The 115325-nt window shown below is 39.4% G+C and overlaps 4 protein-coding genes and 1 long non-coding RNA gene across 17 annotated transcripts; 1 reads left to right on the top strand and 4 right to left on the bottom strand.

Annotated features, from left to right (window-relative positions):
- Positions 1–15103: 15103 nt before the first annotated feature.
- Positions 15104–20822, bottom strand: isl2b (ISL LIM homeobox 2b). Of its 7 annotated transcripts, none has more exons than XM_032520093.1 (6): positions 20603–20822; positions 19988–20172; positions 19342–19604; positions 17544–17842; positions 16651–16818; positions 15104–16171 (listed from the first exon to the last, which is right to left on the bottom strand). In XM_032520093.1, the coding sequence occupies exons 2-6, from the start codon at positions 20041–20043 to the stop codon at positions 16055–16057; spliced, it is 903 nt and encodes a 300-aa protein (XP_032375984.1). In that variant the 5' UTR covers positions 20044–20172; positions 20603–20822; the 3' UTR covers positions 15104–16054. The 7 variants fall into 7 exon arrangements, with proteins under 7 accessions (XP_032375984.1, XP_032375958.1, XP_032375940.1 ...); XM_032520067.1 differs by having other exon boundaries at positions 17556–17839; positions 19983–20172; positions 20603–20816; XM_032520049.1 differs by having other exon boundaries at positions 17544–17839; positions 19983–20172; positions 20603–20816.
- Positions 20823–24792: 3970 nt separating this feature from the next.
- Positions 24793–28664, top strand: LOC116689527 (uncharacterized). 2 transcript variants are annotated; one of them, XR_004332023.1, is made up of 4 exons: positions 24793–24880; positions 25519–25692; positions 27187–27308; positions 28510–28664. It is a non-coding gene; the product is annotated as an uncharacterized LOC116689527 (long non-coding RNA). The 2 variants fall into 2 exon arrangements; XR_004332017.1 differs by lacking the exon at positions 25519–25692.
- Positions 28665–40860: 12196 nt separating this feature from the next.
- LOC116688015 (transmembrane protein 266) lies at positions 40861–90545 on the bottom strand. The gene is made up of 11 exons (XM_032513788.1): positions 89678–90545; positions 88829–88965; positions 75667–75858; positions 57285–57439; positions 55608–55681; positions 54211–54267; positions 53737–53875; positions 48040–48155; positions 46461–46656; positions 42963–43025; positions 40861–42525 (listed from the first exon to the last, which is right to left on the bottom strand). The coding sequence occupies exons 2-11, from the start codon at positions 88840–88842 to the stop codon at positions 41864–41866; spliced, it is 1668 nt and encodes a 555-aa protein (XP_032369679.1). The 5' UTR covers positions 88843–88965; positions 89678–90545; the 3' UTR covers positions 40861–41863.
- A 302-nt stretch (positions 90546–90847) lies between these two features.
- On the bottom strand, positions 90848–99970 carry fbxo22 (F-box protein 22). Its single transcript, XM_032513800.1, has 7 exons — positions 99738–99970; positions 99321–99453; positions 98476–98563; positions 96441–96539; positions 94050–94202; positions 93788–93953; positions 90848–92656 (listed from the first exon to the last, which is right to left on the bottom strand). Exons 1-7 carry the CDS (start codon positions 99866–99868, stop codon positions 92263–92265), a joined length of 1164 nt encoding a protein of 387 aa, XP_032369691.1. The 5' UTR covers positions 99869–99970; the 3' UTR covers positions 90848–92262.
- Positions 99971–100771: 801 nt separating this feature from the next.
- On the bottom strand, positions 100772–112460 carry LOC116692335 (tropomyosin alpha-1 chain). 6 transcript variants are annotated; one of them, XM_032520584.1, is made up of 10 exons: positions 112192–112460; positions 111631–111756; positions 109334–109467; positions 107017–107134; positions 105881–105951; positions 105670–105745; positions 105497–105559; positions 104898–104967; positions 104122–104200; positions 103573–103786 (listed from the first exon to the last, which is right to left on the bottom strand). In XM_032520584.1, the coding sequence occupies exons 1-10, from the start codon at positions 112303–112305 to the stop codon at positions 103783–103785; spliced, it is 855 nt and encodes a 284-aa protein (XP_032376475.1). In that variant the 5' UTR covers positions 112306–112460; the 3' UTR covers positions 103573–103782. The 6 variants fall into 6 exon arrangements, with proteins under 6 accessions (XP_032376551.1, XP_032376796.1, XP_032376635.1 ...); XM_032520660.1 differs by lacking the exons at positions 103573–103786; positions 104122–104200 and adding an exon at positions 100772–101447; XM_032520744.1 differs by lacking the exons at positions 103573–103786; positions 104122–104200 and adding an exon at positions 102207–102860.
- Positions 112461–115325: the final 2865 nt, after the last annotated feature.

Consider the following 115325-nt stretch of genomic DNA (forward strand, 5'->3'; position numbering starts at 1 on the left):
AAGATAGGCACTAAAGCAGAAACAAACAAATAGGAGGAACAAGAGCTGGGAAGTAGCTCATGTATCAGGGATTATATCTGAGGTAATCTACTGTGATTTCCTCCCCGCTGTAACTCAAGATCAAACTAAATTTTGTACATAAACAGAGTCTTTGGTACAAAGCTCACAGAAGTGACATTAAGGTAGACAGTGTAGTCAGTGATATAGTGGACTATACTGCAGATTACAGTTGTACTGTTTAAAACATATACAACTCTTCTGACTAATGCTGAATACTGAAATGATAATGATTACAAAGATAAACATGTCTGAGTTAGTACAGTTTGTTGAACACTAAATCAGGAGATAGATAAGAATGAACTGGCTTGTGAAGGATTACTAATTAATTGTCTGGAGAGGAACATTCATGACACATCAGCACAGTGTTTTACTTACACCTACAGGGTTGCAACATAAAATAGCTGGTATCAATGTCACTTATTCACCAGTAAGTCACTTTGTGAGATAACTTTTTCATAAAGCACCACAAATCAGCAAAGCATACAATACACTGCAAAATGAACTCTTCAAAATGTTCTTTAGCATCATTATACTAGGGTTTAATCCTTGGGAAAGCACCTACAAACTATTTTCTGTTCCCCAAGAAATATAATAACAGGAAAAATGGAAACCTAAATGTGTTAAAGGCATAAACGAAATACATGTATCAATACTATAATACAGAAATCATTTACCCAATCCTGCATAGATGCAATGCTCAAAGAAGGCAGGGATAAAAAACAGAGCAGCAGTAACGGTAACTACCTTATGGCCCACCAAATTCATCAATTTTAGGCTCTATCATCTAAAGCAGGGGTCTCAAACTCAATTTACTTGGGGGCCGCTGCAAGTAGAGTCTGGGTTTGGCTGGGCCGCATCAAGTATTCCAAAAAAACCCTCTATTTCCTCAAAAAAAAGGCGCGGACCTGCCGGTTCTTTAAACCCCTAGATCTGATATGGTTGGTGCATTTCACAACAACAGACATCACACTGTCAAACCTCAGGCATTTGCCGCAAAGGGTACTTAGCTAGCTTGACAACGGTTACGCCGCTGTCAGGAGACTACTACGGTAGCCCATAAGTGACATGCGCAATGACAAAAAGTTTCAGAACGCGCGGGCCGCACTAACACTTAACTTTGATGTCAAGAAGGGGGCCACAAAATATCATCCCGCGGGCCGCAATTGGCCCCCGGGCCGCGAGTTTGAGACCCATGATCTAAAGGAAGCTAACACAACACAATGTCTGCCACCATTTTTGTGTGGAACTAATTTAGAAGATTGAACAATGATGATAAAGGACAATATTTTTTCATAGGGCAATATTTTTTTTTGTGGGTAAAAAACATAAAAGAAAAATATTATTATTCATAGCCAAAAAATGTTTTGATTAAGTCATAAAACATGCTGGGGGGGGGGGGTCCTGTTAAGGTGGAGGCCAGGTTGCATGTCCTTCTTTCAGTCAATGAGATATTTAGCTTTTGGTACTCTAAGTGAGCCATTTACTCACATAAACACGTGAACAAAGCTTACCCTTAGTTCAAAGTCTCTGCTCCTTAACAAAACAATCTTGGGTTAATCCAAGCCAAGAATGTTCAAAATAGTATTATTCTAAAACATTGGGAAAATTGAACCGAAACTGATTCACAATGACTTTGTTTATAGTACATTGTTACAAGTTGTATACGCAGGCTATATATGTGCATATCACATACTGGAAAGAGGATGCTCAATGTAAACAATGGCCTTTCACCTGTATGCACATTCACAGTAAATATGTTAGAAAAGGAAGAGATAGCAGACAGGCTATCTGACTATCACTGCTGTGTACCATGTCATATGTTAGTTTACATGTCTCTACATCCTCACTCAAACTCACTCCCACTTTAATCTACAGTTCTCCTGACCTACTGCTGTTCTGTCAGCCTGACATGTTTAACAAATACTGTCTGAACAGGGCAGGATAAACCAGAGGTGTTGTTGTCTGTCTGCACAGAAGGTGATGGATTATACGTGATTCAAGCTTTCTTATCAATATCTTTAAACTTCAAACCCCCCTGCTCATTTCTTCATTCTCAAAAACATACACAGATAGACATTCACAGTGAAATAGAATTTCTAGAGAAACATATAATTTTCACATTCTTTTCAGTGACTTCCTTTTTAACCAAGAGGCCAGATAGACTGTCAGCGGGGAGAGGTCTCCCCCTTCAATCACTCCGGACAAAAGCAACAAAACACGCCTCTGTAAATATTTCAGTGGCTTCAGCACCTCGTCCAGGGTCCTGCTGCTCACTGTCTGCTGAGTCCTCTGAGTGAGCCATTGTGTGTCCCACAGCAGACTGTTTTGTGTTGTGCTGCTGGACACGGCTGGTCTGTTGTGGGGAGGCATTGGTGCCTGCATGCATGCAGTAGCAGAGTAGAGGATTAGGGTTGATGTTTCTCTGTGTCTAACAGGCTGTCAGGCACGCTCTGCCACCTTGGTACAGCACACACAATTTACATCATTTAGTTATGCTTACTGCAGAATGAAGATCTAGTTTAAATAGAGTTTAGATCATTCATTATGTTTGAGAAGGCTCTGCATTTCCAACCACTAACTGCTCTATCTTGAAACAAGGAAAAAAGAGCAATATTTCAGTGTTTGTTTAAGATGTTGCATCTAATTAACTTTTATCATACTACTTGTAGTTATGCAAAAAGAAATTGTAACCACTGGCTTCTCTCAGTCAGTTTCTTTAGTATATTAACTGCTTCATGGTTTGCAGTCTTTTGAGGAAAGTTGTTCACAGTCCAAGATGATTGCCATAATAAATGGGAATCCGGAATTGCCCTTGATATGAGCCAAGTCCCTCGGTGCTATCCTGAGCGGGTCTTCAGGGAGCGCTTTCCAATAAGAGTAATGTCCCCCCTGCGCATTGCCACCATTCAACAATTTACGGGCAGATTACAGATTCTAATAAAATTTTTGCTGCCTTAATTAAAGAATCTGCTCCCCATTTTATGATAGTTCATTCCCCCGCCACCACTTCTATCCAATTTAATTATTCTGATGTACATAATTAGCATGAGCTGGCCATTGTTCGCCTCATTTCCATATTATATTGGATAATTGAATGAGAGTGGCTGATGATTAAATTAGGGTGTATGAGAGATGATTCAGCTTGCAGGGTGGAAAAAGTTAACAGAATGAGCAGACTGGGAATACAACATGTGCCTTTTGAATATTGATATGTTCCACCGTGGCCACCCCTAGCAGACGCACTCTGTTAATTTAAAAAATATGCAGCAGCTAAACCTGGGTGCTTGCAAGTCACTGGATGCTGTTTCTTCACCTCTGGCTGCACTTCAGCAGTTACTACTGTGCATTTAGTGAAATGGGGAGACTGAAAAAAAATTCTGAACATTTTAATTGTGTTCTTCCATCATTGAGGTAACACATTTACAGATTGATAAGACAAATGAGACTAGTGTGGGTAAATTCATTTCCAGGCACTTCCAATGTAAACACAGACTGCTGGTGCCTGCATGCCACAATATGGTCAGGCTCGACAGCCGCTGATGACGGCTGTCTTGGCAAAAAAATGTTTGGAACGCAGTACTAATCCATTTGAAAACTACAATTTTGGAAATAAAATGCAGACATACAAACTACTGTGCAATGCTATACTTAATGTTTACATTTAGAATACTGTTTTTTTTCTGAATCAAACTCAGAAGTCACTCACCATGAGGATTCAAATGTCTTTTTAAGTTCTTGGGGGAAATTTGGGGGGAGGAGGGAATCCTTATTTTTATTGGTTAAACATTTACTTCATCATCTTGTTAATTGGTTTATCAAGTCAAAATGTTATTTTCTGGTAAAATCCTCTCATTGCACACTAGAATTATGTCGCTCCTTGGAATTTTTCCATGCGAGGTTCGGTCAGGATAAATGTTTAGAGGGAATATTTGGAACAGCTTTAGCCTTTCACATGCTAATGTAAGCACTGGCGGCACAAGAAAGCTGGCCTGACCCAGGGGCCACACGGTGACACAGTCTGCTTATTCAGTGCCGGCAGCCCTGGCTTTGTTTATGTGTGTGCACGAGAAATAATGCACGTCATAAAAAGGAGAACTTTGAAGGGGAACCACTACCCCGGATGATAAATGGCCCCGGCTCTTTGGATGTAAATAACTCTTCCCAATAGTACAAAAGCCATCTCGGGAGTGACTTATACACCGTCATTTTTGCAATAACATTGGGCCGTGTTTCCACGCTCAATGGTGTATTTTGCCTCCAACGTTGCCTTCCAGGCAGCCAATCCTGTCCTTAACCCTAAACATAACCATTGCCGTACTGCCCAGAAGGAGACATTTGGGGCAAAAAACACCAAACACCGTTTCACCCCTGGTGTTCCTCATATATTGGTTAATCCTTTGGGAATCTTGTCTGATTTGGACACAAACTGCATCACTTTTTAATTGGGATGTTTTAAAGTAAACTGTGTCACTTTTTTCTGGCTATATAAAATCAAAGCAAAGCAATGTTGTTAACCCATGCATTAAATAAATGACATATTGATGTCTCCTGTAGGAATTTGGGATGAATCATAAAACCAGCTCATACAGAGAGGGCATTTAGCATACTTCATTGGTTTACTTCAAGGATTGTCCATTTTTAAACACAGTTAGCAACACGTGAAGCTTGTGTTTGTCTTTGTCTCCCACATACCTTGTAAAATGTCCTCTGTTCTCTGTGTTATAGCGCACATCAGTACACAAAGTGTCGTCACATTGTCTGCCCGGAATCATTTCAGGGTGCAGAGGAATTTACACCGTCTCAGTATCTGTTAGTAGGTGGTATAGGAAACTGTAAAGATAAGTCCTTACAGCAGCTTAAGTCTAGCTTCCTTTTCACAAGAGCCTTCGGCATCTCTCAGATCTCCCAGATACAGCCGACCTCGCTCTTATCAGAAACCTGACCATGCCCAGAGTAAGAGAGAAAGATGGAGATCTCTGTGGGTGTGTGTGTGTGTGGGTGTGTGTGTGTGTGTGTGTGTGTGTGTGTGTGTGTGCGTGTGTGCGTGTGTGTGTGTGTGTATTGGGGAATATCTTGCAAAGCTGACATTTGTCAAGATGTCTGTTGCTCAACACATCTCATGTCTTAGTGTAAAAGATGTTCAAGGAACTAAAGCCATTCAATCACGCGTCACTTCCTTCCTTTGATATGTCATTTTATTGAGTTATTCTTTTGCGCTACATTTCATTGCTGTCCAGTGAAATTCGGTAAAGAATTAACAGTTCTTAAGGGTGGAAAAAATTGTCCTTCCTTTTCAAATAAAACTGTTGTAAAGCTAAGAAAGATGGTGGTTTTTCTTAGCCACTTTGACGTTTTGGAGATGTATCTTTCTGTTTGTGCCCTTCTTCAGATTCAGCACTTTGCTTCCTCAGAAAACATTTAAATGTTATGTAATGGAAAGCTAACAAAATGATTGAAAAGAGATAATTACATCTTCACTTGAAAATTAACACTTATCACATCTGATGATGGTGGTCATTTTAGAGAAAACTTAATAAATAATGCTGTAATTTGTTATGTATATTATATGTATAATATTATTACATATACATTTATTCAATTTTCAGTACTGAACATTCATACTTGACATAGTATTGAAACTTGTATTGTGGTAGCCATCTTAGTTTAGTGTGTTTGCATGTCAGCATTTGCTAATTGGCACTAAACACAGTGCACAACTGAGAGTGATGGGATTTTAAATTAGTTTTGCAGGTATTTGTTTTTAAAAATAAAGTATTGGAGAGTAAACTACAGTAATTTTGATCTGGCGATGGTGCTGGATGAAAAGTTAAGGATTCACAAAAGTTATTACAATTCATTTGTGAGCTGGACTTAAACAAACTTCAAAGTGTCAGCCTTGGGGTGGCACTAGATTAGAAGTCATTAGAATTTATCTCCTGGATACCATAGATAGCTGTACCGAACAATCTATCCAGTAGTTTAGTTTAGATGTTTCAGGAGAGAAGTGATGGACTGACCGACATTGCCATCCCTATAGCCACGCTGCTAGCCTGGCTAAAAAACTAAAAGTAGCCATCCTGGGAGCTTCACTTACTTGCTGCACAGTTGCTTTAACATTTATCTACTTCAAAAGGGAGTTGTTTGTAAAATTATCTCTAAACAACTGCATGGGTTTACTTGATCCAACTCCAAGAAACCAAAGTAGAAATAAGATGAGAGAGGAAAACGTATGGAGAAACTGAAGACGCCCATTTGTCTTATCGAGTGGCTCTTCAGTTCCACTGCCATCCCTAAAATCTCTTTCATAAAAAGTTGCAAGAAGCAGTTTAATGCAGGCTGACAGGCTGGGAGCAGCCAAGACATTATCGTCCTGTTTCTTGGAGCAACACAGAGGCTGCCACTGCTCCAGATCCAACCCCGTGGCCCTGCCCAGCTATCTGCTTTTGCTTTATGTCTTTTTCTGCAGCGAGTGCTTGACGAAGGACAATTTGTTTGGATGTTTAATGCTGTGGCACTGGCTGGTGGAGGATTATATGAGATGGTCTAGTGATTTGTGGTGGCTGGTAGTGGGTTGGAGCAAGTGTGTGTGTGTGTGTGTGTGGTGTGTGTGTGTGTGTGTGTGTGTGTGTGTGTGTGTGTGTGTGTGTGTGTGTGTGTGTGTGTGTGTGTGTGTGTGTGTTCAGTTCCAGGTCCTCGCTCTAACACAGACGTCAGTTGTCTTCCATGCTGCTTCTTCAGAACTCTTACATTTGTGACAATAGTGCCTCAGCCACCATAGGAAGACATTTGTGACATGTTTGTCTTTTTTTCCCGCACTGTAACGTTTCTGGCCAGCTGAAAGATTAATAATCTTTGAATTTAATTGTTTCAAGATTTATTAAACTCTTTTCTTGGTGAGTCTTCTTTATATGTTTTGGCACCTGGGAGAATCATTGACTTTTCCTGTGAAGCTTCACACACAGAAAACTGGCCAAATTTTCTACTGTGATCCTTTCCCAATATCCCCGGGCAGACTTTCCGAAAACCCGCAAATTTTTGGGGGGGTGCACAAAGGAGCAACGGGGCAATTTTTTTTGACTTGGGGGCAATTTTGGGTACGAACCGAAAAATTTTTCCATCTTTTTACTTTTTTAAGCAGTGATGTTTTTTTCAATTTTTTTGGGTTTTCCATTTTCATATTTAATCTTTTTTCTAATTTTTTTTTTTGGGAACCTTTTTTAAAAAGATTTTTTTTTTTTTAAAAAAATTTATCCCTTGTTGTTTAATAAAAACCCCCGTTTCCCCCACATGACCCAAGAATTTTTTCGTCATTTCCGTTTCCCTTGGTTTTAATACTTCTGTTACAAAATTTTTGGTTTTTTATTTTTTTTTAGTTTCAGTTCCCTTTTTAAAATTTTTATCAGTGCTTGGGGGAGATGAACCCCCAGTTTTTACTTTATCCCCAAGAGGCAAAGGATATAAGACTTTAAAGTTTCCAAATATTTTTGCGAAAGCACTTTATTTTGATCCATTTGAGACCCCCGGGCGCGGCTGTTAGAAAACGGGGTTTTCCCGAAGGGCATCACCCTAAAATGAAAAAAAAAAAGGGTGAATTTTTTTGGTTTTGTTTATCATGCTTTTTTAAAACCCAAAGTGCTTATTAAAAAGAGAACCCATTTAAAAGGTGGAAATTTTTGTTTAAAGTGTTTTAAAAACTTGTAAAATTTTCCGGTGTAAATTTTGTCACTTGGGCAAGGAGGTTTTCCCCCGGTCTCTGGTTTTAATTTGTTTTTGGCCTTTTTGCTTTTGGGTCTGTACCCGGTTGGGGGCTGCTTTTTTTTTTCCCGACACAAACTGACCCATTTTTTTTGGGGCCCGCCCCCTTTTTTTGGGGAGCGGGGTTTTTGCCCAAATTTTAAGATTAAGGCAAGGCAAAAACAAACCCAAAAAATTTTTGGTTTTTTAAGGAGGGGAAAAAAAGGGGCTTTTTTGGGAAATCTTCCCGATTTGCTTCGGTTTTTGTTTTTTTTAAAACAAGGGACCTTTAAATGATTAAAATTTTTGTTTTTTTTGGGCAAGAATGTTTAGAGTTTCTTTTTTTTTTTGGTTTTTTGTAATTTAACCCCACTTTTGTTCAGATTTGGGCATCTGGCGAAAAGTGTGGAAAAGGTTGAAAAAATCCAAAAATTTTGGGAAATTTTCCCCAATTTAAGAGTGCAGACAACCCCCCATCATTTCATTTGGTAACCGGTTTTTGTTTTTAAAAACCCCCGCCCCTTTAAACACTGCAGAAAACCAATTTTCCCCAAATTTAACCCTTCCAAAAAATTTAAAACCCCCCAGGCTTCACAATAGATTATTGGGGCCCCTTTTTTAAGTGACCATTGGCGTTGGTTTTTTGGGTGCTTTTTCCCGGGGCCCAAACCTGTCAGGCCCTTTTTTTTGGGGCCCTTTTTCCCCGGTAGAGGGGCCCCAAAAATGGGTTCCCCAGCCCCCCCTTTTGGGGGGTTTTCCCTCCTTAATCAAAATAGCCCAAAGGAAGTGATTTTGGGTTTTTTTTCCCCCGCCGTGGGCCCCCCGTTTAAAGGGTTTTTGATGGAAGTGGGCCCCTGGGGGAATTGGAGCAAGAAAATTTTAACCCCGGGGCCTCCATTAATGGGTAAATTTCTTCATTTCTTAAAATGGAAAGGAAAGGCCCTGGGAAGGGGGATCGCCCCCCGGCCGGTTTTTTTGGGGTTGGGCAGAGCCCTTTTTTTCCCTTTTTTCATTTTACTTTTCCCCCTTTTTTCTCTCACCGGAACCCCGGGGCCATTTGGTTTGCTTTTTGGTGTTTTTTAGTGTTGGGGGGCCCCCTTTCTTTAACTGGTATAGCATGTTTGTGGTTCCCGATTGGCTCCCGTGGCAATGGAAAAACCCCCCCCCCAATAATTGGGCCTGTTGGGAAAGGTTTTACTTTAAATTTTTAACCCCAATTTAAAGTCAAACCCGGCCCCTTGACGGAAAACTGGGTTTTTTTACTTTTAAACTTCCTACCTTTAACAGAAAAAAAAGATTTTTAAAGCACCCCCGATTTTTCCTTTTAAATAAGTAAAAAATATAAGCATGGATAAATTTGATTTTAACCCCCCTTTCCCTTTTACATTTAATAAAAACAATGTATATTTTGTATCGGGGAATGTGAAGAAATGAAAATTTTCCCTTTTTAAATTGGGGGGGCCCCTTTTCCCCCATCGTGGAAAATTTGACTCATTTTAATCCAAAGGGTTTTCATTTTTTACGCAAAAGAAAACCCAAAGGGGATTTTTTTTTCAGTTTCTGTTTGTTGTATAATTAAAGTTTGTCTCTGTTTTCCCTCCCAACTCTTTAGTCCCGGGGGGTTAATTGAACTTCCGCCAATTTTAAAACTAAAACAAAAAGAAAAACCGACAAAATTCTTGAAATCCTTTAATTTACATTTATTTTGAAACCCAAAAAACCCAGAGTGTCTCCCGAAACCTTTTTGATTGCCATTCCCTCATTTAAACGACTCACACTTGCTTTTTCCCCCGTTTTCCCTCCCAGTGACATGTTTGTTTCCTCGTTCAGCTGATTCCCGTTTGGTCTTGTCAAAAATACAGGGGAACCCCCATTGGGTTTTTTTATAGAAGTCTGTTGGTTGGGGGGGCTCCAACCTTTCCCCTCCTTTCCCCCCCAATGGGGCCCTTGGGTTTTTTTTTTGAAATAGATTTATGCGGGGGTTGGGGGACTGGATTTTTGGGGTTGGCCCCGTCCTCCCCCACAAGGAACCCCCGGGGGGGGCGGATTGTGGCTCCCCTGTGGGGGTTTCCGGTAAGCCCCCAAGGGGTTCTTCCTTTCCCCCCTCCCCTCCACCCCCCCCAACCCCCCAAAACCACCCCACCCAATGAGACTTTGATGCACCTCAGCTTTTTTGGGAAAAACAGCAGGGAGGGGCTTCTGTTCCCCCCCTGCAGGGTTTCCTAAAAAAATTTTCCAAGGGAGGACAAGGCCTTTGTCTACAATGCAATTTATATTGGGGGTTTTAAAAATAGTGTTTTTGCCCTTTTTTTGCCCCACGCAAATGCATTTTAAAGGGGGAAAACCCAAAATTTTGGGAAAATTTCCCCCGCGTGAAAATGGTTCAGAAACTCCCCTTTTTTTGGTTGGTTTCCAGTTTGGGTTTTTTTTGGGCCTTCTTTTCCCAAACCTAGAGTTTCTCCCCTTTTGTGGAAAACCCCCCCTTTGCACAAGAAACAACCCCTTCCCCCTCCCCCCCCCGGACAACCCCCCCCCCAAATTTAAAAAGGCGGGGTTTCCCCAAACCCCTTTTTTTTAAAAAGACTTCTTTTCAAAATTTTTTTTGAGTTTTTTCTAACTTTTTTTCCAATTTGCCCCCCCCCCTTTTTTTTGATTTTGGGAATAATCCCCCTTTGGTTTTTTCAAAACCACCCATTTTCCCCTTTCCCCCCCCCTTTTGATGTCCCAGGTTTAAGGAGGAAAACCTTTTCCGGGAATAGCTCTTTTTTCCGTTACAGATTTTGGGCCCAAAATTTTTCTTCTTCTTTGCTTGATTTCCAACATGGGATTAATTGTTTTGAGTTTATATATGGTTTGGGCCCCCCTGCTCTTGAAAAGCCTTTTGTTTTTTTTCTTTCAAAGGGGGGGGGGAAATTTTTTTTAAAAAAGTGTCATGTGGTGGGGTTTTTTTTTTTAAAAAAAAGGAGGGAAAAAAAAAGGTGTTTTCAAAATTGTGTAAATTGGACTGGGGCCCAGGCACAGCCTGTTTCAACATTTTTTCTTTTTTTTTTACAATCTAGACAAAACCGGCGATTTTTAAAAAAAAAAGATGGGGCAAAAAAATGTCAAAAAAAAAAAACCCTATTTTTTTTGTGCAGCTTTTTAAATACCTCCTCGCCCTGTTGGCCCCAGTGCTTTTAAAAGTGTAAAGGATAATATGTGGATATTTACTCATAGTGTAGATTTCCCCTAAAAGAAAACCTTTTAATCCCCAGGGGTTTGGGGTAGTAACAAGTGGGGCCCAAATTTCCCCCCCCAGAGAAAGTTGAACCCCTGCCCTTTTTATTATAGTGTAAAAACCCAGAGAAGGGAAGATTAAAATTTTTGTCACCGGGTGGAAAATTTGGGCCCTTACCCCCTTTAAGATTAAATTGGGCCTTAAAATTTTCCCCTTAAAAAAACCCCGGGCAAGAGGGGGAAAACAGTCAAAGCGGCACACAAATTTTAATTTTTTAAAAAGAAATTTTTAAAAACTCTTTTTTTGGGTTTTATTGTGTGGATTATATTAGATAAAGAGATAGATATTTGTTGTCTTATTTGGGTACATCCTGTTTTGTAGTGAGTCACATATTTACTCATTTCTTACCCATTTACATAGGTGGAGCATCAGCTAAATCCCACAGACAACTTTATTTTTCATATCCATGTAATATTGTGGGATTTAATTTTACAATACGTATTGAAACCCTCAGTCCAGTCATTGCTGTGTCTCCACACAGTTTCCAAAGTGTGACACTTTCTCTCTCTCTCCCCCCCCCCCCCCCCCCCCCCCCCCCCTTTATTTTTTACTCTTGCAGAAAAAAAGCTCCCAGTTCAGTCCCTGCATTAAGTCAGCCTGTCAGAATGCTTCCCAGGGGGGTTTTGGACTTGAAGTTCGTCCAGACAGTTCCTCTGCTGGTGGCCCCCACTGGAAGAGCAGGGTCACAGTGGACCCGAGTGTCAAAACTTTCACAGAGCCTTCACAGAAATACACGCTCACTTGATTTTAGTGTTTGTCAGTAATGCTATTTTAATAATCTAAGGATAATTTCTTTAAATGCAACAAGAGGGTTTAGAAGGTGTTGCAGACAAACTGTCAGGAAGACAATATATAAATAAAAACATTATAAATTGCTCTTGTTTATTGTTTTTTATCTTTTAAAATTGATTTTAATTTAGATGCACAACACCTTTGCTTTTGCACAACAATATGGGACTAACCATTCGGTTGGTGGCACTAAAATCTCCAATTTCTAAAGGTTCAAATATGAAAATGTTTATTTGCAATAAGTGAACGGTTTTGCAAGTTGTCATAACAAGCTGATGGAGAGAGTTTTGTTTCTCCTTTTTTGTTGTTATCTTTCAGCTCGATTGCTAAATTGAATTGTGGTAATTGACTTTTCAATTATCCATTCGACAATTGATCATTTGAACCATGGTAGAAATGTTGTTGTTTTTTTGTTTGGTGTCAGACCTCTGGAGACTGTCTTTACAAACTACTGAGTCACTGACAAGTTTTTCTAATATTTAGTCTGACATCATTGATTAAAAAATTGTGTGGACAAAATATTAAACTTGTCAGTGCAGTGGCTACAAAGTTGAATTAGCATATCTCTAAAACAGTTTCAACAAAACCTGAAAATTATAACCTTTATGAGGATTAATTGCAGGACTGGTATATTACACTGCATTGTGTTCAGCTAGGTGTACTTAATAAACTGGCAACTGAGAGTAATATATGCCCACAGCTCCATTGCCAATGTCGTGTAGGCCCATTGCTTTTCCCCCAAATGCATTAGAGCTAGGTTCTTGAATGAAGGCTTGAGTTGAATGCCTGGTTCTTGAAAAGTGATACCTAAAATGGTGAAAATATAACATTTTAATTAAATAATACGAAATTGTTTTGATGTTAAATAAAGCTCTAAAGACAATTCGGGCTGGCCTAGAAAATGCATGGACACCATGCAATTCCCTGTTATATTGCAATGATATTTGGGAAAATTGAAAAGAAAGTGTGAAAAACAGCATGCTGAAATGAACCAATGTCTAGTTTTAGTTTTATTTGTATTTCTTTCCCTACATACACACCTCAAGCTGACAGCTCTAACACACACACTAACAACATAAACTCGTCTACATGAATCAAAGAACATTGGAATGATCCATGTGTCTGTCAGTCTGTGACCGTTTAGTGACTCGGGGTCGTGGGCGGCGCTGAGCACGCCGGGTGATCTAATTACCTCCACCCCTCCACCAATTAGAGAATTACATCACACCTTTAAATGGACTCGTCCTCTTAATCATTAATGATACGGTGTCATTCCCTTTGACAGCGTCATCGAAGCAACTTGACACATGCAGACACAGTCCCGAGTTAATCTTAAATTATGTTGAACTACACTGTCGCAATGTTTCGGTCAAAAACGTGAAATATAAATTAGAAAATCAAAATAGGGTAGGCTGTCTTCGTGCAAGTCAGTGGCGCACTAAGGCCCAGCAGGATCCAATAAAACCAAGTCTATTAGGCCTACTGAAAGAGTGATCCAGTGAGTGGGGTAGATACTGGAGCTGTGTGTATATGTGTTCAGAGATCACCGGTGTTTAGTTTGGTTCTTGTTTAACGCACAGAGGGGAAACGCCCATTCACAGACCTGATAGAAGATCTTCTGGCCTACAGCTTCTGAGGCGTAGTTTTATGGGTGTCAGAGGACATGATCTCTTGTCTGTATGATACACTGACTAATACGAGCTGAAAACGAAAACATAAAATGGAGAATAAACTTCAGATGGGCTACAATTTTTGATCAGTGTCGCGTGCTGTTTTGGTGAATGTAATTGTGCATTTAAATTGTTTTTCCGGTAGTATTTTTTGACAGTTTAATGGCGTTTTTTTATTTCCTTAAATTTTCTCTTGGTGTTGTTCCTCCATGCTAGATTTTTTTCGTTGTTGCAATTTTGGCTTTATTTTGTTGTGCACAAAATGGATTGGTCAAAATCAGTTAGGATTATCTTTTTCATGCAACTGGAAATGACATTTTAGTTAATTTTAATTTGATCTTTAATTTAAATGTGGTGTACGCTATCTTGTGTGAGCCTTAAGGGGATGCGCAGTGGAAATTAGCTGTTTTGGAAACATTTATGGCCCCGTAATGATTTTCTGCTGGAGGACAGTTAATAGGCTTGCATTCTTGTCTGTAAACGCCATTGTTATTCTTCACTTATCTTTGCTATCTTAATCTGCTCGCATTGTTAACTTATCTTATTTGAAATGGCTCAATTACAAATCTATGATGTGTCTTCTTTCAGTCAAATTTCCGATTAAGACACTGTAGCCTACACAGTGTAGCCTACTAAAAAACTAATAAAACATTTAATATCAAAACACAAGCATTTATTTGGTCAAATATTGAGTCCAGTTTTCAGTATTTCCATTCGTTTCCAATTGTTTCTTTTTTTAGACTTATTTTCTTGCCATAATGACATGTTGTCTCTTGTTGTCTAACAAAACTGCATCGAAGACAAATAAAAGTCACTCCAGGCACGATGAATAATTTCAAAGTAGGTTGAATAAATAAATAACGTAAACTATAATAGAGTATACCTCTGTCCTCACTTAAAACAAAATACCTTCGTAGGCTACGTGTCTGAAAAACGAGTTTAGCCACAGATTGTCAGATCATGTCTACATGGCTGTTTTGTTTTTGTCCTGCGCACAGTGTGAAGGAGGTCGGTTCATTTAGCCTGAGCTGTCATCTCGGCTGACCCGTGAGCAATAACGCAATTCACTGAAGGAAAGTAGCTATATAACCGAGGAGGAGAAGTGATCCTTTACGAGCTGCTCTCTGCTCCCCTCACATACGAGAGGGGCTTTGGAGTGTGTGTGTGTGTGTGTGTGTGTGTGTGTGTGTGGTGTGTGTGTGTGTGGTGTGTGTGTGTGTGTGTGTGTGTGTGTGTGTGTGTGTGGAGGGGGGGTTTAGTTAGTTTGTTGTGGCTTCAGTCAGTGTATCGCTTGCAGGTGATGCCAGGACTAGATAAGAGGTCGCCGATCCCTCCGCGCTGTCTAGACCAGCTTGTGACTCAACCAGAGTAACTGGACTGAGCACAATTTACAGCAGGTTTTTGCCCCCGAGATAGTAAATGACCACTGGCCGATTCCTGCTCCATGACCGAAGGGAGACACGCCGCAGATGGAGGGGGATGATAAGACAGAGCCTCTGGGCTTCAATCCAGGCAGGCCAACTTGATATAGGTTTAACAGGACAAACAACATATTCAGTGCAACTGGAATGACTTTTTTTCAAGCTTCTATATTCCTCAAATCGGCCAAGGCTGTAGAAGTTTGGTTTTTTTTGCACGTTTCCCAAATCAGAAATGACTCCTTGTAATGAGAAGGGACGATCTGATGCTGCTTTGGTTCTGGACAGTGAATTTGACTTTGTCACCATATTAAGATCACCGGACAACATAGTGTGCAGTCAATTCGTTTCTCGTCTTATTTTTAAAATGCAAGGTGGACAGTTGATGTTAATTCTAGAGCTGCATCTTTAAAGAAATTAAATTATTATAAATGGATTGAAAACGCAAAAGCGACAAAGTACAAAGATTGGTCATCAGGACACGTTATGTATTCATCTTGTTTTTTTTTAATTCTTCATCAGTTAATAATCCCTTTACGAATCGCTTTCCTAACAATAAATAATATAACAATAATTTACTTTTTGTTCGAGAAGCTCAAACAACCTGCCCTTAAGATAAAATATTTTACAACACGAACAATTTGCAGTTTATCATGCTCTGACCTTAAGACAAAGAGTCAACGGGACTCGACAACGCAATAAATGTATCAAAAAATTCTCATGTTGAAGAAACAAGACACAATATGATCACAATGAAATCGCAGAATGTCCATTTGTTTCGACATGGAAATGTTTCCAATTTGTTTTCGAGGGAAGGTTTGCTGTAGTATATCCATCGGGAGGTTTTCTGTACATCTTCTTTCTTCGTATCAAGTCATGCAACAATTGTTCTGCTTAGTTTTTGTCAATGAACGCTCCACAAATAAACTCGGAGTCAATCGGTGCTTTCTTGGTTCCATCCTCCTCCGTGTCATGAAATTAAAAAAAAAAAAAACACTCTCCTCTGTAGTTTGGACGATGTGATGAGCTGGTCACATGCAGGGGACCGGGATCATGCTGCAATTGTCTTTGCAGGAGGGGGGGCGACAGGTCTGAGGGGCCCCGTTTCACGTCTCCACCGGGCTGGGTACCATACTGTTGGGGGTGTCCGGTAACTGAGAGGACAAAGAAGTCACGTCGCTGCCGGAGGAGTTTCCGAGAGAGCCCGATTCAGAGAAAGACACCTGGACAGACAGAAACAAAGTGCGATCAAAACATGCGAAATGTTCAGGCTTTTATTTTGAAATCTTGGTTGAAAAAGGATTATAGTTCAGCTCGGTGTGTGTGTGTGTGTGTGTGTGTGTGTGTGTGTGTATGAGCGCGCGCGTGCGCATGTGATGCATGTCTATAGTCACACGTGCAGCAACATTGTTAATGTTTGTGTGCATGTGTGTGAAAATATTTCTTTGCAAACGTCTTTTTATGCAAAATACATGATAGATAGATAGATAGATAGATAGATAGATAGTATAGATAGATAGATAGATAGATAGATAGATAGATAGATAGATAGATAGATAGATAGATAGATAGATAGATAGATAAATCTCAATGAGAAATTGCGTGGGACTATGCCAGTGGCCTACGTTAGGTTCTGATCAGCAGTGCTTGCATGTCTGTGTGTGCACATCTAACTCAGCCTGTCCTGAACACACACACACACCAGTTGTTGGAAGGCAGGCTGGTCCAGGTCACTCTGCAGGGCGAACTCACTCAGGGCTTTCCATGGAGGCTGGTAGGTCTGAACCTCCACTGGGTTTCCCTGCACAGCACTCTCATGTCGGATAGGACTTCCGGCTACAAGAGGCGTCCCTGTGAGGCCCTGCAGATTCTGACAAAGTCAATAAAAGAAAACACAACATAAGCATCATTTGTCTGTGTCCTGCTAGTGAAAAGTACGTTTACGTTTGCATGTGCTATTTATAATAAATCCTGAATTTGGAATAATTAAGACAGCACTTTTCCCCAAAAGGTTTCTTTTTGGTGTGGAGCAAAGATGGAACGATACAGACAGATGATTCTGAAATGTGGACCAAGCCTGTTTGCAGAGGATGTTTTTATCTTTGAGGTCAAGCAACTTAAGCCAAAGCAATTGATTCATTATTCATTGACCTAAAGTTTGAATACAGGATAGCACTGGAGCCAACTGGAGCGGTTGCTGTGTCTTAGTGTAAGCTAAGTGAAGTATAAAAACTAAAGTTCAGGAAAGGGTTAAAATAATCGGCTGGTAGGAACAGTAGTGGTAGAAAAAAGAAGAGTAGCATACCTGCAACTAGTGATAATTACAACCATATAGAATAATAAAACATGATATTTTCATTTACAAAACAGACATAATTAAGCTATAATTTTATTATGTTCATCTGGCTTGCATATGGCAGTTTTTCACTACACTCTGCATTTAATAAAGATTTTTGCCAGCCTCAAAAAGAAATAAACCTGGGTGAATTGAATTCACATATTGGTCATTGTTTTAAATAACAAGCAAACACGTAAATGTCCATGAACAAACGCAATAATAAATAATAAAAGTAGTAATCAAGTGGTCAAACTTACGAAGATGCTTACAGTCTTATCACTGTGGTGCTGCTGCTGGAGCTGCTTCATCAGGATGGACTTCTTCTTGTCTTTGCAGCGCTTGTTCTGGAACCAGACCCGGATCACCCTGGGGCTCAGGCCGGTCATCTCCACCAGCTGCTCCTTCATCAGCGCGTCCGGCCTCGGGTTGGCGTTGTAGCAGGTCCGCAACGTGTGGAGCTGCTTCTCGTTCAGCACCGTCCTGACCCGCGTCGTCTTCTCCGACTGCTTGTGTACGTGGTTCCGATGCGGGGCCTGCCGCACCGTGACCGGGTCTGCTGAGGACGGAAGAAGGAAAACGTCCGTCAGAAACACGAAGCACAAAGGCCTCATAAAGCCTGTCATATCTCGATGCATTTACTTAGCAGCCCATTAATCACAATCTGCACTCTTTTGCCTTTTCACCTCCCTTAGATTGTATGGTCTTATTCAATAAATTGTTTCAGCCTGACATGATTTTTTTTTTTGTGATATAGAAATATCTGCAACACAGCTTATAACCCAAAGTTCAAGCAAATCAATACAGAGTCTTTAAAGAAGGGGGAAACTATATTTTTGGGAAGTTCCTGGATGATAACAAGACATCCGCGTAGATTTGGGCTGCATCTTTCATGGAAATACATGAACGAAATTCTGGTCTGTAATATACAGAGGTGACAGACGTTTGGGTGAATTTCGATAGCCAAAACTTGTGATTACGTGTTTTTTTTTTTTTTTAAAGTTGCGTTTTTTAATTGAGCCACTCACTTCTTGTATTGTTGTCAGTTCTCTGATAGTTAATACGTTTTTAACCACATTGTTTTAAAATGTGAGGCTAATCTTATTTTTCAACAAATATATGTAGGCCTGTTATAAACTCAATTTGATTTAAAAAGCGCAGTTATGAAATGAAATCCTGCTGGTGTCACCGCTGGAGACCTGTGTCCCTGCACTGAGCTGTGTGAGGTTTTCTGAACTGAGCGCTTTAAAGCAGGACGTTTTTGATCATTATTCACACATTTTCTTTGTTCTCTTTCTGTTGGCAGGCGCCCACAGGATGACAACTCTAACACTCACACACACACACACACACACACACACACACACACACACACATGCACGCACGCACACGCACACGCACACCACACACACACGCACACACAAACACAAACACACACACACTACACATATAGAAACACGCACAAAGCCACAGTCAAATACCAGATTATTCAGATAATGGCAACAGAGCAGGTTAGCGCTAATAAGATCAATTATGAAATTAGCCTAAAGAAAGGTTGCAGCACATACTTTACACACGTACACGTACACGCACACACACACACACACACCACACACACACACACACACACACACACACACACACACACACACACATACCAAGCCCAACAACCACAATAGAAATTATCTGGATGTTAAAGGACAACAAACAATGCTAATCCTTGATAATCTTACATTGATTTTTTTTTTCATTTATAGTTTTACTAAACTCAAGCAGATACACATTTTCACCATTTCAATTTTTGTGGGTTAATATATGAGAATTTATTTTTCACATTTATTTCAACTGCAGGATTACATGACCGATTATGTGATGCTCTCGTGTTAATATAAGCAATTCCACCGGTTTAAGTAAAATAAAATAAACACATAATAATAATAGCATTAATAATAATAGCATTAATAATAATAATAGTAATAATAGCATTAATAATAATAAAAATAATAATACTAATAATAATAGTAATAATACTAATAATAATAGTAATAATAATCCGACCTGCGAGGTGCAGCGGTCTGTTGGAGTGGATGTGTCCGGGGCTGATGGGGCTTCCTGCGGAGCTCCTCTCCAGCAGCAGGCTGTGGTCAGCCCGGCACAGCAGCTCCTCTTCCCGCAGGGAGAACTCGTCTCCCGGCAGCAGCTGCCTGCTGCACACCGAGCACCGAAAACACTCGATGTGGTAAACGTTATCCCGGGCCCTCATCACCAAATCGCTGCTGCTGAATCCCAGGTTGCATTTTGAGCATTTTATTCCAAACAGCCTGGAACATTGGAGAACATTCTCAAAGAATTAAAAACCTACGAAATAAAAATAACAACGAAGAAAACTTTTGGACGACAACTCAGAGTTGTGAGTTGGGTTCTAAATGCTCTTGTATGCGACATTTATTTTGTATGTAATGGATAACAAAATGGTGTGGCGTCATGGTTTCTTTGAAATATTGTAAACTGCGTATTTACAAAGATCTTCTCTTGTGTGATCTTTTCTTTTTATATCCAAATTGGTTGTTTTTAAAAAAAAATTAGGTTTAGCCTTTACACACTATAAATTAATATTGCATTTATATATGTTTAACTTTACATTTGATGTGATTAAACCCATTTCAGCCTATACTACTGGAATATTTCCAAACTCCTACCTTACATAATCTCTTTTGCAATAGGTTTTGCCGTCCCGGACGAAACAAGTGCAGGTCTCATCCAAGTACTGGCTGCACTCTGCACACTTCAGGCAGGCTGCATGCCACTCCAGGTCGGGAGAGACTCTCAGTATGTACTGGTCATGGATCTGACTTCCACATCCTACACACATCGCGAATCCTGGCTTCTCTGCAAAAAGCGCACAGCATTGTAACCACAGACTGAAAACGCAGCCAAATGAACCCAGCAGCATGTATTCTTCTGTCTTTTTGTTCATGTTTTAAAATCTAGCCTGTATGTCTCAGTCTTTTAGTGAATTCCTCTAAGTTGCAGACTGGACATCGTCTTGATGCAGCTTGATGTTGTGTAACAGATGAAGACTTTTGCCAGTGTTCATCAAGCAAAACATTGAATTGTTTAACTTCCATGGGCTACTCAAGCGCCTCAAAGATGTAGCCTGCCGCCAAAGAAATGACAGACTACTACACAATATTGCATCATTAAGACAATAACTTTAGTAATCGGTGCGCTGCTGAATATATCATGTAGCCATTAATGCCACCACGGAGAAAACACAATCTGCCACCTAAAACTCCACCGAGCAATTTAGCATACTTACTTTTGGAATGATCCCCCATATCACCCAAGAAAGAAGAGCTGAAAATAATATCCACCATACAGGACGGATAAAGGGGACTGTGGTAGATGCAGAAACGATGTGAGGAGATGACTGGCCCTTCGGCTGCCTCCCTGATAACGTGTGTCTCTCCGGACAGGAGAGGGGCGGGGGAATGGGGGGGGGGGAGAGAGTGGACTAGGAGGCTGCAGGGTCCCGCACGCTAGTGCTCTGACGTCATGACGTCAACACTGGACCGTCCAATCGACTGTAGGCCTATCTCTCTCTCAACCTGTTTAGGTATGACAAAAGCCTAAGAATGCAGATGTTCATATTGTGTTTTTTATTGTTCAAACAAAGCCTAAGATGCACCACATGTTCATAATGGTGATAATGATCATCATCATTATCATCAAAAAAATACAAAAAATGTGGCAAAGCTTCTTTATCTAAGAACATTAACCACCAAAAAAAAAATCTAAATTTGTTCGGTTAAATAAACGTTTCGTTTCTTGGTCACACACTTAAACAATACTATTGAAAATAAATATGTTATCTGGGTATTACGTATTTGGTCCATAATACAATTTAACCTGTCTGTTAAATTGCCCTTAACAGATTCACACGGGTGAGAGGAGGCTTTTTGTCTTGCTCCCCTGATGCGGGACTTTAGTGTCGCTTCCATTTAAGTTTTATTTTGATTTAAGCTGTTGTTTATAGGCTATATCTTGGTAAAACATCATCAACATGATTTCCTATGTCATGATAGGGGATGATATTTGTTGAGTGTCGCTTTTTCACTGGAAGAATAAATAATGGAGGTTAGGCTACTTATCATTGCCCTGACATTTTTTAAATTAAAAAAGTCAGCGTCAACGTTACCTTTTTTCGTTATTTTTTTGTTGAGACATACTGTACATTCAACAGGAGGAGGCGAGGACAATTGACAAGTCTCCTCTGCTCGGTCCCGGTTGCTCATCTACTCGAGAACAAGGCCATCTATTGGAGGAAAAGCAGAACTACATTTACCAGATCACGTCTAAGTCTTAATTGAAATCTGTATTTCACATGATAGATTGATTCATGCACCAACATCAAATTGGGGTTTAATAGTCTACTTCGATTCACAAAGATTGTAGGCTGTCGTTTAAGCAACATGCATTTCCATTGGCAGGCTCGGTCTCTTTGAATGATGAAATGAACAAACAATACGGACAGTTGCACTATGCCAATGTTTGCAGTGTCTCTGTTCAAACACATGTTCCTTCCCCTGTCACCCTGCAGAGCTGTTAGGTAAACCCAATCAAAGACAACATCTTCTCTGTTGCAGGAGCATTTCAAGCTCCTCCTGCAGTTGCCAGTTTTGATGTTGGCTGGGATCTCAAACCTTCCTGTTAAAATGCGTAGTTCTGTAGCTATTCGTCTTGTGGGGTTATTTAGATAGAGACTTTTTTGATGTAACAGTAAGGGTATATCACATACCATATAATTAAACACCTTTTATTTATACAGTTTATTTAAGTAAATCTTCTATGAACTTAAATGTTTTGACTGATAATGGGTAATGAAGCCAAATAAAATGACTTTTCTGGCAGCACGCCAAAAAGTCTAGGTAAGAACACATATAAGCGTTTATGTTTGCTTTAGCGTTTGGCCAAACCCACAGAACCCGGTTGACACATGTTGTCGCAGGTATTTGTCAACTTATCACATGACTTCCCCTGCTCCATGTTGATGCCATCACTGTGAGACTCACCTTTGCTGTCGGAGTTTGTTTTGGATCCATGGGTGCTAATTTTACAATTTAACTCATCACATGACTGTTCATGTCCATGTTCAATGTCGTTACCTTGGGGGTCGCCTTTGTTTTTGGAGATCTTTTTAAATCAGTGCATGATAATTTTACCATTTATCCCGTTATCGGTTCATGTTCAATGTAATTGCATTGCCTTTGCTTTTGAAGTTCTTTTTGGAGCTATGGGTGACAATTTTACCATTTAGCTCATCAACGGATTCCCCCTGCTTCAAGTGAATGTCATCACTTTGGGCAGTGCCTTTGCCTTTTGGAGTTCTTCTTCTTTTTATATCCGTGCTTTACATATCTTCCAACCTGAAGTCTTTTTCTTTTGGATTTCTTTACAATGGACCTCTGTCTGCCTGAGAACGTCTTTTAGAATTTCTCTACCCTTCTCTTCAAAGGCTTTGATTTTTCCTTTCACAGTTTCCTGGAGTAGGTTGTCATTCATCAGGAGTCATTTATTTTCTTTGGTTTCCATGTTTGCGTCCATGATTTTGGCCTCTAGGTCATTGTTTTTTTTGGAGTACGGCCTTTTCTTTGTAGACGTCTTTGTTTGTTGCCTCCAGTTGCTTAATGTTTACATGTAGGGTATTGTTGTCTCTTTAGAGCGTGTACCTGTCTGCCTGGATGTCTTTATTTGTTGCATCAAGCATCTTCATTTTTGACTTTAGGGCCTTGTTGGTGCTCTGGAGCACGTCTTCCTGGAGTTTCTTGATTGTTGCCAGGAGATACCTGTTTTGGGACTGGATGAGATGGCTTAATGCACCAAGTTCTTGCAGTTTAACTCCATAACATAGTATTGTACCGTGAGATCCTCGTTTTCTACCGTAAGCTGCTTATTATCGCACAGAAGGTGGCCACGTTTTTTAATCTATTTTTTATTTCTTTTTTCTTGCTAAAACTGCTGCTGGAACTTTCAATTTCCTTGCGGGAGTCATCCCAAAAGGATTAATAACGAGAAGTCTAAGTCTCTAAGTCTAAGTTCTACCTCAAGGTTGATGTGGTCCATGACCTCACTTTCTACCAGGAGAGCGAACCCTAACCCTAACCCTTTTCTGCCTAGAGGACATTTCCCCTCCAGTCTAGTTAGTTTTTTTCATCTAGTTGTGAAGTTAACTTATTTAAGAATAAAGGAGACAATACTAGACTAAGGCCCTAGCTATTTTCATAAACTTTATTCAAATAAAGGCTTAAGGGTACCAAACAAGGTTTACAGTCTACATATAATTTTAGCTCAAATTTTAAACAAAATTGTCTTGTGATGGCCACAGTCATTGCCATACAACCAATTTAAGAGCGGTCACCTCATGCACTTATATTTTTTCTTAGTTTATGCTGTTTTTTCCTTACATATTAAACATTTGTTGCAAACAGTTAGTTAAAAATAACTCAGAGGACACTTGGTTCATTTCACATACATTATACTTTATTTAGTTGACCATACAGAAGTATCTTTTTGGGAGTGCACACCATTAGTTACTTTTGGATTGTCATTCTGTTTGTATAACTGTTTGTTTTTGAGCTTATCCGTGTTGGATTCCACAACCGGGAGGGATCCAGGAAGTCTGCTGGCTTACAGGTTTGGCATTTAGAGCAGGAGCAGCTTTATAGGGGAGGTGGCCTAATTGGACGCTACCACTGCTTGTTATGTCCGGGGGGGAGCTTTATTCTTTCCTTAGATATTTTGGTGTTTAGATTTATATTATATTGAGTATTTTTGTTGAATTAAAGTTAAGTAAAAGTGCATGTCTTTTGGAATAAGTTTCTAGGTAGGTCTTGCTGTTATTTGTAGTATATGTAGTACTGTTTGTAGTAGTAGTAGTAGTAGTAGTAGTAGTAGTAGTAGTAACAGTCTCCCCCTGTGTGTCAAAATGGTTCTGATCAGCCAATACATAAGTCCCCTTTGTTTCTTTTGTAGTTGGTCAGTATTTTTTTTTGAGTCTCTTATGTTCCGAGCTTTAGTTACCATCTGTTTATGTGAACTCTTTTACGGGCCCAAAACTTTGTCTTCATTTTACGATTTTTGGGAAATGAAAACCCTTACTTTTGAACTTCCCTTGTGAGTCCTCTTGCTTAACTGCTTGGTCCCTCACAAGGCTGTATAATAAATAATCTGTAAACGAATTATTCCCTGATCCTAAGGACAGAATGGTCTATATTGTTGTCTAGATGTGGAGTAGAAAATATGGACTAAAAGCAGAAATTCCAAAATAATTGTTTTTCTATATCTCTACCCTCTCTCATTCCCTTACTTTCCAACACAAGTTAGACCAACATTGCAATTGACAGGGAAACTTAAAAAAATATTCCTGCATTAAATGATGACTCTTATTTTGAAGGCAACAAAACAGGTATGCTTCTCCTGCTTAAAACAGTGGCTTGGGTTGTTCGGGACTGCTCCTGACTACACATTTAGTCTGGCATGAGCCAATCTGACAAACATGTAAACATCCGTATGTAAGGGGAGCAGTTTAAGAAAACTGGTGAGTAGAAATATGTGACGGTTACGGTTGTGTCTGTTGACGTGGTCATTTTGCTGCAAGAATAAGGTGACGTTAACCATCAGCATGGCTGTCTTATTGTAGGGTTAAATGAGGTGGGCTTTACTGCAGCTCACTAGTCTACACATTAGTCAACCACTGGGGTCAGGTATGTACATGCTTTGTAAAAAGTCTAATTATTTCATTCATCTTATCGTTTTTATGAAATTTCTCAATTTTATCAACAGCCATCATAGAATCACAGTCTCACATCAAATAAAAATCTTTTGTGACCTTGTTAGTCTACTGTATCTTTATGAGGACTATGTCGATCACTATGTGCAATCGCTCTGCAGTTGGGTATTCCTTCTATCAGATCTGCTGTAGAAAATGCTTTTGGCCTTTGACACAGCTGGGTTTACTGACACTTGATTGTGGAGTAAACCATTTTTAATAGCCCTGAAAGAAGCATGGGCGATGACATCAATGCAGGTTGTTGACTGCCAAACTGCCCAAGCAATGAAAGTTAATGTCACAGTATTGTTGTAGAAGGTATTATTCTCGGTTTATGTTGTTTTTTAATACTTATACATGGTATTCTCAACATGCCAGTCTCCTCTAGAACACCCTTTTTGTTGCAGAGCACAACAACAACAACAAACCCCCTATCACGCTGAATGCCATCACTGCTGCCAGCAAGGCAGGAAGAGAGGTGTCATGACTAATAGCAAGTAACAACTGTGTAACACCAGGCCTGCAGTACTTTTTGTTTGCCAAAACTGCCAAAACTGGTCCATGCGTATTCAAGGGCACTGGTGATTTACAAAGACATGCAAACTACATGATATATCTCCTGAAAGCTCCATCATCGCCTGCTCATGTATTACATAGACAGTGTTTGATGTGGAGAGTGATCTGTAATCACTGTAATCCATTGCAAAAAAAATGAAGCGACCCTTTAAGAGCTCTAAAACAAAAATAATGATACCTGAGCTTTAAATATACCACAGCTGACATCAATTTAGTGAGTTCAGTTAGGATGCATGAACTGATATAACTTCACTGAGGTCATTTGAAAAGTATCAGAAAATGCTTTTATTTAATTTTTTTAAAAGGGTGGCTATGGAGATCAGTATAGACGAATAGGTTGAAAACAACGCACTAGTGGTACAACACAATTCATACCAATGCCTTCTACAAGGTAGTTTATGTGCTTTTCCACGCAGTTTTTTTCGTCAAAAGAGAATAATAATTGTTGATATACAAATTATATGAAAACCATATTGTTATTGTTTACATAGCACGCAGTCAAATACAATTTGGTAAAATGGTATCATTTGGTATATGATTGAATATCTCTCTGCCTCAAAATTCAAGTCTATTTGTGGTTATATCCCATTGATAACATTGTCAATGCTAGCTTTTGACAGGTGTTATCCTCAGTCCTGGCTCAAAAATATATATATGAACTAGACATCAGCTTAATATAATTGTGTTATTATTAGTAGAAAATTAAATTTAGCATTTAGAAAATTCTGCTCCTAATATTGAAATGTTTGCTGTATATCATGAGTTTACAAAATAAAGTTGTTGGCTTCTGTTGGCTCAAAATCAAATGTAGTAAATTTAGACTCACTTGTGACAATTCTCTCTAATTCATATACAGTGAAGTTTTCAGTCATGCATAAAAAATCCAATATTATATTCTACATATTGGATTTATAACTTTAACTAATTATTTCCAAATGTTCTAATGCACCTTAAAGTTGTTTTTTCTTTATGATGAGTGATTTCCTCCTGTATTCTGTAATTGTTCAATAGAATTGTCAGCTCATACATCTTATTGTATTTCAATTGAATTAGGATGCATTAAATTCAAGCTTAAGTATTTTAATAAGGCTCATATTGATCTTTATTTCTAAGCTGTACTCTGTTTACTATTGGAACAAGGTGCAATATGTGTTCAAACACATCATTTGAATTGCTCACTCACTTGCATCAGTCACTTTAAATTGTTATTATTATTATTATTAACTATAAGCTCTTTCTCAGAGAGAGTGCTATCATATCCAAGCCACTTTTATTTCTTATTGTAAAAATGGCTTGAATGTAAAATACATGTGTAGCAGAGAGTTTTTAAACCAGGCTGAGCTTTACCTCTTTTATGCTTTGACATGCAACCTTTTCACCCGGTCCTCAGAGAGCTCATTATACCCATTACTTTACCTTTTATGGTCTCACTCACTGTCACTAAAGATCTCTGAAAGCTTTGTACTGTAAGCCTCAGCATGTTGTGGTTCACTTTACAGGATCTCCTCTCTTGTCTGCTAAGCTGGATGTGGCTACTATTTCAGACATCACTGAAGTCAAATCCCAAGACACTTTTTTGTCACGACCATGTGCTGCTGAGCCTCTTGTTGTCATAAATGCAGTAAGTGACGTGAACAATGACAATGTAAAGAGGACTTAGGAAAGGCACACCAACTGAACTAATACCACTTGAACACCATCCAACTATTAGCTCAACGTTCTTTGTATTAAATGATCTGTCTTTGCTACAGTTCCCTCAAGGATGAGTTAGAAACCATCATATGACAACTGCTCATAATGATATGTCATAGACACAGCCTGATTAATTCTAGAAGCATGCATTAAGTGTGGCTCACTTAATCATTCGAACCTTTTGGCAAAGTTTTGATGGTGATGTCCTGGCTTATTTATGCATGCTGTATTGTATATAGCCTTTCCCACAATGCATAGCCTGCCTCGAAGAAATATAGTATTAATAGTATGAATAAACTATTGAATGTAGACTAAAATAATGTGGGCACTCATTCATTGTTTTGCTAATGCTCCGTGCCAAGAATGTTATATATGTGTATTCAATATAGAGTGACAGGAGATGTCGAATGTAGCTTTATTGTTTGTGACCTGTTAATGACTGCTAGATCAAGCCCAGGCATACTAGCTGTCACTCTGGCATAAAAACCTCCCTGAAGAATCTCTAATCACAACTTTGATGGGGCCCATTAACCTCATGAAATATATATGTGTGACTGAAATCATCCACTTAAACTTTGGCAAGAGCTAAATGTTCTTGTTTGGAATTCAGGGAGGGGGGCTGTCCTGGGCTGCATTACTGAACTTTTCACAGTGATTGGTTGTCTCTTGAATGTTTTAGGGATCCATGGCACTTTGCCTTTATTGTCAGACCTATTACTAATTTACTCAAATTTTTCGAACTCCCCTGGCTTGATTCAGTTGAAGTTGTGCCAATTTGTTTATGTCTGTTGGAGCATCTTTGCTGTTGAAAAACGTAATACATTTTTTTTTTCTTTTGCAATGGATTATTTTTTTCCAAAAATTATTTGAACCTTTTGCTGAACCCTTTTTGTTCTTCTTTTTTTAAAAGTTGTCTAACTTTACAATATGTGCCATGGATTTTTTTTGTCATTCATGGATATTTTGTAATTGCATATCTAATTAAGATGAATTTTAAAATAACCACAATACATGAAAAATTATTTAAATCATACAAATGCTTATATTAACCATCATGGTTTAGCCATTGTGTAATTGAGATACACACAACAGGGTACTGTATAGTATGTTGTTCATGGATTTATTTACAGATTCCCCACTTTCTCCTTGGAGGATTTCCCAATGGCTCCAGCAGAACTCTAAACCAGGAGTGACACATCTGAGATCACCAGTCTTGACACACAAGGAGACAAAACTGTCAGTACGACTTTCTAAATTCATAGGCTTTTCTTTCTTTTTTTATCTTTTTAAAAATGGAAATCAAGTTCTATTTTGTGTTTGGTAGATTATTTCTCTGCGGTAACTACCTTTTGTTGTTGTTATCTTGTCCATTTTATTATAATTGGAAATCCTTTTGGAAGCCAAGTTTGGAACACATACTGTAGGCTGTGTAGTTTGGTCACTGCACATATTGATGTGTTCATTTTTGGCCTGTTATGGCCTATTGGTGTTAAAAACACCAATAGTTGAGAGCACAACTGTAAAAATCACAACTTAAACCTCTGCTCATATGACCTTTATGTCTTTGTATTCATTCAGGACAAGGCCTGAAGAGCAGTGACAATTCCAAGCTGGCTGATAAACTCATGGCTGCAGGTATTCTGTTTTAACAACACTTTACTTGAAGGTATTTACATAAGAGTGATATGACACTGTCATGAACAAATCCCACTATCATGACACAGTCATGACACATGAACCCTAACCCTAACCACAACCATAACTTTTCATGACAATACTGAATGACACTTACTAAAGGAAGCATTATGTCATAAATGTTTATGACACATTTATGACAGTGTCATGTTACTCTTCTGTAGATACCTTCAAGTAAAGTGTAACCCTTGTTTTTTATTTGTCAGTTGAAAGTGACACATCTGTGAGGGTGTGAAATTTGTGCATGCTCACAGCTTGAATTTATGTGTTTGTTTCTGTGCACTCACTTGCCGGCACACGGTTGTCTGCAAATATGCAATAAGATGTGTGTGTAGTGGGATGAGGCCGTTTTATTATATCACCAAAGCTTCTAGAGCTGCTGCAGCTTCTGGCTTTATCTCCGACGAGATGCAGGTCAGCCGGACAGGAAAGATTGTTGCTCCTGTAAGTCATTAATCACATGCTTTGCCGCTTTGTTTGTCTCTCACTAAATAATTCATGCATATTATGTTCAGATTTATTAAAAGACTCAAAAACCTGAAAACACAAATTAAACTTCAAGCAGGTTATTTTGAAAATTAGGGCCTATACTGTATATTTAATGATTTACATAAATTCATAATGTATGTTAACTTCTTAGACCATGATTTGTGTGAAAATTGAATTCAAAATTTTAATAAAATGATAAGCTGTTTATTGACCAAGATTTACCATGTATAACGTTTACTTCATTAAATCCAAACAACTAGACAAACTGGTAAAAACACAGAAAACACATTTATTAACATTTGCAGCAATAATCCCTAAATAATGAGGACAACCTCTTCATAAACATGGCAATCCTTTTGTATATAGAAGTATTCTTCAAACAGTGATCTGACATGCTTTAAAACAGATTGTGTTTTTTTTTATAGATGTCTAATGATCATCAGGCTGGTGTCTTGTTCTGAAGACGTCAAGCTAATACCTGCACACAGATGCACCTTTTAACAATTCCAAATCCACTGGGTGTATGACTGTATTAAACTGCAGTAAAATAACATTTTTATTGCTTTAATTTTTAAGCACTTGAATAAGTTAATTTGGACATTTGCTTCTCACTCTCAGCAACATTTGAATATAGTTAATGAGTAGTTTAAAGCTGTAAATGTAATTTAGGTACATTAAGTAACACACTTATGTCCAGAGTCAGACAATCATTTTTTTTCTATTAATATAAGCACTTAGGTTACAAGATATTACAAATGTGTAAACAGATATCTCCTCAAATCCTTTTGTAATGACCTTTTAAAGACAAAAAAGTCAAGTATTATTTTAAAATACATAATAACAGCATATGTCACTGTTTTATATGTCAGTGATGATAAGTCTTCATGCAGTTTTTTATTTTGTCCTCAAAAATGCCTGAGTGTTGAGAGAAGAAAAAAAAATCACATCCTCATGCAGGCGAGGCCGTTCTGAGAGGGGAACCATGTTACAGATTTATAATTCATAAATCTTCAGAGATAATGCAGTATTTACATGATAATTAGTATTAATTTTTGATTGGTGCCTCAGGGCAGTTCTGCATTGTTAGGCTGAAGAATCAGTGCCATTATTACCTTATCAGTGTAACTGTCAGCCGCCTGTTTTATTTTACAAATGCACATCTTGTATTTTAATATCAGCTGCTCTCATCAGCACCGAGCGGCGGTCTTGTTGCTTATCAACAGCTTTAACAAGAGGCTGTGTCACTTAAATCAGGAAAGAAGCAACAACGCCTCTGTGTGTGTGCAATACCGGACCCACTGAAACAGTTGGTTCTATAAATAATTGTGTCTATTGAAACTAAAAGGAGAAAGTGCAAATATGCAACTATAATCCAGTTCATCACTATATTTAACTATTCAAATATTCAGTAGTCCTGTAGTAGCAATTGCAGTTTACTCTAGATTGAGTTGTGACTCTTTCAAGTTCAACAGAGATTAAAGGAAAAAGAGCATTGATTTTGGATTCACAGGGTGGACAAAACAACACTAAGCAATCTCATGCAAGAGTTGATAGGACTTGATGCTTCCTCCTGTTGGTTTACCCAATCATTTAATTATTTCCATTTCTAGTGTAAAGAAAAATCGCATGTATCTCTTTTCATAAGAAATGCATTAATTAAGTTATTTAAATCTTTATTCTTATTGTTTTTAACTCCCTGAAGTAGAGCTGTAACAATGACTAACCTAAAATTAGTGTGCAACTATTTTGATAATTCATTTATCGATTGACAGCCTTACTCTGGTTCGAGCATCTCAAATGAGGGTGGGCTGCCTTTCTAATTATCAACTGAACTTTGGACTGCTGGTCTTAGCAAATAAGCAATTTAAATATGTTACTTTTCCATGAAATCAAGAGGGGCATTTACCCTGAGGAGAAAGCATTGTATGCATTCTTGGCTGTACAACACACACACACAACACACACACACACACACACAAGTGCTGCTGAGTAATTTAATGTAATGTGCAGAACGCTCAGGGCTTTATGTGCTCCGCAGTGTTGTGCTTACTGACCAGCTGATTATTCAGTTGTGTCACAATCTGCCTGTTTTGTAAAGCACTCATGTTCTCACACCTGAGGGAAGCTTAGCTGTGTGAAGGAGGAGGTTTCAGCATCACTTTGGGGTATTTTATTAACAGGACACCAGGTGGACGACTCCCTGACCCGCTCCTTCCACCAGCTGCGTGTGTGTGTGTGTGTGTGTGTGTGTGAGAGAGAGAGAGCATGTGGAGACCAAATAGTAGACAACCAGAGCTTTGGGAAAACTGACCAGGCTTGGCAAATCAACCAGCGACTCCGTTGAACCAAAAGCGGCTTGCTGCTCCCATAGTCGTCTACTTTCTGGAGAAAACTTTGAAACACTGCCTGTATGCAGCTTGATACTGAAGGAAAAGGAGCATGCTTTTTTTCTGTCTTTCAAGTGAAAAAAGGCCCTCTAGATTGACAGCGCCTTTCATACTGTATTATCCGGCCTGGCTTTTAACTCTAGGAGAACTGTGTTCACAAATTGATGCTCTGCTCCTTTGGGGCTGTAGCTGAAACATTAAATTGTACTGAAATATTCATATGTGAGTGCATTTAGCTGAGAGCAATTGATGTGCGACTCCCCAGAGGTCAGATGGAAATGTTGCAGGGCCCCAGCACGCGCTGGCAGACACCCTGAGCTCTGGCCGGGACAGTGATTTAGCCGAGGCTTCCAAGTCAGACCAAGTTGATGGCTACTGTAGTCAGAACGTCTGATGTCAGTGTCTGCCCGGTGGCCAGAAACACTGCAAAAAATTTGCTTGTGCTGTAGACCAGTTGGCAACTTAAAATCTAGCAAGGCTTTCAAGACAACTTAACGAATATAAGAGGAAACGAGCAGTTTACCAGCCCATCACCCTCACAAAGTTTTAAGAAAAACACTCACTGGTACAAAAATAACCAACAAGTGATTTAAGTTGTCACTTTTGTTGCAAAACGTTTACGTTTTAGGGTATGGATGCTAGTCAATTAGTTGTAGATGGAGACATTACTCACTTATGTATTTTATGATTATCAATGACTAAATTTAAAAGTATTGCTATTAGAGTAATTATTTTCCATTCATATTTCTACATGTGTGTTTATGAAAATGCTGGTGCTCTACTGTGCAATGCAGTAATCTCAGCAGCAGTTCTGCTTCTGGCTCAATGAACAACAGTAGACAGTGTAATTCAGATCACACAAAACTGACGGTAAATTGTGTTTAATAGTCTACCTACACTGTATTTTATTTATTCTACTATTAATATTCATGCATATATGAATACATCATGAGAATTTCACAAGACCAAACTCCGTGCCAAAGAATTCTTATTTTGTTCAGAAAGTTTGTAATTACAGTAGAACAATAAACAAATCATGTCAGTCAGAAACATACAGGAATAGTTTGTTCTCATTTGAAATAAAGTGGAAAAACTAAATGAAAAATGAGTCTGCAGGTGTTTAAATCATTAATTTTCATTGACTCAGCACTTACATCTCATTACTGTCAATGTTTGGGACAGGATGTTTATGCATTTGTCGCAAAAGAAATACAGTGAATATGAATTAGTACATGGCTATTGCTATTTGGAAAAGTGTTGAATCTGTGGCAGCAATTTCCCTGAAGAATTGGACTTTTTACTCAAAATGTTTGCTAATTTACATTTTAAATAGCAAGCCATGCATAAAATGCATGTTGGATTGCTGAATTAATTTTGATGTTCTGTAGATTCTTTTAGTCAGTTCTTTGGAGCACAACGTAATGTAGTGTCCCATCTCCCAGAGGACTGTGTCCTCATGTTTTCACATCACCAATTTGGCGAATACGTCTTCTTCTGATTGCTTATAACATATCCAGGAGCAACATGAGAAATTATCAGGGTTTTTTTTCACTGGAAGAACTTAGAGAAAGCCAAAGAACTCAACATGAGGCATCAGACTCAAGAGTTCTGTCTTAATTGCGCTTATAGTTTGCCTTTCCTTTTGTTAGCAAATTAAAATTGTGTTTTATATTCAAGAATAATTATTTAATAATTAATATTTATCTCAAGAGGACTGAAGTGATTGAGCTTGGTCACTCAGTGAGTCTTGTTTCCAGTTCCAGTTTGACCCACTTTTATTCCAGGTAGCATAACAAGCATCTGAGGGGAGGGGACCAGAAAAAACAGTTTTATGTAAATGTGAAAAAGAAGTAAAAAAAACTTCTGTAGCCATGACAACAGTCTCCTGAGTGTATTTCTTCCACCAAGTGAACCTCTGGATCCTGTGCACTTAAGAAATATGTTTCAAAAAGAAAACCTGAGAAGCTTTTTAAAGAATGATGTATAATTTATTTGTATTTTTCTCCTTCAGAGCCTTTTGAGAAAGAGTGTCCTGTGTGAGACGTGTTCTGAATCTGTCAGACCGCAGCAGTAAGGCAGTCAAACTCCCCACATCTGTTTGTTCTCAATGAGATTGACCTTTTTCAACATATACCCAGCTGTTCTGTGCCATATGGCATCATTCAAAATCTCTTCCACACACTTGAAAATAAATCACATTCAACAAAACCACTTAGGTGTCATTCAGTAAATGCCTCTCGGACAAGTAATTGATAACATCAAATGTGCGCATTACAGTTTGTCCCAGTCGCTTTGGTGCATGTCTCACAACAATATTAACATTTGCACTAAATGTTGTGGTGGTTAGACAGTTAGTTCAACCTCCACAACATTTAGTCATTTGTGCACATCATAGTAGCAGATTCTCATTCCTTCCAACAAATTGCAAATGCTTTTGGACATGCATCAATTGCTTTCATACAACTCCCTGCTGTTTTATAACATTATTACTCGCTTATGTACTGTCAGTCAAAACTAACTATACTTGTGGATGCTGAATATTCATTCCGTACAAAACTCATTGTCCTCATTTCATTGCTTGAGTTATATACAAAAATGTTGAACTAGTTGTCAAAATCTGTCAAGCAAATTTTACACATTTCTTTACATTTTTATTTCCTAAAAACGTCTCCTAAATTGAACAATTACTCTCAGGTGAACCTCAGCTTTCACTGATGAGAAGGGGTGTGCGAAGCATTAGTTGCAACCAACGATAAGCCACTTCTCTAGAATCACTCAGAGCTGAATCCCATAAATTCCCACTTTACAAGCATATATGAACCAAGCAGGACATAGTGTGTACCATTTGTACAATATTGGGACACAGAATCAGAAGGTCAGTCACGTGGAAGAAGGGTGAGGGTGCAGGGAGAAAGGGGAAGGGGACAAAACAGGGGAAGAGGAAGAAAAGGCCAAGTGCATAGGCAGCTACCTGATGAAATCAGGGCTATAAGTGTGGATCATGTTGTCAATCACGGCCTCACAATGGCTGAAGTTGGTCGAAGAGTGCTGCAAAATGTTGGTAGAACTACTGTAAATTCAGTTATTCAAACATTTTGTCGGGAGAACAGGTGTGTATAAATGGACTGTCTGCACTAAACAATCTGCACTGCACTACTGTCATTGTGTCATACATGAAGCTTGCAGTGGGACAAAAACCTGTCACTGTTTACTTTTTACACTTAGACATAGAGCTTTACTGCATCACACCTTTAGTGTATTGTAGTTTACAGTAGTGTTACTGTAAAGGTTTGCCATATTTACTGTAATTTTACTCTGCAACACACAGGAATGCAAGACAACATTGCAGAGGTGGAGGAGGGCACCCTTTTTACTCCGCAACAAGAGGACGCCATTTGTGCAATGGTGATTGCAAACAATACCATAAGGTTGAGAGAGATACAAAGTGCTGTTATAGAAGATGAAAACATCTTTGGGAATATTGCATCTGTTTCAGTCGCAACAATTGACAGAGTGCTCAGGAGGAATGAAATGTGCATGAAACAATTGTACAACGTGCCATTTAAATGGAACAGCGACAGAGGTAAAACATGTATGTGTTCTATGCATATTCTAATGTTCAGTGCTGTAAACTGTTTACTTTGTGTAGTGTCATGCACTACACATACATGACAGTTCTGTGTATGTGTATTCGCAGTTTATACTGTACAATATGTTGTCCAAAATGCATTATGTTACACAGGAAACGTTATAGTTTTGCTCGCTCCCTCTTTTGTCATGAAGCATGTACTGGAGCTGGAGGCAGACAGTGGTTAGCAGCACACGATAGGATGCTGTTGGAATATCTCCCTCCCTACTCACCATTCCTAAATCCAATAGAGGAGTTTATTCTCTTCATAGATGTGGAAGGTGGTATGACCAGCATCCACATACTCAAATGGCCCTGCTAGAGGCCATGGATGCAGCATGTGATGACATCACAGCAGAGTCCTGAAGAGATTCACCACTTTAGGAGATACTTTCCTCGCTGCATTGCAAGAGATGATATTCGCTTTGATCAAGATGAAACTATGTGGCCAGACAGATAGGAATGTCTGGATGTGCATGAATGATTTACAGAAATATTTATGTTGTATGTTCAGTTCCAATATGTACTGCAATATTGTTTACAGTTGTGCACAGCTCTACCCAAAGGGAGATTATGTTTGTTGTGAATAAGGGTGTATTTTTTCTTTTGCACAATACAAATTAGAATTGCAAAGAGCATATGCAGTAAAAATGTGAAACACACATATTCAATGTCTTATACTCAGTACTTTTCATCTTGATGACATTGACACTTCCATTGAGAACTTGCTTTTGAGGAATGAGCTATCCATTTTGAGCGAGTGACACGCTTTTGCAAGTTATCAACTAGGTTTTTCAGTTTGTGCTAATTGCTTTGAGAGCTGTATTAACTGTTGTGCAAATGCAAAGAGTGATGTGAGAAGAGCACCAAAGCAACTGAAAAAACTGCAACACAGCATCTTATTTTATTGATAAGATACCTGGTTGATATTTCATATTAAAGGAGAATTCCGGTCGATTTCGACATGTAGCTCTATTGTTTGTAAATTTGGAGTGCTGTCAGTAGAGAGAAAAATGAAAACATTCAGTGCTGCCTACACTATGTTATCCTCCTGCTAGAGTTATCACCCAACAGGCTGAAACAGGGCAAGTTTTAAACTTCTTTTTAGCCTCTAAACATGCTAAAAATGTCATTACAAGTGCATAACCATGTGCGGTGATTCCTTCCGAGTGAACACAGCGACACAGCACTGCTGTAGATGTGACAGAAAGGCATAAAAGTTTTGTTAACTCAGCCGGTGCACATACCTTTGTTTATTTCCTGTTTTCCGGTGTAGTCCACATTAGTCAAAACACGGCTTTCTGTCACATCTACTGCAGTCAAATTTGCTGTGTTCACTCGGAAGGAATAACTGCACATGGCTAAGCACTTGTAATGATATTTTGAACATTTTTAGAGGCTAAACACATTTAAAACTTGCCCTGTTAAAGCCTGTTGGGTGCTAACGCCAGCAGGAGGATAACACGGTCTAGGCAGCACCGATTGTTTTTGTTTTTCTCTCTACTGACAGCACTACACATTTACAAACAACAGAGCAACCTATTGAAATTGACTGGAAATCTCCTTTAAAACTCAAAATAACACAGGTGTAACAGGTGTGTATGTTGACAAGGAGTCAGAAGCATCAATTGATTTGTGATTTCAAAGTCAGCTTTTTAACATAAAGATTTAACTTTGTGCTTCAGTGCGTTTTTGCACCCAGTGAGGTAATATTTCTAATCTGAATGGCAATGTCAGATTCCCGATCAGCTTTTCACCCCCACAGTTACGCTGTTATTACCACGTTTTATGAAGAATTCACATATTTCTATATTGTAGTAAGGAAGGGTACCTTATTGTAGAGTTGCAGGCAGAGTCAGTATATGCAAACCAACAATGATCATGTAATCTTAATGCAGTTAAAGTGGCTCCCTCTGTGCCATTATGAAAACGTTTTAATTATTAAGTGTCTAATGGTCACTAGTAATACACTGAACTTCCTGTGAGTGTGACAGGGACCCTCCTGATTCGTTAGATAGGTCCCAAAAGCAATTTACTTCTTAACATGTGTCCTAAAGGTCTGCTCATTGTCCCTGCCTGTCAACATACATATTGATACATATTGACAAAATAGGTCTATATGAATCATTTAGGCACCCCTTTCATTTGACCTTTTGTAGCAGAGGAAAGGTATTAGGCATCACGCTTTGTTTACACTTAGCAGTGCACAAATAACTTAGTTTGGCATCACCAGGCAGTGTATCTGAGGGTGGAGCTGGAAGTTGAACCGAACAAGTTGTCTCTTTATTTACATGGCTGGTTGAGCTGGAAGGGGTTGAGATTAGACGTGCAGCACCTCCACTTGAGACATGAATATCAAGGCAGCCGTGACCGATTGAGGCTGAGCCAGGCTTTGGCACCCATATTCACAAGGATTCCTTTGTGTGTGTCGCGAGCCAAGCAGATCATTATTTATTTACTTGTTCCATGGCATGAGATGGTCATTGTTGTTTTTGTAAACTAGATTGATGTGACGGGTCTAGTAGTAGCTAGAAGGTTGCAGATCCAGGTGATCAACTTACATGTTGGCTCTTTTAAAAAAGGACACCACACACACACACACACACACACACACACACACACACACACACCACACACACACACAACACAATACCATTTGCTGCTGAAGACAATTTAAAAAAGGGGAACCGAAAAGATTTTGAGGATCCAGTGGATTTTAACCCCAGTGTTACATTATCAACCTGCTGATTTGCTGTTGTTTTCCAACGCTTCTACATTTTCCAAATTATGACTTTAACGTAAAATAGAAAGCTTGAAGCAGCATGTTTCTGTATTGTAAGAATTCACTTTATTCAGTGGAATAAAATTAGTTTAATATATTCTATTTTCAGGCTGTTTGAGAGACGACTCAAGCTTTGAAGAAGTGATTGTTAATTAAACCCAAATTAAACTTGTATGAAAATAAAATAAATTCCTAATAAGTGACAAATAGACCTCCCAAATAACAATGCTGCTTCACATTTATTTGAATTATTCCGTTGCATTTCAAAGAGGTGCGAGGCTTCTTTAATCAGTAATTAAACATTTTTATTAAAACTATTGTTAAACAAAATATTTGCATCTGCTTTAAAATTTTATCTTATTTATTATGACAGTACGTTAGGAATGTGAGACAATGCTGAGCTATACTGTTCCCAAACCCCTGGTTACTTTTAATCCCACATTGTTTTAAGACTCAAAAGAACCGTATTGTATCAGTAATTATTGTTTGAATGTAAACTGATTCTTGAACAATAAAAGCACATTTTAAATTAGTTCACCTTGCTTCCCTTTAGCCAAGTCTTCGTATGTGGCCTACTGTAGTTAATCTGTAAATAATACAGTAGCTGCAGCCTCTTCACACAAAAGGCGTCCAGTATTGGCTATTGGCCATCATCATTTACTTGTGATGAGGGCAACTATGGTGGTCATGGGGCAAATTTACTTTCACTTAAATTAAAATCAAGAGAGCGGTCTGGTGGTCCGGACATTGCAGTTGTAGTATTTAGCCTACATATATTTTAACAATTTGTCTCACGTCTCAGTTAAGAAAAGACGTTGTCCTATGCGCTATCAATGTAAATACACCTGCTATACTTCCTAAAAATGAAATAGAAATTTAAATGCAAGGAAAGAGGACATTGGCAGTTTGCAAAGTAATTATCTTGGGGTTAAGATGCAGTTTTTAAAATGTACTAACCATTATTAAACATCCAACCAACTGTCCATAGTCAATGAAGTCTTACAGCCAGGGTCATTTAAATTTAGTGTCAGAGCTTTAAATCAGTTATTTAGGGGGATGAGTCTTCAGTTCTGTGACTCCAAAAAGAGCTGCAGAGAGAATCCTTGTAAACTAATACTGTTATATAATAACAGTTTTTCGTGCACCCCAACGCTTTTTGTAATAGGGCCCTTAGTTCCCCGTATGTACTGTTTTGTTTACAAATGAATTAAATAAGTCTGTTATAAAAAATCCAGATCTGCAAATTAACTTAGTTCTCAAAACATAAACCACTTGTGTTGATAGCTTAATTAATTGCATCTGTAATAGTTATTAACAATTAAAACACTCTCTGGATACTTGTAAACATTTGACAAGCAACAAAATGGTACAGGAGTTTATCTTCTGAATTAATGATACGAGAGGGTAATTAGAGGGCGTGATACTTCTCATGACACACTTACAATGACTTGACCAATTAGCAGTTGTTGTGACAGGTCTTCCAATGTTAATAACCTTAAATAATTTAGATTTTTTTTTTAAATCATATGCATAGAAGGAGATGATGCTAATGAAACAAGGGTGTGCAGTGTGTGCTGTAACATGGAGCCTGTGAGAAGAACGTTTTTGATTAGAGTTCACTCAGTGTTTTTATCAGGCCGCCCTATCTTTGGTACAGCTATAAGAGCAGTGATGGTAATGTCGGTGTTACTATAATTGAAGCTTTTTTTTTCATCAGACCAACTAGATCTCTGAGCCAAAAGGCAAGGCCTTTTTTTCTTCCTTGGTTAGTGGGCCGTGCACAGGACAAGCGCATAAATTGAGTAAGGTTGAGTAAAATTTCATGGTAAGCCAATCAGAGGTAGAGTAGGGCGGGTGCTGGAAAGCACGCATAGTCGGACACACAATGAACAACACAAGCGAGTCAGTCAAAGAGGGACGGGTATGGCCTTATGAAATCATGGAGAGGGTTAACTTTTCCTGCTACATATTTCACAAAGTGGTCAGAAAACATAGGGGAGACAATTTGTTTCTCTCACTATGACACTGGAGAGGCTACTCACGCCAAAGCTAATCGCTGTCATTCTCTCACTTCTCCCTTGCTCTATCACCCACACCCACACACCCACACCCACACCCACGCTGGCTTGACGCACACAACGGCACACAAGTATAAACACCAGGGCAATTATGTTATTTGCACTACAAAGAGTGTTTATATTTTGTATGTTTGTATTAAGTGTCCATTTCATTATAATATTCAGATTTACCATACATTTTTGAACATGCACATGTATTTTAAGTTCCATTAAAGAGGGGTGGAGGTGGGGTCCCATTTGAGCATTCAAAAATGTGCTTGAAAGTAAATCATTAGTTACTTTCTGAAGTAACCAGTTACTTTTATAATTTATAACTGAGTATCTAATATAGTTACTTTTTGGATGAAGTAACTAGTGACTGTAACTAATTACTTTTTTAAAGTAACTTAAACACTGTTTAAGAGTCAGTAAGCTGAACGCAGTTAGGGAAATACTAACTTTTATTTTTGCTATTTTCATTCAAAAGACAACACCTGCATTTGGCAATAACTTCCTCCATATCAAGTTCACAAAAGTGTCTGTAAACATTAAAGTGCAAAGAATTTGCTTGCCATTTAGGGCACATATCTTTTAAAGGTTCATGCTACAAGCACTCCAATCTAGTTTCATGTCACTTACCTTTTCAGTTCATCCACACAAATATACCCTACTTATGTTTTTTTTGTTTTGTTTTTTTTACAAGTTAAACAAAAACGCTAGTCAATTAATTCTAATGATGGTCAATGGTTTCAAATCAAACAAATGTGACAAAAAAGCCAAGGTAAAAAAAGAAAGAAATTGTCTGTCAATTGCCAGTTGTTGCTGTATAGTTAAGCCAGTTGTATTTACCCTGTGGCTGTTTGAACAAAAAACAGCATGACTGATGTTGAAAGTTGATCATACAAATTAAAATAAACAAAATTACAAGAAAAATGCAATACAAAACACTCCTTTTAACTGTTTGAAATTCCAAGAACAGTGTCTTGGTTTGCAACACGATTCAGAATTAACGTTTTTGTTCAGTATAGGCTTGAATGGCCCCTTGCTGGTTTTAATTCATGTAAAGTTCAGTGCATTTAGGACCTATTCAAAGTGAGGATTCCTGATGAAGAATGTGTCCAAGAACACATTAGACTTTCCTTTACTGGGACGTTCTAGTCTTTGTTGTGCTATGCCAGGGAATTTCTGATTTTAAAAATCCATCTAGGAGGAACAGGGGAGGTTGGACAGTATGGCAAAGGGCCTAAGAGTTCTAATTGTCATTTCTACTATTGACCTCTAAACATTTCAAATTAAGGAGCATCAGTGTTAACTGGAAGCTAAGGCTTATGCTTGCTCAGGATTGGCTAAGACTGGATTTACACAGCCAAAGAAAAATCCAATTTAAAAATTTTAAAACAAGGTGGCAGTAAAAGAAGAAAATACTTATTTCTGTGTAAATGTAGCCTATGTATCAGGCATGTGCCCCAGAGGTGTGTCAGCTGGTCCCAGGAGCCGGTACTTCTCCTCCAGGGACGGCTCAGTAGTGCTGCCCTGCAGGTGGATCAGTGGCTTAGTCTGCAACAGCACACAGCCCCTTCCCCGGGCTCGTCTCTCCTCTTGGTTCCTGCGGTTGAAGATGTTTATTCTGTTGTCCAACTCAGGGCTGGCCTTTTCTGAGCCAGTAGGGCTGGGAAGCTTAAGGTTGACAGGGTCTACTACCAGGCCCTTTTGAGCAAGGCAGGAGTCCTCAGAGAGGGAGGAGAGTAGCTCCTGCACCACCATGCTGGGGTCTCTGCAAGGGTTCCTGCTGGGGTCCCTGCTGGGGTCCTGGCCTGAGAAGGAAGGAGGGCAGTAGTGATGGGTGTTGTAGCTCAGACTGAGGTCTTGAGCCGTGCTGCTGCTGCAGTCTGTCATAGACGAACCTGAGGTGTGTCTACTCAGGCTGTGAGGGCGGGCTGTCTGGCTTCCACTGGACCTTGATATGCTGGTTGAGGCGTCACTTACGGCACTGCCCACCCGCTCACTAAGCATCGAGTTTGACTGGATTGGATTTGGATTGGTGGGGAGGTGAACATCGATGGCTGCCATGGTGATGACCCGGGCACCTAAACCAGATGCTCCAGCATCTTGAAAGACGGTTTATACATTTAGTAAAAGTCAACACAGATAAACAAATTAGCCCTTCACTTCAAATAAAACAAGTGCATGAGAGTGTACTTTTTGTCAGTCATATGGACACAACTGTCTGTGGTACTGTATGTCTGAGACATTTACTAAACAGATTTCCTAATTTTGGCTAAATGTAAATTTATGGTATTTTGAAGTGTTGAATAAGATTGTGGAAAGAATATTTGTCTGGCAAAAGCCAGGCTAAATAAGGTAAGTATTGGGTTTCCAATTTGAATATTTATCAAGATTTCCAGCTCTCCACAGATGTGGAGGTGTAAGTTGATCAACTGCATCAGACAAATCTATGATTTAGCAGCTCAAGTAAAGCAGTGACTCAAAAGACTTTTTTAATTAACATCTAGTGGAGTGGTATATTCTGTGGGTATTCACTCACCACTGCTTGCTTCACTGTAGTATTGGCTGATGTAGTTGTTCATGTCATCACGTACAACTGAATCTGAGATAAAAAATAAAAAGGTAAATAAATAAAGGAATTTACATATTTCATATTTGTACACCCAAGTATGCTTCTAAAGTCGGTGATTTTGTTTAATGTAATCTGTAAGAAATGTTTTACTATTTCGAAACAATAACTGTATTCATATATTTTGCATACCATAAGGATGCCCATTATCCCTATTACTGTTTAATACCACTCTTTAATAAACATCTGTGATGCTTTCCCAATCACCCAGTCAAAATCATACCACCATAAGAAAAGCTTGTGTGCAGATGATATTATTTATACATCACACACCATTAGTTCCTCTTCTTTGTCCAAAATCTGATTATGAGCTACTACTAAATACTTTATGCATAAATCATTGGTTAATCCTGCAAACAGATTTACTCAAATTTGGCTTGACTTGCTGCATGTGAAATCAGACAATTATGAACTCCTTGTAAAACAGGAGAGCCTTCCTCCTACAGTACTTCCATACATACATCAAAGTCCTTTTCCCCTCTTTTCACTACCACTCCATGACATAAACTGGTGTGTCCATACAGAAAGTCATATGTTGTGTTTTCTCTTGTCTGTCCTGTAATGTTTTACAGTTTCTATGATGCTGTAAAAAAAAAAAGTATTATATGCCAAATAAGCCTGCTGTGACTGTTGTTACTACAACTTTATTGTTATCACAGTTTTGATTGCAATGTGTGGTTGTTGAATTTTTAAATTATACATAAATAAATTAAAAACATGCATCAAATACTGTTAGACAAACATTATTATATACAGTCTAATATGAATACAGAATGGACCATATATTGCAAATATATAACAGGAACTGACCAGTCAAATTAGGATATAATATAGTGTGACTGACTAATACTGCCAATACTCTGTGTGGCAGTGACTGTAATTGGATTTCCTACATTTTTGTTCGTAGGTCCATTTCGGTGTTAACCACCCAAACTAGTGCAAATGGAAAATATCTCTTATGTTTACAACATAATATTGACAGAGATGACTTCTGCCCCAGGCCACGGGTACTTTATTGTCAAGTGGTCAGGAACACGCACAGCAATGCTGTGCATTAGCTGCACCCTAGTGCACCAGAAATAAACTGGGACAGGGTGGGGTTGGTTTCAGGGATGAGAGGAATGGGGGGAAATGAGAGAGTGGGAGCTCTTTGTTCAGGCACAGATCCCTCCAGTCTAGTAGACCTCAGTGTGCGTGGTGAATGGCTGTGATCTGCGATGCTCCTCTCTCCGCTTGATTGGTCTTGAGCTCACTGTCCGCTGGCTGAGTGCGAACCCAGAGTACCCTGAGTGCTAGCCCCTGTCCCCTGGGACATGCTGCAGACTCTGATGGGTAATTTCATTTATTTTTCAGTCTAAAATATTAATCCCTGAGCCACCCCTGGAGAGGAAGCATTGCACTCACTAAAACAAGACTGAGACAATCACTCCACAATTAATAACACATGAGTCTGAAGAAAAAAGAATGGGCTGTCCAGCATACGTAAAAGGATCTGCCCTTCTTTTAGTGACAGTCAAGTTACCAGGCTGTTTGTCTGAAAAAAAAAAGAGGTGACATGCTGAGGTCCCTTAAGTTAAAATCTGAACTATAATTTTGATGGGTGAAATATCACTTCTACACCACAGGTAAAGTGGGGTGAAAGGAAGACAAGCAACCACTGCATATACAACAGGCAATTACTATTTTAGATTAAAAATTAACAGACTTTGATTTGCTAAGATACTAGTGACACAGTTTGGGAAATTCATTTATGTACCATATAGGTTTATAAGTCATGAGGATGATAAAGCCTACTGACTTTGGTCATGAGTGAAATGTCTCAATCACTAGTGAATATATGCCATCAAATTTGGTACATACTTTCATGTCCCTCTTAGAATAAATTGAAATAACGTTGGTGATCCCCTGACTTTTCATCTAGTGCCATCATTGGTTGGGTTTGACTTGCAAAAGGAATGGCATTCCCATCAGCCACAGCTGCACTTTGTGCTACTGCTAATTAGCAACTGTATGCATGCCAACACGCTAAATTGAGATAATGAACTTTGTAAACATTATGGTTGCTTAAGATCATCATGTTGGCATTGTCATTGTGAGTATGTTAGCATTAAGCACAAAGCACTGCTGTAGTAAAGCATCACAAAGTCAATAGCTTGGCTACCACCCTCTCTCAGTATCTAAGAGAAAACTCCACTGGCTCATTGATTAACGCTGATTGTCACTGGATATTCCTAAAATCTACATGGTTTGGTACTTTAAGGTGACAAAACCCTCAATCTCCTGGGACTTTCACTTTTATGAAGGCCTTGATAAGAGTTGGCACCATGCAGGTGAGCGTGAGAGAAGCCCATTGAGACCGCATCTGCAATATTGAGCAATACAAATGAGCCTGGCCTGATTTGAGTTGACCTGACTGGAGCCCTGCGGCCTAAGTGCTCATCCCAGTGACCATGTTCCTGTAAAAAGCCACATTTGTTTCTGAGAGCCAGATTTCCCAGTATGCCCTTGGGGTAATATTGTGGCCGCCGTGGAGCCTCCTGGTGCCCTATTGTGGTTTTCAGGTAAAGGGGAACAGATGTTGACAGGAGCCCACTAGCCCCGAACAAGGCCCAAAGCACAGAGCACTCTGTACCTGAAATAGCCCAAGTGGTCTGGGCTGGCTGGGTCAGCCTTGCCACGAAGGGGGCGGTAGGAGAGATAGCTGGGGCATGACTGAAGCCCATCCAAGCTCACGTAGTGTCAGAGAACATACTTGTTTTCTTCAGGATTCACCAGATCCTAAAAGCTTTTTTGCCCTCATATTGATCCCAATGTGCCGGCGGTCAGATGGGTGTTGTGTGCGAGTGTGGAGGGGCTAAGAGCCTGGCCTCGAAGATGCTCCAGGGCTACTTCTCCAGATTAACTTTACACTGCTCTGGCATCCAATTCACCTGATGGTACACTGTTAGGGACTTTTTGTTCCTCATAATCATGTACATACTTTATGTTGTCCCTCTGTCCTGGTTTGGCATGCTGCTTTCTCAAGCAAACACTGCACCTGGTATGATACCTATATTTTGAATGCCACAGGATTTTTCTTAGATGCATTCATTTTCAGTTTTTGAAACAGGGTTTTTAATTCTCACCTACTGCATTAACCTCACTGAAGGATATTTTGAAGCAATAATCTGTATCAGAGGGAATAAAATTAAAAAGAAATTAGTTGTCTTTCTTACATTCCATGCAGTTCAGCTGTTTAGCATGTATGATTTATTTTACTGTATACAAAACCAAATCACTTTACATTTAGTGTTTTCAGTATCCATCCTCATAAAGCTTCTCTGGACCATTATTATTTATTTTTCTAAGCCCCTCTAGATGGCACTTGTTGTTTTAAAACCATACTTGTTTTAAGAGACCATACTGTACCTGCAGTAGTATGAGGCTCCCTGGGGTTTCTCTGGCTGCCTTCATCGTCAGACTCCCCAGGAGTCAAGCCTTCTACAACCTGAAAACTCCTGCCCTGTTTGCTCCATACATGGTGGATCTGCATGGCTGCTTCACGTTCTGCAGCAAGGTCCAGGTCCTGCTGGGCCAGATGGGCCCTCAGCTGCCTGATCTCAAACTAGAGATGGTTGGTTCACACCAGTCGGGAGTGTGAAGGAACAGAGAAAGTAAAAATGGATTTTAAAAAGGATGCGTGAAGAGGACAGAGATGGAAAAAAGGATAGGCAATGCAGGAAAATAAAAAGACAGGAAGGAAAAAAGAAAGAAAGACGAGGGGGAAAAATAGAAAGAAGGAAGAGAGAGAACAAGGAAGGATGGAGTGGCAAAGATACAGGAGCAGGTGAAAAGGTAATCGGACAAGGGAGGGAGAGAAATGTCATCTGCAAACATTATACGTACAACAAAAGATAATAGCATTATGCATATTTTCTAAACAGGGATAACACCTATGTTGATTATGGTTTACATAATTTGTGGAGTAAAATACAATAAAAACTACAGTAAAATAATATGTATAGACAAACAAAGCTCGTAAAAATAGTTTAATCCGTCTGGGTTGGAATCAGTGTTGAAATTTTCTCCAAACCTGACAGATCACTTTAAAAACATCAAGGCTAATTGTGAATTGTTTACTCCAAGTGCATCGTCTAATTATGTGTTGGGTAAATTGTATGCTTCGTTGATATACAGCGGTGATGTCTTTCTGTATTGATTTCAGGGTTTTGGGCCTGGAGAATACAGTACATGCAACCAATTGACAAAATACTGCAGCTGTGCATTTTGTAAACGGAGAAGAAAACCTAGTAAAGCAACCACTTTTACAAACTATACATACAGGAGGTATGTATTAATCTTTCTTCAAGTGTGTGCCATGAGGAATCATAATGTCATGTGTAGAAAGACTGAACTTGTTTGTAAGGTATTGCTGCCCTCCTCTGGTGGAAGATGAACTGACAATGCTGTATGGGCTTATGTGGCCTTAATCAGACTGTAACTGTAGTTAACCAGAATACTACATATTTCAATTATTGGATGGCTATTAAGACCATAATATGACTATAAATGGACTAAGCAGTGAGTGAGAAACTTCTATAATTGAATTGGAACACTTTTATTATTGGCATACAACAGTAATTATATGTGTCTATGGTTAACTTTACAGTTATATTCAACTCAGTCACTGTCATTTCTCCCATCATCCAGTACTGAGGCTGTGGACAGATTCCAATAGCGTCCAAATTTCAAAGTGGAAACAAGTGTAGAATAGCTATATGGAAACCTTTCAGTAATATGATCCACTTCCCCATTCTCCAATACCCATACTTTTTCAAAATACTGCTGAATGCACTTCTTCTTTCTCAGTCCCGATGAAAAACTACTTCAAGGTTGTTGGTAGGTGTGTGTGTTGGGCATGAGGACCTATATAATGTTTTGAGGGGATGTGGTGAATATTCTTTCCACTTGTTAATTAAGGTTACATTTGTGGTGAATTGGTACTCACAGCCTGTTCCTGGCAGATCTGAGTGAGACGCTCCAGCTGCTCCTCTCTCACAGCCTTGGTCTTCTCACACTGTTGGATCTCCAATTCCATCTCAACTTTGACTTGTAGCACATACGCTAACATGGAAGAGGGGGGAGAGCAAGAGAGTTCAAACAAAGACAATACTATTTTTTTGGATCTCTAAACTACAAAAATGAAATGGTCTGAAAAGGATTGCAATGTGTGTTAGGAGGCATCAAGATTTACTAATTGAAAAAATATGACTTACAGCTTTCAGCTGCTGAAGGTATTTATGGTAAAATACATTGAGCATTGAGGTCAAGGGTCAGTGTTAGTTGAACATTTGTCCTTTGCTCCATATATGTCCATCATCATCACATATGCAAACCTCACTGGCTACCCGTAACCCCATAGCCTACCTGTACTGAATGAATTTTGCAAGGTGCTTAACATTTTCCACAGGGATCTTGTTTCATGCTGACTTTACAGTGTCACAAAGTTTTAGTATATTTGTAGCCAAGATTGACACTGAACATCCCATTGCTTAAACACCCATATTATGCTAATTGTCAGGTTTATAATTGTATTTTATTTAGGTTTACGTGGTTTTATTTTATTTTAAAACAGCATATTTTTGTTGTACCGTACATTGCTGCAGATCCTGTTTTCACCCTGTGTGTTTAAGTCTCTATTTTAACTACAGAGTGAGACATTCACTTCTAATACTATCTTTGTTTGTAGTCACACATGCACAGTAGGTAGATAAGATCACATCAGCTAGATAACTCTTTCTCCAACTTTGATCAGTACAAGGCAGGATTAGCTTGGAGACTTCTTCTAAACAAGGGCACACTTGTGGAATATCTGCAGAACAGGGATAAGTAAGTAGTTCTTTTGTAGATTTTGGTGAACTAATGTGTGTTGAAGCAGTGTTTTGCCATTGAGAACGAGCTAGCATGCTAGCGCTAACTTGTGCTACGGTTAGCCACCTCATCTCGGCTAGTGACGTAGAATGCCGTGCAGATTTTGAACAGCTCATCCGGAGACTGAAGGCAGGGGACAATCAGAGACCAAGGGGGTGAGCAGACGTCTTGAAGCGTAGTTCCTATGGTGCCATTTTAATGCTACAAAGCACTCACCCGCCATTAGCATTCCATTGACTGACATTCATTTTGACAGCAAATAAATTTACATCTGAAGCTTTTAAAAACTTAAGTTGTCCATTGTTAAGTTCTAAAGAAACACAAAAATGTATAAAAGGCTCCATTACCTTGTATATAACGTTACGGCTCCATAGAAGACATTTTTGTAAAAATAGGCTAACAATTGTGTCATACCCAAACAACTTGCAGTCGCACAGTCAACAAATCACCGTATTGTCAAAAGAAGCACACAGACAGTTTAGACTTACGTTAGCTGTTTAGGTTTGATTACAAATGTTAACTAGCATTTTAGTTAGCAATTATTAGCCTGTGCCTATGTTATCTCCTAAGATATCCCTACGCTCTCCGTCTCTTCAAGATTCGGAATGATTAAGATTTCTCTTGGCACAGCTACCAGAAGACTTACAACTTTCAGACAGGTTGCACACGTCACCACTACGTACGTTATCAAGCTCAGTTGGAGGCAGCACTCCCCGGAAAAGTGCTTCTAATATCCTTCACTTGTCTCCATACAGAGCAACACATTTTGTTTGTCCATTTCTTTAACTGTCTATGTCAGAAACCCAGAGCTGACAACTTTTCCCAAAACCTTGGAGTGAGATTTGGGGGGGCCAACCCATATTTTGCCACGTACAAAGCAATTTCTTTGGCTGTTTTAGCATCATTATCCCTCAGGGTTTAAATTGGGATTTTTTTATGTGTGTTAATTTTATTATCTGGCCACTTTAAACCAAAAAGTATTTACTTTTTAATTACTATTTAATTTTTTTTGTGTTCAAATTATTTTTATGAGGGAGGGAAGACAAAACAACACATGCAGACACAGACACACACACAGACAAGGGACCAAACCCCTGCGCAAGTTAATGCAAAGGCTGTAGCACAAGGCTACAGCCCCGACCTCAAGTATTTACTTTGTTGACATCAAGGCCATACCCAACATTGAGGTCACCGAGCTCTGGACCTCTGTATTTTTTCCAAAGTGTATAGACTAAAGGTTTAGAAATGATTGCCAAAAGGTTAACCTTATTAATGAAAAAAAGACGAGCTTCATAGACTGCAGACATGAAGAAATGTTCCCTTAAACGATGCTAAAACACTCCTTTGTGTACCAATATGGAAATCACTGAAGTGTTGCCAGCATACTTTGGCCAGTCTTGAATAAATTTTGCAACTTTCCTGTGACCTTGATTCATTTAACTCTCATCAGCACCCTTTTTCACACAAACAGCAGCTGATTGGTTATTTATTTATGTATTATTTATATATAATATATTTATTAAACGATTCCGGGTCAGGTATAGGAAGTATAATGTGCAGTCATGCGGGAATCGATGCATCAAATACTTAAACTACATCTTAATCAATCAAAGTACCGGCACCTCTTACAATCTGACTGCACACTTTATTTTTACATGACACACTTTCTGGAGCAGGATTGGAAAGTGTGAAAGGTTTAAAAAAAAAAAAAAAGGATATTGTGAGTAAATTTAGATACCTGTTGTCATCATAGGTGGCAAACAGTCGGCCCTTCACACCGCTTTGTGATCACATTTGTAAGCCACAGGATATGATATCACACATGGAAATACTATGTATTCTGATGGTGAATGTTGCAATGGGCAACATTAAAAGGTGAAACATAATCAGTGGTTAAACATGTCTAGTTCTGTTATAGTGGAGATTGTGAACTTGTACTTTTACAAGACCCAACTGCCGGCTTTGTCAAAACACTAGGAGGAAAATGAAACAGCCTTTCGGGTACTGTGGGGGGCAGAGCAAAGCACACAGCCATCGCCACATGCTCCTTGTACCTATTTATAGTCATGTTGGCACACACACATTGCAAAAGTGGGGATATGAGATGGGGCCAGTCCAGTCAGAATTCAAACATGCATGAAAAGATAAATCATAAAGTTCATTATTTAGCCATACAATATGCAGCAATACATTAGTGATCTACATCTTTTTTCATGAGAGCTGTCTAGTATGAAGTTGTTTGTAAAATAACAGGGTGCAATCTCAGTTTTAAAAGTTTAAATGATATTATGGTATGTGTCTCAACAAGTGTACAGCGTCAATTGCATTATTATAGTGTGTGCTTGCGTGTGTGTGTGTGTGTGTGTGTGTGTGTGTGTGTGTGTGTGTGTTTGTTGTGCATAACAGTGTAATTCACACCACAACTTCACACAAGCTAACACTCTCTTCTCTCACCTGGAGTCAAGTGTTTTACTGTTCACACAAACCTGTAGAATTTAGATTAAACACCAACACGGTTTCCCTGCATTTTAAACTTATGTAGTACTTTAAGTGAATCAGTTTTCTGTCCATGAGTATTGTACTACTTTGTTTCTTCCCCCAGAAATATTTGATCTCATCATTCCACATTTACTTGTATGACATTTGTTGACTTGGTAAAATGGCTCTGTTAAAAGCCCTTATTACAATTAGCACAATAATTGGTTCCATTGTCTTCATATCTGAAGATGGTAAGTAAGACATTTAACATTTCCGTATTATTAGTTTTAGGATCACCCATTTTCTACACATTTGGTGGGCTCATATTTCCTATCAAATAAATCTCTCTGCTTATAAATTCTGCTTTCTAGTCCTTAAAATTTCTGCTGTTGTTCACTCCTCTGTATTTCCACTCCCATCGGACTGACACAAACATTGCTGCTTCATACGTCAAGCTAATTCTGCGAGAGACTCAATCCCTCCCCTACGATAATCAAGCCGGTCCTTCAGCTGTACATTTATTGGTCTGAGTGTGATTTTTTTCCTCAGAGGTGTGTTACCGCCTGCCCAACAAGGGAACCCAATCACTCACAAATATCCAACCCAACAGGTTGAGGTGTGCCGAAGGAAAAGCACAAGTTTATTCCCTGAAAACCAACACTGCAGTTGTATGTTAAGAAGCAGGAAATATGGTCCTGCTGAACATGATTATCCAGAGTAAATCAATGATGTTTAAAGCTGTATTCTATTGATTCCTGAGTTGATTAATCATGTCATTATGATGTGTCCCTTTTTAGTTCAATATATTTGTTCCTATAAAACTATGTGCTCCTGTATGAATAGGATTCTAGACTAAAGTCATCCTGAACTAGACTGGGTAAACCCCTCCCACTCTGCCGGCGATTGGATTTTGCCCTGCAGCTCTGGTTTGGATGTTTCATTGTCCTGCTTCTGTTCAAAATGGTGCAGGAACCAATCACAAACTGGCTTATCTACCTGCCGCGCTACTGGCGGGTTCAACACAATGACGATAGAGAAGCGACCCAGCAGCTTCCTGTTTACATTCAACATAGCCGTCACCGAAGCGCATGACCCGTTGATACCGCTGTCGCTTCTACCTCACCCGGATTGTTGGTCTGATTGGTTGAAGGACGATCCAATTGCGGACAGAGTCATTTGAATTATGCCTTTTGGTCACGCTTCTTGTGCAGAGAAAATACAGAGCAGACTCCCCAGACCAATGCTCAATCTTAAATCTTGATCTGGTGATAGCCAGACTAATCTTGAAATTAACCAAGACAGAAATTTCTATTTAGGACCATAGAATTGTATCTTAAAATAAATCTAAATTAATAAGAAACACTGTTTCCATTAAGACAAAAAAAAACATCATCGAGATTGAAGAATTGGATTACATTAGAATGGCAGGTAACTATTAAGTACACATTTAATAGGAATAGTTTTACATTTTGAGAAGCATGCTTTTTACCTTTTTCACAGAGAGTTAGATGAGAAGATCAATACACACATAAGGCCACAGCTAGTAGCTTAGCTTAGCACAAAGACTGCAGCACAACCCCCTTGATTTTGTACTTTTTTCTATGGATTAAACAAATAAGATATAACATGTTAATTTAGGAGCTGATAGGTGCTGGCAGGCCGATTTTGTTACTATTGGACAGAACAGTTTCCAGTGTTTGTACTCAGCTGAACCAACCAGCTGCTGGCTGTAGCCTCATCTAACTCCTCCAGAAAGCAAATAAGGGTGTTTTCTTAAAATGTCGAAGTATTGAGGGGAAATATAGGGAAAACAGCCCTTTACTCATCCACTGGAGAAGAACGAATTGCACACTAATTCCTGTGTGGTTTGTATGCAGCTGATCCTGTATTCAGTCAGAGGCCCGTGGTGAGGGTGACCTCTGAACAGATATCGAACCGGTCTGCATTAGCATTGGGGAGAACAACCACTATATTCATTACGGCCTCTCTGAATCTACTTAACCATCCCCTTACAATCAATACAAGTTAGAGTAGCGGATTGGCAGCAATTTACTATGAGGGATGATCAATAGTTATATTGCTCTCAATAGTAAATAATTTGTATAATCATGGAGAAAATAGGTTCATTTAGCTCTTCTAAGGCACACTGATTTTTATGCATCTGTGTAATCCTTTTGAGTTTAGAAAGTACATTAGTAGGGTATTTCCTTGAGTTGCTCCTAAAAATGAATTAGTCTACACATACAGGCCTCTTAGTAAGACTCATTTGATGGACACAGTGTTTTGTCTGCCTCACCGTCAATGATCCTCTTGACCCTCCAGATGCGTAGAGTGATGATGAGGCTGATGGCATCCCAGGGGCTGCTGGGCCCATTGGCCACCGTGGAGGCCACCATGGGGGCCAGGGACAGCACGATGACAGCACCATCAAACACCTGAGAGGTCACACACACACCAACACACACACACACAATTTAAATACGGGCAAATGTTGTTTGTGTGTGTGTTTAGGTGTGTCCGTGTGTGTGTCCGTGTGTGTGTCCGTGTGTGGTCGTGTGTGTGTGTTTGTGTGTAAAGCCTATTTTCCAAGATGTTGAACCATTTCTACTACAAGGAGGCATAGCTCTGGGGAAAAAAACAAAACAATACATATATATATACATATAATATATATATATATATATATATATATACATATAAACTTGTAAATATTGTGACAAAACTGAAAAAAACTGGTCACCAAAATCTGCTAGTAAACACCAGCACAAACCTCAACTTTGTTCTCAATGTAGTCCCAGATCCCAAGCACTACAATTCTGAAGACAGTCTAAGACAGACAGAGAAAGATAAATGAAAGCATTAAAATAGATAAGGTGAGGAAGTATGTGGATACATATAAAAAGCTCTTTTGATATTCTTAGTCTTTTGAGTTGTCATTACATCCAACACCCTTTGTCAAGACTTGTGAAGATAGACTAGAAACTGAGAAGAGGCCTGTGTGGAACAGTTTTATTCTTCAAATAAAAAAAGAAAATAATCACTATGCCAGAATGCTATATGTGCAGTAGGCACCCTAAAAGTAGCCAACATTTTAAAATAAAATAAAACTGTTTGAGTAGTGTAAAATGTATTGCAGCTAGCAAATAGGAAATCCATGCACACATACAATACATGAATACAATATAACTGATTTGCATTTGACACATTACAGAAATATCACAAAGAAGACAGAATACTCTCCTTTCAAAATCATTTTAACTCTTTGATAGAACTATTATTTCTGTGGCTCTAAATGTTTCCTGATCTTGATCATTGACTTACAATGAGTAAATTAGATTACACTTGTAATCTAATTTAAAAAATGCTGTTGGTTGCGGGACCATTTGTTGAGCAGGGCCATTGATTTACACTCTTATTAGCACAGGGTGTCATGTACGACTGGTCCTGCTAATCCATCATCCGTAGCGCATGTTGGACAACAGTGCTGGTGTCAAGTGAGAAGTGCAGGGACTCCACCCACATGTTCGAATCCTGTTTTCTGATTGGTGCCGTGGGACCAGCTGGTGGTCACAGATGACTCTTCTGTGATGTCAGTGGGCGAGGTGTTTGGATGGATTGTATCACTGTAACCCCATCCCCACTGCTCATTAAGCTTAGCTTTAATTATCTCTCCTTCAGGCTCACTGGTAATTAATGTTTTGGTTAGGGCATTGGGGCTGAGGCTGTCAGGGTAATTGGTTTGCACTGAAGTGGAGGCCTGTGGGCCAAATTCTCCATTTTGTTTTTCACAATTCTCCAGTGGTGATAAGATATTATTTTTTACGAACAATGGCTCAAATTTTATTAAGACTAATTACAATTATGGTTTACACAATACACATTTCACTGGCCATCCAGCCTCAAGGTATTTCTGAAGCTAAGGCTGAATCCTGACTAGACGTTAGAATAGAGATGATAGAGGAAATTAAATGGCAGCCACGTACTCTAGTTCCCTTAGACCTGTACCTGGTTTGTATTGCTAGGATATAATCTACAGTTAAAGAAAGTTTAGTTTAGTTTAGTTAAATTGTGAATATTTATGTCACGCAAGAGACTGAGAGCAAGAAGATTTCTATTTATAGTGGTACCATAAATAAGGTTCTATGGACAACAATGTGTATGTCTTACCTCTGAAAAGAAGAGTGACAGGATGATAAGGCTGATCCAGTGTATAATGCTGGCAAATTGGAAAGCATTGGAAACTGTTGATAAAAGAAACGTGGACAAATGTTAACCTGCAAAGTTCCAAAGAGGAGCACACAAGCGCCGATGCAATGAAACAAGGTGTTCCTTTAACAACGAGGTAAGCAAATGAAATTAGAATTAAAGTTTAGAAACCATTCTGTCCATCAGCATTTCATGTCCATTCATGAATCCACAGTGCCAATCTGTATCTACCTATGTCCTATGCCACAAATTTCTCTGTGCACTCACTCTCTCACTCTCCCGCCTTATTGCCCACTCCAGTGTTTGTCTTGCCGGAGTGGCAGCAGACAAAGCACTAGATTACAAGAGATCAGAAGTGACTAGAGTCCTGCAGTCACCGCAACGAGACTCAGGTATCATCAGAGCTGGATGCTGGCCAGTAATCGATGGGGACGTGTGCCTGCTCCCATTGACAAGAGACTTGGTTCATTATCACCTTTCTCCATCATTCTTCATCACAACCATTTACCACCCAGCACTACCAGCTCCTCTGTGACTGGCAAGATTACACACACAGCAGTGATGGACACAAAATGCATTCACATTATGATGATTTGTTATAAGTAATGGATCTTCAGACATGAATCTTTGTAAACTGCCCTACTGCATGTACTGTAAAATAGAATATGGAACAAAATTCAAAGTCACACTTTGTGTGTGTAGATTATTTAAAATGTATTATGGTTTAAGTCTACAGTATGTTACTGTCAGATTATTATACAGTCATATTAATGGACAGTTTAGGTCCCTTTATCCACCAGTATGAACACACATCACACAACGCCAATAGTGGAAGAAGTACTACACTAAGATGCTTTACTTAAATAACAGTATGTAGTATAGTCCAGTGGCATTAGACCTCGGGGTCAGGGTCCTTGAACACCTTTTTGAATGAAACCATGTGAGTTGTATAGAGTGGAAATGTCTCTTTGGCGAATCACAATCAATGGAAATGTGACAAGGGGCTCCAGCCAAAAAGGTTGAAAAGCACTGGTTTAATATTTAACTATATATTGTTGTAAATAAGGTTATGATATTTATATTTTATAGTGTTTATGTAAAAATAGGAATCTGGAAAGTAATCAGTAACTTTAATTGAAAAATGAATGTTGTAGAATAAAAAGTACAATATTTTTTCTCTGAAATATTAAAGTGCAAGTACCTCAAAATTGTAATTAAATATGACACTTTTTTAAATCCAGGACCTTTTGACTGTGATGTGCTCTTCCTTATCTGTCATTATGTCAACCAACAAGGTATAGCCTCTAAACCATGAGAGTAAGAATGTGCCAGTGTAGCTGTACAGCAAGATTAATAACAATCTGAACCTATCTGCAGGTACTGTAGGCCACAGTGCAGGAAAAGCACCAGTGGAGTTCGTGAAGATTCAGTTAAATGATCAAGGACACTGAAGCAATTAACTCCCACTACTCCAGTGGAACTGCTCCTGCGCGCTGCACTGGATGCTTCCCTGGTGTTCTATGAACGTCACACAGTGTATTGCTGGAGAAGAATATGCATGCTCAGCAAACCTCTCCCTTGATAAAAAATAAAAGTTAAAATAGGAGAAACAAATAAGTAGCCATGCACACTATTTACATTGCAGGAGTTTGGTGTCTATGAGCAGCTCCAAGGACAGGAAAAGCACCACCAGGATGACGCAGGCCACCAGGATACAGTTGAAGCCAGCGCTGAGCAGACAGACCTGCCACAGGGCCACTCGCCGGCCGCAGCAAGGCTTCAGCCAGTTGGACCTAAAGAGAGCAAACCACAAAAAAAGAGGTAAGGGTTTTATTTGAAGTAAGTAGATTTGAATCAGTATGGGTTGTTCTTTTGCATTTCTAGACCATACAATACCAACAAAATAAAAAGGTACTACATATCATAAAAGTAAGCTCAAATCCCTGATTAAAACAATGAGAAATCTTTCACAGCCACAAATAGAATTATTGAAATCAATGTTTTTCCTTTACACAAACTATAATCAAGGCAAATAAATTGACTCAGAAGTGACACCTAAATAATGAATAATGTTCCAGAACAGCATGTTTAAACTGACATTGTTGGCTATGGATGAACCTATGCTTGCATTGAGTGCAATGCTAAACTTTATTTGAATGGTTTGAGCTTGATATTTGAACTTCCTGACATGGCCAACAGAGGGTAGTAGTTTACACTTATGAAAGGGGAGGTCTGTTTAATCCAAGTTTGTTGCTGATAGCCAGAGCAAGGGGGAAAGGAAGTGCGTTCAGAGACAGCATTGACAGAGAAAGGGACAGTGAAGCTCTGTGAACCACTGACTTGACCAGCAGCCGTAGGTGTGACTGGAATATTGATGGACTCTTTTTACATGGCAATGAAGTGAGTCACTGTAGAAGATGCTGCTTAGAGTGAACAATTTCACATTCAGCAAAATCAGTGGCCCAAGACACAAGTGAAAGTGTGAGACATAAAGAAATATGTAAATTAAATTTACATCTAGACATATGTGTGAGAACTGTTTGTTTATCTATGGAATAAGTATTTCCAATTAAAATATCAGCCACATTAGCTAACAATCTCCTGTCTGCCTTGAATATGGTCCAGAGAAAATGGTAACCAAAAGCTTGATTTTGCCAGGTAGATTTTGTACTATAAGAATCCAGCATGTAGGTCATTAAAGTGTCTGGCAAGAGGACTCAATGCTATTTTGAAATAGTGACTAGTCTTACAGACCAGCTACTACAAGGGCTGACAGCAGGAGATGATAGAAACAATGCCTCTCACTAGTTCTCCAGCTGGAGTGGAAAGTTGGCTCTGCCCACTACCTTTCCCTTCTCCCTATGCACTGGCATGGTGGAGACAGACGCTGGCAGAGCATTTCTCCTCTGATCATGTCTTCATTATTTGGCGTGGTGCTAATATGAGCTGCAACTGTGGCAAAAATGGCTCCATTTTCACTGTGGCTTCAAAACTGATTATTCTACACTCATTACAGAAGAATCTGGACTTTTTTTATCCGTTTTATTACCAGTTATAGCCTTATCAAACCACATCATGTTCTCACATAAAAACTGCAAATTAAACATTTATTGTTAATGCCACCAGTACTGGAATGAAACAAATGAATCCCCAATAAAAGTCCTACTTTTACCTACTGTTTGCTGTGTAACTGGGTCATCTCTAGTTTTGGGATGTACTAGAAAATTACTCTTTGAAATGACAGATTGTGTGCAATTTCAATCAAATATATACATTTCCTTCTATATCAGATCTTGTAAAAGTCCCTCCTGTACATGGAGAAATACCTTGCTCTTAGATTAAGCACATGACTACAAAACAGGCCGAGAGCATTTACTGCAGTTGATTTAATGCTGTTGCGGACCTATCCCTCCAGGGGAGACTTTTTACGTGTCACCTCCTCATTTCTGACATTTTAACTTCTGCTCAGTCAGTGGAAGAGGCCACACATGTGTCTTTTTTTACTTCATGTGTGGCTCTTTGGCTATTTGATTAAGGAGAACTGTCACACAACTTCCACAGCAGATCAACAATTAAAGTTGAATTTTTAAGGCAAAAGTTTCTAAAATGTGCCTTATTTTCTCCTACAGAACACATTTATGTAGCAATAAGGGAACATGTGTTTAGTTGATGTGTTGATCACTCCACCCTCCCATCGGAAAGTATTTGTTCAAGGCTGGCATGGGCAGAGCCACAAGCCTGTAAACAATGCACAGCTAATCTAATAAAGGCGTAATCATGCTGATAACAATCATCTTCTTGGCTTTGGGTGGGGTGGCATAAATGTGCAAGCTCCAGATGGTGCAGAATCTGCTCCACCTGAGTCTTGGCGAGACTCTGTGGATGCCAGGTATCATGCCGTACTGAGAACAAGCCTATATGCCAGGCTATATATACATATATAAAAAAAATATACAGTATACAAAATCAGTGTTTTCATATATATCACTATATATGCTAATACTGTGTATAAATAACCAAGACAAGACAAAAAACTAAAACTGTGACTCCTTAGCATACTTTACCAACAGACCTTAATTTCTTGAAGCCGCATCCTGCCACGTCATTTAACTAAAATTAACTTCTCAGTGTCCAGTCACATATCTTCAAAAATTATTTGAACAACAAATCCGCAGCACCACTTCTCATGCATGCCAGCATATGTCCCCAAACTGCATTACAAGGAACTATCAATCAAGCAAACACAAACTACATTACATTACATCCCTCCTCCCCCGAGGCATTTGTATGCCACACAAAAAATCAGCTGGTGAGATGTAAGGCAGTTGTGGAAAAAAAAAAATCTACTGTTCAACCAAAGAAAATCTGGCAATGGGAAATCGACAAAATAATCATTGTAATGTATAATGTATAATAGTACTTCATACTAAATTAGACAAACGCATTAAACATAAGACAGCATTATTTCACTGGTAGACTTAAAACATTCTTGTTTTTGATCACGGGACCATTAAACAAGAAATATAAAGTATTTTTTCTTTATTTAAACAGGAACTTAGTGAATGATGTCCTTCAGCACTGCATTGCTCTCCACCCACATTGTACATGAGACTCTGGGTATCTGCACCAGTCAACCTCCAGTAACCTTCTCTCACCTTTCTGGATTTGTGACTACTCCTAACAGCATACAGCAGAATTTTGTTCAACTAACGCTCTGTTATCTGATTGTATAAAACATTCAGTTCTGTGAAAATAAGTTTTGGGAGAGAAAAAAAACGAACGACATCCGTGCATTTCAGTCATCCAAACATTTCATTGGTTCAAATGAACTCCATTTCCTGCGGTTATGGTTTAGCAAACTTCCACCATACGATTAGAAAGTCTATAAAGGTGCATCTTATATAAAATAATTTCACGCTTCATTCAATGCTGCAGAGAAGCAAAAAAAGAAAATACTACCAGAACAATAAAAGTCCATGATCGGGAATGGTAAAAAAGAAGTGCCAAATGTGAAATACTCTTCAAACAAACTTTACAAGGGTACAGTCGCCTCAGGTTTTAAGAGCTTGATGTCATAGCGCGGCCAATCATAAATCACAACTGAAGACAATACTTCCACTTTTGGGGTAATTTTAGTATTTCCCTCCATACCCCCAACGCATGGTAGGGTAATACACTAAGGGAAGTTTTTTAAAGGAAATGTTTTTAGCCTCTGCTGGTTGCCATGGCAACCTCAGGGTAACAACAAGATGGCAGGAAGTTACTGCTCCTGGACAATTAATAGTCCGGCCCATATATATTCATAAGTGAGCCTTGAAGGTCTTTGTTTACCTTTGGACAGAGTCAGGGTTGCTGTTTCCCTCTGTTCTGCAACTGTAGTATCATATTTAGCAAAGAGTGGTATCGATCTTTTCAAGTCTCAGCAAGAAAGTGAACAAGCGTACAAGCGTGCAACTGACTAGCGTGACGAATCAGAAAGCAGCATGCTGGCCAAGATCAAATCTATCACCTGAGGATATTATGAGTCAACAAAGCAATACACCTGTGTTACAATCTGCTGAGCAATTGAAAATGTCTCTCTACAGGATGACTGCACAGCACAAGCCAAAGCATCACACACACACTCACACACACACACACACACACACACACACACACAACACACACACACACACACACACACACAAATAAATAAGGAATGGGATATCACAGGCAGTGCAAAGACTCAGCTTTGATACGTTAGACAAATAGGCTGAATCAGTGAATGTGTGTGTTTTTACCTCATGTCATGCCAAAACTAGCCCAGCCCAGAGGGGACACAGTCAGACACTGCTGGTGACACATGCAGTATATTAATGAGTCCTATTAAAGCAACAGAACAGTAGCAAATGTTGTTTCTCTGACCCGCTCAGCTCTGACGGCCTGACAGAACCACCTGGCCCAAGTCACTAGTAGACAAGCACAAACAGTGGACAAGGTCACTTCCAAACTGCTAACTTTAAAACTCACTTTGGCTTCATGGTTTTCACATTTTTTCACAACCTAATATGGATTTGCAGTTTAGTCAAATAAGATTTTTTTGACACAAACATGGAGCACAATGGTCTTTCTTCATTTGCTCTCTTCCCACATTTCTGTCTTTATCTCTCTATTTTTCTCTCTTTCTCTGTCCCCTCGTTTATTCTCTATATCAGTGTGTGTTGAGCAGGTTGATATAGCTGTCACCGTTTCCCACTGCCAGTGAGATTGAGTGGAGCTGGACAGGGAAACAGAGGAGGGAGATTAAATCAGGGAAAGTAATCGATACCAGCATGTTGAGTGAGTCACCCAACACTGGGACTGGCTCACAGCACCTGATGGTCTCATCAGATAAAGTACTCCCCCACAGGGGAGAAGGTTATATATTGCTTAAACATTCATTCATCCTTTGTCCAATAGACAATAATAATGAATATATCCTTTCACTCAAATAGTGTGTATAAATTCAATTTAAACTTGTCCTCATTGGGAAATATCATGCTTTTACTTTTCTATTTCTCCTAATTTGTCCACGTTTAACTAGTAACTTCAAGAAAATAATAGCCTGGTTGACACCAGATCCTTCTCAGTTGTAACTGAGAGTGGGTCTGGGGAAAGTTCATTCACAGCTCCTTTGAAAAGGGGCCTAACCAACGGACGCCGCTCAAATGCCTCTGGGCGCAAATGGATAGACCTAAAACCAGAGGTGGGTAGAGTAGCCAAAAATTGTACTCAAGTAAAAGTACTGTTACTTCAGAATAGTATGACTCAAGTAAAAGTAAAAGAAGTCATCCAAATAATTACTTGAGTAAGAGTAAAAAAGTGCTTGATGAAAAAACTACTCAAGTAGTGACTGTTGAGTAACGTCTGATTTATTTCGTAACACAAGCATCAATCAGACCGACAAAAATACAAAATAATCATATTTAGGCAAATTATAGCTCATCCAATCAATAAAATAAATTAAAATGTATTTATTAATTACAAAATAGCTTACTTGAGAGACTTGTCACATCAAATTAGGATGGATACTGCATGTGTAAAACATACTGTATGTAACCTAAAAGACTAACATCCACCTCTCCACAGCAGAAACTAAAACCACCACCACGTCTCCTCAGGTTAGATGTTGAGTTTTTGAATGCTCACATGTCCATTTTTTTTTTTGCGGAGCCCGTTTGCAAATTTACAAATCCTACTACGGCCATGCTAAGACCCGCCCAATAGCATTCACACACTACTGTTGGCCAGGCATCCATGCCTACATGTACAGGGCCTATGCCCTGTCCATTCTTCTATCATAACCTTAACCACTCGAGCTGTGAATGCCTAACCCCAACCAATCGAGTGTCATTGAAGGGCGGGTCTTGGCGTGGCCATATTAGGATTCGTAATTTGGCAGCCCATTCGATCTGCTTCAACGGCGCTGTGCTATCGTCATTGTGTAAAGCCCGCCTTAACGGTTGTGATTGGTGCCTCGATTTGGAAAAATTGGAAATGGGCTTAAATGGGCTTAAATGGGCTCTTGGCTAGATGGACTTGCAGAGCAAATCTCAAATTTGACGGAAGTTCGTCAGGGTGTTCCCAGCCTAGGAAAATAATGGGCTGTGCATAGTTTCTTGACAATATTAAGATCAGTACAATACTTGTTTGGCTCTGAATGAGGTCAAATGTTGGTAATTTGGTGTCTATTTAAGATTAAAAAAAATCTTCCACAATTATATTTTTTATGTACACTAGTTGTGCGAGTACTTATTGTTCCCTTATCTTATAAATTACCCCTAAAGTCCTCAGTAACACCTGGACAACAACAACTGGGAAACACAGAAAACATTGGAAATTTATAAATATTATATTTTAGTTTAAATATTCAAGCACGCCTGTGCATGAACTTTTCACTTTGGTTTAACAGAATAGAGCATAAATATGGTACCCTGTATAAGTTTGAAAACCACCTACAGTATCCATGGGCAGCTAAAATTTGTAAATATAATATTGTAAATCCAAACAATGGCACAAAAGAACACCATACAACTTGTGCTGCTGCAGTCCTTTTATGATTTGTAATAAGCAGATAATTCTGTTTTCTTGACACAAAAGAACATATGCATTCCAAACTGACAACTCATCAAAGGTAATAGCTTGCATGTAACAAATAATTTTAAAATAATAAAAACATTTTTATCCACTACTTGAAAGTTGTTGTTTTTTTGTATTCTGTTATTGGCTTATCATCTAGGGTGCTTTGAAATTGGTGATGACTTACTATTCCTGGGATGAGAGGTGAGATTGTGAGATCGTCTCAACACTTTTTATGGTGTGTTGCTGTGCAAGAAATGTGACCCCAGTGGATGGAAACTCATTTACACCCAGAGCACAGAGGAAAGGAAGAGAGAGAGAGAGAGAGAGAGAGATAAAGCGAGATATTGCATTGTGTTTACTCAAGTTCATTAAATTCAGCCCTTAATGGTTTAGGTTTACTTAAGACTAAGAGTCTACAGCCACAGTAGCAGCTCTGTGAGCATGACAATTAGCACTAAAGACAAGGCTGATGTTGATACGCCTTTATCTTCTGGGAACCATGATGGTGGTGTATGATGTGGTGTAGAAGATATTTTGGCAATAGTTGTTGTGCAATTTCAGTCTGGTGGACCAATCAACAAATTTCCTAGTTAGAATTAACGCATTTAAAGCTACATTGAGCAATTTCTGACTGGTCGGAAAGTGACGCAAACGCAAACATACTGTACATAACAATAAATCTTGGCTTGCTAACTCAACTTATCAAGTTTTGTTTCATAACTCACATATAAGAAGAAACATAAAAGCGTTTATTTTAAAATATGTTATGTAGCAGCTTGTGCTTGCTTACTGCACTTCATGTAGACCTCAGAGTCTCCTTAAATTACTAAACAGAAACAAATTATTTCTTGCATACATGAGTAGTACAATCACAAAATACAAAAAAACACATAATGAATGTGGGTACAGATTATTGACTTTCAGTTTCAGTTTTTTTTTTTTTTACTGACTGGCAGTAAAAACACCATCTTTGTTTATTTCTGTTATTGCCAAATCAGAACCTCCTACAGCTAGTGCTCCTATCAGCTGCTTCAAGGCAAAAGGCCCAGAGTTGGTCCATGTCTAATCATTGTATATACAGCCAAACAACATGCTGTCAAGAAGTACTTTACTGCTCATGGAATTTGTTTTAACAGGAAAGAAGAGAAGGGGCAGATGCAAGAAGACCCTCTTCTTTCTGAAGGAAGGATTTTAGAGTGTCCTTTCAAGCAAAATCACAGTCAGCCGATGTCAAATTCAGTCTCACCCGATAAAGCAGACACCAGACAGGCAGCATCCTACCCTCCTCTACAAACAGATGTGTCAACAACCAATGCACACACTCACAAACACACATGTACACAATGCTTCAGTTCACGCTAAAGCAAGTGAGGAAATGGGGGAGTACCAACTAAGCATAAAATACATGCTGAGTTTCCCCGATACTGTCAGGTAATTAGTTTAACATTGGAAAGGTTCCCCATTACCAATGCCTATGCACCATTGATCACAACACATCAGAGGCAAGCCCCTGCACTCCTGCAGCACTTCCAGTGGAAACAGAACCAAAGCAATAAAAGGCTGACCCTGGAGTAAAGATGTACACGAGTTATTGACTTCTGCTCAGAGATCGAGCAGTTTTTGTTTTTTTTACTCCGGCTAAAGCTAAAAAGAAACATGACAAGTTTGTGATCATTACTTTAGTATTTACCTTCTTACATCAACGGTATTGTCGGGCAAGCCCATTATTTATTTAAATTGTTCATTTATTTTTTGTTGATTGTTAACATTTCATTTTAGAAAGTCAATTAAATGACCAGAAAGAGATGCAAGAGACCTGAAAGACAAACAAAACTACCACAGAGACACAACTACACACAACTGCAAAGAACAGCCATATCGTTTTGTGTCCCTTTAAGTCTGGGTGTCTTTTGCTATATACATGTACAGTATTTACATACATACTAGAAGAAACATGATTTAGATTATATTTTTCACCTGCAGCTAGAGGCTTGGGTTTACTGTGAGCAGTTCCTCATGTGTACAACTCAATGAACAAGGGCAACTGGTGTTCAGTTTTTCCTTGCAGCCCTGTGGGAACGCTGGTGAAAGACTCATTTGTATGTTACAAGGGGACAGGAAGGTCAGTGTGTGTGTTGGTTTGTGAGTACACGCATGGGTGTATTCTGTATTCTGTGCATGTACGCCATATGTGTGCATTCATTCGTGTGCAGCCAATCAGAGGCACCCTTGATTGGTCAACTGTTACTATAGACTGCAGTTAGTTATAAATCTCAGATTAAGTAACATAAGTGAATTAATAGGATGTAAAGCTCATTTAAGATGTGGCAAACAAATCAATAGAGTATTTTTGATTTAGTGATGAGATAGACTAATGAGGCATGGTGCTTTCAAAACCAGAGGTTCAAATACTGTTAAGTGAACAGAGCTAAATTAACATGGTCTTGTTTAATAACAAGGTCTAAACCATTTCGGTGGATTATCATTATTGTTATTATCATTTTAGCTACTTTGAGTGCCACAAATAAGAGGATGAAGAAAATCCAATCTGCTTGCAACTCAATCAAGCTGCTCTTCACTAATAGGTTTTTGCTCCGGCATGCAATCTCTCTCCCTTATTTTATGGTGGCCGACAGGGGCAAATGCCCTGAAAACACATGCAAATGGACAAAACACAACAAAATTAAGAAAAATTCATTAATTTGACAACACATGCACATTCAGCAAATGCGCTGCAAATACACACAACACAACCAAATACATAAATGTGCTACAAATACAGAAACAACGTAAAAAAGAAAAGTACACAAACCCCCAAAAAAGAAGCGACGCAAAAACAAAAAAAGATGCAACAAAAAAAACGCTGCATCCAGTTACACAACGGAAGTTCTCCAGGCCTCTAGAGGGAGCACTAAGTGGAACAGCTTGTGGAGAGAGAGCGAGCCGGGACACGTTTAATTTCAGAACGGTGTGAAACGGTGTGCTACCGCAAATATTAAGCCTATGTTTGAGATAAGTTTTCTCTCGTTTGGTGGGTGTGTCTCGGCTCAGGTCACAGACTCAATCAGCAGAGACGTGTCTGTAAAATCGTGGAAATAAAACATTTAAAACTGCATCAGCGAGAGGGTTTAATTTCAAGGTCGGAAACGTGCATCACTGAAGTGTAGGCCTCCTCAACTGTAATATTGTGATGATACAACAAAACAGTTACCAACAAAATAAGTGATAATCAATCTGTATTCTTATTGTGGAGCAATTCGCTCTTGAAATGAAAAAGTTTCTAGTCCCTCCCTTTAAGCCAGTCAATTTGAGCTATAGCTTTGTAGAGACTGTTGGATTTATCAAACTGAATTAATCCCCCCCACACATATAAACACAAAACTGCTAACTCCATTGTGTTGTAAGTAAGACATCTGCTAAAAAAGTTATTGTATTAGCAGCATGATTGCCATGCTGTTTAGTTCAAAAACATCCAAAACACCAAAGTACAAAGACATAGTGGACCAGACGCAAGCTTTTATTTTAAAAAGTCAAGATTAGCGTTGGCACCAGATGAGAGGGCATGAGACGGGGGCATGGACTTTATATTATTAAAAAATATATAAATGATATTAATAATAGTATTATTTTAACATACAGTCTATGGACAGGAGGCCTGGAGAACTTCCTTTGTGTAATCTGGATGCAATGTTTGTTTGTTGCATCTAGTTTTCTATTTGCTTTGCTTCTTTTTTGGGGGTTTGTGTGCTTTTTTTGATTATTTCTATATTTGCAGCCCCTTTATGTATTTGGTTGTGTTGTGTGTTATGCAGCGCGTTTGCTGAATCTTGCGCATGTGTTGTCAAATTAATTAAGCTGCTTTCTTAATTTTCTTGTGTTTTGTCTATTTGCATGTGTTTTCTAAAGTTGCAGGGCATTTGCACCTGTCGGCCACTGGACTTATTAGTTAGAAAATGTCACATTTTTCATGTCTGTGAATATTAACTTTAAGACTTATTTTTTGTTGTTGATTTGGACATACAACTACCATACATTTATCTAAATAGTGTACATAATGGCTAATGTACAGAGCAATTAATTATGGTGAAACTTAAAGCAACATTGCTTAACTATTTCACCCTAAAATAACAAACAAAACAACAAAACAAAATCTTTCTGATGCTACACTGACTTGTAATAGGGAGAATGATGCCTGCTGTCATTCTCACTGCAAAACAAAGAACACCTGTTCTTGTAACTTTGGCGAGCTGGAACAATCTCCCAGGAGAATTGTGCAATGCTTTATGGTACTACCACAGATTTTGGTGAAACTATCGTATCTCTGATGTTCTCCAGCTGCTCTGCCTGGACTCTGTAATTTGAGGAGTTTCCTGATGGACAGAAAGCTTGACTTGTTGCTAAAGTAATTCTAATCTTACATGCTACATCATGAATGTTGGTAGCACATGTGGGATCGCATTTTTACGTAATTGTTTATCATTGTACTGGAGAGGATGCGTATTTTCACTTTCACAGTATGATAATTGTACATGAAATTTCAGTAGTTGATAACAAGTGATGAATAACTTACTCCTTGATGAGAGATAATAGTAACGTTAGATATAAGAGCTGTGATGTTAATGTACAATTTATTTGGGATTATTTCAGAAAGTACTACCAATATGTACAACTTATGACTGCCTGCAATGTACCATCTTACAACAAAGTAAAGAACTCCACCAAGTTACTTGTGCTCTGCGAACAAGCCGGCAGCCATCCCTGTGGCAGAGGAATTAAGAAGCCTGGGAGATAACGGGGAGGCCAGTCACTCCCCGGTTGCCGTCTCAGACAACTTCCTGTGCTCTCTAATTAAATCAGGCCAAATTGGCTCGACCAGGAGAGAGCCTTCAGAGAATGCATTATTTCAAAAAGCAAAACTTCAACATTTGACTTTTTCTCCCCTCTTTTTACAAAGTTGCAGCATTTAAAGTAAAAGAGCAGGAAAGGGACCAACAGTAAATGGTTGCACAAATCTGTTCTGGTTTTACTTACTGATGAAGATACATTGTTAAAAGGATAGGGGTAAACTTGCAAATGGGCCAGTATAGCCTTAAGCTGGTGGGTGGCAGAGGGTAGGAGCACTTGTTTTTCTTCTTTTTCCCCCCTTGCTCACTACAGATTTAGATGAACCATCTGGTGTTGGTTCCTAACCCTGGACTCCTTGCACATTTGGAATAGCCGTATCAGCAACATATGCTTCTGTCTCTGCGTCTGGCAGCCACACACCCATCACTGGGATGGGAGGTGACATCATTCCACTACTCAGGTGTTGGGGGAGGGTTGGGGTAGTCTGGTGAGTTTGAATCTTAAGATATTTCTACACTGCAGGCTTTTATCCAGGTGACCGGTGTTAGCCCTTTTTCTCAGTCAACAATGAGGCCAGGTACTTCCCTTTATCCCTTCTCACATTGACATACATCATACTCTACACACTGTGACCTTCTCTATACCTTTTTATGTGTGTATCATACCACATTGGCAGCAGGATACTGTATTTCCTTCAAATCTCCCTCCCTGATATTCTTTGATAAACTCTGCATTTTTCCCCGACAAAGTCACACACCAGCAGCAGCCTACACAGATACAAGCAGAAATGCACCAAAAGAACCCTTCAACTTAAAAAACTGAGCAAACAAACAAAAGCAGCTTGGAAGAGAGTGGGCAGCCATGAAAGTGCTGAACACAAGCCCACGCCACCTTGGTCCTCCCAGCATTTTTCCTAGACAGGAAGATGGATGGGCCCAACTCTATTAATAACTACACTCCACTTACCATGACGCCAAAACTGCTAACACTGCAACTGCCCCCTGATGCTAGCTAGAAAAACCACCTCCCACAATGTCGCCCACGTCTCTCCTGATAGGAACACTGTGTTAGGCAACAATACTGTAACCGGGTGCTGGAAATCTTCAACCTTCACCCTCACCAGAGGACTGTGAACTGAGAGGCTCCTGAAGGCTCCTGAAGGTGCCGCTGGTAGTGATAGTCAGTGGGATGTACTGACAAGTGTGTGCAATATGATTTACAGTGATAATGGCTACTTCTTGGCATTTAGTTTAGTTACAACGCAGATTGGTATTCAGGAAAGGCATACTTTGTGTAAAATCAAGGACAGAAAAGGATGAAAAACGATGAGACAGTGAGTGTTAAAAGAAAATAGTAAGACATGCAGGCAATAGGAGAAGCAAGAGAAAAAACCATGAGGAATATAGAAATATGTAGAAGGGTGGCGAAAGAGAGAGAAAGAAGAGCTAAATGTGCAGAAGCATCAATGAAGGAACACTATTGTTCCTAATGAGATGTGACAGCGCAGTATAAACTGGAATATGAAGTGAACCATGATTACAGAGGATTAGATTAACAACCACTATGTAGTGCAGTGAGAAAGCTTTTCAGGCCTGGCATTGTCCCTCCCCCCCCCCCTCTCTCCGTGTATAAATACTCTATGTGCTGTGTTTCTGTTCATGCATGCACAAATATCTGTGATAGAGGAGGGTTTGTGTGTGAGTGACTGCTTTGCCGTCATGTGAAGTGAGGGCAGCGCACTATACAAGAGATAGCAGTAAGGTCAGCTCCACCTTCACAATGCTACAGGCTATGATATGCAAACATGGCTGACAGTAGGTGCTTCATCACACAATGGCAGCTTGACACAGAAGCCTTTTCTCTTGATTAATCCCCTCTGCTTGCTTCCTGCTATAAAACATGCTGCAACCATACAGTAGACAAACCACAATAACACAGTGCTGTGTTCGTTCAACATCTAATCTGTAAACCTGTGAGAAACAGTACAGCCTGCAGGTTGTCTCTTACTCCCAACATGTAAATGTGTGATTCTTTTTTTCTTTCTGCAGTTTAATTTTCATGGACTCATCAATGAAACTGATTAGTTCAATAACTTTGAAATACACTACACACCGGTGCAATCATTTGGATGTAAAGATTTAACAGTGCAACAGAAGATATATCTGTTCAGATTACAAAGTTTTCATTTACACCCACTTTCTTTCTGGAATGAGTAGATGAGAAAAGTTTTGCTGACCCTGAGACATTCCCAAACTGCCAGAGAGAATAACTTCCACACCTCACCCAATGAGCCATCCCCACGTTGATGAAACACCTCTACCATGGTTGTGACATTTTCACTTTCAGGAGTGTGCGCTCTCTTTTTTCCAAACATCACTACAGAGCATTTCTTAACATTTCCCATGCACAGCTTTCTTCATGACGCTCCTGCACTATCTCAGGAAGCCAATGAGCCAGCTAATGCAGGCTGGGAGGAGTGATGTTGAGGTGTGGCGGGGCAATCCACTTTCTCAGGTAAAGTCAGTGGAGCAGCTAACAGATTTTTCTCCCACATATATTTTCATTTTGATGTCTGTGGATTGCTGTCCCACTGCTGCTGTCTTGCATTCCTTAAACTTCACTTCATCATTCCACACGCCCATAAAAAAAAGTTCATTTCCTCTGGCCCATTTCCCTAAGGTGAATTCAGCAATCGGTCTTTTTTCTAGATGCACCCTAGCTTTTTTCTATCTGCATTCTGAAAACAAACACAGAACTGGGCCTGATGATCCTTACATACTGTTATGACCCAACAAAGTCAACTCACAGGTACCAAATGTCAAAGCGCTGATTTAAGAAAGCTGCACACTGCCACTGGAGACCAGCATTAAACATGATGATGGTGCACGGGCGTGGTGCTTGTGAATGTCATTTACGGAGGCTAATGGCCGCTGTCTGTTTGAGAGGTAGATCGATACAATAATGAGGAGACAGAGGCACGGGCGTAATCACCAAAAGCCCAGCGGTGCTGAAATCCACAGAATAAAATAGAATTGGGTCCTGGAGGGCAAGGCTGACTGACACATTCAGTGAGACGCTCTCTTGCTACATCTCACTGATTCTAATGACGTGGCCTTAATGTCAGAGGAGGCCTCTTTTCTTCACACATCCTCAGTTTTTCAGTGGTGATTCTCACTGCTTCCCTTTATTCTGTTTAAAAAATCTCACAGGTTGCAAAATGCAAGACCCATAAACAACTTAATATTCCACCTCTAGTATCACAAAGCAAGATATACAGTATAGGTGATTAATGTAAGGGATTAGTATAACATTTTAAGGTATAATGGAGATGTAACACACACATTACTGGAGCTCATGCCTGGTGCATTTAAACGGAATTTCATTAAAACTAAACGAAAGAATGATGACTTTAACAACTCCCACTGGCAGCATTTTTACAGGCAGACATTTTGCACTAATGACTTGAATATGAAATAGTGACCCCATCGCACTAAGCACAGTTTCAGTAAATTGGGCTCCCTGGTAAAATAACCTTCACCGCATTGGCTGGTAAATCTGTTGTTAGAGCTTCTTACAGCAGGGGTTCTTACAGTTTTTCAGCCTTGGGACCAGAAGGAAGAACTTAAGTCTCTTGCCCCCGGACCCAAGCTCATTTGAACATATTGGTAGTCTCGTTTTGTGATTACTCAACAACAGCAGGCTCGTGACCCAGTTATTGGCCAATTCTAAGCTTAAGCAGCCTTGCAGGTATTTCACAAGTTGACCTACAATAGCAAATGCTGCATGCATTTTTCATCACTGTATGTTTCTTACAACACCAGCCCAAGACAGCGAGGACAATCACAATAAACATACGCACTTCTATCCATTATGCATATGGATGGAAACACATGCTATCACTGACCCTAATATGAAATAGGACACATAATGGCTGTACTGGCTCTGATACAAGCACAGTGTGAGTGTTGGCACCGCCTACTGTTGACGTTGCGTCTGTGAAATCCATCTGTTTCTGACCATGACTGGCTAACTGAAGGGAACCAATGGAGTGAGACATGATTTGGTGTCAAACGGAGAACTAGGATGAGGTAGTGTGTTTGGATTTGGCGTGTGTTTGTTGGGTCCTGTACTACAGCTTATGGTGTTTATGTGCATCCTATTGAGAGCTTGAGCTAAGAACCAAGTTTGAGTCAGAGTTTCTGGACAGAATAGAAAGCCTGGACAGTAAGCAGGTTTTGCACAGGGGAAAAAAATCTGTTAATGTTGTGTTGTGACTAATCAAAAGGACAGCTGTGATGTGACCTCATAAACATATGCTCTGTACCAGTATTTCACACAATCGTGTTTTAGCGGAAAAAGCAAAGGACCACGCCCACAATCAGCAGGTCCAACATTTAACATGCCTTTGACTAAAATGGTGTTAAAGTATTTCCTGTTTTTTATCCATATAATTCATTTTTATTGCTTTCTTTCTTGAACTGGAAGTGTACAGGACCTAATTGAGTAAACCTTGAGTCTAGTATGCCCTTGGTGCAGCAAAGTCTAACATCAGAAATCCAAACAGAATTTCCAGCAAGACGAAAAATAGAAAAACAATTTTTTTAAAGATTAGATTTATGGGGCTTTTCCCTTTTATTAGATACAGTGATAGTGGATAGACATTAAAGGGGGAGAGATATGGGATATGATACGCAGCAAAGGGCCGCAGGTCGGATTGAAACCCGGACTCAGCCTGCATGGGGCAAACACTCTTACTGGGGGAGCTAGAGGACGCCTCAAGGGTAACTAAAATTAAGAATCGTCAAAACAAAAAATGAGAGCAAGTAATGATGCTTGGTTACATACAAATAATAGAAAACACACTTACAAATTAGTGAAGACCAGTCTGTGGCAACGTGTAAATCATGAATGACTTCATACATAGTACTACATTAATGACATCAAACGACTGGAAGTGTTGTAGTACAACCTAAACAGACTGCTTTTGATCCCCCATGTGAGACCAAATAAAGTAATTAAACGTGACAGCATGTATAGTTAGACTGTACAAAAGACTCACACAAAATTAAGAGTGTGATATTATCGGCTCCTGCGCTGCAAAATGTCACTTGCAATAAAGGCCCATATTTTCAGCAGGCATGGGGAGGAGGGGGGATATTTAGTCTGAAATGATGAATTGATCTCAGTTAAGTTATGGACGCTGGACAACCCAGAGGTTGTCACTTAATGATTAATGGACGTAATACTGAGCAACAGGGACAGCAAGTCAAGGACTTGGGGAGGGAGACTTAATACATGATGGATGATAATCATGCATGCTACATACAGTATAAGGCATTTAAGCAAATGTGATGGGTCATGTGCATCTGTGTGTGTGTGTGAGTGTGAATGTGTATGCATGCACACACAACAAACAAGGGATTTTGGGGAAAAAACTATAAATAACTGTAAGTCTGTCAAATGTGAAATATCTTACCACACTAACATACTGTATCACTAGACAGAAACTATGATAACATGTAGAGCAAAAGGTTGACAGTTTATTCTAGTCAGTATGTTCGGATATGTTTAGCTTTCTTGAAAAACAGTCTGACAAACTGAATTACAGTAGCATAAGCTTGATGTGGAATCATAGCTAAAATGTGCTAAGTCTTTTAAACTTCACATCCCAAGTTTGTAACACAAGCTTTCTGTTAAAAATATTAAGTATCCAAGCTATGGTGGCCCTGAAGTGCAACAGGAGAGCAAATCACACAACACAACACCAAATTGCCACACAGCAACACACCACAACACAACAGCAAATCACCAATATTTCTTTAGTATGTTTTCAGTGCAGACATTTGCTATACATCATATCCTACTGCTGACAATGGGCAGATCAGTAGCTTTGCATCAATCAGGTCTTCAAGACACTAGAGCTGTATGTTCAGATGTATGTATGTTTCGTACCCCCCAACCGCTCAGGGTGCTGGCAGCACTGGCAGCCCACTCACTCTGACATCTCTCCATTAGAGCATGTGTGTGTGTATTTCAGGCCTGTGTGTAGTGATTCTAACAAAACAGAGTGTAAATTGTAATTTCCCCACTGGGGATCAATAAACAGTATACATTATTAAATTATTAAATTATTATTGAGTGGCTTACCACTGCTGTCACTGGTTCTTTAGTCTGATGTTTTGGCCAATGTAATCACCTCAGGGGGAAGCTGACCAGCTCTGAATACTAATTAGTTTCAGCAACCTTTTTTACTCTGAATCATTTTTCACATTATGCATGTAAGTACTTACTCCCAACAACTCTTCTTGACATAAGTGTATACCATTTTTTCACAAAATCCAACACACATTTTCATTTGTGTGACAATCAGGTGATGCAGCACTTATTATGCATTTTAATTAATTTGCAGTTATCTAAGGTTTTTTAAGATTCAAGCCAGAATGCAGGCGTAAGAGTTATGCCACACTACTCTTTTACTTTAACTCTATTTTATACATTTTTTTAAATATACAAACAAAATAGTAAGGTTAATTTCAGCAGATCGTTCTCTCTCTAGAATGTAACTGTAACATGTGTAAAAGGGGAAAAAAAAACTTGGTTTTGTTGCTAGTATCATAGTAGTTTGTATACACTCTGATGTGAAATCAGTAATAAAAAAAGAAAGAGAAAACGGGGGATCATCCGAAGCCAGCAGAGATAAGTGAAGGGGTGCTATAGAGGTAGAAATCCAACCAGTTACCTAAAGCAGGTCAGTTTTAACAAACATAACATGATAAGCTTAGGGTATGATAAATACACTAACAGTAAGTGTGTTTGTGCCATTTCCAACTGATTTTAGAAAAGTCCCCTACAGTAGAAAACAGTACCACCAGTGTGTCACTCACACCTTGCAGTTGCCAAACTGTTCAAAAGTAGCAAATTGTTGTCACTGTGAATTAACCCAAAAAGCAGTTTGAAACCAAAAAATGCTCACATCTGTCACTCACACTTGCCACGGAGGCAAATTCAATTAAAAACAAATAAACCAAATGTATCTATCCTATCCAACAATGCTCACTACAGTAGCTTCACTCACCCTTCTCTGTTTTCATCTTCATCTGCATTGGAGAGGAGCTGCGAGCCAGCCAGCGAGAGGTCAAGAGCTGCGAGGGGCAGATCTCTGTAGCCAAAACTCACCAGCTGCACCGGAGGAGCCAAATACTGGTTCTCATCCTCCACTGGCTGGGAGATGATCTCCAAGTCCGATGGACCGGTCTGCTCCACGTCCCTAGTTAAATGCCAACACCAGCAACAGAAAAACAAAAGACACACACACACACACATACACACATAGAAGCACAAACAGGAGACAGAATAGAAGCATACTTTACTTTAAAAAAAAAAAAAAAAAATTCTGAGATGTGAGTAGAACTACTCAATCACACTATTAAAATTAATATAGAATTGATTCTAGACTGGAAAACTTTAGCGGGGGGATGCCATGTCTGACTTTCCGAAAGAAAATTGTTAGATTGGTGTCATTCTCTGTTAGCCTTGAAGAAGCCAACTTTTTTTCAAGTAAACATTTAAAAAATACTTAAAATTTACAAAAAACACAGTGAAATGGTATTAATGAATTACCATAAAAGTAGCAGATATAGCCTAGATATCAGAGCGGAATAAAACAATTTACAACGTTTCTATTTTGCTCGTTATTTAAAATTATTTAAATGCCACACCAGTATTAGCCTATTTGAAGTGTGTAATGTTAATGAGTCTATCACTCTAAGTTATGCTTCTACGCAACCATTAATTAAGCTACTTAGTTGTGGCAGGTGATCCTCAGCCACAGTGATGTTAGCTAGCAAGCTAAAGTTTTCCAGCTTTATTTACACAAATTTGTTTAATACTTGATTCTGATTGGTCAATCATGGCATTGTACAGTCCATTATTTCTGTATAAGAGACCGTTGTCATGGATGGAGAACTTATCAAACACTCTGGAGGACCACTTTTAATAAATAAAATTGTTTTTGAATCAACATTTGTGCTCATGTGGAGCTTATATGTACCGTTAATCAGCGACTCACATAGGGAGAGAGAGGGTGGAGAAAACGGGAATCGCTAATGGTGCAATGGCAATGGTGCAAACAGAGCATTAGTCAGCTCCATAGTTAGCTTACTCACTGGGCTTTTGCTCATGCTTCCCGCTGCAGAGATGTGCTCATCAGCGCTAAAGTTAAACGTCCCGATTGGGACACAGGCATTATCAGCAGGTAACCTCATTTCTACATTATCCTTCAAATAAAGTAGGATAGTTTGATTATAATAGCAGGAACTCTTTCACATAATTAATGTAAATGATTTGTTTCAGCAAATTTCAATTTAGTAATACCCATTTGTCTGAGGTAAAACATTGAGATAACGTACATGGATCAAATGTTAAATTCATTCATACAGTAAATGACAGGTTGGATGTTAATGTTATGAATATACCAACATTCCTCTGTGTTCATACCAGCAAACTTCCACCCTACACCCTTAAGACCTGAGTCTTTATCTAAACACATCAAGGCTGCTCTGTTGTGGGCCAGCAGCATATAACCCAGAGTGCCCACAAGCCCCAGTTGTGTAAAAGCTGGGCCATCTCAGTAGAGCGTGGAGGTGGAAACAAATGCTGAGTGCAGCTGCGACTGACTGTGTGTGCCCTGTGGTGTGTATTTTTAGACCAGAGCAGATGCTGGTGTAACATGTCTACTATGACGTCATCGCCTCTCCTTTTGTCAGCTGAGTGAATCCCCACTCTCCTTCAAACGTCAAAGGAAGTCAGGAAAAGGGTGAATGGGGAGGGGAATCTAGAGGAGGACTGGAAGAAAATGGGGTTGGATTTCAGTTCTTGCAAGGACAGGGGTGGGCAATAAAAAAAAAAGAGCATTGAACAACAAAAGACGAGAAGATGGATAAAAAAAGAAATGGAGTTGAGAGACTGGGTTGGAAGCAGAAAGAGGCGCAAGGGAAAGACAAGGGGGGAAGAGGAGCACAAAGGTTCAGGAGGAGGACTGACAGTAAAACAAGGAGGTCATACATAGAGAGTGAAGAAAAACAAAGCTAATGGAAAATGGTAAGGGGAGAGAGAGGAAAGAAAGTTGACAACAGATAAACATAGTGAAAAAGAGAGTGGAAATGTATAAGACATGATAAAAAGGGAAACAAGGTGGCAAAAGAGAGGAGAAGGTGCCTCCATTTTCTCACATACTGTATATAAATATCAAATTCTAAAGTTAACTTTTAAGCATGACAACGCAGGTCGTTGTCACTTCATCTCATGTCTTGGGCACTCATGAAACTGAAGTGATTGTATAAATGGCTGTGTGCAGAGAGAACAACAAAGGGTATATCCAGCAGCCATTTGCCATTCACGGATACACTTTTTCCACTTTGCTTTTCTGAGTTTTTTTTCCTTCCTCCTCCTACAGTCATCTTCAGATGGCCGTGACAAACAACACTGAGTGACCTAAAACATTGAGAGGAGAGACATGAGTATGACAGAGAGGCATACTTTAAGGAAAGGACAGACAGGTAAACAGACAGGTCAGGACAGATAGATATGGAGGCAGATAACAGAAAAAACGCAAAACAACCCCACACACACACACACACACACACACACACACACACACACACACACACCATGACCCTATACAACGACACAAGCACAATTTATTAACATATACAGTGATAATGTCAACGCTAAAGGGCCTTTGATGCAATCTGGAGTGACCTGAGCTGTTGGAGGGCATCCTAATATCTGCGAATGTGCGTGCCTGCGTGCGTGCGTGCGTGCGTGCGTGCGTCTTTCTTCTCTGTTTTTGGCAGGACAGCCTGTTATGGGAATCATGATGACATCATCAAAGCTACCAAGGCTGATCTGATTTAAACTTGGACTCTGTGACCTTAACACCAGGAAATAAGAAAGTAACCAGCCAAATACACACGTAAATAATATTAGATATTAACATTTCTTTCATTTTTATCCAAGGCACCAAGCAACTTCTAACTGAGCCATAAACACATAACTTAAACATGAGAGATCACACCAGGAAACAAGCCCTTAAAAGACCATGCTAAGTTTTTGAGCGACAGCACTGTGAAGGTTCAGGTTAAATATTGAAGTGATGTGTGGAGTGAACAAGGACACTGGAAGCAGATGTGTCTTGCCCCGTTTTTCACTGAAATGAATGGGGAGTGGTGTTTGGTCTAAGCACAGCTTCAGTCAGCTTACGTATAATAGCTGCTACCAGGAAATTTTGAAACACGAATTTGCAACCCCTGCATCCACCTCCTTGCGACATATACTCTCACCAGCTGAGGCCATGTGCTGGCATTTGCCACACAAGTACCAATCAAACAAACAGTTTGGCAGAGAATCTCGCTAAGCCACGTGTCAAACTCAAGGCCCCGAGGGCCAAATCTGGCCCCTCGAAAACTTTGATCCGGCCCCCAAATCAATTTAGGGTCACAGTAAACATTTTGTTGCCTGTGACAGTAATGGCCCTTTTTTGACATTTTTAATGCTAGTTTGAGGGCTTTTGCAACTTTTTTAATATGATTATATTTTTTTTGGTGGAATTTTTTTTGACACTACTTCTGACATTTTAGGTGCTATTTTCGACATTCTTGGAACATTTGACTTTTTTTGGTGAAATCAAAGCATGTCAATAAACTAAATATGTCTGGCCATCGATATGATTCTCTTTTTCCAGTGTGGCCCTTAGAGAAGTTGAGTTTGACACTCCTGCACTAAGCTAATGCCAGTCACTCACTAAGACACCTGTCTATTTCTCCATTGGTTCTCCTCACACCACAACTCAGTTTCTCTCCGAAGGCCGTTACTTCTCCCGATTCTCAGCTGCTCCATGTCTCTTGGACACATATCAGGCTCATAATTGTAAGGTCTGATGACTACGAATGTACATCTTCAACTTCTCTAGTGTCAAAATTAACATTGTGATCCATGTGAAACAGAACGATCTCCCTCCTTGCTATGTCACGTTGTTCTTTTTTAAATCCAACATGTAAACACCAATAGAGCATGAAAACAAGAAAAAAGGCATTAGCTGTAGGTATGGTACCACAACAAAAGCACTGAACACAAACACTAAATGAATGAGTCACAGCGATTGTAAGCAGGTGTATTCTTTACCTGTTTCAGGTAAATAAGCTTGTGCCCATTGGCTGCAGAGACCTTTAGCTGTAAACACACTCTGTCCCAATAGAATGGATTTGGCAAAACTCCTGTACAAAATGGCCTGGCTCATCTATTTAGCTCATCTATTTATCATATCGGTGAAATAGTCTTATTTTCTCACTTTAAGTTGACAGTCAGCTCTACAGCCAGTAAACCACCATTGAATAAGAGAGCTGACTTGTTTTCCCAAGCTGTTGAAGCAGGTTGAAAGAAAGCTATAGCAACACAAAGGAAAATTACAAAATAGAATTACAAAATAACTTCCAGAATACTTCACAGACTGAGGATTCTTCATATGATGAAAGTTAAAGGTGAAAGCTTCTTTAAAAAGTAGAGGTGGTGGCAGTTCCCAAGTGTGGTCTATCATCTCTGCATGTATAGCATACAACAGCGGTGTTATTTGCTTTTCATTAATAAAAATCTGTTGTTTTCAACATGAAGTGTTATTGCAGTCTGGTCTCAAGAGTTGCTGCCCTCATCCTAATTTGATGAGATTGTTTCCCTTGGCAAGAGGGTCCTACATTTCTTTGAAGATACAGTACATACTCTATATAGTCAAAATATTGTCACCAGAGGCTGTGATGCTGTTGACTCGTGAAGAAAGCAATATGTTTTATATGAGAGAAGAAGAATATCGCTTTTTTCTGTAGTTAGCAGCCTTTTCTTGTCTGTTCAGTAAATGTAATGATTTCAGTAATGGACAGGTACAAAGCATACATGCATGCACACGAGAACCGAATGAGAAAATAACACAGCAGGGAAAAAAATCTGTAAATGTAAGTTTAAGAAACCCTGTCTTAAAATAAACTTAAAAGAGGACTTTAGCTTTATATTCTCCTATAAAACAAGTTGTCAAGAGGTAAGAATGTCTGTGATGTAGGAAGTAGCCGTTCTGAGGCAGGCTTTACAACTGATCAATTGATGCAAGAATTTGGCACTCAATATTTTCCTTTGAAGGCACTGAAAACCTATTAACTCAATCCTTCTATCACTATGTGTGATGCAGTCCTACATAAATATAAAATAAGTCTGCCAAAGTTGGAAATGTTCTGTTTATTTTAACTGAGAGATTTGTGTATTTTGTGTTTGTCTTCTGGCTGGTTTAAGTTGGGCTGGGCTCAGTGGCCATGTAGGACCAATCAGGATTTTGATACATTTAAATCAGAATGGGATGGCAGTTGTGCGGTTGCCTGTTTATGTTTTTCAAAACATAAACTGTACTATTTAATTCTAAATATTTAGAGTTATGCATTGGGTTTAGTTTCCAAGGGGCTTTAATTTTCAGTTAAAATAAAACCAAAAGAAGTATTCACACACAATATTTAGTAGAAGTATTTAGTATTTAGATCCCCCTGTTGTTATTTAATCTTCCGAACACAGCAGTTAAGCTTAATATTAACGTACAGTTGGTGGCTTTCAGTGCAACATCACTATCACTGACTTAGTTCTGCACTATAAAAATACCAACCGAAGGGCATGATATGTGTCATCTTGTGTCCAACTACAGCAATGTACTGTACGTGAGGATGGACCAGCATGTTGTTGAACTGTGGAAGTTGTCAATGTGCCTCTATGACAAATACCTCTACACTTTACTTGGCAAAGACTTATTTCCCTCTCTGAGACTGTGGATGTGCAGTGTTATGCCACAGCAGGTTGGCCTGATAGATTTTGTCCTCTCCATGCTTCTCCTACACACAACATCTCATCTATACCACCTCTCATCTACAGCACAGCAGCATGTTTGGCTCTCTTCCCAAACAATCAGTACCGTACATATAACCACTCATGACAGACACAAGCTGTCCAGAGCCCTCCGGCTCACAGCTTACAGTTATGTTCCTGGTGCTCTGCCTGGCTGCCAGTTGAGATATCAGGAAAAGCTGCTGACCCAACCCATAGATTTGTACAATGTTCGGCAAAATCTTTATGTGAAGCAATAGGGTTTGGCACGCATTCTGAGATACTGAATGAATGAATGAATGCTTTGCTATTCCACTCCACTCGCAGACTTAAACTTGTTTTTTTTGTGTGTGTCAAAGTTACATTAACGTTGCATGGAAAACGCAGACTCATTCACAAAGTGGGCTGTACATCATAGCTCCCTATAAATTAAACCTAAAAGAGACTAAATAAACAGACATAAATATTTTGAAAAGTATAGTATGAATTTAACAGGTCTTTGCATTCAATATGCGCTGTTGAGCATCCAGGGGTTGTACTAATTTTGTCACAATGCATTAATATAATATACATGGCAATTACTTTAATGCACAAAATCCAAACAATGTCAAAACCCAAAGGACAAACCTGCCTCTGTTTCTATCAAAGTACAAACACAACAGGTTTGCTGTCTCAAATACAAATACTGACCTTTCTGGGTAGTTCTTATCTAACGGGAAAGTGGCAATTGCAAAATTCTCAAAACCATTATTTTATGGAAAGACTAAAAAGACTGCAACTGCAGAAAAGCACCCACAGGAAAGAAGTGATATTCAGGGGAGCAGGATTCCCTGGGGCTGGCAGATAAAAGTACATTGTGGACTGTAGAGTTGTGGGCCAGGTAGGAAAGGTCATTATGTGACAAAAGTTGCTCAAGGGACTTCACTGACCAGAACAGAAGGTCATGAAAGTAACTGGAAGCCAGTGGCGCTTAAGATTGTTCTGCCTCCAACAACTAGAGGAGTCTCGCTCATGACCCTTGAGACCCCTATGCATTAAGACAGACTTATAAGCAGCCCTTGGGAACAGAAAAGAAATGCAGTGGCTTTGTTTGCTCATTAGCAAATGTTAGCATAAGCACCTAATGAACATCAGCATGTTAGCATGCTGAAGTTAGCAGAGCTCAAAGCACTGCTGAACATTACAGCTCAACAGAGCCAACAGCCTGGCTATTTACTCTTAGCTTTTTTCAGGGACCATCGCTCTACTATTGGCAAACACATGAAGGCATAAATAAAAGCATACATAAAGGCATAAATAAATACATTTTTTTGAAGCCTAACTACAGAAAAACAAAATCCTAACAAAACATGTATGGACATTCCGAAATCAATTTGGCTTAAAAGGGCTTCAAAGTGAACTCCTGTTAACGTCCTGTTCAAATTTGTATTGGAAACTGCACTATATTCCATCTGCACTCTGCATTATGAAATAAGATTTACTATTCACTGAATGGGATCCATTTCACAGTAGTCCTATTAGCAGAGATGGGAAGTAACGAAGTACAAATACTTTGTTACTGTACTTAGGTATATTTTTCAGATATTTTTACTTTAGGCCTACTTCACTATTTATTTTTTTGGTGACTTTTTACTTTTACTCCTTACATTTTAACACGAATATCGGTACTTTTTACTCCTTACATTTTACAAAATTGGCTCGTTACTACAGTTTTGTACAAAAGGTCGTCTATCAGGTGTGATTGCATGTCGGAGAATAGCGCCGACATGCACAAACACACACGCACCTCACACCACGAGCGGACTCGCACGCCACACGGAGAAAAAAGTGAGAGAAAAGAATAAGAGACTAGCTGTCTGGAGGATAATCAGCTGAGATCGTGTGAGTCTTTGAGAACTGTGAGTCATATATCTTATGTTGTCAGTTCATTTATGTCGGTTGTTGTATGGGTCTATAGTTCTGGCAAATGTATTATTATTACCACGCGAAAGACAATAGCAGAGCTACCCACGCCCATGTTTATACTGATGGTTGATTGTAATAAAGCATCAACAGAGAGCAGTTGTCTCCGGCCGTGTTTTAACAGACACACCTGGGGCCAAGTTGGAAACCAGAATCAGCTTTAAATACAGTCCTAATGTTATCCTCACTAAGTTATAATAATAATTTCACTGGAGTTACTTATTATGTTTGCGTCATCAATACCAAATTGAATCTGATTGGATGGGAATATACACAGACTTCAATCAAAATCACACTTGAATTCATGTCTTGCTACTCGGTCAGAATCTTATTAACCTGGAGTCCCAGTCTCTGTCACAATAACTAAGCTATAAGTTTTAGACCTATTGGCAGACAGCCATTTAAAATGTAGCCAATGGCATATAAATAATAAAGAATAAAGAGCCTTTTTTCCATGTCCACTGTAGTTTCTCAGCGTGCTCTCTAGTAAAATATGTGTGGTCCAGGTAGCTTTGTCATTCACAAGGCTACTTTTACTTTTATACTTTAAGTACATTTCCAAGCCTTTACTTGGTTACTTTTACTTAAGTAAAAAAGTTAAATCAGTACTTCTACTTTTACCAGAGTATTTTTTAACACAATTATCTGTACTTCTACTTGAGTACGGTAAGTGAGTACTTTTGCCATCTCTGCCTATTAGCAGTGATACAATGTACATTATGGTAAGTACTGCATATGTATATGTCAGGCAGCATTCAGTCTAGTACAATTAAAAAAGATACCATAGAAAGGAAATATGGAGAGAAACGGTCTGCTTTCATATTTGACATATACAGTAGTGTAAATAACTGTATATGAAATGTATCAAGAAAATTAAACCTGTAAGCCATTATATCCACATTCCATTGCATTAAACATAGATGTTACACTGCTTATAACTTCCCCTTGAGAAGCACAACGGCACCTTTAAAAAAAGAAAACGTATTTCCATGCAGGCACATTTTATCCTGAACCACTCTCTACTCTGTCCAAGGCCTAAGTGGACCACAAGATCAACACACACACGTTAGATTAGGCTGTCTGACTACAACGCCTGAGGATCTTAAATACACCCAAAACTTGGCCACAACATGGAGACACAAAACAGATGTTCTCTGCTCCCACCAGCTGCTGTGGAGAACTTTGGAGAAGCTGGACATCATTGTGTATTAGTGTTATGCATTCATCGCATGTGAGTATGTACCCTGGTGGTGGAACAGCAAACACTGCAAACAATTTCACAACTTCTGATTTATAGTCAGGCTCAATCCCTAAATGAACAGCATATAGACATTTCACACTTGCATGTTTGTTTTGGCAGCATAAACTTAGGAAGTGTATTTTTCTTGCTGCTAAGAAAGCACAGACAGCGAGTAATGTCCTTGTTGCTGACTCACATACAACGTAACATACATTTCACATTAAAAGACTATCAGCTTTTACCCACGGGGCTTTTTACTGGCATCTAGATGCATAACATGCTAAAACAGTGACACCAGCAGAAAATAATACTTTACCTCACCTTTCGTACCACTTGTATTTGGGTTGTAACATGTATACACCTTAGTCAATTCAACGATGTTTTCAAGGTAATAGCTTGGAAAATATAACTTGGTATTTGCCACAGTGTTCACGTAGTAGGACAAAAAACTTGCCATCACTGCTTCAGGAAATTTCTTAGAACAGCCAATTCAACTTCCAGAGAAACTTTTGTAATTCCATGCTAGTGGATATTAATAAATTCTGCCAGTCACATTAGCTCATTAATAATATTGCAGATTAAACTATGATGAATTGGTGGACTGCACAATAGACTGTTGCAGCCCTGGTGTGACCAGTCTCTTATCTGACCTTTACAGATACAAGCTGTATAAGACACAGGAGACACAGAGATCCTCCTCGGCCAGGACTAAGACAGCACATGTACATAAGTCATTTTCATAATGGAGAAGTCCGTGGACCTTTTTACACTGTGTCAGTTTCCAATAACTACATTTCTACATTTTTACAGACACTTAAGGGAATACGGGTCTTGAAACACTTAATGAGTAAAAAGACAGATTTCTGTGGACTTGTGAAACTGACTTAACTAACCGATTTGTTTCATCTGCACTGTATTTTAAACACAGGAGGCACAAAGTATATGCTGTACGTCTGTATTTGAGGTATTGCCATATGCATCTTCGGCATTGTGCAGAATTTGTAGCAACAGTCGTTATCTTATTGAATTTTGAATGTATAATTCAGTAAAGACTGAGTGAATAATTATAATTTCAATGGCATTTACAGGAACAATTTACTGGAGGGAGACTTTTTCCACAGATAACACTGATTAGTTTGAAAATGACAACCTAATGATGATATACGGAGGAAGCTGTAATGATATAGGTGTTCACTTGTTGAAAAAACTGTAAGGCAAGGATGGCTCCAAATGCCATCAGAGATAAAGGTATGTTGACGTCGCAGAGTCTTTCATACAACATAGTGAGCAAAGACTGCATCAGATGTAAAACTATACACCCAAATCTCAACAGTGTTGTTCCCCGGAGTGAAAATCCCATTAATTTATATTTTATTTTGATTATTAGCCATATTGTTTAAACCATGCGAGGTAGACTTAGCACGAGCGACAATATTGAAACGAAGGTGTGTGCCCCTGTAGAAGCCACAAGTCTGTATGAACTCAACCTTGCTTTAAAAAAAAAACATGTTTTAATTGCAATGTCATGGTGAAGTACTCCACTACCCACAATCCTAATCATAACATCGACGCTTCCAATTGGTGGAGCTCGCTATTGCCATGGAAATGTTTACTGCTCCTGCAAACGGCTAGCAAGCTGCTACCTCTGAAATCTATGATCCTTTCTGTACACAGTCTTGTACCTTTGCCTTTTTTGCCATTTTTGCAATGTTTTTTGCACCGAATCAAATGTTTTTTGGTCGGGGTTAATCTCTTGGCTGGCTTGTTAAAGCTCTTTATATACGATAGAGCAATTGAATGGTGACTGTTAAGCGCTATAGTACTATGAACTTAACATGTAAAATCAATGTCCTTTTAATTTGATATACTGACAGTTATGACTAACACTTAATCAGGCGTAATGTTTTAAAAGCCAGTGTCTCTTTTAAAAACATATCAGCCATAATGATCATAAAGACCTCCTAACTTACATTTGTTGGTTTTCAATGCTAATAAACGACAGACATTATGTCAGTGTACTTCTAAAAAAAGCCAATTAGGCAGAATAGGGGGACACTTGCAGGCAGCATTTCTCCCAACAGGCAGAAAGACACCATCTGCTTGTCAACTCTCACCCTCTGAACCAACATTCAACCTCCTCACCCTCCCACTGGCATTGAATAAACAGCAGGGGGAATGAAGGGTGAAAGACAAATGGTCCTGACCGGTGCCGAGGACCCTTTAGAGTGTTAAAGGGAAATCCACCCTAAAATGCAATTTACTGTATACATTAATCTCATGAAGTCAGACTCTTGAGATTAGATTTGCGCACATGTTTTCTTAAGCGTACAGCCAGTCACATATTTCAAAGATTTGGAAGTACTTTACATGAGTATTTCCATTTTATGCTACTGTCTATTTCACTACATTTTAGACAGAAATATTGTACTTTTTCTCAAATACATTTATCTGACATCTATAAGTTACTGATTAGTTTTTAGATTTAGATTTTAGATGAAAAAAAACAATGATAAGCATATAATTATGTCATATAAATACAAAGATTAAACCAGTTGCTCCCAGCCTTTTTGGATTGTGAAGTTTAAGGCACAAGGAGGTCTAATTGTCCGATATTTTACAATAAAGAAAAGATTGCAGAAAAATCCAAATAATAAAAACAACTTTTTGTAACCGAGTGGTTTTCTTCTTTCCAAACCTATTAACATCTCATGATCCTTCAGATGTAATTTGTGACCCTTTTAAGGGGTCCCTGGACAAAACAACCCACCAGTAAATAACGTCATAAAAACCATACCAGCTTCCCCTCAAACATTAACACGGCTGATAATCCTTCCGTATTAGTGACTAAATAGGATTTTAAGTACTTTCAATTTACACTATTATACTGGTACTGGTACCGACTTTACAGCGCGCTGATACATTATCTACTTTTAGATATATAATATATCTAATCTATCTAAATAGATCTATTCCCTATAGTGTATAAGTTTATGAAGCTCAGAATATGTCAGAGACTCTTATGATGTTTATACTGTACATCCAGTGGTATTTCACTATAAACACCTAGGTAAAAATAGTTATGCACGTATGGATGAGTAATGAAAAGAGGAATTAAAAGCAAAGTCTTTTCATATTTTAGATTACCTTAAACACAGCAAGATATGACATTGCTCCTGATATCTGCTGAGCTGAGCTCTGTATGGGACCATGAGCAGAACTGGTTCTCTTATGAAAAGCACAAATGGAGCAATGATTTAAGGCTATTCATCTAGGTCAAGAGAATAAATGCAGCTAGTTAAGAAGAGACAAATTAGAGAGTCATGCTATGCCAGTAGAATCATGACTTAACAGAGAATAATGATTCCGAGTGTTCTCCCTTACCTTTTACTTTCACACACACACACACACACACAAACACACACACACACACACACACACACAAACATACACACAGGCTACAGCATGGTCCCGCTGTAATGCATCAGCTGTTCTGACTACGCACTTGGAGAGCACAATTTAAAAATGGAAAGCTGGGAGAAAACTGTAGGAGTTGTTGGAAAAATGTGTTATTTTTTGAAAAAATACATAGATAATCTTAATCAATATACTATATATTGTTCCACAGAGAGGATTAGCATGAGACGTGTTTACGGCTGCAGAATGGACGCTTTGTAATCAGCATTGTGCAAGTGTGTTACTGCATCTCCGTTCGCATCTGTGTTTAGCATTCAGAGTGACCAGGGTAAGACCATGGATGTATTAAGAGAGGATCAGGCCCCTCAATGGTAGCAATGTCTATGTGAATAAAGGTCATTATTGTAAAAGGAAAAAAAAGATTTAAAAAAAAAGGGAGGCACCGAAACCTGTTTCCCAGGTGGAGATCCGAAAAAAAGAGGCATGCTGGAAAAAGTGTAATGTAAAAAGAACACGTAGGAATCCATAGGAATGTGGTCTATGTCCTACAGATACTCCCTATTCACAGTTCTGTATTTCTGACATTTCACCATACATTTTCATAGGTTACACTTTAAACCCTTTTTATGCCATCAGGGGAAAATAAAAGAAGCACTGGTTTGGAATATGAGGAGAGAGTGAGGAAGACGAGAAATAAATGGACTAAACTCACTCAGCATTTGCCATGATGCTGGCTGGTGGATAGGGGAGAGATGTGGAGATGGTTGTCACAAAGATTCCACACAGTTCTGGCTGTTTTAGTGCTGCAGTTCACCTTTTCACCTGATAGTTGCTGCTTTCATGTTGAACCTGGGAAGAACACAGTCATTATCACAAATGAATAACTTATTTAAAAACATATTGCACAGTGATGCAACAAACAAAGCAAGATTGACTAATGTTACTGGGGTATTAATAATGTGGGTGGCTGGCAACTTTAAATTCAGTGCCACAGTGGCTGGAGATGCAGAAAGTTAGTTATAGGCCTGTTATGTGCAGCAAAGGCATCCTACATTGTGTTTATTTTATCTGGTGATGAAAAATATGTTAAAATAGGTGGAACTCATTGCTTTCATCACACGCTTGACATGCCAGGAGGAACCTGTTTGAGGGCATGGTAAGTTACAGCGGTAAATGTCAAACTAACAGAAATCCCAACCCTTTCAGCTCAAAAAGTTGTATTCAAAGAAAATGTAAAACACCAACAATACTAGATTGACTATAGAGCCTATACACTACGTAACCCACCATAAAACCCCAAACACAAGAGAACTTTTGTAAATATAAACTTTTAATCACATTTAACAGTTCAGAGATCAAACCTTTAAACACTGCAAACAGAACTGGGTTCATGCATTTTCAATTCCCGCCATCAGAAGAATAAATCCATGCATCTGTGATTAAAAAATGAACTGATTTACTTGCTAGTATCAGATTCCAACTAAATGGGAGTTCTGCACACAACTACTGAGAGCTCCTCGCTGTACATAAATGAATTATTTATTTGCAGCAAAGCACCTACCTGTGTGAGATTTACATTGTTGACGGGTAATCGAGCCTCTTGCTGCCCCCTTGCTGATAGTAATGTCTCCCTCGGTGGTGATCAGAGTAAGTGAAGCAGCAGCAGCAGGCTCGCAGTGTGTGTAGGCTGCAGCTATCCTTAGCACTTTTGCATTGGACGAGCACCACTGCTGCTCCCACTTGCGCTGCTTGGATTTCAGTGCAAAACCAAAGAGGGGCTGAAGCTCAAATGCAAGAAGCATCGTCACTCGGCAAGATCATATTGGCATCTAAGTGTTATTCAGACTGATCAAACGACGAGCTTTTAAGTGCAATATCCTCCTGGTTGGTAGGGGTTTTAAAGGGTTGCGTGTGCTGCTCTAGATTCAGACCCGCTCCTTAGCCGAGGGTTTCCCCGGCGAGCGCAGCGGGGAACCCTGCAGAAGGAGCTGTCCAGGTGCTGAAGCGAGCCCGACGAAGCCTCGGCTCTCCACCGATCCTCCTTCCACACAGCAGCGGCCGGGCGACACAGCGAATTTCATCCAAACGCCATCAAAACATTGACGTTTTCGTGGCGAAGACTGACAGTAGCCAATGAATCGTGTGACATTTGCATCGCTCCGGTCACGACATAGCAGTCTAAAAATGTTGGCCGTGGAGTGGAAGCGCGCGTCTGTACGTGCGTGCGTGTGTGCTTGTGTGTATATGCGTGTGTGAGAGAGAAAGAAAGCCTGCGAGTAGATTTTCTCAGTTCCCGATTGAGGCCAATTTGAGAGCGGATTATCGCCACAGATGATTTTATTAGCTTTACGCCTGGTAGGTCGTCCCTCACCGTGTCATGAGCGCTTTTTTATGGTTTCCCAAAATAAAGATACTATGGGAATATGAATCGCCTTTACAGCAATTGGCTTAACCGTTTGTCATTCATCGGGATTAGCCAGTCGATGGTTAAAGCGCACATCAATCAATCTCAAGCGTCTCTTCCTTAATTTAAACACGCCTGGACGTGGGATGCTGAAGATGTTATAGGCTGAGGCTCACATTTCAGGGTGTGCGCAAATATGGAAAAGTGGTGATCTGAATTCACAGTAGTAGGCATGTAGTAACAACCAAGGAAGGGACTGGGTCTAAATGTGCCGTTGCAGTGGTTAAGCAGTATAGAGTTAAAAAAATACATGCAAAAGCAAATATCTACGTGCTGAATGTGATTTATTGAGGAAATGAGCAGAGCAGATATGATTTAGCACATTTTGAAAAGTGCATCAACACCAAAACAACTTTGTTCAATGAGCCATAAGTACTAACCAAACCTATAAGGGTAGTTGTGTGTATTATGATACATACAAGGACTTTTAAGTCTTTTTAAAGACAAACTTGGAATTTTCTAAAAATGATCCATTCTTGCAACAATTCTTGCAGCTTTTATCAAAAAGTTGAATGTCTACATATAATCGCAACAACCTGTCCAACAAACATATATAGTATTTATGTACTGTAAATTTCACCTTTGCCTCATCAGAATATTCTTAAGGTAAAAGCATGACATCAATCAATGACAGGGCCATTTAGAAAATAATGACTTAATAAAGATTAAGGAATTTTGACAGATGCTGCCATCCTCTGTAAAATAAGAACCTTTTTCCCCCAAACGTGAAGCTTCGTAGTTAAGTCTCAAACAATACTATAAAGATTTAAAAAAAAAATACCTTTACCATTGTTCTGCTTTAGCAAAAGGATACAAAATACACCATCTACCCCAATTACATCACATTTTCTGAAATTGGTCAGCATATCATCAATTTCCAACAGTTTCCTAAAGTTAGAAACTGTAGAAGAACAGAGGCTAAAGTGAGGGGGAAAAAAGAGAGTTTCAGCTGGTCAGTGTCACTTACACAGCCAACAGGTGGACATGAGATAACCATTAACAGCTGGAAGTAGTAGGATATGACTTCACATGAACAAAAAAGAAGGCACTGTAAGATTCTGACTGATTTCCATGTACCCAATTGAAACATGGTGGATAGATATCTTGCAAAAGAGAATTTGTTTGTAGTCTTTTTTTTCATTAGCAAAACAAACGTCTACGTAACAAGGGAGAGCATTCTAATCAAGATTACCATGATTGTGTGGAAGAGGGACCACACTTCTCTTACTTACTAATAAAAAGTGCCTGCACTGAATTTACAACTATAACAATAGCTTGTGGGCCTCACAACTGTATATTTTTACTCACCTGCAAATCAAAACAATCGGGTTAACGTCAGCCTTGAATGTGTGCGAAATTTGGGCAAAGTATATACACATATTTTACAAGAGTCACATACAGTATGAAAACTTAAAGAGATAACCAGTTTGTCTTTTTATATCAACTTTGGGAAACTTACTAGTTTTAATATGAAGCTGCGTTTACACACAAAGTCACACACAATTTGCTAAATGATGCCATTACATTGACGGCTAGAGGGATCATTTTCAGCATGGCAGCACCTTTCTGAGTCCTAATGATACTGTACAAAATGTTTCTTGTTTCCAACTGCTGTTGCAAAACAGGAGCAGGGTGGGTCATCTTTTTCTCCTGTTGGTCCACTGTGACTGTGGGTCGGTCACTTAGCCTAGATGGACCAGGGTCATGACTGTAGTGTACTCATGCTGCAGACCGTCCGTGTCAGTGTCACACAGTGTGTAGTCGTCTTTAACGATTCGGTCGCAGCCAATCTCACCGTTGCCAAACAGGCCGAAGAGCGGAGTGTTAGGGAACACCTTGTGAAAGGCGTCTGCCTCTACGTTGGCCTGGTTGTTATAGTAGGTCTGGCCTCTCCCCACACAGGCAAACATGAACCCTATGGTGTTCCTCTCGGGAATTTTGGCTGCCTTTAGCCGCCGGATTGTGGCTTCGGCCGCCTTTGGGTTGCTGATGTCCTGGTCCAGGAGCACAGATGCCCCCTGCACCTTAGGGCCACTCAGGGCCAGGCCCACCACGCCATATGCACCCTGGCTACAGCTACAGGGTAAGAAATAATAGGACAGGGAGAGAGTGAATATTTCAAAGAAAAGTGAGTGAAAAGTGTTTAAATTAAGTGTTAAATCATAACTTCCAGTGTTATCCAATATAAATTAAATCAAAGCATATTGCAGGGCTAAAAAATGTGTTTGAAGAGAATGAAAATTATTTTGCAACGTATTTGGGACGAGAGAAAAAACCCTGGTAACGTTACAATGAATGTCGAGAAAACTGACTGCAAGTTTTGTGTAGCACACAGCTCCTACTAAACCTCCTTGACAACATAAACACACACAGCTAGACCCGCTAAATCAGACACCTGTCACTGCCAGCCCTGACAGGTCTCACACCACACACACACACACACACACACACACACACAACACACACCACACACACACACACACACACACACACACACACACACACACACACACCACACACACACACCACACACACACACACACACACACACCACCACACACACACAACACACACACACACACACCACACCACACACACACCCACAACACACACACACACACTTTACAGTCGATTGGCATGACTACTTGTTATGCATGCCGATGTGCTCAGCTCGTCAGTCTTGACAGATTTTGCGCCTAAACTAGCTACCGTTTATCGAATCATGATCAAATGGAGATTTGACATTGGACAGCATCAACATAATTACCCAGCAATCATCCCTGTGTATCTGTACATGACAACAACAGGACTTTGGACCTTTGTCAAGAGTATTTCCCAATAATGAAAAGAAGGTTTTACCTTTTGGCACCATTTTTAATTTAACGGGAGGTCTTCTTTGAACACAGGTATATTTTCAAATTGGCAATCTGAATCATTCGCAATGGCCCGCTTGCCGCCTGACATGTTGTCGGAGACCCCCCCCTCCCCACAAGCCCCAGAGCACTGACTGCCTGCGCTGTCTATATTTACACCCCTGCCAGTATCTATGGAAAAACAACTATCAAAAGTCAAACTATGTTTGAGGAAGCCTCAACTATTTGAACTTGAACAAGAAATCACTTCAAATTGTTATTTTTGTACTACAGCATAATTCTTCCCAAAATAGCTAAGAAATAACCCTAATTTAAATGAGGGACATTAACTCACCAGTGTCTTGGAGGAGAAAAGACACTCTCTACCAGCCCCCCAGCGATGAGAGCTTTGCTCTTAGCCAGCGGCTCCAGTATCTGGCTGAGGAAGTGTGCTCCTCCAGTTTTATATGCCTCATAGACAAACATCAGTACCACACGCAGCTCTGGGTTGTCAACTAGTCCTGGAAATAAAGTGCAACAGACAAAAGAGTAATGCAAAAACACGTTCTGGAAGAATTTACAAGACGACTGCAAAATTGTTGTGAGACTACACTCACCTGCTTCTTTCAGGGCTGTTGGGGAAATGGACTCTTTGCAAAAATGAAAGGGCTTGATGTGGACACCTTCTATGCTGGGGAACATGATTGTAAAGCCAGCCTCACCCTCCTGGTACTCCTGAGGAAGGCTGGAGTAAGAGCCACTGGGAGTCACTGCACAGAGGAACAGGCATGAGGTAGAATATTAAGTCATATGCAGTCACGTACACATGTCACATGCAATGGAGGCCTGTGAGTCTGCGTTTTTATTCTAGCAAACAACTAAGCAGTTTTTTTTAGCAGTGAGTTCCTCTTCAGTGGTCTACAGTGTACCGATCACTAAATTCAGCCGTTATAGTGTTTACCTGGAGAAAACTCTGCAGAATATTGGCCCAAGACTAAGAACATGAGCTGAAAATGCCTATTAATAAATTAAGTATTCTAAATATCAAAATTAAGCTAACTGTTTAAGGTCACTACCTAACTAATCCAGCGTTTACATAAATTCTAAGTTGATACAAGCAAGAGACACCTTTCAATAAAGAATTTTAAATGTCAAAAGGAGATAGGAAAGCACGGGTGTAAAGAAAAAAAACATTTGTGACTGCAGAATTCCATTTAAGTTTTATACTCCTGATATTGTTTGTTGACTGTCGCGGCTGTCACAGTCAAACTGTTAGTTGTGAAAACGGATATAGACTTCTTACAGCCTTAATATACAATGACTTTTGCTTACTTCTACTAGAAAAGTATGTTTGACTTTGTAGTTAAAAGATAAAGGATTTTTCTTCTGATTTTGGCACAGGCTGTTTCTTTGTCAGCATTCAGTGGCCATTAGAGAAATTGCAGCTCAGGGCACTATTCTCTTGGCTGTGGTGTTTTCAACACTCACAATAGCAATGCTAACCACAGAACCAATGCTGAAAGACACTTAATTGGATATTTGCTCAACAACACAAACTACAGTCTCAGAAAGACATTAAGTACATCAGGAACACCAACACACCAGGTATGATTGCACTCAATCAGTGGCATTCAAGGCACTTCTAAACAGGCTCAGTTAAGAGAGTTTAGCAAACGGGTGAGCTATTGTTCAAATGAGAAAACATCTGGCTGTCATAAATTTAAAGGATAATAACAAACCAGACATCAGTCACCACTCGTACACCTTTAATATTTTAATTTCTTTGCTAAGTTAAAACCCTGCATTTCTACATTAAAGAAAAAAATTCACTGTATTCAAAATGAGCAAAGACAGCACATTAGTATCCAATTCATCCCCTTCCTCCACTGTGTTACAGTTTAAGGAATTCATCAATAGTAACGCAGAAATAATACAAAGTGTCTAAGTGTGTCACAAGTCATCGTTTTAATACTGCGCAGCCCCACTACCAACATGCATAAATAATTTGATTACTTGAGGATATGTGGCAGTTTATTACAAGTAATCTATAGATTCAACCTTACCCAATCCAATATTTCATTCAATTGAATTAGATGTGTGGTGACCCTGTGGTGACCCACAGCTGCAATACCACTACATGAGTGTTATCACAAACAGCTAGGGCTGCCATTAAAACTGATGGACGACGGGAGCCTGTTAAGCCATCATCTTGAGGAAAGAGAACATGGCTGATGGAGAGTCACTTCTCCACAGGGTTGTGATTACATGGAGAAATGGGGAGCACAGCACCAGGCAGACTATGCAATCTTTCACAGAGAGAGGCAGGAAGGTGCCAGCCTCCAGTGGTGCTTTCCAACTAGGCTGCAGCAGTGGGGATTAATGTATAGTACTCGATGCTAAAAGGTGAACTATTCTTCTTTAATATACCCAAAACACCTGGTTGGCCTTCATTATTTCATCAGGGACCCTAAATGAACGTGTTAGGGCCGCATATTTGGAATGACATCACACCCGACTTGACTGCGTTCTATTATAACAAGTCCGATTTTCACTGTGGGGTTGGCTCTAGCCAGGTTAGCCACTATTGGCAATACCAGTTAATAACACATTACGCTGTTGTTGTGCATACAAACACTAGTTCAACGCGCAACTGTGTGTACAACTGACTTAGTGAGACACAAATAAGAAAGAAGTGCTAATAATAAACTGTATGCTACTACAGCTTTCCCAGCTGTTATTGCACGGATCAGCCATGTTGGATTTTGTTGGAACTCAGATTCAAGTTCAGGGGGTTGTTCCAACTTTTACCTCGGAAATTCCGACCTCCGAGTACAAATGGAATGCACAAATAGTTTTGAAGCTCATTTCGGAAACATTTATATATTAACATCAAACAAATGATTCCCTGTATGTGGCAACCCAGGCTTTTATTGGGAGGTGAGATTTGGATATCCCTTTTCTTTGATATGAATGAGGAAATATGAGAGGTAGAAAAGAGGAACACTTACAGACCACGCCAAGTGTGGTGATGCCCATGACGTCGCAGCCATTGGGGAAGAGCAGGCTCAGTTCTTCAACTGTGTCTGCACTGTGACGACTCTTTTTTGCTTCAAAGTAGTTGAGAGAAAAAAAACCTTGTTAATGAGAAAGGTCACTGTTTTTTTGAGAGTATCAATTTAATATGAATGCATTTATTGCTGGAAAGTAAAAGTTCTTTATACAACAATTTTAGATTGAGGGAAATGTACACCAGCAAAGCACCTCCTTCTTAGCAAGTAACTATAGAAACTAGGGAATCACCAGACGCCTCTTGATACGATATCATCACGATACCTAAGCCACAATACATTGTTATTATTATATTGCGATTTTAAACATATTGCAATATAATGCAATTTATTACCTTTTTTCCAACTTCTAATTTTTCCCAATTTCAAATGATGTCCCCAAAAGGAAACTGTCAAGATCTGTTTTGTCTAAAACGATCCATTCTTTTTTCAAAATTTCTTTTTGATTTTAAAGCAGACAAACTGACCAAAACATCAAAAGATCAAAAATTGGAGCTTGTGTATTGATACGGTATTGCCACTAGACATATCACAATACTATGTTGTATCGATTTTTGCCCCCACCCCTTATAAAGACTATAACATAAACTTCCCCCTTACTGACTGTAAACCAACTCTGAATGACACCTTTAACACATCTGTACTGGTTATAAACAGCCATTATATAAGTGCCATGATACAATCTCTAATGGGGTATTTGTGCTTAAAGTGCAGGTGATCAGTGATAACAATTATTGCAGAATTATTTAATTTGTCACAATATGTGCCATTGAAACTGCATTGACAAACTAACTCCATAGCAGTGCTCACTGAGTCCTTCTTTAATGTTAAATGATTACTTTGTCAAGTCCGTATGAATGTAATAGTGGAGTAAATAGTTTGGCTCATATTTGTGGCTTCTTGTTAATACTATAACTTGGTAACCCATAAACACAAACTATGTTTTATTTTACTAATATCTTGGAAGCACGAATGGATTTTAGAGAAAGTCCCTTGCTTTGAAACCACACAATGCCATCCCTCTGGTTCACTTGAAAAATAAACAGAGGCAAGACTACATTTGCCAAGCATCCCCAAAAACATTATTGTACTAGAATTTGTCTAAAATGGATGTGTATACAGTGGCTTGCATAGGTTAGCACACCCATGCTAAAGTTGACTAAAAAGAGCAATAAAAAAAAAAAAAAACATCTTTTAGAAACTGATCTTAATGCCTTAATTAAAGAAATTAGGAAAAATCCAACATTAACCCTCCTGTTGTCAAATTTGACCCATTTTTAAAAGTTTCTTCATCAGAAATTTGGATGAAAATTCTTTCATCCAAATTGTCCAAATATTACATGGATGGTTTCATATAACGCTTACTGCAAGTTAAATGAAGGATCAGTTCACTACTTTATTGAATTTTGGGTGTTTTTTTACCTCTAAAAAAACTTTGAAAAAAGGACAAAAGAAATGATATAATTTCATTTAAATAGTATAAAACTAGTGGTAATATATTGGTGTTAGTGATGTGTACAGTATACTGATGGTAGTGTTACAAAAATAACACCACCATATCACACTACTGACATGGGGAACTTTCCATAACATCATCTCAACGTAGCAAACCAGCTATTAGACTAACTGGAAAAAAAACATGACAATCTCCAATGGCATTTTTGATTAATTTGTATATGTGAACAGTCTTCAATATTAGGTATCTAAGATTTTAAAGCTTTTCTCAGTTCTAATTCTATCTATCGGTCAGATATTTAACATACATATTAAAACACACACAAGGTTTGCTATGCATCCCAAATGTGATGCCTACTAATATACAGTTATGATGCTGTTATCATACAATTAAATCATTATTTATGTAGGATTGTGTCAATTTTCCATTGCCCCTTCCTGTCCAGTGAAAACCATGTATCTCCAAATCTGTTGATTTAGAATGTGATACAATAAAGTCCAACAGCACTGACATCCCAACCTTTATTCTGTCTGTAGCAATACGCTTGTCCATTGAAGGCCTCATAGTCTACCAAAGCCAGAACTGTTTTGGGCAGGAGAAAAACTTTCTGTAAATAGTCAGAAACAGAAAACATGTGTTAAAACAGTTGTAAAACCTTTGTTAAGTGCTATCTGTACACAATACACAAACCAACAATATCATACTGGTCAAAGGTTTGGGGTCACTTAGAAATTTCCGTTGCACTCCATTATAGACAGAATACCAGCTGACATCAGTTACATTGTTTTTATTAACCAGGGCAGCAGTTTTTAGATTACATTATATGCTTGTATAGTTCAAATGTTTTCTCAGTTTTTTTTTAACTGATATCAGATTAGTAAACAGAATATGCCTATTATTATTATTATTATTATATATTGCATTAAAGATCTGCCACCCACTAAGATCAGCTGGTGTTCTGTCTATAATGGAGTGGAATGGAAATTTGCAAATGACCCCAAACTTGTGACCGGTAGCGTACGAACCCAACAATACACAAATCCTTATTAGTCAGTTTTACTTAAAAATACATAATAAAACATTGTTATCAGCTCCTTGACACAACCTGGTTTCAGCCAGGTTTTTACTCCAGGACTACAAGAGAGATCATTTCTGGCTGAGCATGTATGTTTAAAGCAACAAAAAAAAAAAAAAAAATTACTACCATCATGGCGTTTACCATAGATAGATAGATAGATAGATAGATAGCCTTTATTATTTATAATCATGGTCCATACTTAGGCTATTTATATACAGCCATTATCCAGTACAAATTGTAATGTTACATCGTCTTTTAATGCCCCAAACAGCTTTCCATGGTTTACCTCCACCTCCTCTGCCAGGACGCTGCAGAGGACATGGGCCTCTGTGTTAGACGGTCCACAGGCCGACACCCAGGTCAGCTGCTGCTGAGTCCTCAGCACTCTTCGGGCACAGTTTCTCCACAGCCTGCACACACTGAGGAGAACCACAAACACACTCAGCTGTAGCCTACCTGCTAGCTTGGCAAGACAGTTGGCTATTCAGTTTGTGCTTCTATCAGAAAAAAAAACATGACTAAGCAGCTGCAAGATATTACACACGAAACGTTAAGTAAACGACTTCTCAAACACATAGCTAGCTAAGCGTTTTAGCTGCCCCGTATGTCTATGGGAAGTAACGCTAGTTTCACTTCCATTCGACAGCCATTAACGTTAGCGAAGTAAACTGTTTAGCATGCAAACATGTTACCCTAACGTTACCTTGCGATCCGGAGAAGCGATTTGGTTGGCACGAACGTCAGAATTCGCTCAACCACTTCGGCAACATTGCTGAGTATGTATGAAGCCTTGCTGTCGTGTAAAGAAACGGTAACATCTTCACTTTCACCCATATTTCGCTCTCAAGTCGTGTGTTGTTTTTTACAGCACGGCTTCACACAGCAACCTTTCACCCGTTGTTCCGCCTCGATCGAAGTAACACACACACACACTGCCCCCTGCGGAGAGGAAGAGCTATGGCAGTTAAAATTTTCCTCCTACATTTAAATAGTTAGTAGAGGAATCTAGTCTACAAGAGGAACAAATCCTCAAAAAAAAGGCATTAGTTTTTGAGATACCCATATCCAAGATGGAACAAAGCACAACCATGTTTTTTCAAAAAATTTAGTTTTATGAATGGAAGTTTGCAAGGGTGTAACTTTCAAGGGTTGAGAAGTGAAGGGGGGGGGGGGGGTCCCATTTTCTACATATCTATACATGAAGGGACTATGGTTATACAAAATCCAGAAAATAAATAAGTTGACCATACTAATAAATAAAGAATAGTACTTGACTGTAAGAAAATAGTGATCATGTAGCCTTCTCCTAAGGGACAGCATCTGCCTTATCACATGTATTTCTGAAAAATAATCAGAATGTCACTAATTTAAGACTGATGTTCACAAACAGTCATTGAAAACAATTAAGCTAATATTTCATCAGTATCTTGCACACTTCTGTGCTTATTTCTGCCAATATTTTTAAGCGACACATTTCAGTGTACTGGTGATTGTTTGCAACTAGGTGATTACAGTTCATATTTATCAAAGAACTACATTATGTTGTGCATCTTGTTCAAAATACAAGTGGTACTTCCACTGTAAAAAACTCCGTGACGAGAATTTCATGTTAGAAAATAATGACAGTAATGACAAGGTTTCTCTTTTGATATTACACTTTTTTCCTATTTCCACGTAACAGTATCAAACAATACCAATGAAACAATTTGTAATAAAGCCAAACGTAATACTAAAATGATACCTAATCCAACTTTTTATTCATGATAAAAATGAGACAAACAAATCAGTTTCTCAAAATGAACAGAAAAGTGAGTAGTGTGCAAACATGTCGTTTACTTAGCTAATCACAATACTACATTTAAGCAATAGGCTAAGAATTTCGTCATGGCTAAACTAGAAGTGTACAACATCACTGACAATGAATACATGTTGACAATACAGAAGAACCAAAGACACATAAGCAACTTAACAAAAGCACACATAATAAAAGTCCCTTTATAACCTTGGCTTAATTTATGGCTCTGTTGGCAATGATTATGTGCTGTACATTTCCCCCCAAAAAGTGCAAATTCACCTAACATTATACATGTTAAATTATTAAAGATATGCAGTGAATTTTGACTGACCTTTGATTACAGTATGTAACGGGAACAGTGTGGTATAACTGTAGCTCACTAAAGCCATGTGCTACCCTGTGTAGAGCTCGATTCTTCAGGGTGACAAAGTCAGAGGACACAAACACAAGGTCCAACGTTATCTGTAGCAGCTGTTTCATGTACGGGAGACAGCCATATTCAGAGCAGATGTGGGGAGAGAGGAACAGAGCTGGGTCAAAGGTCAACTATCTCCATTAGAGTCTGATCCAGCATCTGCGTTAGGCTCAGGCCCTCTTCTTTAGCACGTGAGAGTTTATCTGTTAATATAGCATTTCATTGGTTAAAAAAAAAACATATAAACACAAAACAGTCCAAAGATGCACAGAATCTAAACAGACATCTTTAGTCCAGGATTACAGTGTTAGACATACGCTGGATATTGTTACAAACCTTATGAATGTGAGAAATATCATCCCTTAGTATATATTTTTCAATAAACAGAAGGTGGCATTCATTAAATTCATATTCCCAACTCTGATACTTTGGGCCAACTCACTAAAGATATTATGCTTAAGCTATAGACATGGTTGTGTCAAGGCTGCATGCCGGTAAACTAGGTTTAGGACAACAAACTGGCTTTGCCAAGTCTGTGGTTTGGCAATGTATTTAAAATTACATCCATGACCTACACAGTATCAAGTCCAAGTCTCAAGTTTCTGGTCAATTTAATAAATTAAAAAAATAATAATAATTGTGAGCACAAATTCAACCCCAAATTAGAGACCTCCATGGATCACCTTCCTCCTTTATATGCCACAGATAACCTTCTCAAGCCATCTTGGACAAATACCGCACTAGGTGAATGATTTCAGAAATCTGTCATTTAATAGGCACATGTTCCATATAAATTATACAGCTACAACATATTTATAACAACTAGCCATATGAAGAGATATGTTGCACATTCTCTCTACATGTGCCAATGCTCAGCATGGATCCTTTCTGCTTTACACCAAAGTATACTACCTCCTGTGTTATTAAGTAAACGTTTTTCTTTTCCAAAATTGCAACATCATTGGGTCAAGAAAATGTAATTTATTGTTAATGCAATCAAAAGAGCAAGTCAAATATGCATTGAAATCAAAATTATCAGCCGTTTAGTTTCCAGCACAGCTGAACACATTGTTTCTTGTAATTCAATTCTTATCTTTTTGGTTTAAAATGTGTCCTCCTTTTAGGTTTGCTGTAATAAGAGAGGGGGATTCTGGGATGTGAAAGTAATTTTGGACCCCTTACAGCATTTTATGAGACTTTCTAGGAGGTTGGCCGATAGCATCCTCACCAGCCTTCACTCCATGAGTAACTTTCTACTGGACTGAAATGCTATAGCCCCGTCATTAACCGAGTAAATATATCAAATCATTCTGCAAAGTTTTCATAACCTGACGTTGTCCGACCTCCCATCATAAACTGTACTTTGAGCATGCATAATGTGAAAATATTACATTGTACTATCATTTGTTAAAAAGCGTTACTTGGTTTAAGCTTTGCGTCATAGACACAGTTGTCTATACCCTTTATATACCACAGCATTAGACAATATGCCTCGACGTTTGAGATTCAGAAGAATGAAAGCATACGAGAGCCCATTCCAGTTTAAGCCTCGTTTAAGGCTACTCTCAGTTCATTGGTCAGAAGGCGATTTTTCTCAAGCTGCTTGTATAGATGGTCTTGGCAGTCAGAAAGCAGGTAAGAGGAAAGAGACAGAAGGCAGGTTAGTAAAGAAGACAAAGAGTTAGTGCTTTGACGCTAATCACAAAACAAGTGTGAGTTTGTACTCCAGCTTTTGAACTGCAAACCCTTACAAAACATACCAGCAAAGTTCCATCCTGTTGTACTAAAGCTGGACTGCCGACTTCATAAACATGTCAAACTACAGCAACAATTAACTCTGGTCATTCACATTCAAAAAACATGCGGCCATTAACTTGCTGTACTAGTTACCCATGGCAACATCACCTATTCATTCCTTTTGTACTTAAGGATTTTGAGAATTTCTTTCCCCCCAAAATCAATTTCTAATCTAATGATCAAACTCCCACACCGTTAACTCATTTGGTCACCAAAGTGGGCACAAGATATTAGGGTTGGAATACAATACAGTATATCCTTCTACTGAAAAATTGTAATTACAATACACGATGATGGAAACTGAGAGGACAGTTTTATTTCATGCGAACATTAGCTTCTTAAGAGTAAATATAGTTAACACCCCAATTGTGCCGTTACACTCAATAACAATCCTCTCGAACAGAAAAAGAAACAGGAGAGGAGCTTCAGAGTTTATTCAAAAGCTACTCCACATAACAAATTAAAACAGGTGACAAAAAAAAAAAAAAGATGGGAAAACTGAAATGAAGAAACATGGCAAGAGAAAGGGGGAAGGGCTGGCATAGATGGGATAATGTTTATTTTACATAAAGCAATATGGCTCGAAGGTCTGTATGAGAGACAAAGAAATGGATGGCAGCAGCGACAGCCCAATGTGCAGTAGTGACAGGACAGTAAGAAAATGCAGAGACAGAAAGTTGGGCTGCGCTGCACAGGGGAGGATGAAGTTCAACCAGCTTCTGGGGTGAGGGGTGTAAACATTTATCTGTGAAAAAAAATGGGAGAAGAACAAAAAGTGTTGAAGATATAAGAGGAAGAATGGAAAATAAATGACATGCAAAACAAAAAGTGGGGGAAAAGGATGCAGAACTGAGCCAGAAAAGCTACAGAAAATGAAGCTTGTAAAAGAAATGTGGCTAATTAGTGAGCAGTTATAAAAGAAAATACTACTACTACTAATGGTTAAAAGTTAACACAAAGGTTTGGGATATCCAGCCTAAGACAGACAGGCACACACGCCACAAGAGGGAGCCATTGTATCTTGTTAAAAGTAGTTCAGGTTGTTGAGATCTAAGCAGAAACGAGTGTGTGGTGAATTACATGGAGGTCATGTCGTTGAGGGCGTGGTCCAGCTCCTCGCTGATGGCCTTGTACTTCAGTTTCTGGGCATACAGCTCATCTATTGTGTGGTTATTATTTTGAAGTGGCAGTGAAAGACGTGTAATGGAATAAGAAGACAAACAGAAACAAAAATAATTGTGTCAGAGAACAGAAGTAAAAAAAGAAAACAAATAAAAGAAACTGGAGGGAAAAAAGGCAGGACAGAACTAGGAAGTGCACATGGAACAGCTGCTGATGCAGTGTCAGATTCCTGAAGAGTCACTGAGAAACAGCATCACATGTTCCGTGACCCTGTGAGGACTGCATGGGAAGAGCTGGCCTTGAACAGTCACTACACCAGAATACCAAACAGCATTGTGGTGAGAAATGTTGCTGCCAACATGAATAATATCATACCGGCCTCTGTAGATCCCCCATTTTGTCTCACCCCCCCCCCGACAGACAACTGACAGTGCAGATATTTGTCCTGAGTCCTATTTAACACCCTGCTGTCCAGATGAATAACCTCACATTGCACCAACGTTTACAAAAGAGGCTTTATTTTCTCTTTTATAAGTGTCCCTTGAATATAAAATATTACAAAAAAAGGACTCTACAAGGAAACCTGAATAATGCCCAACAAGGTTACTTTTTTGTGTTGGCTTGTTGAGTAGTAACTGCCTAGTACATCACAATTTACTGTAACAAACACACCCCTTTATTTTGTGAAAACAACTTTTTCAAATGCCTAAAAATAAAGTGGAAAAGATCCATACCCTCTAGGTCATCGATGGTCTTCTCAAGTTTGGCGACTGATCTTTCAGCGAACTCGGCACGAGTCTCAGCCTGAGTGGAGAAATACAGTCAAACGTTAGCAATTAACATAAAGGACCCTATCTTGCACCCAGCGCGGCGCAAAGCCCGACACAAGTGTCCTTGCTATTTTAAGACCGACGCAGCTGGTAATTTCCCGTCCCGCGCCCAGGCGTGCTGGTGTTACAGGGAGGTGTGTTCAGGTGACTTCTTCGTGTATTGGTATCTTGCGGCAGCAGAAAGTGATCGCGCCATTGACCAACAAAAACCTGATCTAAAGTCAATAGCACAGCACAGAGACAGAGAGAGACACACACACGCAATGTGCTTAGATCGTTAAAATAGGGCCCTAAAAGGTTTATATTACTAGCCAGAGCCCTTCAAGCATTTAAAGCACATAGGTGGTGTTAAAGAAATCAGAATATAACTTTAAATAGAAATCGTCTATATGCTAACTAACGAGTCAACATTCAATTACGAAGAAGCTCTATAAACTGCCTATGAAAAAAATATGAAAACGGGAAACCGTTTTTAAACGACTCCTTAGTGAATTTTAACTCACCTCCTTCAACTTGTCTGAAAGAACCTTGATCTCCTCCTCGTACTTGTCCTCCTTCTGCGAGTACTGTGGTTGCATACAAAGGCCAGAGTTAATATACAGAGAAATGGTAAACACATATTAAGCGTTTATATTGTGGATTATTTGTAATATGTCATCTTGGTCAGCCAGCGTACCTTCTCCGCCTGGGCCTCCAGAGACTTCAGGTTGTTCTGCACGGTTTTCAGCTCCTCCTCAAGCTCAGAGCATTTGCTGTTGATTTATGGTTTGGTTAAACAAGCAGTAGGGTGCCAGAGACAAAACAAATAAAACAGAATTTGTCTAAAAAAAATTTAAGTTGTGTGACTTGGAGGAGCACATGAACGAAAAAGGGAAGGAAGTTGTCACCTCTCAGACAGCTCAGCACGCTCCTCTGTACGCTCCAAGTCACTCTCAATGATCACCAGCTTACGGGCCACCTGAAATCACAACCTACAGAGTTTAATCCCACAGTATGTTTGACACATTGATAGTCAGGAGGATTCAAATGTATTCTACTGCTGTAACTGACAACTCTGGGCTTGACTAAAGTTTTGAGGCATTTGTCCATTGGACAAGAACATTTACATTTTACTTGTCCACTCACAAAAGTCACTTTCCCGGGTAGAGATTTCTCATTTTATAAAAAACTGTTTTGTGTTTTGCTGATGCAGAATTCAAACAAACCGTTGAAAGCATCAAATCAATAACATTAATACAGTTCAGTTCAAAGAGTAGAAACAAATGTGTCCCAAGAATAGGTTTCCCTTTCAACAAGAAAAATGGATCTCCAGACAATATGATTCAACTTCTTTGCACGCCTGTATGCAGTGTATCACCAGAGGTTGTGGTGACTTGAACCTTATACTTTATCTAACATAATTTTGTAGAGATCAGTTGATTATTAGCTGATATTTAATCCAGCAAGACACAGAGCTGAGGTTTTACAATAACTGATAAAGCAACAAAGCTGACCAACGAGCAGTGGAGGAGTAATGTTACGAGGCAGAAAGACAGTCACTAAATGAGTCACATTAACTTCATGGTTCATCCACACAAAGCACACTGCTATAGCCACCAGTAACGTCTGTAATGGGTATGTTTTCTGTGAACAATGTGGTGACGGGGGTAAAGTTAAGGCAGAATTAGCAAGCTAACACCGGCTGGCTGGCTGGCTGGTTCCACCGTACTTTTATGCTGCATTGTTTACAGACAATGAGCTGAACAGCAGGCTGGGTCTAATGTTAGCGGTCTGCTGACCTGGAGTTTTCACTTGTCCAGTGGGGCAAGTAAATTTCTCTTCCACTTGCCCTACAAAAAAAAAATTCCACTTGTCCCAGACAAGCGGACATGTCTTAATGTCAAGCACTGCAACTATTTATGACTGTGGCAATAATATGCATCTGACAAAGTGTTTATTGATCACAGCTGTTCCATTAAAGTAAAAGAATGTAGAACATGCTAAGGTCAAAGTTCAGAGTGCAGTGAACAGCTGAGAAACATGCCTCCTCATATTTGCGGTCAGCCTCCTCTGCAATGTGTTTGGCCTCCTTCAGCTGGATCTCTTGCAGCTCCATCTTCTCCTCATCCTTCATCGCCCTGTTCTCAATAACCTTCATGCCTCTGCAAGGAAAGAAAGTAGTATGGCAGGCAAGTCATGAGTACCATAGGAACAACAGTAGGCAACCACATTTTGATAGTTCCCTTTTGTACGATTGATAAAGACATGAGTGGTTTGTCTTATAAAAAAGAAAAGATAATTATTACTGAATAATATAATTATTATTGAAAGATAATTGTTTGGGCTTTGATGGCCAATAATTAATAGGATAGCTAGAAGGCAGTGGGGGGGGGGGGATTACTATCTGGAGACAAGATCTGGATACTTTACATGCTGATCTGTCAAATTATGGAAGTTTACAACACTGCAGGGTTTTTCCTGGCTCAGAATGGGCATCAAAGACTTCCTGATTTCCTGCATTCTAATAAATTTCCAGACTCAAAGCAGAGAGGCAGAGAGAGACGACATCTCTGCAGCTTATGGTGTGTCCATTGTCAGGGAGTCAGGTCAATGCTGCTAAAGCACTCAAAACTTTGGTTTTCATGCGACCTAAAGTTTGGCTCGCATCAGGTGTTAAAACAAACTGTACTTTACTACGAGACGTTTTTACAGTTTATCAGACTGTCTCAATTTAATAGGCTACTGATAGATGGCAGCACAGCCCGGCTGACAGATAGACAGCAGACGGAGCTCCGGCGGAAGGAGAGCTCTGCATCCGCCCAGCAGTGTCTCGCTGCACAGCCAGACCAGTAGTGTCACCAGGAGAGTCGGGTGCAGCCTGCTCGGCAATTGGAGATACCATTAGCATTATACAGCGCAATGTTCAGATCCAGTCAAATTAGCGCCAGCCGCATGCGTATACAGTTGTGGCTGTGGCTGAGAGGGAGGCTGACCTCTGAAAATCACATGTTTTGGTGCTCCTGAAATTCCTTTGGAGCTGGCTTTAACCTCTTCAGGGGGCACCAAAAACTTCTCTATGCAGGAAAAACCCTGCTGTGTACGTGACTGTGAGTGATCATGTATTAATTAGTCTGGCTCAACAGAAGTACATTTCTGGGATAAAGCCAGACATCCAGCACAATGCCACTCACGTTCTGTTATCTATTTTGCAAGGGCACACGCCCAGGACGGTTGTGACTGGTTTTAAATAAAAAATAAAAAAATAAACTAGCCAGAGCGTTTTCTCCTCTATCCCAGAATAGATTAGCATTGTAGCCAGACCATACTCCAGCACCGTCACAGTGCTGCAAAGCTTGGTCTGGCAATGCAAGACTATGTATGAGTAAACACTAAGTACGTCATGACACACACTCATGATGAGGAGTGCAACGGTATTATTCATGCTGTCAATACCTGTACTTGTCGTAATAAAATACACTTTCATCAAAATGCTACAGGTGTTACAGGTTTCCACTATTGGTCATAGTTAAATGCATTCACAATAAAGAAATTTGGATATCAACAATTCTGTGTGTAAACATAAAATTTCAAATTCTAAGAAAACTACTTTTCTATCCTCGTGTCAATTTAGTAAACCGTTCTAATGATCAGTGCAATATGACTTTCTGCCACCAGTTGGCAGCACTGTGTGAAATGTTAGGTGTGGTACACAAATAGCATGTATCAGGTCCAATCCAAGGGGCAACCTTCTGTGCTGACCAATGAAACACGCAGAAGTGCCAAAAACTGCCATTCATTAAGTGTCCGCATGACAATTTAAGAGAATACCTAACGCAACATATGGCTTGCTGTACATTTGATTCACTGGTCCAGTCTCTGATTTTTAGTACACTATAGTTTAGCAGAATCCAGCATTTCAGTAGCCTGGAAACCCAGACCCAAATCTTAAAAATTAAGGGTCTGGCATAAAGTAATGAAAGTCGCCCATCTCGTGGGGTGGCACCCAGTGTGCATTTGAAAATCTCACTGCACGCAATTGGATAACACTACAACCAATCACAACCACACACGGTGACGTATCCAGAGCCCCATATGCTTAGCTACCAGCAGAGCTAACTGGTTGATTAAACTGTCGTCATCTCGATGCAATTGGTGCAGCTCGGCTACAAGGGTATAGTTAATGAGCAGCGTTACTCGATGCCAGAGTAACTTGCTGAACAAATTCAAATTGTGCTCTCGCAAGAACTCTGGATTTCGTGGGTAGTATTTAAGTGCTAGAGTAATAAAAATAACACCAAAGGAGTTTATGAATGGATAGTGTTGACCAAGTAGGGTGTGTTTTGTGGGTGCAAGGTTCCCACCTCTCGCTCTCATCAGCAGCCTTCTCGGCCTCCTCCAGCTTGGTCAGCGCTGTGGACAGACGCTCCTGAGCACGGTCCAACTCCTCCTCAACCAGCTGGATACGCCTGTTCAGGGAAGCTACATCACCCTCAGCCTAGGACAACACCACAGTCATATAGAGTCAAAACAAGTTTATTAGTATAGCCTAAAATCATGTACTATGTTTAAATTGGCTTTGCAGGCTGACAGCATCCAGCCCATTCCGTACTCTCCAAGGAGAGCTTGGGCTGGGTCAGGAACAAGCCCAAGGGAGGGTGCAGGCTCTCATGTGCAGATTTTATGCACAGGCTGAGGGGTGGATGACATCCCTTTTAAAACTTTTTAAAACCTACCGTTGGTAGTACCTTAAAATACAATTCCAGACTAAGTTATCCACCGTTCCTTCCCTCCTTAAAATCATGCATGCAATTCACTGTGCCACAGTGATTTAGTTATCCTGTCGCAGAATAAATTAGAGCCAAAACATGGCGAACAATTTAGTATTTTGGAGGGGGATGAATCAGCTCCCTGCACTCCAACTAGCTAGTAGCTTGCATGAGTTTTACAAGGGAGGATTTATCTCAGAGGACCTGTGGTGCTGGTGCAACTAGCTAGCCTACTTGTTACAGGGCTGTTTGTTTATCCCTGACGTGCCGGGTGGTGTCCTTTCTTCTACCCATCATGCACTCACATCCTACAGTGGGCTAATTTCAAGAATGTCTATCTGATACCTGATTGCATTTGAGCATAAACCGTCGCTGTCTGGGCCTAGAAGCCATGCTTTTTGACCAGATTTACGCGTAATGCCGTCGAGAGCCAGGGGATTAATTGCCTTAAATAATTAGCGGCGGCTTACTGATTCCCTCGCGCTCCTCTCTTGGTTCAGTTCTCGCTGTAGTAATGCTGCCCGGTCCTCCGCCACATCGGCCTGGTCCTGCAACGACTTGATTTTCTTTTTCACAGCTTCAAGAGAGCTCCCACCGGCCATTTTTGCTCTTTTGGTCTCAGCTAAGCTAGTTTTCAGTCAGCTCTGTGCAGATTGCCTCCACTCAGACAAACACACACTTGGAGATGCGGCGCGTTTGATCCCACCCCCACCGCCTTAAATCAACCGCTGATAAGGATTGGGACGTGCCACTAACCCCGGAAGTAATCGATTTACACGCAAGGAATACAATTTATCAAATGAATAAAAATATATATATTAATTGTGAATATTTCCAGTGTTTTTTTTCCTAATTAAATGAATGTCAATTGTTTTTACTTTTGGTCAGTAAGGCTATACAACCATCTAATTTATGAGTTGTGTGAGTGCATCCCCTACAGGTAAATTGAGCTAAGCCAATCAAACTCCCAGCTCCTAAAAACACTGATTCAGTCATGAGCTAAGTTACAATTGTGTACACATAATTAATCGTTTTATAATGAACACAATACAAATCATATTAATGACATTATTGTAGGCAACCATTAGACCCCACACACTTGTTGTCATGTTAAAAATGCAATACATTTTTTAATGTTGCTAACACGTCTGTCTGCAGTAAAGACATACGACTTTTTACTCACCACCCTATAGCATTCCAGTGTTTTTTGTCTTTGATTATCTATTTATTATTGCATCAATTATGACCTATAGGTGATTCAACAAAGCACTCTTGTACTTGTACTAGGCTACTTGTACTAAGTATTTGTGTACAGCCTATTGAGTAGGCTATCTCAATTCTAATTGGTAGTTCCTCATTTTGTGGTAAATAAGCTACTCAAAATGTATAGGTCTTGTTTTAAGGTTAATTTTCTTAAGGTTGTGGCAGATTGTGAAGTAATCAATTAGACGTTACTGCTGTTACATGAAACGCAGTCAATAAACAAGTAATTTTATCAGGGTTGAACATATCTGTATAAGCGCCAACTGAAACCCGAACAAGCACCAATCTGATTTTACCCACCAAAATATATGCGTGTAAAAGGCTCCCTGAAACCCTCCACTGGTTCTCAAATTAATACAAATGACTGTGGAATGCATTGGTAAGCCCGTGAGCAGGGACCTTACAGCACAAAAGCTAAACTTAACAATCTATATTTTCATCCTATAAAACTTGTAGGTCTCTTTTAATTAAGCATTGCCTTACTTAATCATTAGAGTAAATCGGTATGGGGACTGGTAATCTTAGTTTCCCAAGGGGACCAAAGGGGTGGTTCAAGGTCAACCCATTAGGCAATAGGTGACCCACTAGGGCTTCTCCACCAGTCAGCGGTACTGTCTGCCCAAACTCACATCTGTGGCTTTCTTCTCAGCGAGCTCCAGTTTCTCCTGGGCATCTTTCAGGGCTTCAGAGTACTTGTCCAACTCATCCTCAGTTGATTTCAGCTTTTTCTGCAGTGCTACCAGGTCATCCTCAAGCTTGATTACAGAGACACAAGAGCCAGCATTACTCTCAGACTCAATCACACCTCGTGTTGTACATTATACTGTATGTGAATAATCTGTAAGGTGTGGAAATACTCGTTTTTTGCTCTACTTAATGAACTCTATATCAATAAATGCAATGTTTCTAGGCTGTTAAAACATACCTATTATGAAATTGCGGAATCATAAGAAAACCAATAGTAAATGTAAGATTCAGTTAACAACTTCATGCAGCCCAAATTAAAGGTAAAGTAAAGATAAACAAACAAAGATATTGTGATTTCTAAAAACTTTTGTAATTCTTTGGACACACAAACATTTATTCTCAGTTACAGGACACTGGGCATGCAGAAACAATAAAGCGCATGGCGCACCGTGCCATTGGCACCGGTGCGTAAAAGCACCATCCGTGTTACAACGGATGTCGACCTGTTTGCTCCTGTCCTCAGCTGCTTTCTTGTCTGACTCGGCCTGCTCGGCTCTGTCCATGGCATTCTCCTTGTCGAGCTTGAGCATCTGCATCTTCTTCTTGATGGCATCCATGGCTGCTAATTGATGGGGGTCTGCGCAAACCAAAAACCAAACAAACTGAAAGGAGCGTCTGAACCACACTGAAGCTGGAGTGCGAGCTCGCCTGGGTTGTAGTGAGTCAATATATGTAGTTTGACTAGGCAGCTACTGGATACCTAATACTTTTTTTCAAACAACTGCAGCTGTTTGTCAACGCGGGACCTGTCTTTTTTTCTGGATCTCTTCAGTGATTCGCTCTTCGAAGACATTTGACCACTTCTATGACTGAGCAAGGGGTGTAGACGTCAGAAGGGCACTCCCCCCTCACACCAAGATTTCTCAGTCCACTCCTATTTCTAGCCCCCCCCTCACACACACACACACACACACACACACACACACACACACACACACACACACACACACACACACACACACACACACAATGACATGCCAGAAGGAGAGTGTCAAGACTCCAAGAAGTAGCAGCTCCTCTGAAGTTATTTGGGAGAAACATGCCAATAGTGACCTTATTATTATCCAGGAAAACAACCCATAAAATACTCTGAGAAAAGGCAAATTAAGAATAAATTGACCATTGTCTTGCAATTATTTTATACTTTTGACATCTGTCAGTGTCAAAATAAAGGATTTTTGACACTGTTGAATGAACAATGTACTCAACCAATTTCAACAGAGATTTGAGCCAGAATGAATTGTAATAGCACCAGAGCTATTCATACAAAACAAATAGATCTGATTGGATAAGCCCCTGTGAAAGTTCTCTTTGTGGGGTCATATTAGCCCACATGGCTTGTTTGTCTTCCGGGGATCATTTCAGCAGCTCCCTTACAGCATAGTTCAACATCCGAAACAGCAATCAGATAGGCTTTGCTCTCTGAAGACATATATCATCAAGCTTGTCCAACTCCTCTCTCAGCTAATAGATGCCTAAGAGTTATATCTCAAATGGCCGCAGTGGATACAAAAGCTTTGGCATTTCAACAGCTTCCTGCGTGTGCCTCTGTGATAGTTCACAGGGCCACAGGCACACCTGCAGCTGTCACACACAACCTGTGGTCAGGACTGGTGGATTGTTGAGTAATAATAGTTTACAGTCAGTAATTAAATTTGTACATATTGGGTAAATTGTACCATGAGAAGAAAAATCAAGCTCAAATTAAAAAAAAGAAGTTAATAATTAGTGAAATCAAGATGTGTAGGTGCTGTAGACACATGCACTAGTGTTACGTAATACTTGATGAACAGCACTGTCGTCTTGTTCATGAGGCACAACAACCCACGCTGAAGGTATTTTGTCATTCTCTAAGGAGCTTTACACGCTAGCATCCTTTCTTTCTTTCCCTGTCTCCACTTTTCTGCTTGTGTTTTGTTGAGTGCATATTTTGGGGATCTTACTGCTTGGAAAGCACTTTTTTTCCCTTGCTAAGCCTGACTTTTACAAAAGGGGCATTAGCTTTCTTTATTCAAATCTGATCATTTACTGACTTGTGACAGGCTCACAATGCCCATTCAATGGAGGGATAACATTCAAAATGGGTGTACGAGACAACAAAAACCCAACATGTTGTTACTTCTTCTTTTCTAAAGTTTTAAGCAATCATACATAGAACTGGACAAATCTAGTCTCAATAATAAATGCTTCTTGGTTAGAACAGCTTATTAAGAAGCCCTTGTGGAAGATTCAATCAAATTGCTCTTAAAGTGCTTGTTGCCACATTTTGAAGATTATTTTCTGTAAAGTCTATTTTTTTACATAAAACTGTTTGTCCCTTTAATTCTGTATTTTTACTCCAATATTTAATTTCTTTGGGAGTCTAGCCTGAAGTCCTTCCTGTGTAGCTTTTTTAAGGCAGTCAGCTGTCACTGTGCTGTCATATCCCGTCATATGTTTTGTGAACTGTTAAGTAGCCGGCATGTCAGTCATGTACAGAGATCAGAGAGGCTCATGGCACAATCCATGTCACCCTAGCCCCCCGGATAGATGAACATCAACACATTGTACCTGTCCAGCAATTAATAATTTACTCAGATTAAGGTTTAGGATGTTGACATAGGGGAAGGGTCCGGAAATAATTTTAACAAACTTGGTCCTATTCTCTATAGGGCAGACAGTCTTCATAGATCACTACAGTATGGTACAGTACAGTATACAGTACATGGGATTTTTATATTCTCCTCCGAGGGCCATTATACATGGACAACATGCAGTTTTGCCCGCAACAAAAACCAAGTGTTTATCTTCACAGCTTCTTTGAAGCGTTTTATCACATTGTTTTATAAACGCTAACGCCAGGGAACTTGTCTGTAGGGGTGATCCGAGTATCCGGCTGAAACAAGTATCCGGTACGGATAAAGCACTTTTGCCGAGTACAAGTATTATACGAGTAATATGAGTTAATATCCGTACTCGGATTGAATACGACTCCTCAACTGGCCGCGCAGCGTTCTGTGATAATCACAGCGCCCCCCCACAAACCTGCTCGGCTCAATCACACACACACACCGAACATGGAGAAATGCGCTCCCTCTCTCTCTCCCTCTCTCTCTCCCTCTCTTGCTCCGTCAGTCAATCGGGTCTGCAGGTCTGGTTCCGTTAACGTTTAGGGTTTCTTCAGCTTCAGGTTTGTTTTTAACTTCGGTTTATAGTACTAACATAGTAACCAGTAGATTTCTGGTGAACGTGGGTTTCAGACATGCTGATTGGTTTAAATATGACTCCCGCTGCGTCTCTGCCATCGGAGATTTTTATTTTTTTTTTTAACTGTCAGCTGTGTTAAACTGTCATTTTACAGTTTTCAGACCAAATAGTGACAGCACAGTTGGGTCAATCCTTGACGCTGCAGTGTCAGACAACAAATGAAGGCCAGAGCTGTTTGAATGGTAGATGTGTTGAGAAAGCTGGGTGAGCAGCTCCCAGACAAAAATGGGAGTATTGTGATGATTTCATTGTCTAGACTGGAATTTCTAACTTCCTCCTCAATAATTTAAAGTATCGAGATGGAACAATGTTGGTGTTTCATCCTATCCGT

Source organism: Etheostoma spectabile, chromosome 1, assembly GCF_008692095.1.
Source record: "Etheostoma spectabile isolate EspeVRDwgs_2016 chromosome 1, UIUC_Espe_1.0, whole genome shotgun sequence".
Lineage (NCBI taxonomy): Eukaryota > Metazoa > Chordata > Actinopteri > Perciformes > Percidae > Etheostoma > Etheostoma spectabile.

What these genes read in the sequence shown, in the direction of transcription:
- LOC116688015 (XM_032513788.1), bottom strand. An exon ending in TGTCACTCTTCTTTTCAGAG is followed by an intron (nt 54,268 to 55,607) that starts GTAAGACATACA and finishes TGTCTGTCTTAG; the next exon opens with ACTGTCTTCAGAATTGTAGT. An exon ending in ACATTGAGAACAAAGTTGAG is followed by an intron (nt 53,876 to 54,210) that starts GTTTGTGCTGGT and finishes GTGACCTCTCAG; the next exon opens with GTGTTTGATGGTGCTGTCAT.
- fbxo22 (XM_032513800.1), bottom strand. Translation starts at nt 99,868, where the DNA reads ATGGGTGAAAGTGAAGATGTTACCGTTTCTTTACACGACAGCAAGGCT. An exon ending in CACCACACTTGGCGTGGTCT is followed by an intron (nt 94,203 to 96,440) that starts GTAAGTGTTCCT and finishes TCCTCTGTGCAG; the next exon opens with TGACTCCCAGTGGCTCTTAC. An exon ending in TTTTCTCCTCCAAGACACTG is followed by an intron (nt 92,657 to 93,787) that starts GTGAGTTAATGT and finishes CTTACCCTGTAG; the next exon opens with CTGTAGCCAGGGTGCATATG.
- isl2b (XM_032520041.1), bottom strand. Translation starts at nt 20,660, where the DNA reads ATGGTGGATATTATTTTCAGCTCTTCTTTCTTGGGTGATATGGGGGAT. An exon ending in TATGGGGGATCATTCCAAAA is followed by an intron (nt 20,173 to 20,602) that starts GTAAGTATGCTA and finishes CGCTTTTTGCAG; the next exon opens with AGAAGCCAGGATTCGCGATG. An exon ending in AGCCTGCCTTCCAACAACTG is followed by an intron (nt 16,172 to 16,650) that starts GTGTGTGTGTGT and finishes CTGTCTGTCCAG; the next exon opens with GTGTCTTTCTCTGAATCGGG.
- LOC116692335 (XM_032520660.1), bottom strand. Translation starts at nt 112,305, where the DNA reads ATGGATGCCATCAAGAAGAAGATGCAGATGCTCAAGCTCGACAAGGAG. An exon ending in CTGAGAAGAAAGCCACAGAT is followed by an intron (nt 109,468 to 111,630) that starts GTGAGTTTGGGC and finishes GTGTTGTCCTAG; the next exon opens with GCTGAGGGTGATGTAGCTTC. An exon ending in GCTGCTGATGAGAGCGAGAG is followed by an intron (nt 107,135 to 109,333) that starts GTGGGAACCTTG and finishes CTTTCCTTGCAG; the next exon opens with AGGCATGAAGGTTATTGAGA.